We start from the raw sequence: 127,174 nt of genomic DNA, 5'->3' as shown, positions 1-127,174 counted from the left end.
TATTGTGTACAGTTCTGTTCACCACACTAAAGGCATAATTGTTCTAGAGACGATGCAGAGAAGATTCACTAAGATGTTACCTGTATGGGTGCATTACAATTATAAGGAAAAACAAGTGAAGAGTTCTGAGAGATGACCCGAGAAAGTTATATAAAATTACAAATCTGATAAATAGGGCAGACAGTAATTGTTTTTTTCCCAAGACAGAGGTATCTAACAAAAGAGGACACTGGTTTAAGTTGAGAGGATGTGGGTTAGAGGTGATCTGAGATATTGTTTGTTCACACAAAGGGTGGTTAGCGTCTGAATGTGCTGTCTTCAAGAACTGGTGGATGCAGACACTCACAACATATACAAAGCAACTAGACAAGTATTTGAATCACCAAGGCACAGAAGATTACTGACCTTTCAGCACAACATTGTGGGTGAAAGGGCCTGTCCCTGTGCTGTACTGTTCTATGACGGTTGAATGGCTTGTTTCTGTATTTTTTTAACCCTATTCTCAGCTTTATGCATATTTGAAGTTTCACAAACATTCTTCCAAACATTAAAATAACTCCTATACTATACACACATACTCTACTTTTGATGGAAAACATGTGATGTGCTATAATTGTAAATGGGTTAGAGTGCAGGCATAGAATGATCACTCACAGGAAAATCATGACAGTATCCTGGTATTTGCAAATACCAATATGATGCCAGCATTACCATTCTGGACTGCTGGTGCTTTCTGTGAAAAGTTTGCCTGTCTCCTTGTTACCACATGACTTTCTTCTGGTGCTCTGGTTTCCTCCCAGATCCCAAAAGATTGGATAATTTTCCACCGTGAAAAGCTTCTAATGTGTAGATGAGTGGTAGAATTTGTGAAGTGAGAGAGGGACAGTTGATGGTAATGTGGGAAGATAAAATGTGTTGGAGCAGGATTAATATAAAAATGAGAGCTTGATGGTTGAAATGACTTGTTTGGGAATGAAATGAATGAAGAGTACAAAATACGTTACAAGGATGGTGGCAGAAATTTAAAGTGTGCCATCAGGAAAAGGCAATTAAGTCTTTCTTCTCTTGGACTAGAGGAACAATGTTGAACAAATTAGAGAACAAATGTTTTCATAAGTCAGAATGACCAAAACTATGAGTCATGAGTATATGACAACCAGCAGGAAATCAAACAAGGAATGCAGAAACAACCATCACCCAGAGCAGTGAGATGTGAAATTTGCTACTAAGAGGGATTAGATGCATTAAAGGGGAGACTTTATAAGCAGTTGAAGAATTTGCAGAAACAGTTAGATAAAGAAGTCAGTGGTTTGAATGAATTATAAATGTTATCATCAATAACACAGGTCAGATGGCCATTTGTTAAATATTTAAATTGTTACTATGAATTCAGCAATGTATGCATCTAGCTTTGAAATAGGCATTACACTGGAGGCCAAGAAATTAGATAATGTACCACCTTAAAAACAAGCCTTTCAATTTTGAATTTCACAGGAATAGAGCACATATTTCAGATTTAATATAACTGCCATATGTTGTAAAATTTATTGTCGTGGCAGCAGCATATTGCAATACATAATAATAACAAAACTATAAATTACAATAAGTATATATGTAAAAATAAATAAGTAGTGCACAAAGAGAACAAAAAAAAAGAAAAAACACTGAGGCAATATACATGGGTTCATTTTCCATTCAGGAATCTGATGGTGGTGGGGGAAGAAGCTGTTCCTAAAATTTTGAGTGTGTGTCTTCAGGCTCCTGCTCCTCCTCCTTGATAGTAGCAATCAGAAGAGGGCATGTCCTGGGTGACGGGGGGGGTGGGGGGGGTCCTTAATGATGGATGCCACCTTTTGAAGATGTCTTCGATGCTGGGGAGGGCAATGCCCATGATGAAACTGGCAGAGTTCGCAGTTTTCTGCAGGTTTTCCAATTCTGTGCATTCATCCCTCCATACCAGATGATGATGCAACCAGTTAGAATGCTATGTACGGTACGTCCATAGAAATTTGCTAGAGTCTTTGGTGGCATACCAAGTCTCCTTAAACTCCGAACAAAATATAGCTGCAGTCATGCCTTCTGGTACTTGTATCAATATGTTGGACCCAGGGTAGACCAAGGATATTGTCACTAAGGAACTTGAAGCTGCTTACCCTTTCTATTGCTGATCACTCAATGAGGACTGATGTGTATTCCCCCAACTTCCCCTTCCTGAAGTCCACAATCAATTTCATGGCCTTACCTACATTGAGTGCAAAGTTATTATTGTGACACCACCCAGCCAACTGATCTATCGCAATCCTGTATGCCTCTCATCACCATCTGAAATTCTGCCAACAATAGTTGTGTCATCAGCAAATTTATAGATGCCATTTGATCCATGCCTCGCTACACAGTTATGGCTATAGAGTAGAACAGTCAGCAAAGTATGACTCCTTGAGGTGCACCAGTGTTGATTATCAGAGAGGAGGAGATGTTATTTTCGATCTGCACTAGCTGTGGTCTCCCGATGAGGAAGTCAAGGATTCAGTTGCAGAGGGAGGTACAGAGGCCCAGGTTTTGAGCTTGTTAATTAGTACTGTAGATATGACGGTGTTGAGCTGTAATCAGAAACAGCCTGATGTAGGTTATTGCTGTTGTCCAGGTGATCCAAGACTGCATGGAGCGCCAGTGAGATTGCACCCGCTGTAGATCTATTGTGACAGTAGGTAAATTGCAGCGGATCCAGGTTCTTGCTTAGGTGTAAGTTGATTCTGACAATGACCACTCTCTCAAAGCACTTCATCACAGTAAATGTGAGTACAACTATGCGTCGTTGAGGCTACCCTACTCTTCTAGGGTACTGGTATGACTGTCGTCCTTTTGAAGCAGATAGGAACCTCAGACTGCAGCAGTGAGAAATTGAAGATGTCTTTGAACACTCCAGCCAGTTGGGTGGGATAGTTTTTCAGTGCCCTACCAGGTACAGCATCGGGGCCTGATGCCTTTCAAGGGTTTACCCTCTCGAAAGATGTTACTGCATGTCTTTTAACTTCAAAACATGAAACTATTTCAAAGGAAGACATGGGAGTCCAAAATGTGAGTCTAACTTTGAATTTACTTTAGGTGAGGCATGCATATAGATCATGATAGTGTCATGATGTATGCAATTCATGTATTTATACAGAAACTTGTAATGAATTATTTAAATGAACAAGAATGCTTTATTGATCAATTTACAATATTATTCCAATATTAGTTAAATATTAAATACACAACTCGCCTCCTTGCTTAGCTACAAACTCCAACTCATTAGAGAATGAATCTCAACTGAATACACAGTATACCATATAATACAACCACTGTATACAGACATCCACAATACAGTAAAATTTAAATTGTCCCATTCAGGCCTAATGATTTAATCACTATGGGGGATTTCTTACTTTTGGTTGATAATATCTTTCCCGACAAGGGAAGTCACTCTGCTTGGCAGGTGAGACTTGTGGCTATGAAAATAATCTCAGTGGTTGTAGGAGGTCCTGACACTGCAGGATGTGGTTCTGACAACTCCAGACATCTTTCTTCTTATTTTTTCTTCTTCTAGTTTGGGTATTTTGATCTTGTGAAGATGCATCTAATTCACTGGAGTATTTTCTTATTAATCCTTCTATTGCTCTCTTCATGGTCTGATCTCTCAACTTGGTTTTTTCTCCACAACATTACCTGACCAATATTCTTTTCATATGTCCATTGACTCGTTTCTTTTTGGCCTTCCGTTCAGCCAGCTGGGTTTTGATCTTTGCATCTACTTTTACAAACAACTTCTTGCCTCCCACTTGAAGTTAATGGAATCACTTTAATGCACGCAGAGTAAATTCTGTTTTTTAACACTCACAAAAGCTGAATGCTTGCAACTTTCCTGAATCTCCTTCAACCCTCTAGCAGCCATAAGATATAGGAGCAGAATTTAGCCATTTGGCCCATCAAATCTGCTCTGCCATTTCATCAAGGCTGATCTAATTTTCCTCTCAGTCTCAGTCTCCTGCTTTCTCCCCGTATCCTTTCTGCCTTAACCAAACAAGAATCTACCAACCTTTACCATAAATATACATAAATACAGCCTCCACAGCTGCCTGTGGCAGCGAATTCCACAGGTTCCTCACTCTCTGGTGGAAGAAATTCCTCCTCATCTCCATTCTGAAAGGACACCCCTCTATTCTGAGGCTATGTCCTCTGATCTTAGACTCTCCCACCATAGAAAACATCATCTCCAAGGCATTTTACCATTCGATTGGTTTCAATAAGGTCACCCCTCATTCTTCTGAATTCTAGTGAATGCAGGCCCAGAGCCATCAAATGCTCTTCACATGACAAGCCAGTCAATCTTGGAATCCTTTTCATAAACCTCCTTTGAACCCTCTCCATTTTCAGCACATTCTTTCTAAGATAAGGGGCCCAAAACTCCTCACAATGCTCCAAATGAGGCCTCACAAGTGCTTTATAGAGTCTCAACTTTATATCCTTGCTTTTATATTCTAGTCCTCTTGAAATTAATGCCAACTTTGCATTTGCCTTCCTCACCAGAGACTCAACCTGCAAATTAACCTTTAGGGAATTCTGCACAAGGACTCCCAAGTCTCTTTAAGCATTAGTTTTTTTTGTTGTATTTTCTCTCTATTTAGACCATAGTGAACTCTTTCATTTCTTCTACCAAAGTTCATGACCATACAGTTCCCGGTCTTCAATCTGCAATTTTTTTGCCTGTTCTCCTAATCTGACTGAGTTCTTCTGTAGCCTCTCTACTTCCTCAAAACTACCTGCCTCTCCACCTATCTTCATATCGTCTGCAAACTCTACAACAAAATCATCAATTCTATCATCCAAATCATTGACATATAATGTAAAAAGAACCTGTTCCAACACAGACCCCTGTGGAACACAATTCGTCACCAGCAGCCAACCAGAAAAGGCTCTATTTATTCCCACTCTTTGCCTCCTGCCAATCAACCACTGCTTTGGCCATGCTAGAATCTTTTCTGTAATGCCATAGACTCTTAGCTTATTAAGCAGCCTCATGAGTGGCGCCATGTCAAAGGCCTTCTAAAAATCCAAATACAGAACATCACCGATTCTCCTTCGTCTATCCTGCTTGTTATTTCTTCAAAGAATTCCAACAGATTTATCAGACAAGATTTTCCCTTGAGGAAACTATGATGATTACAGCCTATTTTATCATGTGCCTCCAAAGGCCCTGAGACCTTATCCTTAATGATCGGCTCCAATATCTTCCGAATGACTGAAGTCAGACTAACTGGCCTATAGTTTTCTTTCTTCTGCCTCTCTCCCTTCTTGAAGAGTGGAGTGACATTTGCAATTTTTGAGTCTTCTGGAACTACTCCAGAATCTAATGATTCTTGAAAGATCATTACTAATGCCTCCACGATCTCTTCAACAACCTCTTTCGAAACCCTGGGGTGTACACCATCTGGTCCAGGTGACTTATCTACCTTCAGACTTCTCAGTTTCCCAAACCACATTTCATAAGTAACTGCTTTATTAACATATTAGATGCTTTTTCATACACGTTGCCTACAAAATCTCTAGAGGTTGGACCACTGCTTTTGTCACTTTCATGAGCCTCTGAGCTGCGTAGTCCTTCCTTGGTCCAATGTGCTTTCCAGCCAGGGGCACAGAGGTTGGCACCAAAACTTGTTTGTCCTATGTTGGCCAACGGTTCATGGTATTCAGCATGCAGAATTCACTTTCAGATGGCTTCATTGCAGTGGATGTGGCATGCAAATTGTAGATTGATCTCCAATGATATTGCAGTTGTCTCGGCTCACAATGCTGGTCCTCCTGTTTTGACCACATACACGCTCAATGTGGCTTGTTATAGTTCACGGTTACAAATGTCATCTCATAGGAGCTTTTTTCCCTCCAGTATAATTTCTTATTTAGATATCTGAAGGCTCCAGTTTAGTATGTTTGGAATGATATTCAAACCAATTTCATGGATTGACTGAAACAGGGAAATCTGTGTCCAATTCCATTTTCAATAATTTGCTGTTCACTTTTGACGTAAGCCATATTGCTTGTCTATTGTTAATTTCATACTATAAATCTCAAGTCTACATAGTCCTGTGTCACTCTCATCATTATCAGATTTTTCATCAACAGCATGCAGATTAGTTCTATTTTTGAAAACGTAACCTGACTTTTTTGCTTTTTATCCTGTGCAGCCCATTTATATTTTTCTGCCCAGCATGCTCTGTGTAAGTGTCCTACTTTGTTGCATTTTCTGCTTTAAACCTACATTTGTTGGTGTATGTGAGTCCCTGCCACAAAGGTAACACAATTTGTTTGGCCAGGCCATTTCTGTTTAGATGTTGCAATTTTGTTCATGCTCACGTTCATTCCTGACTACAACGCAATTGCATCTCTATCTGTGATTTCCATTGAAATAGTGATTTCAACTGCTCTTTTAAATATAAGTTGTGCTTCAGTTGGGAGCTGTTTTTGAATGCTTTCTTGTAACATTCCACAAAGTAAACAATCTCACAATACACCATTAAGCCTATTACTGAACAGACAATGCTCAGGCAATCTCTTCAATTCAGCCACGGATGCTGAAGTGGACTCCCCTTCCTTTTGATTACACTTATGAAGCCTAAAGTGTTCTGTAATCAACAATGGCTTCAGTTCGAAATGTTCCAGCATTACTCATTTCTGCTGATTTGGTTGGAGCAGTCAAACTTCAAAGCAAACTGTATGCCTTTAAATTCAATGCACTTAGTAATATTGGTACTCATTTCTCATTGGCTATTGCATTTGCTTCAAAATACTGTTCAATTTGCTCAATATATAAAATTCAGTTAACCATTGTGTAATTAAATTGTGTCTATCTTTCTGATGTAGCCAGTCATTTCAGCTTTTTTTTTAATGAACCCTTGAATTCTTCCATTTGCTGCCTTTAAGTAAAAATGATGGCATCAACTATTTCTTCTTGTGCTTTTTTTAGTTCAAATGTTTCGCTGCAGTTCAACTAATTCAAAGGAAGACATGGGAGTCCAAACTGTGAGTCTAACTTCAAGTTTACTTTAAGTGAATCACTTAGGTATCATGTGGTAGCATCATGACGTATGCAATTCACGTATTTATACGTATAACTTGTAACAAATTATTTGAATGAACAAGAATACTTACCACATATGTGTGTGTACACACACACACACACACACACACACACACACACACACACACACACACACACACACACACACACACATACATATCATTAAGTATAACTTAAATACACAACAAAAGATGTTCTTACGTTGGCCTCTGAGACAGTGATAACAAGGTCACGAGATGCTGCAGGGATTCCAACAGATGTAGTTTTACTGTCCCGTTCATTCATTCACATCACAGATCATTTGTAAGTGAAATTATGCCAGGCACAAAATCTTACATTTTTCAGGTCGATTTTACCTCCACTGATACTGCTTGACCTGCTGAGTTATTCCAGCTTTTGATCTAGATTCCAGCCTCTATTTGTATTTTTCTTCATCTATTTTGATTACAGTGATGTCCTGATTAAGGGTCTCGGCCCAAAACGTCAAATCTATTCTTTTCCATAGTCAGTGCCTGGCCTGCCGAGTTCCTTCAGCATTTTGTGTGTGTTGCTTGGACTTCCAGCATCTGTAGATTTTCTCTTGTTTGTAACAGGTGAGATAGTTTATTTTTTATTTTTTATTTATTTATTAAATTTTAGAAAATTACAAAGAATAAATGTGATGATAAAATAGTGAGAAAAATAATATTAACCCTCCCCCCTCCCCTTAACCCTCCCCCCCTTAACCCTTATCTAAAGAAAGAAAAAGAGAGAGAAAGATTGCCTGGATATCGGAGGATCCCCACATGCTCCATGGAGTTCAAAATAATTTTACTATTTATTTTTACTTTCCCCAATTACTTTATAATTTTATCTTCAAAGGACCTATGTATTTAATCCTATCTTTTGTAAGTATGGGAGCCAAATTTTCAAAAATATATTCATTTCTTAAATTGTATGTAATTTTTTCAAGTGGAATACAACTATGTATTTCATTATTCCAACAATCCATAGTTAAATATAAATCAGATTTCCAAGTAACTGCGATAACTTTTTTGGCTACTGCCAATGCAATTTTTATAAATTTTTTCTGATACTTATTCAATTTAAGTTTCGGTATTGTCCCTTCAATGTCTCCTAATAAAAATAATACTGGACTATGTGGGAGTTGTACTCCAGTAATTTGTTCCAATAAAAGTCTTAAATTTATCCAAAATGGTTGAATTTTAAAACAAGACCAAGTAGAATGTAAAAAAGTACCAATTTCTTGATTACATCGAAAACAATGGTCAGACATATTTGAATTTAATCTATTTATTTTCTGTGGTGTTATATATAATTGATGTAAAAAATTATATTGTATTAATCTAAGTCAAACATTTATTGTATTTCTCATACTATCAGAACATAATCTTGACCAGTTTTTTCCATCAATTTTAACATTCAAATCAGATTCCCATTTTTGTCTTGATTTATGAATTCCTGATTTAATTGTCTGTTTTTGAATCAAATTATACATACAAGATGTAAATTTTTTAATTTTTCCTTTTTGAATTAATATTTCTATTTCACTAGGTTTTGGCATCAACATTGTTTGTCCCAGCTTTTCTCATAAATAAGCCTTTAATTGAAAATAACAGAAAAGATTGTTATTTGATATTTATTTTTTAATTGATCAAATGACATCAATATACCTCCTTCAAAACAATCACCTATATATTTAATCCCCTTTTGGAACCAATTATGTAAAAGTTTATTATCCATTGTAAAAGGAATAAGCCTATTTTGAATTAAAGTTTTTTTGCTAATAAAGATTTCTTTATCTTATCGTCCATATTTACCTTATTCCATAAATCAATCAAGTGTCTTAATATAGGAGATTCTTTTTTTCCCCGTATCCATTTGGATTCCCATTTATATATAAAATCTTCTGGTATGTTTTCTCCTATCTTATCTAATTCTATTCTAATCCATGCCGGTTTTTCTTCATCAAAAAAAGACGCAATAAATCTAAGTTGATTTGCTTTACAATAATTCTTAAAATTTGGAAGTTGTAACCCTCCTAAATCAAATTTACATGTCAATTTTTCCAATGATATTCTTGACATCTTTCCTTTCCAAAGAAATTTCCTTACATATTTATTCAGTTCTTGAAAAAACTTCTGAGGTAATTGTATTGGTAAAGTTTGGAATCAATATTGCAATCTAGGAAATATATTCATTTTTACAGTATTAACTCTACCTATTAATGTTATTGGTAACATCATCCATTTATCAAGATCCTCTTTTTTTTTAATAATGGCAAATAATTTTGTTTATATAAATTTTTTACATCATTATCAACTCTAATACCTAAATATTTTATCCCATTTATTGACCATCAAAATTGAGTTACTAATCGACATTGATTATAATTTCCTTTGGTAAGGGGTAAAATTTCACTTTTATCCCAATTTACTTTATACCCCGATACTTTCCCATATTCTTCCAATCTAAAAGATAATCTTTGCAAAGATTGCAATGGGTTTGTTAAATAAATCAAAACATCATCAGCAAATAAATTAATCTTATATTCTTCTTGATTAACTCTAAAGCCCCCAATGTCTGAATCTGCTCTAATTAATTCAGCTAATGGTTCTATTGCCAATACAAATAAAGCAGGTGATAATGGGCAGCCTTGTCTAGTTGACCTCGTTAAACAAAATGGTGTTGAAATCTGACCATTTGTAACTACTTTAGCTTGAGGATTAGTATTTAAGGTTTTAATCCATTGTATAAAAGATTTTCTTAACTCATATTTTTCCAATACCTTAAATAAAAAATCCCATTCCAATCTATCAAATGCTTTTTCTGCATCCAAAGCAACTGCCACACTCATTTCCTCTCTTTTTGTGTGCCAAATGAATTATACTAAGTAACCAGGTTATATTATCCATTGATTGTCTGTTTTTAATAAAACCTGTTTGATCCATATGTATTAATTTTGGTAAATATTTAGATATTCTATTAGATAAAAATTTTGCTATTATTTTATAATCTGTATTCAACAAAGAAATAGGCCTATATGATGTTGGTTTTAAAGGATCTCTATCTTTTTTTGGCAATACAGTTATGATCGCTGTTAAAAAAGATTGTGGGAGTTTATGCATTCTTTCCACTTGGTATATTAATTTCATAAAAGGAGGAATTAATAAATCTTTAAATTTTTTATAAAATTCAGGAAGAAAACCATCTTCTCCTGGGGATTTATTACTCTGAAGTGATCCTAAAGCTTCTTCAACCTCTTTTAATGTAAAGGGCATATCTAATCCTTTCTGTTCTTCCAAATTTAATTTTGGAAGGGTTATTTGTGATAAAAATTTATCTATCTCAGCAATCTTATTTTGTGATTCTGATTGATATAGTTTAGTATAAAAAATTTTTAAAGTTTCATTAATTTCTAAAGGTTTATAAGTAACCTTATTTACACTAGTTCTAATTGCATTTATTGTATTAGAAGCCTGTTCTGTTTTCAACTGCCAAGCAAGAATTTTATGTGATCTTTCACCTAATTCGTAATATTTCTGTTTAGTTCTCATAATTACTTTTTCTGTACGATATGTCTGGAGTGTATTATATTGTAGTTTTTTATTAACAAGTTGTCTTCGTTTTTCTTCTGTCATATATCTTTAAGATTCTTTTTCTAACTTTATTATATCTTTTTCCAATTGATCTATTTCTGCCATGTTTTCCTTCTTAATTTTAGATGTATAACTTATAATCTGACCCCTTAAATATGCTTTCATCGCTTCCCATAATACAATTTTATCCTCAACTGAATATAAATTTGTATCCAAAAAAAATTGAATCTGTTTTTTCATAAAATCACAAAAATCTTGACATTTTAATAAAATTGAATTAAATCTCCATCTATAAATCGATTCCTCCTTATCCATCATTATCATTGTCATTATCAAGGGGGAATGATCTGACAGTATTCTTGCTTTATATTCCACACTTTTCACTCTATCTTGAATATTTTTTGATAATAAAAAAATCAATCCTTGAGTAAGTTTTATGTCTATTTGAATAAAATGAATAATCTCTTTCTCTTGGATTAATTTTCCTCCATATATCAATCAGGTTTAAATCTTTCATTAATGATAAAGTTAGTTTTATTACTTTTGATTTTGTAGCAATTTTAGTTGACCTATCCAAAACTGGATCTAAACAAAAATTAAAATCTCCACCTATTAATAGTTTATCATGTGCATCAGCCAAGTTCAAAAAAACTTCTTGTATGAATTTTGCATCATTTTCATTTGTGCATAAATGTTCATAAAAGTCCATAATTCTGAAAAAATTTGACAATGTATAATCACATATATCCCCACAGAATCAATTATTACATTTTGTATTTGAATTGGTAAAGATTTATTAACCAAAATTGCAACTCCTCTCGATTTTGAATTAAATGAAGCTGCAATGACATTTCCAACCCAATCCCTCTTTAATTTCTTATGTTATGTTTCTGTTAAATGTGTTTCTTGTAAAAAAGTTATATCTCCTTTCATTTTCTTAATATATGTTAAAACTCTTTTTCTTTTCACAGGTCCATTAATTCCATTAACATTAAAACTTTAAAAATTAAGTAAATTAATCATTCATAATACCTTGGGAACTCTTTAAAATTCTCCATGTTGCTATGAGTTTCTCCCCAACCATCCAGGCAAAAAAGAAGAAAAATAGAAGAAAGATAACTAATATATAAGAAAAAAAAACAAAGTACCCCCCCACTAATGTTGCGAATAAAAAGAACACATTACCCCCCTCCATTTTACGGGTCATGGCAATCGCCATGATTGTACACGTGAAACTCGCAGCCATCGATCAGGAGCTCCTCCAGCTCCCCCGCAAAAAAAATTAAAATATATTAGTGAAGAAAATAAAAGAAAATAATTAATGTCTCTACTCCCAATTAATACTCAACTATTGTTTTTATAAATGTCCATCAAGTCCAACCTTGTTTCAGTCTTCATCATTAGTCCATTTCATTTCTATAATTCTTTACTTCTCTTCATGGACATCAGGTAATTCTTGTACAAATTTCTCCACTTTCCGGTAGTCAACGAAAAATCTTCTTTCTTCGTTATCCAGGAAAATTATCAATTTTGCTGGGTAGCTCAATAAAAATTTATAGCCCTTTTCCCATAAAGATTTTTTCACTGGATTAAATTCCTTCCGCCTCTTCAGAAGATCGTAACTTATGTCTGGATAAAAAAAAACCTCTTTTCCCTTCTATTATCAATGGCCCATTTCTCTTTTTAGCACCTTGAGTAGCTGCCTTCAAGATCCTTTCTTTATCTTGGTACCTTAAGCATTTTATCAAAATTGATCTTGGATTTTGATCTTGTTGAGGTCTTGGTCTTAAAGCTCTGTGTGCTCTTTCAATTTCAATTACTTGGCTTCCTTCTTTCATTTCCAAAATTTTCGGAATCCATTCTTGAAAGAATTTTATTGGATTTTCTCCCTCTGTACCTTCCATAAAACCAACAATTTTGATATTATTTCGTCTACTAGAGTTTTCAAGCGCATCTATTTTTTCCAACATCCGTTTTCTTTCTATTCTCCAGGCAAGATTACTGTCTTCTATCTTATCTATTCTTTCAGTGTTTTCTTCCACTTTTACTTCCATCTCTTTAACTTTATTATCCATCTTCTTTTGTTTTTCCACCACATTATCGAGTGTATTCTACATCCTTCTTATAGCTTTTAATTCATTCATAATATATATCAGGATATCTTTTATGTCTCCTTTAATCTCTTCCTTCTTTTCCTCTTCTTCTTCCTCTGAATTTCCCAAAGAGTCTGATTCCACTTCCGATTCACTTCCAGTTTCACTTCCAGCCGTAGTTGGGATTTGTAGTTTTGTTAATATCTGTTCATGCATACTTGTTTCTTCGCGCATGCGTTGTTCTTGCCGTTTCTTCTTAGAGACCGCCGACATTGCTGCAACTTCCTGTCCCGCATCATCAGAAGTGCCATGCACTTCGCCGGGAGGAGATCCAACTTGAGTCCGAGGCTTCGCCGAGACGGTTAGGCCTTTTTCCCCGTCGATTTGCGCAGTCTTCGAAGTAGTAGCTTTCTTCTGTTTCGGTTTAGGAGCCATATCAAAAGATAATGAAATATCTTTAAAGATAAAGATAATCTTATCTTCTAATCTTTTAAGATAAAGATAATCTTTATCTTTTAAGATAAAGATAATAAAAATAAAAAGATAAAAACCACCATCTCTCAGGATCTGAAGTGGGAGCAGAACATCAGCTCCATCCTGAAGAAGGCCCAGCAGCGGATGTATTTCCTGCGGCTCTTGAGGAAATATGGTCTGCCTCAGGAATTGCTGCTGCAGTTCTACACTGCAGTCATTGAGTCTGTCCTGTGCACCTCCATCATTGTGTGGTTTGGAGCCGCCACCAAGCAGGATAGAACCAGACTACAGCACACAGTGAGGACTGCCGAGCGCATCATTGGAGCCTCCCTGCCCTCTATTGTGGACCTGTACTCTTCCAGGTTGAAGAAGAGGGCAGGGAACATCATAAAGGACTCCTCCCATCCTGCGCACGGACTGTTTGATCTGCTTCCGTCTGGTAGGTGCTTCAGATCCCTCCAGACTAAGACTAATAGGCATTGGAGAAGTTTTTTCCCTACTGCGATCACTTTGCTGAACAGTTAACTGCCGGTTAACTGTCGGCTAACTATTACTTGGATTGCACTACCTGTATGTATATTCTATATTTTCATTTATATTTATCATTATTATTGTTATGAGCAGAGAGACAACATCTGCCGGAAGTAAATTCCTTGTATGTGCATAGGTACTTGGCGATTAAAGTCTGATTCTGATTCTGATTCTGATTCTGATAATCCTGAGTTACTTATAAATAGTTTCTAGTAGATATTTGTTAACTCTTCATTTAAACCCTATTTCATTACTTTTTACGAGGGAGCTGGATTCCCAACGTCTCGATCCTATGTCATCATGTGACGCCCCCCCAGGTGAGATTGTTGGCTTCCGTTAAGGCATTGAGCCAGTGACTGCTCCAATAACTTAAACTCTTTATTAACAAGAAAGGTGTACAAATAATCAAAACACTGATCACTGTGGATCACATACAATATGTTCCCCATGAAGAATATCATGTTTCTGGGAAGACCTTGGTATTCCCTCATCCTGAGAGATATCACCACTGTTGGGCAATTTTCACAGTTTTCACAGCTTAGAGGAATGGACCTTGGGGGCAAAGACCACTCGCCAGTTCCCTGTCAAGAAACAGCATGGTGATTTTGAATCTTGGCAGGTAAATACAGATACAATAAAAGTTATGCAAATGGCATAATTGTGGTGGAAAATAACATAGGTCTCCTGAAGATGAGATTTTATTGCCTGCATCATTCCATATGACTTGCAGTATATGTCAAGCAGATAAGGAGGGTTTTTTTGTCATCTCTTGCATGCTGTACATCCTTACAGTCATAGCTAAATGATGAAATGCAAAGAACTCCAGAGCCGAAGGCCCATGAAGCAAGTTGTGAAAAGCAAAAGGAAGAGAAGCAGAATAATGCTCTAAAATATCCATGGCAAATCCCACAGCTCAGCAAAAGAGGCAGACATAGGCCATTGCAAAATGATCAATTTTCACAAGCAGCCTACAGGAAATTTTGTGTGATATCAGATCTCACCAGGGAGAGATCAAAAGTCATGCAAGATCTTCTTATATCCTCGTCTACGGGTCCACCTGCATTGAATCCAAGACATGAAAGAATGAATCTTAGCTCTAGTTTCAAAATGTCTACCACAAAAAAAAATTTCTGCAAAGCAGTCCTATTTGTATGTGTAAACATTGATGTACAGATCTCCTTGATATATGTCAAGAGATCATAAAATTCCTTGCAGTATTGTATGGGACTATGGACTGGACTCATATATAAACTATTCATTTTCCTCCATAGATGTTGCCTGACCAGCTGAATTCCTCCAACATTTTGTTTGCTGAAAGAGGTTTAATTAACTCACAGAAATTTGAAAGCTGATACATCTTCATCTCCATTCCTCCAAAAGTACTACAAGCTTTCCACATTGTTCAATGCAATATGCATCCATCACCTAAGAATCCTTCATCTGAAACAGCAAACATCCTTTGAACCAAACTTCAGACCCAAAGCTATCTGCTATAATTCCATCATTGCAATTGCTCAACAAATGAGATAACAAATGAGATGACACGTCTTTTCCTATAGCAAGACAAAATGGTGTACGATCACAAATTCAGCAGTCTGCAAGTGTTAAATGTCACTACTGTGCAGGAGAGCAACTGCTACATTTCTTAAATTGCAGAAGCTAAAGAAAACAACATGCTTTTATCTAATTCTCCTCTTCTTGGTCAACTTCCTCCTTAACCACCATCTCTTTCCACCAGTATTTTTAGGTAGTGTTCCTGCAAGTGTGATCAGCTCAACCTTGTGGGAGCTGAGCAGGTGATTGTTAGCAAGTGCCTTTACTTCTCATTACAAGGGACATTTCAATGCACTGAAGCTACCATTTGAGATCACCAACAATTATTTCAGAAACTGTAAACACTGAACATCGGATTCCATATATTCTGCCTTACTGGCATTCATAATAAAACTATGACTGAGGATAGATTTTGATACAAGGCGGGCATCTTTTACACCTTCTGATGCTTCGGTTCTGGCGATTATAACTTTTGAATTGACCCATTTCGTGACCATTAACTCTGTAAATCAGATTGCTTCCCACCATTTCCAATTTAAATTTCTTGGCCTACTGCCAGAAAGTTTGCTCTATGTCGGCATTGCTGAGCACAGCAAAAACTGTAAGCCTGCTCAGTATAAGTTAGGGGAAGTCAGGTGAAAATGCATTAATTTTCATTGAGGAGTCTGCAGCGGAAGGATGAGCAGGTTCAATTTCCTGGGTATCAACATCTTAGAGGAGCAATCCTGAGCTCAGAGCATAGATACAACCATCTCTGCTTTCTTAAACTTTAAGGAGATTCAGCATTTCATCAAGCATATTGACAAACTTCCTCAGATGTACATTGGAAAGTGTTTTAGCTGGTTGTATCATAGATTGGCATGAACAATATAATAGGAATGCAAGAGGCTACAGAGAGCGATTGACTCAGCAAGTTCCAAATGGGTACAGCTTTCCTTATCATCAAAGGCACCTACAAGAGGTGCCAGGATGCAACCTTCCTGATGTCTCAGGAAGGTAGCATCCGTCATAAGGAATACCTACCATCCTGGCCATACCTTCTTCCCGATGCTGCCATCAGGTGGTTTGTATAGGACCCTGAAGACCTGTACCTTAAGGTTTAACAACAACTTCTTATCCACTGCCACCAGGTTCTTTAATTGACTTGGAAAACATTAGCACTACCTCAGATTATTTTCTCTCTCTCTCAATTTTGCACTAGTGTCTTAATTTTTACTTTGTGGCTTATTTTGCATAAGTGAAAGTTATGTAAAATTTATGCTAATTGGTTTGTATTCATGTTTTTCCTCTTCTTGTATTGTGCAGCTGCTGCAAAAATGCTAATTGTTCCATGGCATTTGTACCTGACATATTACAACAATAAACTTGAAGTTGAACAATAACGTCCATGCTCACTGATATTTCATCAGCTGAAATGTAGTCTGGAAGGTTGGATATCTCTACTGACATGAGATGGTAGTCAATAAGTGAAGACCAATTGTCAGAAGCCCTATTGGATCAGGGTGGGAGGAAAAGGGTGGCTCAAGAAACAATTGGGATCAAGCAACATCAGAGGGATATAATGGGGAGTAATAATGACATTAGAGAGACAGGAAACTGAGGATTGAAGTCTTGTGTATATTTCTGAAAACTTAAACATTTACTAATCTAGATTTAGAATTGGTGGATGCAGAAGCAGTGTCAATACAATGGTTGAGTATGAGTAGTTGTGAAAGGACAGAGCTGGTTATGATCTTCCAAAGTCCCTAAACTGTAGAAGGATTCCAGCGGATTGGAAAATCCCTTATTAAAGGCTCAATTCAAGAACTGACAGTAGCAGTCTATCATGCGGAGAATACTGGAAACCATTTTTCATATCATTGAGAAATTTATAGTGCAATGAAGTCGAGGAATTGTGGTTATATGAAAGCAAAACACTATTGTGTAAGTTTATTAGAATTTGTTGAAAATGTAATGGCCAACCTGGACAGAGTGAAACAGATTTCCAAAAGGCATTTGTAAGGCTACATAAAAGATTACTGTATAAGGTAAGAGAGCATAATACAGGCTAATACTTGCATGGATGCAAGATTCACTAATTCCTGCAGGTCTGATCAAAAAGCTCCAAAACTTGGACCTCTGTACCTCCCTCTGCAACTAGATCCTCAGCTTCTTAACCTGAAGATCACGGTTTATGTGGAAATAGCATCTCCTCCTTGCTGATAATCAACATTGGCACAACTCAAGGATGTGCCTTTAGCCCACTGTTCTACTCTCTCTACACCCATGGCTGTGTGGCAAGGCACAGCTCAAATGCCATCAATAAATTTGCTGACAATACATATATTGTTGGCAGAATTTCAGATGGTGACAAGGAGGTGTATAGGAGGGATATATAATGTATTAGCTAGTTGAATGGTATTGCAGTAAACACCCTTACATTCAAAGTCAGTAAGACCAAAGAATTGATTGTGGACTTTGGAAAGGGTAAGACAAAGGAACCCACACCAGCTCTCACAGAGGGATCAGAAGTGGAATGGGTGAGTAGTTTCAAATTCCTGGGTGTTTCAATCTCTGAGGATCTATCCTGGGCCCAACATATAAATGCAATTACAAAAAAGACATGACAGCAGGTATATTTAATTCGGAATTTGAGGAGATTTGATATGCCCCAGAAGACTCTCACAAATTTCTACAGATGTACCGCTCTGGTTTCAGGGGTGGGCACTGCACAGGATGGAAATAAGCTGCAGAAAGATGTAAATACAGTCAGCTCCATCATGGGCACCGGACTCCCCAGCATCCAGAACATCTTCAAAGAGCGATGCCTCAAGAAGTCACCATCCATCATTAAGGACTCCCATCATCTAGTAATGCCCTTTTCTCACTGCTACCATCAGAGAGGAGGTACAGGAGCCTGAAGGCACAAACTCAACAATTTAGGAACAGTTTCTTCCCTTCTGACATATGATTTCTGAATGGACATTGAATCAATGAACACTACCTCACTCTTTTTGCACTACTTATTTAATTTAACTGCCAGTAATACTAAACTTAATTCAGATTCTGATTCTGAAATGAGAGTCAGGATAAATGAAACATTTTCAGGTTGGCAAACTGTATCTATCTGGGAGCTGCAGGGTCAATGCTGGGCTTCAGTTATCTGTAACCTCTATAAATATCATAGCTAAAGGAACTAAGTTTATCACAGCCAAATTTGTTGATGGCTTAAGATGGAGCATGTGAACTATGGTGACTTTCTGTGATCTACAATACATCTGAATATACCTCTTTTGAATTATTCTCACTGCAATCTGCAGCATCTAATTTCCCTTTAAGCAATGTACTTTTAAATCAGCTTAATGATTTACAGATTTTATGATCTTCTGAAGGACTCAGCAGATCAAATACATGTAACACCTTTAAGTGGACAAAGGTTCATCACATGACTAGAAGCGAGGTGGCGGTGGGGGGGGGGGGGTGGGGGGAGGGCGGGTGGACTCTAAGCCAGGCTGAAATGTACAGGGATGACTTCCCCTCTACCCAGCATCGTTAGCAAATGTACAGTCACTAGAAAACAAAATTGAGAACCTGAGGGCAAGATTGCAAGTATCAGAGGGAAGTGAGAGATTGTTGTGTTCTATGTTTGTGCCAGATGTGGCTTTCTCCCAGCACACCACATACAGCGATCAGACACGGAAGCTTCTCAATTTATAGAATGGACCGAACTGCTGATTCAGAAAAGGGAAAACATGGAGATGTATGCTTCATGATAAACTCACAGTGGTGCTCTGATGCGGCAGTTTTGTTAAACTTGTGATCCCCTGACCTTGAACATCTAATGGTCAAATGCCATCTATTTTATTTACCTAGGGAGTTCTCCATAATGACTACATATCACCAGCGGCTGACTATAATCAGCTGCTTGAGATACTACATGATGCCGTCTCCAAACAAGAAACAGTCCTTCCTGGTACATTTCAAATCATAGTCAAGGACTTCAACCAGGCTTGCTTGAAGAAAATCCTGCCCAAGTAACATCAACATATAACATGTAGCACCAGAGGTCCCAACATATTAGACCATGTTATACTAAGTTAAGGAATGTCTACCATTCCATGTCCAGATCCCATTTTGGTAAATCTGATCACTTGGCTGTCCTTCTCCTGCCTCCATACAAGCAGAGCCTAAAGAGCAAAGCTCCCAAGATTAGGACAACAAAGATGTGTTTACAGGAGGCAGAGGAGTGGCTATGAGATCACATTGAGTCAGTGAATTGGGCTGAATTTAAGGACATCCATGGAGCTGAAGCCCTGGAGAAACCATGAGATCCACAATCTGTTGAGGGCCAGATAAGAGGCATTGAAGTCTGGTGACTATTTCCAGGTATGATCTCTGGAAAACCATCTTACGAGCAAAGTGGCAATTCTGGACTAAACTTGAATTAACAAAAGATGCTTGACAGTTGTAGTAGGGTTTGAATACTATCACCTGTTAGAAAGTTAAATCAAGAGACATACACAACAACAGAGCTTCGCTTCCACGAGCTCAATACTTTATATGCTTGCTTTGACCGTGTAAACCTGGAGCAACTATCACAAACTCCACAGCCCCCAATGATCCTGTGATTTCAGACTCTAAAGCCAACATGCAGTCTTCAGGAGGGTGACCCACGAAAAGCATCTGGTCTAGATGACATACCTAGCCAAGTACTAAAAACCTGTGATCATCAACTGTCTTGAGCATATACTCAAACCTTTAACCTCTTGCTTTAGCACTCTAAGGTATCCAACTGCTTCAAGCAGGCTTCACTTATACCAGTGCCTAAGAACGTGGTAACCTGCCTCAATCACTATCATCCAGTAGCACTCACATCCACAGTGATGTGGTTTTTGAGAGGATGGTTATGAAACATATCAATTCCTACCTGAGAATTGACTTGCATCCACTCCAATTTGCATACTGGTGCAACAGGCCCACAAAAGATGCATCTCATTAGCTCTTCACGCACCACTGGAACATCTGAACAGCAATGATGTATACATCAGGATCCTCTTTATAGATTATAGTTCAGCATTCAATACCGTCATCCCCTCAAAATGAATCAGTAAGTTTTAAGACCTCGACCGCAATACCTCCTTGTGCAATTGAATCTTCAATTTCTTCCCTTGCAGACATAGAAACATAGAAAACCTACAGTACAATACAGGCCCTTTGGCCCACAAAGCTGTGCTGAACTACCTAGGCTTACCCATAGCCCTCTATTTTTCTAAGCTCCATATACCTATCCACGAGTCTCTTAAAAGACCCTATTATTTCCACCTTCACCACCACCGCCGTCAGCCCATTCCATTCACTCGCCACTCTTTGCATAAAAGACTTACCCTTGACATTTCCTCTGTACCTATTTTCAAGCACCTTAAAACTATGCCCTCTCGTGGCAGCCATTTCGGCCATGGAAAAAAGCCTCTGACTATCCACACAATCAATGTCTCTCATTATCCTGAACACCTCTATCAGGTCACCTCTCATCCTCCATCGATCCAAGGCGAAAAGGCCGAGTTCACTCAACCTATTCTCATAAGGCATGCTCCCCAATAGGCAACATCCTTGTAAATCTCCTCTGCACCCTTTCTATGGTTTCCACGTCCTTCCTGTAGTGAGGCGACCAGAATTGAGCACAGTACTTCAAGTGGGGTCTGACCAGGGTCCTACATAGCTGCAACATTACCTCTCTGCTCTTAAACTCAATCTCACGGTTGATGAAGGCCAATGTACCATATGCCTTAACCAAGGAGTCAACCTGCATAGCAGCTTTGAGTGTCCTATGGACTCAAACCCCAAGATCCCTCTGATCCTCCATACTGCCAAGTGTCTTACCATTAATGCTATTTTCTGCCATCATATTTGACCTACCAAAATGAACCACCTCACACTTAACTGGGTTAAACTCCATCTGCCACTTCTCAGCCCAGTTTTGCATCCTATCAATGCCCCACTGTAGATTCTGACAGTCCTCCATACTATCCACTACACCCCCAACCTTTTTGTCATCAGCAAATTTACTAACCCATCTCTCCACTTCCTCATCTAGGTCATTTATAAAAATCATGAAGAGTAAGGGTCCCAGAACAGATCTCTGAGGCACACCACTGGTCAGCAATCTCCAAGCAGAATATGACCAATCTACAACCACTCTTTGCCTTCTGTGGGCAAGCCGGTTCTGGATCCACAAAGCAATGTCCCTTTGGATCCCATGCCTCCTTACTTTCTTAATAAGCCTTGCATGGGGTACCTTATCAAATGCCTTGCTGAAATCCATATACACTACAACTACTGTTCAACCTTCATCAATGTGTTTAGTCACATCTTCAAAAAATTCAATCAGGTCCATAAGGTATGACCTGCCTTTGCCAAAGCCATGCTGACTATTCCTAATCATATTATGCCTCTCCAAATGTTCATAAATCCTGCCTCTCAGGATCTTCTCCATCAACTTACCAACCACTGAAGACCCCAGTCAGTTCAGAATGGTAACATTTCCTCCATGGTCTCTTTCAACGCAGCTGCATTACAAAGCAGTGTGCTTAGCCCCCTGCTCTACTTGCATTACACTCATGACTGTGAGGCTAAGCACAGCTCCAATGCCATATTCAAGTTTGCTGCTGACACTGCTGTCAGAGGCTGAATCAAAGGTGGGTATGAATCAGCATGTAGGAGAGAAATTCAAACTCTGGCTGAGTGGTGCCATAACAACAACCTCTTACTCAATGTTAGCAAGACCAATGAGCTGATTATTTACTTCAGGAGAAAGAAACTAGAGGTCCACGAGCTAGTTCTCATCGAAGAATCAGATGTGAGAGGATTAGCAACTTTAAATGCCTTGGTGGACTTGACCTGAGCCCAGCATGTAAGAGCAATTATGAAGAAAGCACAGCAGTGCCTCAACTTCCTTCGGAGTTTGCAAATATTCAGCATGACATCTAAAATTTTCTATAGATGTTTAGAGTTTATTGACTGGCTGCATCAATATGGAGCCCAGTACGGAAACACCAATGCCCTTGAACGAAATCTCCTAGAAAATGTTGTGGATACAGCTCAGTCCATCACAGGTAAAGCCCTACCCACCATTGAGCACATCTACACAAAGCATTGTCACAGCAAACCAGCAAGCATCATCAGGGATCCCTACCACCCAGGACAAGCTCTCTTCTCAGTGCTATCATCAGGAAGAAGGTACAGGAGCCTCAGGATGCACGCCACCATGTTCAGGAACAGTTACTACCCCTCAACCATCAGGCTCTTGAACCAAAGGGGATAACTTCATTTGCCCATCATTGAGATGTTCCCGCAACCTATGGACTCACTTTCAAGGCCTCTTCATCTCATGTTCTTGATTTTTATTGCTTATTTATTTATTATTATTCTTTCTTTTTGTATTTGCACAGATTATTGTATTTTGCACACTGGTTGAATGCAGTAGGTGCAGTGTTTCATTGATTCTATTAAGGATTTACTGAGTTTATGAATTTATTCATTTATAAGAAAATGAATCTCAGGGTTGTATATGGTAACGTATATATACTTTGATAATACATTACTTTAAACTTTGATGATTCAGAGAGATGAGAAGCTACTTTAAAAGATCACAAACCCTCCACCGGAAAATTGATAGAATAAGGGATTGGACAAAAGTTTGGCAGACGGAGGGAAATCTGAAGTTATCTACATTGGACAAGTAAAACAACAGCAGAATATTGTTAAATGGAGTCATACAGAAAGGGAGAGAAGCATCTGGGTGTCTATACATAAAATACAGAAAGTTAGCATGCAGATACAGCAAGTATTAAGGAAGTCAAATACAATGTTTGTCTGTATTGGAGAGTACAAAAATGGGGAAATCTTGCTACAACTCTGGTTTCAGCAACACCATGCCTGGAATATTATTTGCAGCTTTGAATTGAAGTGGCATATATTTTCACTGAAAATTTGTTAGGTTGATTACTAGAATGGAAAATTTTATTTTATGAGCAAAGACTACACAGGTTGAGCCTGTACTGATCAAACTTTAAAAAAAAGTTGACTAGTGCCCTCACTGAAATTATACGTACAAGAAACTGGAAGTCAAAATACTATAAATAATGGAAATCTGAAATAAAAAGAGAACATGCTGCAAACTCTAATTATTAGGCAGCATCTGTAGAAAGAAAGGCAGATCTTACGTTCATCTGTTTTTTTACAGTTGCATAGACCAACCATTGCTCTGAGCAGGAGTTTTTATATGGCTTGAAAACTGCACATCACATTAATTTTTTTGGTAGGCTGGTGGTTTATTAACAATCAGTTATCAACTTCCATTTTCTGTTTATCATTCCAATTTGTAACAGTGTTGTAACTTGAAATACTGACAGTGTAAATATGTTAGAGCTGTAAAATGTTTCAAAGTAAAAGTTCTGGTACATTAATTACTTCAGAAAATGCACGGATTATATTCATTAACACATAATTAATTACAGGGTATTTCACAATTATATTAACAGATTTTAAAATTATATTAACATTATATAAAAGTAAATTCCAGCTGCGTGGCAATGAAGTCTATGTGCACGAGAGCATTTCAGTTACTGTGCAATTGCACACCTATGCATCTTAGAGGGAACAGTGCTTATGTTTCAGGTCAGAGAACTTTCATCAAGACACTGAATGAACACTGAAGGGTTGCTTCACTTTGTGGAGCAATCTAGAATTAAGGAGCATAGTCTCAGAATATCGAGTCAAACATTTAAGACAATAGCAAGGAACAGTTTTTCTTCTTAAGGGGATTGTGAGTTTTCAAAATTCTTTGTCCCAGGGAGCTGGGAAAGTTGAATTACTGGGAACATTCAAGGCCAAAATAGATTTTTTTTTTGTCCACAGGGGAAATTGAGTAATGTGGAACAAGTAGGAAAGTCAAACTGATTGCAAGATGAGATCAGCCACAAAACAGTGGAGCAGACTTGAGAGACCATATTGCCTAATCATGATCCACTTTTTAAAATTTGCAGTAAACAATAGAAGTTAACTTAGAATGGTCCCAGTCTGACACTCTATGGTGGAAGCATTGTTATCCTGAGAGTTGCCAGCACTGGTCACTCCCATGAGAACATGCACTTAATTCTCCAGTGAGATAAAAAGGTATGTGATCCACAGGGGACTACATCACAATACACGTCTGTCATTGAAATTTTATAACATACAATAAAGTACCCTTCACATCAGAAAGTACTTGATCCAATTTCCAATGGACCACAAAAGAACCCACAACATTTCACTTTTTAATTGTATTGTTCGAAAGTAAGTATTAAGTTCCAGTTCAAGTTTATTTTGATCTGAATGTACATATATACAACCAAATGAAACATTTCTTCAGACCATGGTGCACCCACAATACATATATCACACACAGCACATAAAACAAAATATTACTACAAATAAATTAATAAAATGTAATACAAATATAATTCAAAATACTGTACATGTAGTGTGTAATGCAGGGAAACAGTAAACAGCTCACTGTCCTAGTGACCTCATTGGTGGCAGGGTATTCATTAGTCACACAGCCTGAGGGAAGGAGTTGTTAACTATTCTGGCAGTCCTAGTCCTGATGCTCCTGTACCTCCTTCCTGATGGTAGTGGGTCAAAGAGATTGTGAGGTGGGTGGTAGGGATCCTCAACAATGCTTCGGGCCCTTTGTATACATTATGTGAATGTATTTCAAGGTCCTTAAGTTATATGCTCTATTTGTCAGAATTAAACTTCTAGTGCACTCCTATTGTCTTCGGTCAACATTCTTCAGCCATTTTCCATACTCCTTCCATAAACTCAATGTTCAATGTGCTTAACTCTATTTCTTTAGTGCTAATGGAAGTTGATTTTGTACATCTTCAACTTTGGGAATCCATTTTGGTAAAACAGATGCTTAAATAATTTCTCTCAATAAGAAGACATCCCATTATTTCCTCTTTGGATTTTAACATTTTGTTTTGTTTTAATTCAGGAATTTTTCATTGCTCTTTTAAAAATAATGTGTTATCCACTTAGATGCGCACCAGCATCTTTAGATCAGACTAAAATGCCAGTTGCTCACACCAATAAAAGGACCTGCAGTACTTTTGGGCATGTGATAGGGGCCATCTAAAATGTGTCCTACTTTCATTTAATTCTATCTGCTAATGCTAAGCATGATTCAGACATAGCCTATCCCTTCACTCATGCTCAACAAAACTGACCACAATAACATTTTGCAGGTTAAACTAATCTGATATTACATTTTCAGATAATGTATTGTTCACCTCCATAATGCTATTCCATTTGCTCTGTTCTGTTCTTTGTTAATAAGCCTTTAGATTTGTTATCATTCTTCCTTTCTGCACAAATTGAATAAAGGTGTGAAAATGATATGCTTCTTATTTTGAAACTCCAGTGGTGGGTTGTGCAATGTTAGATGGGTGACTAATCCTGTTTACACCAGATGAAGTTTTGCATTCTAAACCTCTTCTTGTGGTTGAAGTGTTTTGTTTTATTTCAACTTGATAGCTACCAAATTTCACCTGAAACAGACAAAGCTTCTATCGGCACTACAGAGGTTATTGGAACCACACCCAACACCATAAGCTCAGGTTCCACTGTTAATGGATACCTCTTAAATACTGTCACAGTCTTTCAGAAAATATCTCATGGATAATCAATTTCATAATCCATTTTACTTACGTTCCTACTGAGTTTATAAATTACAAAGCTGGACAAGGAGAAGATCCCTTTGATCACGTACTTTTTGTGGCTTTGTTCCATCAATTACAGGGCTAAGCTTTCAAAAGAAAAACCTACACTTATGGACTATCTGCACAAAAAGTGTTTCGTTAATTGCTTTTTCTTTCTAACAAATCAGAAAAATCCACAAATCAGATATGCTTTGGGGATCCTATACTGAAAATCTACCTGTCTCAGTGCACCTGAGTATCAGGAACATGAGTTTCCATCTAACCATTGATAGGTCAACGCATGAGATTGGAATCTATTCCCCATCACTATCACTCCCAATCCAGTAATTAAATAAATTAATACAGTTGCACAGTGCCTAAGTTGAGCTCCATTTGTTCAGTGCTCAATGTTAGGAATAACAAAAGAATTAGATCATATTATGTCTTAGTCTCCCATAGCCCCCAATCACCCTGTGATTTCAGTCTCTGAGGCCAACATGAGAACATCCTTCAGTCGTGGACATGGCCCAGTGCATCATGGGTAAAGCCTTCCCAACCACTGACCACATCTACTATTGCAGGAAAGCATCATCCATCATCAGGGAACCCCATCACCAAGGTCATGCCCTATTCTTGCTTCATCTGGAAGAATGCACAGAAACCTTTAGGACTCATACCACCAGGTTCAAGAACAGTTATTACTCCGTAACCATTAGACTCTTGAACCAGTAGGGATAACTTCACTTGCCCCATCACTGAACTGTTCCCACAACCAGTGAACTCATTTTCAAGGACTCTTCATCTTATATTCTCAATTCTTACCGCTTGCTTACTTATTTTTTTCTTTTGTATTTGCTCAATTTGTTGTCTTTTGCACATTGGTTATTTGTCCACCTTGTTGGGTGTGGTCTTTCACTGATTCTATAATGGTTCTTGGATTTACTGAGTATGCTCACAAGAGAAGGAATCTCGGGATTGTATATGGTGACATATATGTACTTTGATAATATATTTACTTTGAACATTGTACTTTTGAACTTTGAATCATACAAGGGTCTAAACAGCTGATGATTTTTCCTCAAGTCATCTCCCTTTAATAGGCAAAGTTATTATGATTGCTTTTGAGACCTTCAGTGTGAAATATATTTTAAGAACATTCTTGTTTACAGCATAAACACAGAGGAAAGAGGTGGGATGGGAGGATATAAAAAGCAAAAGGATCCGTGACAGTGGAAATGAAAATAAGAGCCCTGTTTTCTGAAGGAGGATACTAATGAATGAGTCTTGTTTAACTAATGAAGCGAATGAATAGATTTTCTGATAGTTATTCCTCATTTTCAGGTTTTACTTGTAACTCATTTGTAAAAGAGGTTGGTTTCTCAAGAAATCTCTTCTCCACAAATATTTTCAGTTGTTGATAGAATCGAAAGTGGCATAGTTTTATTACTGTATTCCAGTATTGGCTAAGTCCTGGTACTGTGCCATCACTTGGATGTCAATTTCATTTCCTGGAATAGCCAACTAGACAATTGTCTACTTGTAGAAGACACCAAGCAATATGTATACAGGGAACTGGATTTCCTCTACTGGATTAGGAGACACCAGTTCTTTCTAATTTTTCCCTCTGACAGAGACACTGGTGCCAATCCTTTGAGCTGCTGGTCTCAGGTAGATGTTCCAAGATAAGGATGCAGTATGTAGAAGAAAGAAAATGCCTGAATCAGGATGCTGCAATAATATTCTCATCTAATTGCTTATCCTTTGTGACAATGGAAGTTAATATGTGCAGTCGTTGATATGTTACTACATTTGATTGAGTGGATCATGCATCAAACTGGCCATCACATCTTAATAGTAGATGACCAGATTTATTATCTTTGGATGTGTCACCAAAAAGCAAATTGCTTTGCTCTAACTGGTATCAAATATTTTAAGTTGTAACAGCAACTATTTGGGAACTGGTGAATATTTTATTATCTTCCTGACTTCATCCTTGTAGACAAAGAAAGTTTTAATGGATCAATCAGTTGTCAGCCTCTGCCTACTATTGTAGCCACACTACAGCTACAACTAGTCCCACAGGGTTATAAATCCATGCATTCAACATCACACCCTACCAGTATCACCACCTCAATCTGGTGCTTTGCTGCTGCTTGTGCATGGAAGCAGGGGAGTTGAGGGAGGGGTTTGGGTTTCTAACATTTTAACTGTCACTCATTCTTTGGGCATTCTTCTGTTTTTGTGGACGTCTGCGAAGAACAAGAATTGTATATTCTATACATTGGTTGTATATTCTATACATTGTCTTATATTAAATGGAACTGTTGAACTACTGAAACTATTGAAATTTTCCAAAACCAAGGTAGTTCTAGTAGAAGATTCAAAAATGGGTGTATACATATCCAAATTAAAAACTTGTAAATTCTCTGAAAAAATATATATCTCTTTTGCTCTGCATAGATCAGTATTATCTGAAAATATCACAACCTCTGCATATACAGGAAACACAGGTATCATATGGAACAGGCATGATTAATAAATAGCATTTTATTTCAATCTCGCCTTCAGATTCCTCATCTTGATAGTGTACTGTTAACAAAAATATTTAGCACTTGGATTTACTGGCTCAAATGATGGAAAAATATTTTTAATGATGGTATAGAAATTCATCTTTGGTCACCATGTGTTAGCCACCCACTGTTCACAGAATTAATGGTACTAAAATATTGGCCACAGACAGTATTCCTGCTGTAAAGTTCTTTTCTATTAACTACAATGCATAGCTGACATCATAGCACAGGTTTTGCCTCTAAAGAGGCAAAAATGATTTTCGACCCCAGCTTCTATGACTTTAGTTAGAAGATGAACTAAACATGTTTTAATATAGTTAACTTAGTTTATAAGTAAGATGAACTGTGAGAACAAGAGAGTTATCAGGTAACTAAAAAAATGTGCATCACTGAATCCTTGTATAATTGCATTTCCATCAGGTGAATACAGCTCCAGTTACTAGTTAAATCCTTCCAATTCACAAAAGAAAATTACTTGGACTCTCTGTCTTCTATGTGATAACCAGTCTTCAATCCATGTTTGATGCATATTTCCCCCAATACCTTGCGCTCTTGTGCATTAGTCTTTTATGTGATAATGCCTTCTAAAAATCTAAAAGTATCATATCTACAGTTTCCCCTCTATCAACTTTGCTTGTGAGGATTTGTCAAACATGATTTCCTTTTCATAAAACCATGTTGACCAATAAAATTGAATTTAGATGCTGTTATGTAGCAGTGCTGAAACATATTGGAACTCCATCCCTAAAAACGAACACTCTCTGCGGAGACGTAATATTGATGATGCAGTATTTTAAATTGTAGTGTTTTCACAGTATTAGCAAGGCTTTATTAAAAACTGACCCAGCATTTCCAAAGAGCTTTCACTAATTCTGATTTGTTCACAGTTTGTTTCTCAGCCTGAGAAGTAGCCACTAATATTTTTGCCCAGAACTAAGTCCCTCAACTCAGACAACTGATGACTGCATTAACAGTAGACAATCTAGTTATCACCCAATTAAATAAATAAGCAGGTGATTTATAAGGTGACAGTTGATGGTAGTTCAAACATCATATATAGAAATCTTGTAATGTAACATCTTGTAATAAAGTAAAATGGAGTGTATTGGAATATTAGTAAAATGACATTGAGTAGTTTGGAAAATCTGCTAGTCCAGCAACCCAGAACACCAAAGTCCTGAGTGTGCTTGATAAATGGAGTTTCCCTCAAGACATGACCTGGCAAAGACAGTGGGAGCAGCTACTTTCAGGCAAATCTATAAGTAGAAATTGGTTATCTTTCAAAAGTGAAATAGTGAAAATGTGGAGACTATGTGTTCCCATAAGGGTAAAGGGAAGGACAGCAGGTCCAGGGAACCCAAGAATTTCAAAGGTTATCAAAAATTTGATTTTAAAAAAATAGGAAGCATATGGCAGGAACAAAGCACTAAAAATAGGGAAGGCCCTCAGGATATAGATTGTAGGAGGGGCTTAAAATGAAATGAAGAGGGCAAAGGGGGATTATGAAATATTACAGACATAAGATTAAGGAAAATTCCAAAGCATTTTATATATTAAGAGCAACCTGGAGAAGGTTGCTCTATATACATCAAAGGGGCAATCTGTGCATGGAGTCGGGTGTTTTAAATTCATATTTTTCATACGTATTCATGAAGGAGTACAGTATTTTAAGTGGTGATTCCATTTGGAATGGTAAATTTCTACAACACAGTAAGATTAAAAAGGAGGCATTTGATGTCTTAGGAGATATAAATGTGGTTACATTTTTAAGACTTGATGGAATGTATCTCAGGTTGCTATGGGAATCTGGGGCCCTGATGAAGATACGTAAATATTTGCCTCAAGTGAAGTGCCAGATAACTGGAAGACAGCAAATATGGTACTTTTATTTTAAAAGGGCAACAAAGAATGTTATAGGCTATTTAGTCTAACAATAGTGGTTGGGAAATTAGGGTTCTAAAAGTCAGGAGAAACCTGCACAGGGTTTGATCAGTGATAATCAGAATGGATTTGGTGGTGGGAGATCTTGTCCATCTAATTTAGTGAATGATAACTAAATACATGGATGAGGATGGTGTGGTTATGTGGTTCGCACAGGCTTCAGCTAGACATTTGACAAGATACGACATGAAATGCTGGAGTCCAAGACAAGTTGGCAAATTTAGAACCAAGATTGGTTTGGTAATAGATTGTGATCCTGGAGAATTGTTTTTATGATTGGAATCCAATGATCAGCAGTGTACAAGAAGTGTACGTGCAGGGGTGACAAAGTAGCATAGTGGTTAGCACAATGCCTTACAGTACCAGCGACCTGGGTTCAATTCCTGACACCGTAAGGAGCTTGTACGTCTCCCCGTGACCGCATGGGTTTCCTCTGGGTGCTCTAGTTGCCTCTCATAATCCAATGACGTATCAGTTGGTAGCTTAATTGGAAATTGTCCCGTGATTAGACTAGGATTATTGGCGGATTGTTGGGTAGCACGTTTCGAAGGGCTGGAAGGCAATACTCTGCCCTGTATCTCAATAAATAAAACAATTAATAAATAAGTAAGGATTGATGCTAGGACCTTTGATGTTTGTTTTTTATATATAATGACCTAGGAGGTGAATGTAGGAAATATGATTAGTAAGTTTGCTGATGACAGATAAATTGGTGATGTTGCTAATAGTGGACAAGTACTATTTTGTTACAGAAAGATACTGATTAGCTGGTAAGCTGGACAGGGCAATGGTAGATAGACTTTAATCCTGATAAGACTGAGGTGATGATTATGGGATATTTATTAAAACTATGACACATACCAGAGGGCATGGTTTGAGAATAAGGGGTAGGTCATTTAGGACAGAGTTAAGGAAAAACTTCTTCTCCCAGAGAATTGTGGGGGTCTGGAATGCACTGCCTTGGAAGGTAGTGGAGGCCAATTCTCTGGATGCTTTCAAGAAGGAGCTAGATAGGTATCTTATGGATAGGGGAATCAAGGGTATGGGGACAAGGCAGGAACTGGGTATTGATAGTAGTTGATCAGCCATGATCTCAAAATGGCGGTGCAGGCTCAAAGGGCCGAATGGTCTACTTCTGCACCTATTGTCTGTAATAGGGCCCTAGGAGGTACTGAGGAACAAAGTCCAAAGATTCCTGAAGCTGACAGCACAGGTACATAGCGTAGTGAAGAAGGCATATGGGATGCTTTCTGAGTCTCAATACCTCCTTCTCCAAATGGATCCCCAAATTCTTAACAGAAAGGCTACAGTCAGTCAATGTGGGCAGCAACATCTCTAGTCCAATTATGCTGAGCACTGGTGCTCCCCAGGGCTGCATGCTCATCCCATTGCTGTTCATACTGCTGACACATGACTGTGTCAGAGGATTCAGCTCAAACCACGTCATCCAGTTTGCAGATGATATTACAGAAGTTGGCCTCATCAACATTGATGATGAGATGGAGTATAGAGAGGAAGTGGAGTAGCTGGTAGATTTGTGTGAGAAGAACCACCTAAGTTTGAAAGTGGAGACCAAAGAAATCATTGTGGACTTCAGGAAGGTGCAGCTCAGCCATCCCCCTCTGCAAATACATGGTTCCTCCATAAAGAAAGTTCAGTGCACCAAGTTCCTGGGAGTTCACATCACTGATGACCTCACCTGGTTCTTTAATATCACTTCCCTGAACATGGCACAGCACCATCTCCGCTTCCTAAACAGACTGAGGCAAGCGAAGCTCTCCTCCCCCAGCCATCTTAACTGCATTTTATCGGAGCACTGTTGAGAGCATCCTGATGAGTGTCACCTCCATCTAGTGTGGGAGCAGCCTATTATCAGATTGGAAGTTCCTACAAAGAACTTTGAGAATGGCTGAGAGGATCACAGGGGTCTCCCAGCCATCCATCAGGGATATTAATCAGGTGTGTTGCATACATTGGCCCTCAGTATTATTAAGGATCTCACCTTGGTATTATTAAACATCCTGGTTGACTTTCTACCATCAGGCAAGAGACTCTGATGCATAACAACATGAACGGTCAAGATGGAAAACAGCTTCTTCCCTCAGGCCATTAGGCTTCTGAACTCCCTGGTGCATTGTATTCAAAGTATCATTGGTTAATCTGTTCTGTATCTTACAATATTTAACATGCACTTTAGTTTATTTTTGTGTAATCCATCTTAGATTTCATCTTTACTTTCTAAAGTTATTGTATGTGTTCTACAGTGCTTTATACCTGGTTTGGAAGAGTGTTGTCTTGTTTGACAGTACACAGGTATATCGTTAAATGACAAAAAACTTGACTTCACTTGCTACATCCAGAATAATATGTGCATTTTTAGTTATCATACCACAGGAAGGAATCTCCAGGGTGTAGGAGAGATTCGCCACAATGTGATATAGGATGGAGTGCTTCAGTTATGAGGAGAGACGCGATGAATAGCATTTGCTTTTCTTGGAACAGAGGAAGCTGAGAGACCCCCTGATATAAATATACAAAATTATGAGAGACACAGATAGGGCAGAAACTTTTCATCATGGCAGAGCTGTCAAAGATCTGAGGGCATAGGTTTAAGAAATAAAGGTTTAGATGGGGAACTGAGATAAGAATTTAGTTATGGTTCATATTCTGCATGGAGGACGGTGACCAGAGATGTTCCGCAGGGATCTGTTCTGGGACCCCTTCTCTTTGTGATTTTTATAAATGAACTGGATGAGGAAGAAGGGTGGGTTAGTAAGTTTGCTGATGACACAAAGTTTGGGGGTGTTATGGATAGTCTGGAGGGTTGTCAGAGGTTACAGCAGAACATCGATAGGATACAGAACTGGGCTGAGAAGTGGCAGATGGAGTTCAATGCATATAAGAGTGAGGTGGTTCATGTCGGTAGGTCAAATTTGAAGACAGAATATTAATGGTAAGACACTTGGCAGTGTGGAGAATCAGAGGGCTCTTGGGGTCCGTGTCCATAGGACATTCAAAGGTGCTGCACAGATTGACAGTGATGTTAAGGAGACATATGGTGTGATGCCCTTCATCAACTGTGGGACTGAGTTTAAGAGCCCTGAGGTAATGTTAAAGCTATATAAGACCTTAGTTAGACCCCACTTGAGTATTGTGCTCATTTCTGGTCACCTCACTACAGGAAGGATGTGGATTCTGTAGAGACAGTGCTGAGGAGACTTACAAGGATGTTGCCTGGATTGAAGAGCATGTCTCATGAGAATAGGTTGAGTGAACTTGGCCTTTTCTCCTTGGAGCAATGGAGGATGAGAGGTGAGCTAATAGAGGTGTACAAGATGATGAGGGGCATTTATCATGTGAATAGCCAGGGGCTTTTTCCCAGGGCTGAAATGGCTAACACAGTTTTAAGGTGCTTGGAAGTAGGTACAAGGGGGATGTCAGAGGCAAGTTGTTTTTTATTTACAGAGAGTAATAGGCGTGTGGAATGCGCTGCCAGCAACAGTGGTAGAGGTGGATACAATAGGGTCTTTTAAGAGACTTTTCGACCCAAAATGTCATCAGTGTTTCTCCCTATAGATGCTGCCTGGCCTGCTGCATTCCACCAGCAAATCAGAGGGCTATGCGGTAGGGTAATTCTGAGCAGTTTCTAGAGTCAGCATGATATTGTGGGCCAAAGGGCCTGTAATATGCTGTAGATTCCTATGATTCACCCTGAACCATCTGGAAATGTACTTTAACAACCAAGGCACTGTCAGCTATAGACTGACAACTAAAAAATGGGATTTGTATAAATGCATACTTCATAGTCAGTATGGACACGGTTGGGTAAAGAACCTGTTTTTTTTCCCCCCACTGTAGATCCATTCATAGGAGAATCAAAACCATAGTATGGAATTGGTTGGATTAGAAGGGAGTTGAAATAGAATATTTTCACCAGCAGCAGTGGTCTGGAATTCACTTTCTGAAAGAGTGGTAAAGGCAAACCCCACATTATATATAATGACTACTTGGATGTGCGACTGAAGCACCAAGATCTACAAGCGCAATGCTGGAAGGTAAAATTAGGCTGAATCGTTCTTACTCAGATGGCACCGTCACTGTAGGTCACCTAGAAACTTACACTAATGAGGGAGGCCAGAATTTTCTGCCGTTTCACGTCTCCTATAAAACGAACTGGAAATCGGCGGCAGTTCGGGCTTCTCGCCCTCGCTATCCACGAAGACACCGGCCGCCCAACACAGGCCGATGGCCGAAGGTGAACGTCGTCCCTTGGCATTGCTGGGGCACGTGACTCCCCTACCCCTCAGCCAGGGTGAAAGATTACACCCTGCAGCCTCGCTGTCTTCCCCTCAGGAGGAGGTCCACGTTTAATGGCACCCCGAACCCCTCCGCTTCCAACACTGACGACGTGGCCCTCCTTACCAGAGCGCGGAGCGCAGTCTGCTTGGTGGGTGCACGAAACCCACGGCCAAGTGTAGTTCGGTGTGTGACCTCGGGCGAGAGCGGGGAACAGAGGCGAATGCCGGCTGTTTGCACCCCCCAGCGCCCTTCGCATCCTGCACCTTCCTGCCCCGAACCCGCCGTCGGTACTGTACCCACGTCACGGCTCGGAGTTTCCACTCGCCTTTCGGCGGGCCGGGAATTCCCGCACATCAACCTTATAACTTCCGCACACAAATCATTAAAACCCCTCCATGCCGACTCTTCCGATAATAATCACCCACATCCCGCCGTCCGCGTCCTTCGCCAGTCAGTCAGCTGTAAAGCGAGCCAAGCCACTCAAGCGCAACCACAACACCAGTAGTATTTACCTGATAACGTGAAAAATTGCCCAGGTATGTGTTTTTTTTCAAATATCAGAAATGTGGCGAATTACACGAGACAGCTTTTTTAACGAAATTTGCTTCCTCAGAAATGCTTTATGGGTGTGATAGACCCGCTTGAAGCTGAATACAAATATAATTTCAGACTTCGTATCACGTAGGAATTTGGAGAAGTAAGAAATTAACTTTCAGTGAATAAAATGCGTGTAATTGCATAATGCTGCTGCTGACGCTTTGCAATATTCTAAGCTAAAATGTTTTGTTGATGATTTTCATTTGTACTCTGTCTGAGACTTCTTGCTTAAGTGGCCAATGATAAACCAACCAGCACTGATGGATTCCAGTTGCCCTGATACCGTTTCTCCATGACCACCATGTCCTGGTGAAATCTTTTACCATTCTGGTCACTGATAGTGCCAAGATTTGCAGGGTAGAAGTCTAAATGGGAATGCAGAAAATGAATGGATTTGTATGCTTGAAGTATGTTGTCAATGATCTGCATGTAGTTTGGTGCTCTGTAGTCACCCAGAAAAATTTCAGCAACATCCTTGAATGCCTTCCATGCGATTTACTGCGGGCCCACTAGAAGTTCTTCGAATTGCCTGTCATTGATGACCGGTTTGATTTTTGGACCAGCAAAAATGCCTTCCTTAATCTTAGCATCAATTGAGACAGATGTTTTCCTTAATCTGGGAAAGATCTGTCTCAAAAGTCAGAATCAGGTTTATTATCACCAGCATGTGCAATGAAATTTGTTAACTTGGCAGCAGTTCAATGCAAAACATAATATAGAAGAAGAAAAATAATAAATAAGTAAATCAATTGCGGTTATACATAATTTTAATATTTTTAAAATCATGTAAAAAGCAGAAATAATATTAAAAAAATTGAGGTAGTGTTCACGGGTTCAATGTCCATTTAGGAATCGGATGGCAGAGGGGAAGAAGCTGCTCCTGAATCAATGATTGTGTGCCTTCAGGCTCCTGTACTTCCTACCTAACAGTAACAGTGAGAAGTTATCAAAATCTTTCACCATCCTTGTTCATCGCTTTCACAAATTTTTACATAAGCCCTAGCTTTATAGGAAGAGGAGGCAAAAATATCTTTGTTGGGTCTTCAAGTGGTTTATATACTGTACTTTACTACTCTGGAGTGCCCAATCCTTTTTTTTAATGTATTAAGATTCTTTAACATGGCTGTCTGATTTGCAAATGAAACGATGGTATTTGGTGTAGTCGAGCTGCATTCCTAGTAGCAGTTACTACTTTCAGATCACCACACATGTTTCAGTTATAGTTGCTGTACTGTATGTGTTTCTACAAGACTTACAAATTTCAGTAGTTTTCTTTCATGTGTACTACGTAGCCAATTAGTATTGAAGGGTGGATATTGCCGTTGTGTAGCAGCACAGCTTTCAGGCTTAACACTGAAGAATAAAGAAAATGACACCCTTGTTGTGGGTCATGCTGTCAACCCAAAGCATGTCCGGGCATGCCTGGACAACATAGAAAACTTGCCAGCTTTCACTGTGGCCAACATTTTAATTGACTTGAATTATGAATTGAAATAACAGATATAGGAAATTCCAAAAAAGTGGTGTGTGATAGGAAAATATCATGTTGATTTTCATGACTGGCAGCCCAAAATGTATACAATACATAAGTATTCAGGAAGCAAAATTTTTATTGTCGTGTTATTACAAGCCAATCAGCGTATTTCCAATAATTAACGAAGTGATGGAAGTTGTTATCGACAGTGTTATCATGCAGTACTTTAATTTACTTATGTAATCAGATGCATACTTAACCAAAAGGTTGACTGAAATTCTTATCCCAAGGTGCTGTGTAGCCCATTATCACAGCTGACAGCGACTAGATTGAGCAGATGGACAGGTGAGAAGAAGAGGGATGAATGGGGAGCCAAAATGCAGAAGGGAAAGAGGAGAAATTATCAGAGGTTAGAGAAATCAATGTTTATGCCATAAAGTTGGAGGTACCCAGTCGCAATATGAGGTGTTACTCCTCCAACTTCACCATGACAAGGGAAGCCATGGACAGTCAGTTAGAATGGGAATATGAAGTGGAAATGAAATGGGAGCAAGGTAATCCCAGTTTTTGCAGTGGACAGAATGAAGGAGCTCGATGAAGCTGTCCTCCAATCTATATCCAGTCTCACCAATGTAGAGGAGCATCAGATACAGTGTCACCTCACATGGAAGGACTGTTTAGGTCTCTGGTTGGTGATGTAAGGGCAGATATAGTCTTGGCCCAAAGCATCAACTATTTATTCCTCACCTGCTGAGTTCCTACAGCATTTTGGGTATGGTGTTCTGGATTTCCAGCATCTGCAGAATCACTTGTGTTCATCATTAGAATTGTGTTTATTTATGAGAGATTTTCTCTTTTTTCCTGTCAGGAAATATATAAAATATTCATTTAATCTCTCCGCTACTTTCTTATTCCCATTTATAACTTGCTCTGTGTTGATCTGAACTACATTAGCTTTAGCTAATGTTTTTTCCTGTTTACAGTATCTTAGAGTCTGCTTTTACAGTTTTTTCCCCTATCTACTTTCATATTTTACTTTCTTTATCAATTACTCAGTCTCCTTTGGTGAGTTCACATTTATCATTTTAATTATAGGATAAAACATATGATACTGGTGCCTGAATCTTTTATGATATTTTCAGGATATGGATATTGTCGGTATAAACCTGCACCTATTTCTGAGTGCATAAATTAAAAGTTTAAAAACGCAGGAAGTCTGTGTTAGGGTATGTCACAGTCTTTGCAAGAACTGTGAGAGTGGAACCATGACAGGAACTTGAATTCACACTTTCCATTGCATAAATCAAATAATTTATCTACACCATAGGCAAATTCGAAGGGTTTTCTTTCTGTAACCACTGTAAGTACAATATTAATTTGTTTTAATTTTCCTTATGCCTGTATTTTTAAAAATAACTTGTGGCTTTTTTGTATAATAGTATTTTTTCTAAATCATTCATTTTCTCCAAGAGTACATATACTTTATTAACCATGCTCCTTGACAAGGCGTTTCATTCTCCAAGAATATTTTGAAAAGAAGTCCCTCTAACTTCTCTTTGTTGCTTTTCTTGATTACACGAGTTCCCCAAATTAAATGAAATAGTTTCCATAATTCCTCCATCAAAGTCTTTCATAATAATAACATTCTTTCAAATTCTGTTATTATTATTGGTTGTAATGAACTTTTTAAAATATTTTAACTTACAGTGAAGTTTTATTGTGAATCAATTTGTTTCCCTGATGTCTTCTGAACAATTAATTTCTGCCTTATTTTCTACCTTGTATTTTTTACAAATATATTTCATTGAAATATCTAGCATTGAAAAAAATCATGGAAAATTAAAAACAGATTACAGAACAATTACAACTAAAAGGTGAATGGCCTCTTGAGAATATAGCAATTGCCAAATGTAGTACTGAGAAACTGCTTAATTGCTTAATGTTTCATAAATGTTACAAGCTATACTGCCACTGATGAGGCAAACACAAGAAAATCTTCAGATGCTGGAAATTCAAGCAACACACACATCTTCCTCTGGTGCTCCCCTCCCCCGTTTTATCTTCCGAGGCCTTCCATTCTATGATACTTTCAATCTTGTATCCCTTTTGCCAATCAACTTCCCAGCTCTTAGCTTCATCCAGCCCCCTCCTGTCTTGTCCTATCATTTCGGGACTCACATTCCCCTCCCACTTTCAAGTTTCTTACTATCTCTTTTTTCCGTTAGACCTGACGAAGGGTCTCAGTCCGAAGCGTTGACTGTACTTCTTCCTATAGATGTTGCCTGGCCTGCTGTGTTCCACCAGCATTTTGTGTGTGCTGCCACTAATGAGTATTGTCCTCTGTGCTCAATTAGCAAAAAGATAATAAAAATATTATCTAATCCTAATTATGAGAAGTGATGAGGTACTGGTATTATGTTCATTACAACCAATAATAATCTGAATTACTGTTTCTCTTCCCTTTGATACAGCTTGATCTGCTAAGTGTTTCCAGCATTTTCTGTTTTTATTTCATTCTGTTGGTATTCGTTAGAGAAACTGAAAACAGGATTTGCTATTTTTATATTTACTCATACATTAATTTAATTCCAAATTTTCATTCACCAGATATACTCTGCCCATTGTTATGCTTATATTTTTTGAAGGTTAATTGGTCAGTGTAAGTTGCTCTGAGAGTGCAGATAAGTAACAGCATTTGAGGTGGTGGGGGGCGGATTTGATGGGAATATGGAGAGAACAAAATGGTTTTTCATAAGATTATTGTAAAAATAGGTGGTTGATGATCAGTGTGGATTTGGTGGGCCGTTTGTTTCACTGTTGTATCCCTTTACGACTCTTTGTTTAATATTTTATGATGATGAGCCAGTGGAAGGACAGTCTAAGTGAAATCTATCAGTCTTCTTCTCTACAAGAGACTGAAAAGACATGCATCCAAAGACCATAGGAACCAAATGATTAAAGCTAAAATCAGAAACCACAGTATTTATGGTGAAGTTGGGAAGTGTAACCTGGAAATCCCAATAAATATTTCAATATTTTGAAATTGTTTCTTATTTTATATCATGCCAAGTACTCTGCTGTATTGAGAAGTTTAGGTAGTACATGAATGAGAACATAGAAAGCCACAATTTAAAAGCTTCAGCAGCTAACAATATTCTAGAGGAACTCTACATTGAACAGCATCTGTAGGAGGAAAGCAATTTTCGATATTTCTGGTTTAAAAACCTGCATCAGAACTATCAGGACATCAGGACCAAAAGTCCTAATGCAGAATTTGGAGCCAAAACATTGACAGTTCCTTTACTCCCACAGATGCTGCTAGACTCACTGAGTTCCTCCAGAATATTGTTTCTTCCTCCAGATTCCAGTATCTGCAATTCCTCATCTCTCAATTGAAGTCTTCAGTTGGGACAATTTAAGTTATTCCTTAGCATTCCAAAAGGTTTAAGACTTTTGATGGTGGGAACTAGATCACATCATCAAGACGGAGATAGAGAAAGATCAAAGATAGTTTAGAGTGGGATCAGCCATAGACAACAAGGTCACAAATAGCAATGGTTTGAATAAGACCAGTGACATAGGAACTTAAACTGTCTGAATGTGGTCTGGAACAAACAATAACATGAAGGGAAAGAGGGTGAGAAATTTTGTTGTGTTTTCATAAGAACTGCCCTAATCAGTATATTTAATGTTCACCAATTTCAACAGCATTTCTGTACTCTGTATTAAGAAATGTCATGAATTCAAAAAAGCTGTAGAAAAGAATATAGACATCCCCACGATAAAAATAATAAATTGGAGAAAAATAGATCTGGTCCAGGTAACTGGAATCAAAATTCAGAAGATGAATCTGTAATTGTATAGTGGGACATCTTTAAGGTGTCTTAGTGCTCTCTAAATACATTCCAATTATGAAGAAGGATCAAAAAATTAAAGCCAGGGCTCCCTAGATGATCAAAGGAATAGTGAGTAAAGCTGAGCAGAAATTATAATTCAACAAGTGAGAACCAAGGTGAGTGCAGGAAGTTTATGGCCGGAAGTAATAAAGGAAATACAAAAGCAGATAAAAAGCATGAGAAAATACTGCTGGAGAGCATAAAATATTTTAGTGGCATGGGAACAGGAAAAGGTTTTTAAAAGGAGAGGTGAGATTGTTGAGAAACCAAAAAAAAATTCTCATGGAGGCAGAGGGCATATTACAGCTATTAAATTTATAACATGTTATTCACCAGCAGTCTGGAAAGATTACTTACTGAGTATAAATTGTAGAGGCTTTGGTATAATCTTCTAAATATCTATAGCTTTAGGGTTGGTGCCTCAGAATTGGAAGTTTGCAAATATTTTACCCTTGTGCAAGAATCTGTAATGGAAGTCCATAACTAGAGACCAGGCAACTTAACCATGGGGTAAGATCACCTTTCTCTTAAAAAAAATTGAAGTCAGAATTAGCAGTTACTATGACAAGTCTATATTTGATTATATACGGTTGACATAGTTCTATTAAGTGAGCAATTCATGTCTAATTTGAAGGAAATGCAGTTGATGTGACATGTAGATGTGCAAAAGGTTTAGCTAAGGCTTATCAGCAAGATTGAAGGCTGTTTCATGTACAGAGAATTAGCTCAGTAACAAACAGGAAACAAAAGTAGATTATAATTGTACAGCAATGTTCTTCAGGGTCAGTGCTGTGACCAATGTTTTTCTTGAAGTATGTCAATAACATGGACTTGGTCATACAGAGCACAATTTCCAAATTTTGAGAGGAAAGAAAGTTTGGAGGCATTATGAACTGCAAGCAGCATAGTAATATGCTCAAGGAGATGTAACAGATAGCTGAAAAGGGAGTATAGGTGGTGGATGAAAATTAATGCTGAAAAATGTGTTATTTTAGATATTGAAATAAAGAATTGAAGAATACCCACAGTGTTGATCTGAAAAAGATCAACAAGGAGGGAGGAGGCAACAGCTCTAAAAGGAGTACAATAACAGTGATCTGGAGTGTATGTGCATAGTTCATTGGAAGTGGTAGGATCGATTCAAAGTACATTTATTATTTAGATATGTATGCAGTATACAACCCTGAAATTTGTCCTCTCCGTAGACAGCCACGTTCGAAGAAAAACTTTAACCCTCTACATGCAAAATACAAATCATGCAAATGGCAATAAGAAAGAACGAGCAAAAACACAGAATATAAAAGACAAAATTGAAAGAGTCCATATTTGGTGCAGCCCGGTGTTCATTATCTACAGGCCTCCCCGATTCAAAGTAGCCCAAAACAGCAACAGTAAAAGGAGCAACCTGGAACTACAGTCTAATCCACAAACCGCAGACCCAGCACTTAGATACATTCCTCCGACAGTATTGAGGGGCAGAGAGACCATTCAAATACAGGGGCCTTATCTCAGGAGCGAGGTGGGTGGGAGAGGGGGAGGGAGAGACCGAGACCTTCACACCCAGTCACCTTTCTCCAGCAGCAGCTAGTGAGAAGCTGATAGATGGAGTTGAACTCTTGCTTGCCTTCTGCTCTCACCTCAATGTTTTAATCTTCCTCAACACTTTAATCAGCAAGAAATGGAGTCAATCATGGGCTTATGCCTTGTTTCTAAGCTTCTTAGCCTTGAGGTCGCTTGCCTCCCAGAATGTTCTTGGAGACAGCAAAGCACCAGATCGTTTAATCGGCCCAAAAACATGCCATCAAACTGTAGATCACAGGCTCCATCAGTACCAGAAATACACACAAAAAAAGATGTGGCGCTGTGTTTTAGGCCTGGAACCTTTCACTGCAGCAGTGCCTGGGTCCTTGTGCAAGGTACAATATGTTGTTTGGACAATTTAAATGATATACTGGAAAGATAGGGTGTCAGGATCAGAGGCAAGAGTCCATTTCACTCACTCCCGTGATGTTCCCTTCTCTCTCTCTTATGGCGCTGAGGCTTTGAAGACTGCCGCAGCTGTTAAGCTCTGTGCCCACTAATATGATGGACTAATACTGAGGCTGCTCCGGGGTTCGGATCTAGAGACTCATTTTGGTTTGGAATGTTGTTGCTGGCTTCTATTATTTGCATGATTTGTGCTTTTCCCCCCTTTTTCTGCACATTGGGTGTTGGTTTTTATTTTATTTTTTAAAATTGCGTTCTTTTGGATTTCCTGCTTTGTTTTTGACTGCTGTTACAAACCCCGTAACTGGGTCACTTACCAGCAAAGATAGAGAGGTCCGTTGAAGCCTGATGATACGATTTTTAACAGTATTTATTAGTAAAAATACACAAAAATAATATCAATGCAAACATACAGATAATATACGTTGTCAATACTAAATCTAAAAATGCGGGTATAATAATAATAGGAAATAAGCTCTATCATTGTCTAGGGGATAATGTATTGGCCGATGGAAATATAAAAGTCACTCAGTTCATGCAGGCTACAGCCTTTGGGGACCGCTGGGTTTGCAATGGTTGGAGAGAGAGAGAGATTTGGAGAAAAACTTGCCGATTCCTTTTATGATTTCGATCCGTCGGAGTCTCGTTGGTGTGGCCGTTCACTTGTGACCTCTCCTTTAGCTAAGCCGTTCTTCCGTGGCGAGCCCGCCAATCCCATGCAAGGGAAGGACGCACACGAGCCCCCCACCGGCTGTCGCTATTAAACGCTGTCACAGGATTTCTAGTGTTTCTCCTGGTGCGTCTAAAGGGGTTGTTCCCCAGACCCTCTTTTATCCTTACTCATGGGGTCTCAGATGTCAATCAGGTTGGGATGATGCAATCCCTCAACCAGCCCACTCTGGTCGTCCCCTGAGGGGCTTCAATGAATAGTACAGTACTCAATACACAATTCCGTCTCCAAGAGACAATAGCCGTTATCAGGGGTTTTGTTTTCGCTGAGGCCAGGACACACTCCAAACCTTGTGGATTCTCTCTCATTTCCTGGGTCCCAGACCCGAATTAATAGCGATCTTGCGATTCTCAAAAAAGGAGGGGGCGACTTTGTACCCTTTGGCCCCTCAGAGTTGTAGCACATTCGTAACACTGCGAGCAAACAAATCTCAAGGTTGTATGATTTATACATTCTTTAATAATCTACTTTGAAATCTTAAAAGAAGTGTAAGGAAGTTAACAGTTAAAAAAAGTAGTTAAAGAAGTATGAGAATATTTTGTGCTTTATAAATGAAGACATGGAAACAAAACCAAGGATTTTACAGTGAACATTTATAAAACATTTATTCAGTCACAAATGAGTATTGAGTCCAGTTCTGGGAGTCCTACATTAGGAATGTTTGGAGGCCAAGTCATTAGTTATATTTAAAGCAGAGGTTAATAGGTCTTTGATTAGTAAGGGCATAAGAGGTTATGGGAAGTAGAAAAGAGAATGGGGTTGAGAGGGATAAGAAATCAGCCATGATGGAATGACAGAGAAGACTCAATGGGCTGAATGGCTTAATTCTATTCCTATGCCTAATGTGTAATAGAAGAAGCACATTCAATTGTGCAGAAGAGAGCTGTATAAGTATCTGAGAGAAAATATATTGTAAAACCACTGGGAGATTGGGACAAGCTGGACTGTTCATAGCTGGAATCCATATAATCTTGGTAGCTGAATGGTTTCCTTCAGTGGGAAAAGATTTATGCTCCTTTTGGCTATCAGGTCATGATCTCGATGAATTTAGGTGTCCCATCCTCCTACTTCCCAACTGTATGTTCTCTAACCCAGGTTACATAAATCTAAACATTTGGCTCAATGTGGCAGCACATAGTGCACATGAGCACCCTAATACACTCAGAGATGGAAATGACAGATGAATGTATAAATGTTGCTTTATGGAACAGTTTACACTGATGTTTACACTGTTTGATGTAATTATTCTACCATCCCAACTTCTTCTCTTTTGCTTTTGATATCCTTCATTTTTTATCTTGTAATCAACTTACCAACATTTTCTTCAGAGTTTCAAATTAATTTTTCTTAAATCTTCACAGGACAGTTAAACATTTAAGTCCTTTGATGTCTTCCAGAGTTCAAAGGTGTCAAGTCAACCAACCTCTCAAGTAATTTTCTGAAACAGCAAAACCTGTAACCATGGCGGTAGGTAAGTGTACTAAATGTGAACAAAATGGAGATTTGAAGGGAGACTGAATATGACACCCCTTCTCTTTCTTTAACAGAGTGTTCATTGGAGGATATTGTCCTTTTAAAGTCTGGAATAGGTGTGATCCTTCTTTACTTGTTGCTAGATGCATCAAGAATTATGATAGAAATAATTCCCAGGTTAGATTTGTAAACATCCAGTGTAGTAGCATATGTTTCAAGACTGCTGCTGAAATTCCTACTGTACTGCATTGTGTGCATTAAGCATGTGAGAAAAGCCAAATATTCACCCTACTGTGTCTTTTAGAAGACAGAAGACAGCTGAAACGTCTCCACCCAAGCAAGGCAGCAGGCCCGGATGGTGTCAGCCCCAGGGTGCTCAAAGCCTGTGCCCCCCAGCTATGTGGAGTACTTCACCATGTCTTCAACCTGAGCCTGAGTCTCCAGAGGGTTCCTGTGCTGTGGAAGACGTCCTGCCTCGTCCCTGTACCGAAGACGTTGCGCCCCAGTGGCTCCAACAACTACAGACCCCCAACATCATGAAGACCTTGGAGAAACTTGTTCTAGAGCAGCTCCGGCCTGTAGTTAGGCTACGCTTAGACCCTCTCCAGTTTGCCTACCAGCCCCGACTAGGGGTTGAGGATGCCATCGTCTACCTGCTGAACCGTGTCTACGCCCACCTGGACAAGCCGGCGAGCACTGTGAGGGTCATGTTTTTTGACTTCTCCAGTGCGTTCAACACCATCCGTCCTGCTCTGCTGGGTGAGAAGCTGACAGTGATGCAGGTGGATGCTGCCCTGGTGTCATGGATTATTGATTACCTGACTGGCAGACCACAGTATGTGCGCTTGCAACACTGGGTGTCAGACAGAGTGGTCAGCAGCACTGGGGCTCCACAGGGGACTGTCCTGTCTCCCTTTCTCTTCACCATCTACACCTCGGACTTCAACTACTGCACAGAGTCTTGCCATCTTCAGAAGTTTTCTGATGACTCGGCCATAGTTGGATGCATCAGCAAGGGAGATGAGGCTGAGTACAGGGCTACGGTGGGAAACTTTGTCTCATGGTGTGAGCAGAATCATCTGCAGCTTAATGTGGAAAAAAACTAAGGAGCTGGTGGTGGACCTGAGGAGGGCTAAGGCACCGGTGACCCCTGTTTCCATCCAAGGGGTCAGTGTGGACATGGTGGGGGATTACAAATACCTGGGGATACGAATTGACAATAAACTGAACTGGTCAAAGAACACTGAGGCTGTCTACAAGAAGGGTCAGAGCCATCTCTACTTCCTGAGGAGACTGAGGTCCTTTAACATCTGCCGGATGATGCTGAGGATGTTCTACAAGTCTGTGGTGGCCAGTGCTATCATGTTTGCTGTTGTGTGCTGGGGCAGCAGGCTGAGGGTAGCAGACACCAACAGAATCAACAAACTCATTCGTAAGGCCAGTGATGTTGTTGGGGTGGAACTGAACTCTCTGATGGTGTTGCCTGAAAAGAGGATGCTGTCCAAGTTGCATGCCATCTTGGACAATGTCTCCCACCCACTCCACAATGTACTGGTTAGGCACAGATAGTTCATTCAACCAGAGACTCATTCCACTGAGATGTAACACTGAGCATCATAGGAAGTCATTCCTGCCTGTGGCCATCAAACTTTACAACTCCTCCCTCGGAGTGTCAGACACCCTGAGCCAATAGGCTGGTCCTGGACTTGTTTCCACTTGGCATAATTTATTTATTATTATTTAATTATTTGTGGTTTTATATTGCTATATTTCTACACTATTCTTGGTTGGGGCGACTGTAATGAAACCCAATTTCCCTCGGGATCAATAAAGTCTGTCTGTCTGTTTAGGCAACCTGTTTTGTTCAGGACAGGATTGTTTGCTGAATAACTAACAGATAACCTGCATCACTGGGGTATTTATTTTACCTGGCACCTCAGCCTTAAACCAGTCTGCATGATTTTAGCCTCCGCCAGCTGACCCTCTGGACCTCTAGAGCACATGAGTTGTCTATGGCAACGCTAGATTTAGATACTTCAATGTGAATTCCCATGTTCATACATTGAATCTGATTCTTTCTATTGTTCCAGAAGAGAATGGACTGATCAATGCGAAAATGAATGCAGAAACAGGGAGCAACATCATCTCACCAGTTATCAGAAACTCCATGGTTAACTGTATGCCAATAACAATTCATGTGGGAAATTCCTCCAATAGTGATCAGAAAGGTAATACAGCACTAACAATGCATACTTCTATCAACAACGTTTAAGGCATCAACAAAAGGGGAAGAAAATACTTACTGGGTATTATTACATCATTGTGAAGTCACAAGAAAGTTCCAAATTAATGTTTTATTTTAGATTTCAGTTTTCTAGTTTTCATCGAGGTGAGTTCTATGCAAATTCAAAATATCACAAATACTGCAAAAGTAGATGCTAAATATCTGAACAGAAGATCCTGGAAATACCCATCAGGCCAAGTGGTATCTTTGAGGAGACCAGTAGAGATAATATGGCAGGATGACAGCAGGAGGAGGATTGAACTAGAAGCAGGAATAGAGCATTTGGCCCCCCAATGCTTGTACCACCATTACATAAAATTCTATAAGATCATAATTGATAAGTTATCTCGACAATGCTTTAGTAAATCCTTATTCCTTCATTCATATCTGTCATTTTTATTGTGAAATCTCTCAGTTACTAAACCTTGATCAATCTTTAGGTGGAGAATCCCAAAGATTCACCACCCTCTGGATGAAGTAAATCTTTCTAATTTCTGTCCTGAATGGCCGACATGTTTAAGAGTGTGAGCCTTAGCTTTCGACAGCCCAGCAAGAGGGAATATCATTCTTGTATCTACTCCTTTAAATATGATATGAATTCAGTTAGGATTCTCTCATTCCTGTGGAAACTAGGCAGTCTAGTGCAAACCCACTATCCCTGCAATCAGTTTGTTGAGCCTTCATTGCAATCCCTCTGTTTCAAGTATATTCAGTGAAATCAGACTTTGCTCAATATTCCAGAGGCAGTATCATCAAGGCTCTATATAACAGAAACAAGACAGCTACTATATATTCTTATGCTCAAATACTCTTGCATAAAAAGCAAAAATACTGTTTGCTGCGTCTGCATGTCAACAGTCGGAGATTTATGTGCAGGTGTACGTGAGTTCCCTCTGAAAGCCAACACCTTTCAGTCTCTCACTAATGAAAATTGCTCCTGATAAAAACAGATCTGAAACATCAACAATTCCTTTCCTTTCACAGATATTGTTGGACCTGCTGAGTTCCTCCAGCTTGTTGCTGCAGATCCCAGCATTTGTAGTCTCCTGTCTTCTGTTCTATTAGTTCAACCATGGTAGATGACCTCACAATATTCCACATAATTTCACATGAATTTTACCTGTAACCCTGAAGCATGTCTGTATCCTTCTCACAAGTTGCACTGTCATCAGCAAATTTTAAGAATATTGCAATTAATCTTCTCATCCAAGTCTTTGATATTGATTGTGAGCAACTGGAGCCCCTCCACTGTAGCAACGACTAATCACTGCCACCCAATCTGTAGCTGACCCCCACTATCCACTTTATGTAGACTTTTCATGATTTTATATACATTTATAAAGTCTCCCCACGTCTTTCTTTTCTTGATCTTTGCAAAAAGAGCCATTCTTGTAAATCTTTTCTGACATCTCTTTAATGCTTTCACATCAATCAGTTGAGGTCAGTCAATATAAAGGTTCAGCTGACTTCACTGTTTTTATCCATTTTGCCTCTGTTAATTAAACTCAGAATTTTGTATGTCTGATTAATCAATTTCTCAACGTCCATTCATCCTCCTAATTTCTATACCTGTGCACCCCTTTTATCGTAGTATCCTTTATTATATATTGTTTTCTTTATTGTTCCTATCAAAATGTACCATCTTATATTTCTCTACATTGAACTTATTCTGCCACGCAACTACCCATTCCTCCAGTCTATTTATTTACTGACAAATCATTATTACTCAATTCACAATTCACATTGTCACCAAGTTTTGTGAAATCTGCAAACGTAGAAGCTGTGGCCTGCACAATCAAATCTGGATAACTAATGTCAATCAAAATAAGTCCAGGTTCATCACAATGACTGCATTACCCTCATCAACTTTATCTGTTGCCTCATCAAAAAATTCCATAGAATTTGTTAAACATGACATGCTCTTTGCAACTCCATACTGGTCTGCCTTAATTAATCTGTTTTCCTCCAGGTCACAACTAATCCTGGCCCAGATCAATGTTTCTAAAACATTTTGAGTTCATCCTCATTTTTATCATCAGCACTATGGCTTGCCCAATCAATATATATGGATCAAATTATTCCATGATTATTGTATTATCCTTGTTACATGCACCCCTAATTTCCTAGTTTGACCAGTATTACCACAACTGTTCATAGCCCTTTTTTTTCAAATCCCATCTGTTACTGCCATGTAATATTTCTAAACTCCACCCAAGTTTATTCTGCTTCCTGAATGAAAACCTTTAGTCTCTATTACCTTCATTCCATTCTTTCATATCAGAACTTAGTCACCTTATGCCTTCCTAGTATATTTTCTTTCTGACTATGATCATTTGCAATAATTAGCTAATTTCTAATTGTGCCATTAATTTGAATATCTTGTTAAAAGCATTGCATGTCCTCTTAAAAATATGCCTTCATCTTTGTATTTTACCCACCTTTCCCTGATAATGTTCTGTCCTTTTCTGATAATGCTCTGGTTATTGAACCCTGCACAGTTGTTTTTCCCCTTCTTGTGTACTAAATATTTTCTCACCACATTGCACCTCTCCTATCCATTTTGTTTATATCCTTATCTGCAAGTCTAGTTATTTGATTTGCCTGAACTTTATTCTAGTCTGATTCACCTGAAACTCATTCAAACACAACTCCTTCCCTATCTAGTTCTTCTGTCAATGTCCCATGAATGAATCATATTTCTCTCAGACTGGTCTTTAAACCATACATTTATCTGAAACATTATCTAGAAAGTGACCTAGATATTATTTTCTTGTACTGCTCTTTAGATTGGACCCTAAAATTAAAGGAGAAAATGCAAAGCAAAAGCCACGCACTAGATCATGCAGCATCTGTGGAAATAGAAAGTAAGTTAATATTCTAGATAAAAGGCTCTTTGTCAGAACTCTGAAGAGTAAAGGCATATTGGATGTAAACTGTAGAAACATTGAAGAAGGAATTTATAGGTCATGGAGAATATCTATAATTCATTAATAGGGGTAGTTGGAGAGAGACAATATGAACAAAAGCACTTGAAAGCTCTGAAATGAGAGTGAGCACAAAAAAAAGGCTAAAAATTGCAAATTACAGAGCTCTAAGACATGCATAAGAGGTCAGGCTGTGCTAATAGAGATGTGGAAAATGGCCAGTTCTGATACAGACAGAGATGGTGAGTTTCTTGAAGGTATCAAGCTCAGTATTGCATCTGAAAGAATGCCTAAATGAAAGATGAGGAGCTTGTCTTCAAGCTTACCTTGAGTGCTTTATTTAACAAAGTGGGAAGCCACAGATAGGTCAGAGTGCAAGTGGATGGAGAATTAAAGGGGTGAGCTGAAGGAAGCTCCATGTCCCCTTTGCAGACTGAATGCAAGTGTTCCATCAAAGCAATCACCCATTTTTTTTTCCAGTGTAGGGAAATCATATTGTGAACACTAATACAGTGAATACAGTATTGAGTGTGTGAATACAGTAGACTTCGAAAAAGTGTAAGTGAATTGTTGATTCAACTGGATCTTTAAATGGTGGGAAACAAAGACAAGAAAGGACAGGTTTTGCATCTCATGAGATTACATGAGAAACCGTGGTAAGAAGGAGAGTGGCTGATAGAATCGGAAAAGCAGACCAAGGTGTTCTGAAATGCTGAAAGTGAAGACATAATGGAATCTCTTTGAAGATAGAGTAGATTTGGAAAGGATGTTTCCTTTGGTGGGGGAGTCTACGACCAGAGGTCACGGCCTCAGGATAGAGGGACATCCATTTAGAATGGAGATGAGGAGGAATTTCTTTTGCCAGAGTGTTGTGTATCTGGAATTTGTTGCTGCAATCATTGGGTATATTTAAGGCAGATTTTAATAGATCTTGGATTAGTCAGGGCATGAAGGGATAAGGGGAAAAGGCAGGAGATTGGTTATAAGAGGGAAATGGATCAGGTGGAGCAGATTCAATGGGCCAAATGGCCTAATTCTGCTCCTGTATCTTATATCTTATGGTACCAGAAACTGATGATGATTAATTGAATATGAAGGGTGTGGAATGAAAAGTGAGCATTAGCGGAATACTTTCAATGCTCTGTGAAGAAGGGGAAGGCATGGGAGAAGAAGTTGGGAAGGGGGGAATTTATTGAGATGTAGTCAAGTACTCTTAGCTTTGGTTCAGAAAGGAAAAAGATCTCACATTTGCAACTTCTCAACAAATGAAACAATTCATGCCCACATGCAACAAAAGCTGGGCAACATTCAGTGATTTAAGATTGTTTAATAATTCAAGATAGCTTAATGTCATTTCCAGTACTCAAGTGTAAAAGAGAATGAAATAGTTATTACTCAAGGTCTGATACAGCTTAAAAAAATAAGAGAAAGAACACAATAATAAAAAACACAATAAATATAAATACATGAGATAGTGTATATACATAGACAATTTATGGGGAAATTAAGTGTTTTTGAGTCTGGTGGTCCTGGTGCAGATGCTATGTAGCCTCCTCCCTGAGGGTGTGTATGATCCTTCATGATGTTACTGGCCCTTTTCTGGCATCTTTCTGTATATATGTCCTTGATGGTGGGTAGACTGGTGCCAGTGATGCATTGGTCAGTTTTGACTACCTGTTGTAGAGCCTTCCTGTCCATCGCAGTACAGTGTCTGTACCAGGCAGTGATCCAGCTTGTTAGGATGCTCTCTGCTGTGCATCTGTAGAATGACGTGAGTATTGATGTGCATAGTCCAATTCTCTTCATCCTCCTCAAAAACTAGAGGTGTTGGTGTGCTTATCTGATTACGTGGAACATGAAATCTCACAAAAACATAGAGTCACAGATTTGTGCAGCATAGAAACAAGCCCTTCAGACAAACTCCCCGAGCAAATTAGTTTTCCTATCTACACTAGTGCCATTTACTATATCATCTAACCCTTACCTACTCAAATGCCAGTCTAAGCATCTCTCAAGCATAGTGATTGTATCTGTGCCACCACCCTCTCTGGTAGCATGTTCTAGATATCAGTTTAAAAACGACTTCCTCCTCAGATTCCCTTTAAAGCACCACCCTCTCAACTTAAATCAATGCCCTCCTGTTTTTGATAGTGTGATCACAGGAAAACAATTCTCCACATCTATTCTATTTCATGCTTCTCATCCCCTAAGCCTCTTTCACAATGAGAGAAACAAGTCCAGCCTATCCAATTTCTTCCCTTAACTAATGTCCTCAAATCCTGGCGACTCTGCACTCTCTCCATCACAATCACAGACTTCCTACAGAGTGGCAACCAGAACTAAGCACAATAACATGTGCCTTGACCTATGAAGGCAAGCATGTCAATTGCATTTGTCACTACTCTATCCACATGTGTATCATTTTCAGGGAACTGTGGACTTGAACCCCAATATCTTCCTATTCAACAGCATGCCATAAATTCCTGGCATTTACCGTGCATGTTCAATCCCTATTTGAGTTACCAAAATGCATCTTGTACTTATTAGGACTAATTTCCATCTGCCATTGTTCCACCCAACATTCCATCTAGTTGTGACCTTAGGTAACTTTCTCGCCATCCACAACACCATATACAAAAAATATTTTTCCATCACTATGCTAACTAACTTTGGTCTGATCTTGCCTTTCCAAAAGTACATATATCCTAAAATTCTAACATTTTCTAGAATAATTAAGCTCCACCGACGTAGGGCTCATTGGCCTGCAGATACCCAACTATTGCTGCACTTTTAAAATAAAAGGACATTAGCTATTCTTCCATCTTCTGGTACATCACTATTTCTGGTGAAAAATCAACAATCTGCATCAGGGTCCTAACAATCTCCTGCAGTGTTTCCTATAGCATCCTATGATAGATCACTTGTAGCCATGGAGATTTATCCACTGTTATTCATTCCAATACATCTAATGCTTTCTCCGTATTAATACTGACATGCTTCTATTAATACTGACATGCTTCAACTATCAACATACTGAACTCATTATTTTTAATCTATTTTTCCTTGATGATACAGTCCAAAAAGTTAACTTTTTTTTCTGTCTCCACATTTGCTGACTGGCCAGCTAGGTATTTCTAGCATATTTTGTTTTTATTTCCAGCATCTGCAGCACTTTTGCTTTGTCAAAGATTATCTGAAAGTTGTAAAAGGTACTTCAGGGCAGTTATAACATCAAGTGATTGCCTGCTCTCTAAGTTGCAATATTCTAAAAGCTTCCAAAGCTTTCAAAAACAGTCTGAAGGAACCATCTGAATCAAGTAGTCATGTTTTCTGAAGCTCCTGAATCTTGGTATATTTGTTTGGGTTTTTCATACTGTTGTCAGAAACGGATAAGCCTCTGCATTACTAAGACAAACATCGAATGACCTAACATTTATTAATAAGATGCTCATTTACGCACTGGGTCTGAATGGAATCTGTGGCTAAGTACCACTCTTTTACATTTGGAAAAATAGCACATTGAAAGAAGGGATTGAGTAGGACATTGTTCTTTAAACTCTGGATTATAGTGTTATAGAGCAGTATAACACAGGATCAGGCCATTTGGCCCATCTAGATTGTACCAAACTGTTATTCTGCCTAGTCCCATTGACCTGCACTTGGACCACTGCCTTCCATACACCTCCAATCCATGTACTTATCCAAACTTCTCTTAAATGTAGCAATCAAACTTGTGCCATCGCTTCTTCTGGCAGCTTGTTCCACACTCACACAACCCTCTGAGTGAAGAAGTTTCCCTCATATTCCCCTTAAATATTTCAGCTTTCACCCTTAACCTATGAGCTCTGAGTTGAGTCTCACCCAATTTAAGTGAAAAAGCCTGCTTGCGTATACCTTTAGTCTACCCCTTATAATTTTGTCTACAAAATATAGGTAATTTTGTATACCTATTTCAAATCTCCCCTCAATTTCCTATGTTCCAGGAAATAAAGTCCTAACATATTCAGTCTTTCTCTACAACTCAAGTCCTCCAGTCATGGCAATGTCCTTCTAAATTATCTCCACATACTTTCAATCTTATTAATATCTTTCCTGTAGGTAGGTGACAAGAACTGCACAAAATACTCGAATTTGGCCTTACCAACGACATATAATTTCTTTTCTTTTGTAATTTATTTTTTATTGAAGTTCATCATCAAACAAACATTTCCATAAGATGTATTTCAGACATTGTATATATATATATCACATAATCATATATATCACAAATCTCCTCATAGTATTTATCTGTGGTATACACTTATAGAAGAGAGTGGAAAGAAAAAACAAGCAAAAGGAAAGAACTATGTACAAGTAGGGAGTGATCTTTTTTTTACATCAGATTCATTGATTTGTGAGAATAAAATCAGGCCTATGAGGTGTTATGTAGTTAAACCATTTTTCCCAGTATGAATCAAATTGTTCCATAACTATTGGAGGGGGATACACAAAGCCCTATAAGACATCTTTAAATATGAAATACCCTTAGAGAGTAAGACCATATATTTTGGATATATACCTCAAGAATGGTTGAAAAGAGATAAATATTTAATGAATATACTCTTGGTGGCTGGTAAAAAGACTCTTACTAGGAAATGGTTATCACAGGAGAGCCCAACTTTAAATGCATGGATGGAAATTACAATGGACGTTTACAAAATGGAGAAAATAACAGCATCTGTTAATCATAAATGACATATAATTTCAACATATTATCCAAACTCCTGCACTAAATTCTCTTAGTTATGAAGGTAAATGTGCCAGAAACTCTCTATATGACTGTATCTACCTGTGACAACACATTCAAGGAATTATGGAACTGTATTCCCAGGTCCTTCTGTTCTACTGCAGTCCTCAGTGCTCTGCCATTCACTGCGTAAATCCTATATTAGTTTGTCCACCCAAAGTGGAACTCGTCACACTTGTCTGCGTTAAATTCCATCTGTCATTTTTCAGCTCATATTTTCAGCTGGTCCAGATCCTGCTGCAAGCTTTGAAAGCCTTCCTCACAGCCACATTAACATTCAAATCATTAATATAAATGACAAATGACAATGGACTCAGTGCTGATCCCTGTAGCACAGCACTAATCATATGCCTTCAGCCAGAGATTCAACCATCTACTACCACCCTGTGGATTTTCCCCCTAAGGTAATGTTGAATGTAATTTACTACTTCATCCTGAATGCCGAGTGACTGACCCTTCTGGACAAGCCTTCCATGTGGGACTCAGTCAAAGCCCATGTAGACAATGCCACTGCCTTTTTCTCCATGAACTTTCCTGTAACCTCCTCAAAAATCTCTAAGATTGGTTTAGTATAACCTACCATGCACAACCCCATGTTTACTATCTGGAATCAGACCCTGTCTATCCAAATACTTACATATCCAGTTTGTTAGAATCATCATCGTTGCTTTGCACCGTGTCATGCCATAGATGATCATGGTCTTATAACAATGACTGATTTTGCAAATGTTTTTGCAGAAGTGGTTTGCTAATGCCTTCTGGGCAGTGTCTACAAGATGGATGACCCCAGCCATTATCAATACTGTTTAGAGATTATCTGCCTGGCGTCAGTGGTCGCATAACTAGGACGTGATTATGCACCAGCTGCTCATGAGAACCATCCACTACCTGCTCCCATAGCTTCACATGTCCCTAACTGGGGGGGGGGGGGGGGGCGTTAAGCAGTTACTACACTTTGCCCAAGGGTGACAATGCAGGCTAGCAGATGGATGGAGTGCCTTACAATGTGTTTGGTAGAGATGTATTTTTGCCCTGCCACCCAAGTCCCTTAGGATACCTTCCAATAACTACCCACAACTGGTATACTAGTAATGATACCTTTCTTAGCAACCTAACATATAGATTGCAATTCAATGATATTGTATGTTACTTTATAATACAAAATGATTGACACTTCAGTGATTTTAAAATTCTAAATATCCGATGACACAATATGGGTGCAAAGCAAGTGGAAATATCACACTGATTTCTAATTTATGGCTGCGAAGATTAAGAATATTATGCTTTAGAGGAAATTTCTGTTGTGGGTAGTATTCCGGGTATTTTAAACTGCATATCTTACCGTGTATCAAGGCAATTTTATAGTGTAGAGTTCTAATTTTAAGATCAGCAGAAATATTGTCTACCAGGAATACAAGCAGAATGTAAAATCTTCATTCTTTTATTTATAGAAGAACTACATGAACAACTAAAAATTCAGCATAAAAAGTTCTTTGAAAAACTTGAAATCATCACAGATTATACATCCATTGCAAGAGAGCACATTTACCTCCACCAGATATTTACGGAGCTTTGGATAACTGATGATGAATTTAACAAGCTTTATAAAGAGCATGAGGTGATAGAAATTGAATCATCTTCATCTACATCTGGCAAGCCATACTTAAACTCAATGAAATGCAAGGACATTTTCAGACCCATTGAAGGGCAACGGCAACTGAGAGTGGCCATTACCAAAGGGATTGCAGGCATTGGGAAGACAATTTATGTAAAGAAATTCCTCCTTGATTGGGCAATGATGAAAGCACACCAGGAGTATGACTTTGTGTTTGCCTTTCAATTTTGTGAACTCAATCTGATGTCTGAGGAAAGGTTGAGTCTTTTGCAGTTAGTGCAACAACATTACCCACACATGAAGCAACTGAGTGAGACATATCTGGAGAATTCTGCCCGCTGCCTGTTTATTTTTGATGGGTTGGATGAACGTCGTTTTCCCTTGGAGTTTGAAAAAACCCCAGTATGTTCTGATGTAACAAAGCTTTTGCCTCTTCAGTCACTTTTGATAAATCTCATTAAAGGCAACCTCCTTCCTTTAGCATCCATTTGGATAACAACACGTCCATCAGCAATGAATCAAATCCCATCCTCTTGCATTCATAGAGTGACAGAAATACAGGGATTCCAAGATAAAGAAAAGGAAGAATATTTCATGAGAAAATGTCAGGACGAGCATCTGACGAAGAAAATTATATCTCTGATAAAGAAGAAAACTAATCTTTGGGTGATGTGCTACGTGCCTGCTTTCTGCTGGATCTTGGCCACCGTTCTGGAACATATTTTCAAGTCATATTGTGCTGAAGAATTTAAAATGGACACAATAACTGAGATTTATACCAACTTTTTAGTTGTCATGGTTACATACCACCACCAGCATCGTGGTCATGGAAAGGAAAAGACTGAGAAAACATTACAGTTGTTGCAGTCAGATCGGGTGGCACTCCTAAACCTGGGAAAACTCGCATTTCAGAACCTAAAGTCTCAAACATTTGTGTTTTATGAGGAAGATTTAAAATCCTTCAATGTTGATACTTCATCTATCTTTGGTGTATTCTGTAAAGAATATTATATTGAGTATACTGTTCTCTCCCATAAACGTGCCTATTCTTTTGTTCATGCTACAGTCCAAGAATACTTTGCTGCTCTCTATATTTTTGTGTCCTATCACAATGAGAAGTGCAACTTAATGTCATACGGCATACTGGACTGGTTTTGGAAAATCTTTACAAAGCCCACCTTATTTCAAGTTTGTAAAAGTGCCTGCAATGAGGTAGCTCAAAGTCAGACTGGCCACTTGGATTTCTTTCTACAATTTCTTTGTGGGTTAGGAAAGAAAAAGATTCAGAAGTGCCTACAAGGTCTTCTCACGCACATGCAAGAATGGGAAGATGATTTACAGAAAACCAGTAACTACATAAAGGTTCTGCTGCATCAGGACATCCATCCAGAAAGGTGCATCAACTTATTTCACTGCCTGAATGAGCTGAATGACAAGTCAGTCATGAAAGAGATCATTACGTCCATCCAGCACGGAGTGCTGAGCTCCAAAAAACTGTCCCTTGCTGATTATTCAGCATTGGCCTTCGTTCTAAAGACAACTGATATTGACAAGGAAGAATTTGATTTATCTAAATATAGAACATCACCAGGTGGCTTGAGAAGACTATCACCAGTTGTTAAATATTTTGAAAAAATAATGTGAGTATATTTAGACCAGAAGAAAACAAAGAATTATTTTATTAATTTTTGTAACACAATGATTTTAAATGTAAGGTTAAGTTCAAGCTTGGAAAAGAGAACATGCACAAACAATTTATATTTAGCTTCTTAGAACAAGGATGCTGAGTATGTAAAGCTATTGCCCAATTAAATGTTTAAAAAAGAATTTCATAGTTATCTGATCAATTTTAAAAAGTACTTCAACTTGCCAGTTGAATTTTACAGTATTATTAGTCTTGTGATTTACTTTGACATTTGCTTCATTCTAAATACTTACATTGAACTTGCTCAGACATCAGGTGGTATTGCAACACATTTCCTTAACCTGTCAATTGTCCTTTCATTCCACGGCATTGTTCATACTATAGATCAGACACTTTTGCATTCTGAATATGAACATTTCAGTGAATTAAAACTTTCAAGTTATGGTGCTCATTGGCACAATGGGTCAGCTATTGTCCTTACACATTTTGGATCGTGATAATACAGCTGCTATTGTGTGTACTTTGCTGCTGGGTAGAACACAGGGAATGGACATTGTCCTTTCAAACTCTAAGTCACTGAATAGCACACTGAACTGGGATATATCAACTTGCACCAGTTTTGCACAGCCCATATTTGAAAAATAGGACAGAGCAAGTTAAATGTAAGTCTGCTTGAGCATCAGCCCATTGGTCCAGAACTCAAACTATTCATAAGCAATGTAATAAGAAAGGGAAAAATTGGTGCCCGTGCACTTTTCTTTGCTGCTCTTTTCTAAAGGTTATTTATTCTATGTGACCTGTCCTTTGTCCACCAGGTTAAGAGGCAGTGTTATGGATGAGAAAATGATTAGTGCCATCGGTGCTCTCCTGCTCTCTGATAAAAATGAAATCAAGGAGTTATGGTAAGCAATAATTTGACTGTAAAACCTTCCATGAATTACTCTAAGAACACATGAACCAGTTATAGTTTAATTGTAAGTCTTACTTCGGTGGCTATTGTTTATGAATTGTGTGTAAACCAGGCTCATATTTGCTATACTACGAAGAGAATACTAATGAGAATATGTTCAGCTTCTCACAAGGATGTAATTGATACTGTGCTGCTGTTTAAAGAAAAAGCATGGATTTAACAGCCAAAACTTACTTTTCAGCCCCGAAGACCATAAGACGTAGGAGGAGATTTAAGCCATTCCGTCCATTGAGTCTATTCCACCATTCAACATGGTTGATTTACTTTCATTCTCAGCCCCATTCTCCTGCCTTCTCCATGTAACCTTTGACACCCTTACTAATCAAGAACCTGTCAACTTCTGCTTTAAATATACCCAAGGAGTTGGCCTCCATAACTGTCTGTAGCAATGAATTGCACCAATTCACCACCCTCTGACCAAAGAAATTCCTCCTTTTCTTTATTTTAAAGGGACGTCCCTCTTAGATTTCTCAAATTGCTAGCTATGCACAATGGATACTATGGAGCATTCTATGTACATGCAAGTTATTTCATTTTCACAAAAAAATAACAACATTTGAAACCCCTTTTCACCAGGTGTCTCCAGAGACACGGCTCATTAGCCCCTTGCTAACAGCCACTAGCCTCAGCAGTGAGAAAAACATCTTTCTTAGACTCCATACATCTACAGACATGTGAGGTTGGCATGTCTCACTCACCCGAACCCCAATCTGTGTAATTTACTGACCCCATCGGCAAGAAATAACAGACCATACACCGCATCCAATTAAAAGGAAAGTATACATATGAATGTTAACTTAACCAAACAGTTATTAAAAAAAGAAAGAAGGAAAAATAAAGGGTGCATCATAATTAACCCAGTCCAAATGTGCACATAAGTTGGAGCAACACACACACAATGCTGGAGCTCAGCAGACCAGGCAGCATCTGTGGGGAAAAAAAGTACAGTTAATGTTTTGGGCCAAAACCCTTCGGCAAGATGTAAGTTGAAGCTCATCTTGAAGTTGTCTTTAACTCACTCACGCACTGGACCCACAGTCTGCATGAAACACACACCTTCCGAGTGTCACTGGAAATCCATCTTGTTGTTTTAGCATGTACAGACTTTTTTTTTCTTGTCATTATTCCCTAAACAATATAGTATAACAACTATTTACATAGCATTTACATTGTATTAGGTATTACAAGTAATCTAGAGATGATTTAAAGTATACAGGAGGATGTGCATAGGTTACTGCGGATCGGGAACTGAAAAAAAAAAGGAAGTTCTCCAAGTCGGAACAGGTATATCTGGTATTATTTAGCGCCAGTTAGTCAAACGATTGTCTTAGTATATAGTATATATTTTACCTTTCTATGCATATAAAACACTTAAGAAATTTATGTATTTCAATAATTAAACCACTGCGTTGCTTAGTAATAGTTGGAGCTTTCATCGGGGCAGGGCCTTCACATGCTCCATTATTCTCACTTTATCCTTTAAAATTGTTCCAATTGTTGACTGACTGTAGCCTAACACTTTTCCAATGACTGATGGCATTCCACCTCTTTCTGATTGCTTTATTATTTCCACTTTATTTTCAATCGTGATTGTTTTCCGTCAACGGAACTGAAACACTACGGGTGGCGGGTCCCAAGCTCTGCCAGGTCCTAAAGTCCAACCACACTGAGACAGGTTAAATAAGGTCCAGAGCTCCACCTGGTCCTAAAGTCCACTGTGCTGAGACAGGTTAAATGAGGTCCGGAGCTCCGCCGGGTCTTAAAGTCCACCGCATTGAGACAGGTTAAATAAAGTCTGGAGCTCCGCTGGGTCCTAAAGTCAGCCAACTTGAGCATCCACTTTTTTTGGTTGCCACAAGGGGTCCCGGAACCAATCCCCCCGCGGATAAGGAGGGCCGACTGTACCTCACTACAGGGTACAAACCTCTGTTTCCAACCCCCCCCCCACCCCCGTTTCATCATAGGCCAGCCTATATGGGAATTTCCTGACTCTTTGAGACCTCCTTATCCCATCTTTGGCTCTTCCAACTTCAACCACCTCTTGTGACCTTCCTGTCTACTAGAAAGTGCCTCCTACTGTCCATCACTTGAGTCTTCCAGTGGCTCAGGTTCCCCTGCTCCATGACTGAACTTAGCATCCTTCAGTTTAAGCAGGTTCTGCCAAACACCTTCACCTCCGCTGGTGCTAATCGGTGAGGCCTCTCTTGGAAAAGGGTGTTCTAAGTTGCTTTAATAGTGTGCAAGTAGTCTTTGGAATAATCAACATCAGACTCACCAGTAGAAAAGGCATTTTTGTGTCCCAACATCTTCTCGGTTAATCTCTTTATCCATTCCTGAGGCAGTCCGGCAAATTTAGGGGTTCCTGTCACTAGTTACTCCTCCAGGATGTAACATGGCAGGTTTAGACTGGGAGGACCACAGTTCCTCGTTTCTGCTCATCATCCTGCTTAGGAGGAACCTTTTCAAAAGCAGCTCTGAACACAGGGTTAATGGACAAGGTTTTCAAAGTTCTGTCCATTTCTCTTCTTGCATGCTCCCACGAGCCTCCTCACAGCGGAGGTATTTGTTCCCACAAGAATGGAAACTCCACCCTTTTCAACTGGATCCGGGCAGACCAACGTAGGTGTGTCAGTTGTCTCAGTTACTCCAACATCTGCTTCCGAAAGCACCAATTTCAACAAGTAACCATCATATGAGTACTCATCAGCACCAAGCCCTTGACTGGCAAGGGCATCAATGGTAAATGGTCAAATAACTGGTAGTAAAAGGATCTATAAGTAACTTGAGAAACTTGTGTCAAGTGTGGCTCTAGCATAAACACCCTCAATCCATATGGACATCAGAGCTAGGTCCCACTTGGTTCTTCAGGAATACTGTTTTATACTTCAGTATTTTCCTTGATACACTGATAAGAATGCATCCTCTGAAATGTCAGCCTGTTCCTTTACTGAGTCCCTCTGGTGTTTTACCTCTTCTTCACTGTTTGATTAACCACTGATTTACTTTCCGAAGATTTTCCTTTTCTTCACACTCCTACTTGAAATGTCCATCTTCTCCACAGTTGTAACAGAAAATACTGGTCACTTCCCTGGGCAAGGGACACTGCTCAGTGGCAGCCCTCGCCTTGGTACGTCCCACAAGTGGGTCCGGCTTCTTATCGACATTGTGGCATGTCTGACTGATATCATCTGAAATATCTCTGCCCTCAGATCTTTCACAATATCCTGCAAAACCCCCTCTTGTGTGGCTTCAGGGGTTGGTTTAGCAACAGAGGCTACTACCGAGGACTTTGCCCTGCTGATGAAGGCCTCCTGCTCCTCCATCGCGTCTTCCTCCTCTCTAACTTCTCTGTGTAACTCGGTAATAGATGTAGGCGGGCACATCTTGCGGGTCATTTGAATACGTACAGCAATTATGCCCTTCACAACTTACTCCATCTTCAAGCAATTTCTTTTATACAGTTGAATGCTCCATTTGTGGAACAAACAGTGCAGCAGTTTCTCCAACCTGAAAATATAAGCAGAAAACTTCTCTCCTTCCTCCCAAAATGTGCGCCTAAACTTCATCCTAAGATTGCTTGCACTTTCCACAATGCCTAAAGCATCTTCCAAAGCTTGCAGGTAATTAGCTGATGTGGCTAATGGATTTTCTGTCTTGAGGAACCTCACTATATCAGCTGCTGGGCCCTTTAAGTTCTTTATCACTCTCAGTTTTTTTTATATTATCTGAGCATTGCTATTCATTCAGTAACTGAGATGGCTGCTCAGCTTAAGCCTCATATTCTACTTGCCCACTGTGTGGGATTGACCCCAGAGAACAATCCCAGCCTGAAAATAACCTCAGCTCTCTGCAGATATACGTTGGCATTTATCAACCAGTGATGTAATAATCAAAACAAGCTCAGAATTTAAATCAACTGCTGAAGGATTTATTAGACTTTTCACTTTCCCCAGTGGTACCTGGCAGCTCCACTCCCATCACATTATTACTAGTCTGAACTAAGTCAACATCTTTGTCCGCCATTTGGTCAAACTGTTTTTCCATAATCACAACTTTCCCTAATACTTTAACAGCGCTTAAAGCCCTAATCAACAATTCATCTGGGCCACGGGTAATCTCTTTGAATCGCACAAGTGCTTAATCCCTGCAGTGTCCATAACCACATATCTTAATCACTTTGCTTTCACACAAATCCATTTAATCAATTCTTAAGGTAATTACACAGTATTCAACAAATTCAATCCGTGGATGATAGTCCCCTACAGTGAGAAGCAGCTTGTTAGCCCCTCGCTGACAGCCACTGGACTCAGCAGTGAGCAAACCACCTTTGTTGGACTCCATATGTCTCAGGTTGAAATGACTTGGGTCCCACCAAACCCATGAGTTTGGGATGTCTCACCCACCTGAACCCTAATCTATTTACTATCCCCATGTAACCACCCATTGGCACAAAATAACAGTTCATACACTGCATACAATTATAAAGAAAGTATTATGAATGTTAACCAAACAGTCACTTAAAAAAAACACAAAAGGGTCCAACATAATTATTCTAGTCCAAATGGGCACATAAGTTGCTCATCTTGAAGTTGTATTTAACTCATGCACTGGACCAATGGTGTCATGAAAGCCATACCAGCTTCCAAGTGTTGCTGGAAATCTGAGCAACACACACAAAATGCTGAAGGAGCTCAGTAGGCCAGGCAGCATCTATGGAAAAAAGTACAGTAGATGTTTCCGGCCGAAACCCTTTGGCAGGATTAGAAACAGGAAAAGAACACTGAGGGGTAAATTTAAAAGATGGGGAAGGGGAGAGAGAAACACCAGGTGAAAGATGAAACTTGGAGGGGGAAGGATGAAGTAAAGAGCTGGGAAGTTGATTGGTGAAAGAGACAGAAGGCCACGGAAAAAAGTAAAAAGGAAGAGGAGCACCAGAGGGAGGTGATGGGGAAGCAAGGAGATAAGGTGAGGGAGAGAAAAGGGGATGGGAAATGGTGAAAGGGGTTGGGTTGGGAAGTAGTACTGTAAGTTTGAAGAATCGATGTTCATGCCATCTGGGTGGAGGTTATTCAAACAGAATATAAGTTGTTGTTCCTCCAACCTAAGTGTGGCCTCATCATAACATTGGTCTTTCCATTTGAAGCCATTCATCTGCACTAGTGTCTTTTGCAAAAACCTCTCTACCCAGCGTTCTCTAGAACCTTCTCCCAATTCCACCATTCTGATTGGCTAACACAACATTCCTAAGTTGAACAACATAGCTCCTTATCTCTAGCCCAACCCCAAATAGGCTGAAAGCAGAAAAAAACTGCTCTTACAGACTGCTAAAATGAAATACCTACAACACAACAGTAAAAATCTTTACCAGAGCATTACACATTCAAAAATTAAATACAGAAAGCTATGAGGAATAGATCCATCCCCACAGTATGGCAAGTTACTTGACTTCAGGTGGTGCAGTTCTAGTTCATTATGTTGTAACTTGTATGCAACATTTCCTCTAATTTTCTTCTACAGCTGCACGGCCAACCATTGCTCTGAGCAGGAAATTTTTACATAACCTGAAAGCTGTGTGACACTTTAAGTGTTTCTTTTATATATAAGATTGATGCTATGAATATTTAGAATGAAAATTGAAAAGTCCCATACTTTTGATTTTGTTTATTAATTGAAGGGTTTAATGAAATACAGAACAAAGAAAATCTTTCATGTTAAGTAAGCTTTTGCTCATCTGTCTTTATTACAAATCCATTTCACATCTAGATGAAAAATATGTCTTAATCCTCATTAGATCATCTAAATGTTCCACTTTTAGTCTGTTAAATTTACATTTGATTGAATTCATAAGACTGAATGCACATTTATAGTCAGCACTAGAAGCTTGAAATGTTCCAACAATGTCATCTGTCAGCATCCAATGGCCGGTGGTTTATTAACAATGAGCTACTGGTTTCCATTCTGTGTTTATTGTTACAATTTGTACCTGTAGTAACTTGAAACACAGACAATATACATACATTCAAACACGAAATATTTCAAAGGTTATATACATTTATTATTTAGAAAATATAGTTTATATTAATTAATACACAATTAATTACAGCTTCTTTCACAATTATATTAGCAGAATTTCAAAATTATATTAATATATGAAAGAAAATTCCAGCTGACAACATAGCCTATGTGCGAAGGAACATTTCAGTTACTGCATGGCCACGCACCCATACAGCTTAGAGATATTCAAACATTAGAGACAGTGTAATGCTAGACTCTGACTATGCTAACATATGTAGAACTACTGCAGGATGCTGGCTATTCATATAATATCTGAGTGAGGACAATTTATTTTAGAAAAGAAATTAAGATAAGGTATCTGCAGAGCAATTGCTTAGCATTTTTAAATGGTATCAGAAATAAAGCCATTAACATGCATTTTAGCCACTGTAAAAACACTATGTAACCTCAGTAACTTCCAGATGAATATGCAGATGATACTAAGATAGGTGGCATTGTGGATAATGAAGTAGGTTTTCAAAGCTTGCAGAAAGTCTTAGGCCAGTTAGAAGAGTGGGCTGAAAGACGGCAGATGGAGTTTAATGCTGATAAGTGTGAGGTGCTACATTTTGGTAGGACTAATTAAAATAGGACATACATGGTAAATGGTAGGTCTTTGAGGAATGCAGTAGAACAGAGTGATCTAGGAATAATGGTGCATATTTCCCTGAAGGTGGAATCTCATGTGGATAGGGTGGTGAAGGTATGCTGGCCTTTATAAATCAGAGCATTGAGTATAGGACCACAGCAGGCCAGGCAGCATCTATAGGGAGAAGCACTGTTGTCGTTTTGGGCCGAGACCCTTCGTCAGGACTAACTGAAAGGAAAGATAGTCCTGATGAAAGATCTCAGCCTGAAACGTCGACAGTGCTTCTCCCTATAGATGCTGCCTGGCCTGCTGTGTTCCACCAGCATTTGTCCGTGTTGCTTAAATTTCCAGCATCTGCAGATTTCCTTGTGATTGAGTATAGGAGTTGGGATGTAATGTTAAAATTGTACAAGGCATTGGTGAGGCCAAATTTGGAGTATTGTCGCTGAACTGTAGGAAAGATGTCAACAAAACAGAGAGAGTACAGAGGAGATCTACCAGAATGTTACCTGGGTTTCAGCACCTAAGTTACAGAGAAAGGTTGAACAAGTTAGGTTTTTATTCTTTGGAGCGTAGAAGTTTGAGGGGGGACTTGATAGAGGTATTTAAAATTATGAGAGGGATAGATAGAGTTGACATGGATAGGCTTTTTCCATTGAGAGTAGGGGAGATTCAAACAAGAGGACATGAGTTGAGAGTTAAGGGGCAAAAGTTTAGGGGTAACATGAGGGGAAATAACTTTACTCAGAGAGTGGTAGCTGTGTGGAATGAGCTTCCAGTAGAAGTGGTAGAGGCAGGTTCGATTTTGTCATTTAAAAAAAAAAATTGGATAGGAATATGGACAGGAAAGGAATGGAGGGTTATGGGCTGAGTGCAGGTCGGTGGGACTAGGTGAGAGTAAGCGTTCAGCATGAACTAGAAGGGCCAAGATGGCCTGTTTCCGTGCTGTAATTGTTATATATTAATAGATGCTATCAGGCTTACAACTTTAGAGAAACCACCACTAAACCTGTATTTTCCAAACCTGACATTCACACATAGATTTCTTGTTACTGGATGGTGATCACAAGTGGTAACTGAGGCTGATTCTTCTTATTTCCTAACCATGGATTGCTGGGCTCAGCAGAAATTCCCAGATCTTGTCCCATGTGAGATCAACTTATTAAAAACATAGAAACATAGAAAGCCTACAGCACAATACAGGCCCGTCGGCCCACAAAGCTGTGCCGAACATGTCCTTAACCTAGAACTATCTAGGCTTACCCATAGTCCTCTATTTCTCTAAGCACCATGTATCCATCCAGGAGTCTCTTAAAAGACCCTATCGTTTCCAACTCCACTACTGCTGCTGGCAGCCCATTCAACATACTCACCACTCTCTGTGTGTAAAAAAAAAAAACAAACAAAAAAAAACAACAACAAAAAAATACTTACCCCTGAAATCTCCTCTATACCTACTTCCAAGCACCTTAAAACTATGCCCTCTGCTGCTAGCCATTTCAGCCCTGGGAAAACGCCTCTGACTATCCACATGATGAATGCCTCTCATCATCTTGCACACCTCTATTAGGTTACCTCTCATCCTCCGTCACTCCAAGGAGAAAAGGCTGAGTTCACTCAACCTATTCTCATAAGGCATGCTCCCCAATCCAGGCAACATCCTTGTAAATCTCCTCTACACCCTTTCTATGGTTTCCACATCCTTCCAGTAGTGAGGATTAAGCATAGTACTTCAAGTGGGATCTGACCAGGGTCCTATCTAGCTGGAACATTACCTCTTGGCTCTTAAACTCAATCCCACGATTGATGAAGGCCAATGCACCGTATGCCTTCTTAACCACAGAGTCAACCTACATAGCTGCTTTGAGTGTCCTTTGGACTCGGACCCCAAGATCCCTCTGATCCTCCCCACTGCCAAGAGTCTTACCATTAATACTATATTCTACCATCATATTTGACCTACCAAAATGAACCACCTTACACATCTGGGTTGAATGCCATCTGCCACTTCTCAACCCAGTTTTGCATCCTATCAATGTCCTGCTGTAACCTCTGAAAGCCCTCCACACTATCCACGACATTTCTGTTAGTCGAAGATAATGGGGAATCGAAGTAGAGCATTAAGCAGAGCTACTGCCTCATAGGTTCAGTAACCTTGGTTCAGTCCTTAGTGGTGTCTGTGTGAAATTTATACACATGGATTTTCTTTGGGTGTCTTGTCTCCTCACACATCCTAAAGACATGCATATTGGTGGGTTAATTGACCACTGTAAATTGTCCCTGGTATGCAGATAAATGGTAGGATCTGGGAGGAGCTGAGGGGAATGTGGAGTGAAAATAGTAAAAGTTGTGTAAGATCAGCATAAATTAGTTTGGTGATCAGTATGGACACTGTGTGTCAAATGGCCTGTTTTTATGATGTGGGGCAGTTTACCAGTCATTAGGGGTCATGTATAAATCAAAGTCTGCATGCTCTTATTCTATGACTATGTTATAAAAATTTATTTTTATTTAAATTCCAGCTTGATAAATAACACATTGCAAGATTTGGGCCTGAAAAAATTGTCTGCTGTACTGGTGAACTCAAGATGCAGGCTAGAGACACTAATGTAAGGAAATCAAGGCTTCTTCTCAAATCTTTGAATTAATTTGTGATATTATAGCAATTTTTCCTTCTTATTTGCATTCCATTCAGCTGTCAAAAATATGTTTTATTTATGGGAAAATCATTGGCATATGCTTCATCCCCAGCAGCCTTTGCTCATTTTAATGTTTGTTTTCAAATGCTTACATTTCCTGCCTTTTTCTGTATAATCTTCATCCCCATAACCTTCAGAATTTCTCTACTTCTAGTTCTTAATCATTGCCAATCACACTACTGCTGCCACCTCTGTCCATTGGTCATACCTCCTTTTGCAGTTAATGTTTTGTTTTTATGATGCTTCTGTAAAGCACTTTGACAAAGGTTAGAGCATGCTAGGGTATTTTTAATAAGCCATACATACCTGTACTTTGCTCTGAACTGACTTGGGATTTCTTGAAGAGGTAATTTAGAAAATTCTTTATTCTGATCAGACCAACACTGCTTCTCATTTGGAAGTAGAAGAACTTGATTGCATTTTCTATTATTATCAGTTCTAACCATAAAGACTCTAAAATGCAAAATTCCTCATCAAAGCAGCCTCTAAATTGTTAATACAGATTTGATGAACTGAGTGCCTTCTTCCAGGCTATATAATTTAATGATTTTATGTGTAATTAGAAACAGTGTTAAAAATCATAAGACATTTTTAATGGTTTTGTAATTCTTTTATATGTGACTATTATGAAATATTGGATTCTGGATGTGGATCAAGAATGATTACCTCAGTAACTTCTGAATTATCCACAGTCTAAGAAGAAATGACCTCACTGAACAGTGCAGCGAAGACTTGGTTTTGATTTTAAGGACAAATCGGATTCTGAAAAAGTTAGACCTGAAATATAACCAGCTGAAAGATACAGGAGTGAAGCAACTTTCTGATGCATTGAAGGACTCTGATTGTGAGATTGAGACCTTGGGGTAGGTGGTGGTTGTTTCAGTAATACTAATCTTACTCTACTCCATATTAATATTTTTGCCAAAACTCAGTAATGTCTTTGTGATTTGTGCAGGTTATGGGGTAATGGTTTTACACACTGCTGCTGTGAGAAGCTGGCTCTTGCCCTTAAAATTAACCAATCATTGAGAAACCTGGATCTTGGTGACAATGCCATTGGTGACCGTGGATTGAAACTACTGTGCCATGCGATTAAGGATGATGGCTGTAAATTAGAAAAGTTAGAGTAGGTAACCTTATCTTGTACTTGTTACATCTTCTGCAAAACAAGTTGTTTCATAGTAAGCACATGGTCCACTCTTCCCAAAAGAGAGGTGGAGTGCAATATCGACAGCCAATGAAATTTCCTACCTTTGTGTTTAGTAGTTGATGTAGGAATTTACAGAAGCAGAGAAATGGAGAGGGAAAGAAAACTATTCTTGAACATACTTTATAAGATTTCTGCTATGTTTGGCACTAAGGGAATTATAATCTAAGAAACAACAAGCTATCTGACCACAAAAATCCTTAAAAAATATGGTATTTCTGAGGTTGAACTGATTTACATAATTAGTAATATAGAGGGAGCTGTATATAACCTCAGTTCAATTTGACAATTTTGATGGCACTGTGTAAAGGATTGTTCTCCCTTTATCTTAACTGCATTACTTTTGACAAATGGTGGTGAAACAATACCGGAAAAGGTATTCTCTATGTTCAATCCTTAGCACTAATTTTATTATGTACAGTAAAAATAGATGTATGAAATGAATTCTGTTCCTAAAATGTTCTCATGTACCATAAAAACTGTTCAGCAAATTATAGGGAACTTAATTGAGGACAGCTGTTGAAGATATTTAATTCATCATATATCTATTATGAATTCATGTCAATTAACAAGCACACTAGTATCAACTATCAGTAAGAAAAACTCCTTTTCATCACTTTTCATCAGCATTGTAGGGCTGTTCATAAAGTGTTGAAATGGATTCATAAGATTATTCTGCCTCTTTGAATTAATTTTTAAAATATTATTATTATCAATCTCTAGTATTAATCTTTGAGCATTAATGCTACCCTTTTTCTTTCTCTGTGATCCCTGTCTTTTAAGTTTATTGTGGTCCTCTGTTCTTGCATCTCACTGCTAACATTTACATTTGACCATTTTAGATTACACAGAACTGGTTTAACAGAGAACTGCTGTGAAGAACTTGTTTTGATGCTCAGAACAAGTGAGAGACTGAAAACTTTGGAGCTGGGTTACAACAATCTTGGAGATGTAGGTGTACAGCGACTATCTGAAGCACTGAAAGATCCCAACTGTAAATTACAAAGACTTGGGTAAGTACATTTGTCATTAACTGAGCTACATCGATTGAATTGAAAAATTGAGACAAAAGGGTGAACTGTAAAGATTCATGACCAGTTTCAGATTTCTAGGTTTCAACTACTTCCTCTTGTTTATCTGAACATTTTTGATTAAGGTTTTTATATTGTTTTTCACAGACCACAATAATTAAGTATTTTAGGTGGATTTTTCCAACTGGGTAGGAATACATTTATCTATTATTCACAGCTTGGCACAAAGCAGTGTGCTATTCTTGATATCTAAGGTTTTATATTTCCTAGATGGAACCCTAACCAATAATTAATTCATAAAAGGTGTCACTGATCAGTAAGTATTGTGTCTGAGGTGAAAGAAATGCTGACATCTTTTTGGGTTTTGTTGTGACCAGATCATTTCCAGTTATGAAATTTTATTTGACATCCTGTGCTCGGCACATTAGCAAGACACTGGTGAGATCTCACAACATGGCAAAATTATATACTCTTGCTTTATGAAGGAGTGATTTTATGTCGTGGGTTAAAAAACTTTATTAGTCACAATCTATGTGATCTCTGCTGACTTTTGTTCTTTTAAGAGTTTAGTGTTAAATAACTGTCTTCCAGTTTACAACCTGAGTTAAAATGTGTCCACTATATAGATTCCCATGGAAATAAGATATTTAAATATTCCAATAATTCAAAATAGTTAAAATATTGCTAGACCATGTCACCTCTCAGGCAGAGAGAGGGTGGATGTTCATCATTTTATCCAGTATAATCAGTTTGGTTACTTGATCTAGGATCATTAATAGGACAACAAGACATATTATTTCCAATTTTTTGTAAGATTTATTTTTTGTATATACATTCAGTAGCCCCTTTATTAAGTAGCTCCCATAGCTAATAAAGTGGCCACTGCATGTTTGTGGTCTTCTAGTGCAGTAACCCATCTACTTCAAGGTGCATCATCTTGTGCATTCAGAAATGCTCTTCTGTTCGCCGCTGTTGTAACACGTGGTTATATGTCACCTTCCTGTCGGTTTGAACTAGTCTGGCCATTCTCCTCTGACCCCTCTCATTAACAAGATATTTTTCCCACAGAAACACAAACAAAATGCTGGAGGAACTCAGCAGGTCAGATAGCGTCTATGGAACTGAATAAACAGTTGACATTTTGAACCGACACCCTTTTTCAGGACTGCAATGGAAAGGGAAAGATGGTAGAATAAAAAGGTGGGGGAAAGGAAGGAAGATAGCTAGAAGGTGATAGGTGAAGCCAGGTGGATAGGAAAGGTAAAGAGCTGGAGAGGAAGGATTCTTTTAGGGGAGGAGAGTGGACCATATGCGAAAGGGAAGGAGGAAGGGGGAGGTGATAGGCAGGTGAGAAGTGGGAAGGCACCAGAGTGGGGAATAGAAGAAGAGGGGAAGGGGAGGAAATTTTTTTAACAGGAAGAAGAAATCGATATTCAGGTTGGAGGCTACCCAGAATGAATAATAGATGTTGCTCCTTCATCCTGAGGGTTGCATCATCGTGGCACAAGAGGAGGCCATAGGCTGACATGTTGGAGCAGGAATGGAAGTAAGAATTAAAATGTTTGAACCCTGAAAAGTTCCACTTTTGATGGAGAGAGTAGAGGTACTTGACATCCATCTCCCAGTTCGCTAATGTAGAGGAGGCTGCATCGGGAGTACCATAGATAACCCTAGAAATTTGTGGGTGAAGTATTGCTTCACCTGGAAGGACTGCTTGGGGCCCTGATCGGAGGTGAGGGAGGAGGTGAATGGGCAGGTGTGGTGCTTTGACCACTTGTAGGAATAAGTGCCAGGAGGGAGATTAGTGAAGAGGGATGAATGGACAAGGATAGCATAGAGGGAGCGATTGCTGCAGAAAACAGAATGGGGGTGGCTGTTAGGAACCCTTTGGATATGGCAGAAGTTGCAGAGAATGATATATTGGATGCGGAGGCTCATAGGAGTCATAGGTAAGGACAAGAGGAACTCTATTGCTGTTACATCGGGAAGCAGGAAGTTGAGGTGAGCACAGACATTCAGGAAATGGAGGAGATGTAGGTCAGGGCAGCTTCAGTGGTGGTTCCCCACTGAACTGGTATTCACTGCATGTTATGTTTTTTCGGACTATTCTCTGTAAACTCTAGAGACAGCTGTGCATGAAAATCCCAGGAGATCAGCAGTTTCTGAGGAATTCAAACCACACCATCTGGCACCACCAATCATTCCATGATCTAAATCACATCGGAATGATTGCATTTCTTCCCCATTCTGATGTTTGTTCTGAACAACCACTGAGCCTCTTAGCCACGTCTGTGTGCTTTTAGTTGCTGCCACATGATTGGCTAAATAGGTATTTCAATTAACAAACAGCTGTACATGTGTACCTAATAAACTGGCCCCTAAGTATGTTTTTAAAAGATCTTTGTGGAACTAGTGGTATTCCTGATGTTAAATGCATTGGGAGAAGATTAGTTAACTGTTCTCATGAATTTTCCAGATAAGTAGTCCAGCCAAATGCGAAAGGATTCTAAATAACAACACAACAGATGCCATCAGAAAACATAATTCAGTCTCAAGATGGCGCTCATGGAGTAAACCGCTTCTAGGCTTTGCTCCAAACCTTTTACGTCTTTTTAACCTACAAACACCCCTTAAAGGATCTTCTTATACTTATTCTAAAGGGGTCTAAACATATAGAATTTTTCTTTTTAACTATTTGAATTATTCTCAACTTGCTGAAATGTCTAGAGCAAAAGAATCAAAACAGACGAAAGAACCGATAACTTTAGAAACAATTGTGAAGCTTATAGAAGACAAATTTGAAGAACTGGAGAGAGAAATAACCGTAAAGTTTTTTCGGTTTGATGAACGTTTGAAATTAGTTGAAGAAAAGCTCCAGACACTTTCATTGGAATCACAAAAACAACAAGCAAGTATTTTGGTTCTTGAAGCCGCTCGCAAGAAAGATCGTATAATTGAAAAAATACAAGAAGAGCAAACTTCGACTTCTCAACAGATGGATCGTTATAAAGTTAAAATTACTGATTTGGAAAATCACTCTCGAAGACAAAATCTTCGATTAATTGGGATTCCGGAAAAATTTGAGAGCGGTGATCTTACCGTTTTCTTCTCTAAATTTCTAATGGATGTCTTAGGTCCAGAGGTACTAGACTCTCTCCCGGTAATCGATTGGGCACACCGTGTTTCCCGTTTTCAGTCCGATTCAAGTTTGAAACCACGACATGTAATTCTTCGGATCCATTACCCTCATACTAAAGAACGTTTGATTCGGGCGGCTCGAAAAAAGGGTATGATCTGCTATCAAGAGTTTAAAGTTCGCATTCTGGAAGACTATAGCCCTGAAGTCTTAAGGGCTAGGATGGCTTTTAGATCGGTTATGTCAAAATTTCACCAGAAAGGCTGCAAGCAAACGCTGTTATTTCCAGCACACTTGAGAGTCACTCTTGAGGACGGAACTTTTCGGCTGTTTAAATCTCCAGTGGATGCTCAAAGTTTTCTGGAACAATGACATTCTATCGGGCTGACTAATGTAATTTAGCCTATAGATTTGGATCTGTTACAGAATGATGTTTGGGTTTTTTTTGGGTATGGCTTACATGTATTTCTTATATACGGTTAAAGCTCTTTTTGCTCGGTTTATTTTGACTTTATTATTTTTCCATATTATTAATCTATTAGCATTGAAAATAACTTATTAGGGTTTTTTCTCCTTTTTGCTTTTCTTTTTAAGCTGATATATGCTTTTTTATACTCTTAACATTTAAATGTTAAGATTTTTTAAAAAAATAAAATGTCGTTTCTTCTTCCCGACAGACTTTAGTGCTTGGAACGTCATATCTGTTTTGATGTGTTTGAAAGTTTTAAACTTTCATTTAAAATACCTATCCAGTATTAGTCATTTATGGGTTTTATCGTTTTAATTCTTTTTTAACCCTTTTGTTTATATACATTTATAATACTAATTTTATATTTTAACTTTTGTTATACCAACCCTCTCTTATAATGTGGGTTGTTTGTATTTTTTTTTAACTTTGTTGTGTCTGAGTTGCCGTCTTGAGACACGGGGGTAATTTTAGTATTAGATTGCTTGCTTGCCTCTTTTTGGCTTTTTTCCTGGGGCTTTGAGGGTGGAGGGAGGGGGATTTTTCTTTTTTCTTTTCTTTTTGCCTGCTTTCTGCTTAGTTTTATTTCATGGGCTTATATGAAACTACAAAAATGGTCGCAGTGCCGTGACTTCCGGTTTCTCCTTGAACTTACTTCCTTCTTCCGGGTTCATGAGTTCACTTTTTTTTCAAACGTATGTGTTAATTGTAATAAATATTGTCAATATGGATAGGACTATTAACTTTGTTTCTTGGAATACTAATGGTTTAAATCATCCGATCAAATGGGAAAAAAACATTCAAAGTATTCCATAGAATGAATGCTAATGTTATTTTTGTACAAGAGACTCATGTAAGGAAGGTAGATAGTCAACAGTTGTTTAGGTTTTGGAAGGGCCAACAGTATCACTCAAATTCGCAAGCCAAAGTAAGAGGTGTTTCTATTTTTATAGATTCATCAACTTCTTTTATACATCATGAAACAATTTCAGATCCGCAAGGTAGATTTTTGCTTATTACTGGTCTACTTTTTAATCAAAAAGTTGCTTTAGTTAATGTTTATGCTCCAAATACTGATTATACTGAATTTTTTAAATGTTTATTTACATCCTTTCCTAATTTGAATCAATACAGATTGATAATGGGTGGGGATTTTAACTGTTGTTTAAACCCTTTGATGGATAGATCCAAGCCCACCCAAACTCTTCCGAATAAATCGGCTTCTCTCATTAACTCTTTTATGATTGATTCAGCTATTTGTGAAATTTGGCGTTTTTTACACCCTAACGACAAAGAATTTTCATACTTTTCCCATGTTTACCATAATTACTCAAGAATTGATTACTTTTTCATTGATCACCATTTACTTACAGATGTTATAGATTGTAAATATGACTCTATTGCCATATCTGATCATGCACCTTTGAAGTTATCTATTAAGATGATGGATTCATATATTAATACTAAAAGTTGGAGGTTTAATCCTGTTTTATTGCAGGATCCTGACTTTGTCAACTTTATTAAACAGCAAATTGATTTGTTTTTCTCAACAAATTTTACAGCAGAGATCTCTAGTGGAACTTTGTGGGATACTTTTAAGGCATATATTCGTGGACAGATTATTTCATATTCTGCTGGAGTTAGGAAACGAACTAATTCTAAAATATTAACACTAGTTGATAAAATCAAAGCAATTGACAAGATTTATTCAATGACCCCTAGCAAAGAACTTTATAAAGAAAGAGTGGAACTTCAAATGGAGCATAGCTTACTATTATCCTCCTCGATTGAAAGTCAGTTAATTAAATCAAAAGCCCAATTCTATATATATGGAGATAAGTCTGGTAAATTACTAGCTAACCAATTGAAAATTGTTTCGGATAAACAACAGATTACTAGGATTCGTAAACAAGATGGTACTTTGACGATCGATCACAAAGAGATAAATAAAGCCTTTCAAGATTTTTATAATTCCTTATATCAATCAGAATGTACTAAGGACTCTTCTATAATAAATGAATTTTTAAGGAAATTGAATATTCCAAAAGTAACTGTTGAGGATAGTGTATTTTTGGATACACCTATTACGGAGTCTGAAATAGAAAAGGCTATTTTTTCAATGAATTCGGGTAAAGCTTCTGGTCCAGATGGTTTTTCTACAGAATTTTTCAAATCTTTTTCTTCTATACTTTCTCCTTGGCTTTGTAAAATTTTTAAAGATGCATTAAGTATAGGTAAACTACCACAATCTTTTTATGAAGCTTCTATTTCTTTAATTCTTAAAAAAGATAAAGACCCTACTGAATGCGCATCCTATCGGCCTATATCCTTGTTGAATACGGATTTTAAGATTTTTAGTAAAATTTTGGCTATTAGATTAGAAAATATATTACCTCGAATTATTTCTGAAGATCAGACTGGATTTATTAAAAATCGCTATTCATCTTTTAATATTAGAAAATTAATTAATATTATTTATACCTCTTCATCTAAAATACCAGAATGTGTCATTTCTTTAGATGCCGAAAAAGCATTTGATAGAGTCGAATGGCCATATTTATTTAATACAATGCAACATTTTAATTTTAGTTCAAAATTTATTTCATGGATTAAATTAATATACCATAAACCCTTAGCTTCGGTTTTTACCAATAATCAAAGATCCCCTTTTTTTTCAGCTATTTCGTGGTACAAGGCAAGGTTGTCCTTTAAGTCCTTTATTATTTGACATTGCTTTAGAACCCTTGGCTATAGCTATTCGTGAATCACCCAATATTTTTGGTATTACCCGTGGGGAGACAACGTATAAGGTATCATTATATGCGGATGACTTGTTATTATATATATCTGACCCTGAAAGATCTATTCCTGCTATTTCTTCTTTGCTCGCTCAATTTAGTAACTTTTCTGGTTATAAATTGAATTTTAATAAGAGTGAACTATTTCCATTAAATATGCATGTTTCAATTTATAATCATGTACCATATAGAATTGTTACAGATTATTTTACTTATTTAGGTATTAAAAAACATAAAGATTTATTTAAAATTAATTTTCTACCTTTAATCGATCAAATTAAGCAACTGGTTAATAGGTGGTCTCCATTATCTTTGTCTTTGGTAGGCAGAGTTAATGCCATTAAGATGATGATACTACCTAAATTTTTATATTTATTTCAAGCATTACCAATTTTTATTCCTAAATCTTTTTTTGATATGGTTGACTCTAAAATATCTTCTTATTTGTGGCAGAACAAAAATCCTAGACTAGACAAAAAATATTTACAGAAGCCTAAGAAGGAGGGCGGCTTGGCTCTACCAAACTTAAGATTTTACTATTGGGCAGTTAATATATGGTATTTAATATTCTGGACACAAGAATTGACTACAGCTGCTTGCCCACAATGGGTAAATTTGGAATGTAAATCTGTGCAAGATTTTTCACTGATCTCAATCTTAGGATCTTCACTTCCTTTTTCATTATTCAAAATGAATAAACAGATAACTAATCCTATAGTCAAGTATACATTACGAATTTGGTTTCAATTTCGTAAATTTTTTGGCTTGAATAAGTTTATGCTGTCATGTCCTATAATATCTAACTACTTTTTTCGGCCTTCATCTATAGATCAAGCTTTTCTTTTATGGAAAACAAAAGGTATAACATGTTTTCGTGATCTGTTTTTGGATGATAACATTATGTCCTTTGAACAGCTATCTAATAAATATAATTTACCTAAAACCCATTTTTTTAGATATTTACAAGTTAGAAATTTTCTATATAATGAACTAAAGTCTTTTTCGAAAGAATGTCCATTGGACATTACAGAAAGAATTTTAGCCCTCAATCCTTGTCAAAAGGGTTTGGTAGCTATCATTTATAATATGATTATGAGTGTACAGCCAGATATATCAGGAAAAATTAAGAAGGAATGGCAAGAAGAATTGCATTGTCCTATATCTACTGAGGAATGGGAAAAAATTTTTTATCATTGGTAAATTCGTCCTCTATTTGTGCTAAACATGCCCTAATACAATTTAAGGTTGTACATAGAGCTCACATGTCTAAAGATAAACTTGCTCGATTTTATTTTTATGTTAATTCAACCTGTGATAGATGTCATTCTGATGTTGCTTCATTGACTCATATGTTTTGGTCTTGTCCTTGTTTACAAAATTATTGGAAAGATATTTTTAATATTATTTCAAGAGTTTTAAATATCAATCTCCAACCGCATCCTTTTACTGCAATTTTTGGTTTACCAATGATAGATAATAATCGTCTATCCGCTTCATCTCAACGAATGATTGCATTTGTTACATTAATGGCTAGAAGATCTATTTTACTGAATTGGAAAGAAATTAACCCTCCAACTGTATTTCAGTGGTTTTCTCAAACTATTTCTTGTCTGAGTTTAGAAAAAATTAGAAGTGTGGTTTTTGATTCTTCAGTTAAATTTGAGGAAACTTGGAGACCATTTATTCAACATTTTCATATGAATTAAATGGTCTGATCCTGAACCTTATTGTTACTATCCTGAATTGTGTGGATGGAGGTTGGGAGTCATTGGCACTACTGTATGTATTTAATATTATGCAATTGCCCATGTTGGTTAGTTTTTTTTTAAGTTTTCTTTTAGTTTTTGTTGGGGTTTTTTTTTTCTCTTTTTCGATTCTTTTACATTAATACTATGAGTTTGGGAGGCCTTATATATTGATTATTACGTATCTGATTGTCTATTCAAACTATTAATTATGTACTCTCAAATGTTTTGTATTCATATTTCACTAATGTTTTTCTTAAAATTAATAAAAAGAATAGAGAAAACATAATTCATTCAATAAGGTTATGTCAGCTTTGCAATGTTGAGTTCATTCTCGCCTTTGTCTCAGTAGCTTTAGGACTACGCAGATAATTTAGATGGAGTTTTCAATGTAACACTGCTCTGATTGGTGTGCTGCATTTCAAATGACTTCAGTGGGTTCAAGTTTCCTCATTCTGAGAGATGTAAAAAATACAATATCATGTTTTAAATATGACATTTTGGCAAAATCATAGCAGCAGAGCAGAAGCAACTCCAAGGAAATTTCTGGCCTATAAAACCATAGTCACAGCACTTTCAAAAACTATATTGGATATTAAGTATGTGAGGATAACTGACAAACATTTTTTATATTAGAACATAGAACAATACAGCACAGGAACGTGCCCTTCAGCCCACAATGTTGTGCCAAACCAATTAAATTACTAATCAAATGGTTAATTAAGCTAATCTATTCTGCCTAGTCAATCTCCATATCCTTCCATTTTCTTCACATTCCTGTGCCATCTAGCGATCTCTTAAAAGTCGCAGTCTACCACCACCCAAGGCAGTGCATCTTTCTACAAGTCATTAAACTTATAAATTGACATGTCTGTACATTGCAATGAGTCATAACACAAAGATTACGTTGTGGGGCAAATGTAAGAGTTAAATAAATTCAAATTCAAATTCCAGACACTCACCACTCTCTGTATATATTAAAAAAAACTTGCCCCTCACATCTCCTTTGAAATTACCCCCTTGCACCTTAAGTGCATGCTCTTTGGTATTAGACATTTCAACCTTGGAAAAAGATATTAACTGTCTATTCTATCTATGCCTCTCATAATCTTACAAATCTCTATCAGATCTCCACTCAGCCTCCGCCACTTCGGAGAAAACATCCCAAGTTTATGCTTTAATCCAGGCAACATACTGGTAAACCTCTTCTACGTCCTCTCCAAAATCTTGACATCCTTGCTATAATGGGGCAACCAGAACAGTAAAACTAGAGTTTTAACAAGCTGCAACATAACTTCCTGGCTTTTGAGCTCAGTTCCTTGACTAATAAAAGCAAGCATGCCGTATGTCTCTTAACCACCCTATCAGCCTGTGTAGCCACTTTCAGGAGGCTATGAACTTGGACCCCAAAGTCCCTCTGTTCATCAACACTGTTAAGGATCTTGGTCTTAACAGTGTATTGTCTCCTTGCATTTGACCTATCAATGTGCAACACTACACATTTGGATGGGTTAAATTCCATCTGCCAATTCTCTGCCCCTATTTACAACTGATCTATTATATATCCCATTGTATTATTTGCCAGTCTTCTACGCTATCCACAATGGCACCAATCCTCATAACATTTGCAGACTTACTTACCCACATTTACTGTTCATTTACGTATATATTTTCATGGAGGTCATTTATATGCATCTCAAACAGCAGAGGTCCCTGTTCAGATCCCCAAGGAACACCAGTAATTACAGACCTCCAACTAGAATAAGTCTCTTTGACCACTACCCCCTGTCTTATATGAGCAAACCAGTTCTGAATGGCCAATTTACCATTCATCCATGCATCTACATCTTCTAGATGAGCTTTCCATTAAGGACCTGTAAAACACCTCACTAAAATCCATGTAGACAACATCCACAGTTCTTCCTTCATCAGTCACCCTTGTCACTTCATCAAAAAATTTGATCAAGTTACTAAGACTTGACTTGACCCACACAAAGCCGTGCTGGCTCTCCCTAATTAGGCCATGGTTTTACAAATGCTCATAAATCCTTTCCTTAAGAATTCTCTCCAGTAATTTCCTTACCACTAATGTGAGGTTTACCTGTCTGTAATTTCCAGGATCATCCCTAGTTCCTTTCTGGAATAATGGAGCAACATCAGCTATTCGCTAGTCCTCTGGGACCACATCTGTGTCTAGAGAGGACTCAAAGATATTGGTCAAGGCCGCAGCAATCCTATCTCTTGCCTCTCTCAATAATCTGGGGTTTATCCTATCAAGCCCTGGGGACTTATCCAGCTTAATGCTCTTTAAGTGACCCAACACTATCTCCTCTTTTACCTCTAAATGTCCTAGCATAGCAATATGCTCAGCAAAGATCTCCATATCCTCCAAATCCTTCTTGGTCAATACTGATGCAAAGTATTCATTAAGGACCTCACCTGCATCTAAGTAAATGTTCCCTCCTTTATCTTTGAATGGTCCTACCCTCTTCCTAGTTATTTTTTTGTTCTTAATGTATGTACAGAATGCCTTGGGATTCTCTTTAATCTTATTTGCCAATATAAATATTTCCATTCTGTTTAGCTATTTCCCAAGTGAGCCTACACTTCTACTTCCTTCCTGGAAGTGGCTACACAGATTGATAGTGCAATAAAGAAAGCATATGACATGCTTGCCTTTAGTAACTGATGAATTATGTTCAAGAGTTAGGAATTTATGTTGCAGCTTCATAAAACTGGTTGGACCACATCTGGAGAATTGCAATTTGTTCTGGTCGCCCCTCTATAGGAAGCAAAGGTTCAGTAAAGGTTTACTGGGATGTTACCTGAATTAGAGGGCATGTGCATAGGGAGAGATTGGACAAATTTAGTTTGTTTTCTCTGAAATGGCAGAGGCTGAGGGAAAATCTGCTAAAGATTTGCAAGATTATGAAGGGATAAATGGTGAAGATGGCCAGTATCTTTTTCCCAGGGTTGAAGTATCAAATACCACATGACACGGAATGTGAGAGGAATAAAAAGAGATGTGTGGGGCAGTTTATACACAAAGAATAGTGATGGAGAAAATATAGTAGAGGCATTCAAGAGGATCTTAGATAGGTACATGAATAGGCAGCAAATAGAGGGATATGCAATTGTGTAAGCAGAAGGGGTTAGTTTAGTTGGCACTTGATTGTTAATATAATTTGCTTCACACAAAATTGTGGGCCAGCAGGTCTGTTTCTGTGCTGAATTGTTCTATAATCTATGTTCTATTATTAAAGAAAAGATCTGTTCTGATGTGCAAATTAGCATAATTTGGTAAGATTATTTATTTCTTTTCTGCAGTCTGTATCGCAACAACCTAACAAAGGCATGCTGCCCAGATCTTGCAAGTGGCCTCAAGGCTAGCTCTACACTGACTGAGCTCAACTTGACTGGTAACAACCTGCAAGATTCGGGGGTGAGGTTACTCTTTTCAACCCTGAAAGATGCACAGTGTCCTTTGCAGGTCATCGGGTAAGACTGATCTTGGTTTTAAGTATCCTTCTGTTAAACTTTCTCAAGCTGAAGATCCATAGTGATATAAATTGACATAGTATTTCACAAACTTGAGTGTGATATTTGTTTCTCATGAACTTGGAGGTTATTCGGCTCTGAGACACAAAGACAAGGGCCTTAATGTAATGTTTGCAGCTAAACAAACAAGATGGGATAAACATCTAGGGGAAAGGGATAACGGTACAGAATTATTGTTAATGTGCAGTGCATCCTGCTTCATTTGGTTCTGGCAATTGTTTGAGGGGATGCCCACGGAGTCTTGCAGGATTATTTGTGTCAGATACACAAGAGATTTTGCAAATGCTGTAAATTTTGAGCAACACACACACAAAATGCTGGAGGAACTCAGCAAGTCAGGCAGCATCTTTGGGGGGGAATAAATAGTTGACATTTTGGACCAAGACCCTTCATCAGGATTGGAAAGGAAGTGGGCAGAAGCCAGAATAAGAAAATAGTGAGGGGGGTGGAATACAAGCTGCCAGGTGATATGTGAAACCAAGTGAGGGGGAAGGTGTGGGTGGCAGAGGAGAATAAAGCTGGAAAATGTGAAGGAGTGAAGAAGAAGGAATCTGACAGGAGATTACAGTGGACCATGGAAGAAAGGGAAGGAGGAGAGGAACTAGAAGGTGATGGGTAGGTGAAGAGAAGAGAATGGGTGAGAGGATAACCAGAATGGGGAGTGGAAGAGAGTGAAGTGGGGAGGGTGTAGTAATTACTGGAAGTTAGAGAAATCAATGTTCATGCCATCATGTTGGAGGCTACCCAGATAGAATATGAGATGTTGCTCCTCCATCCTGAGTTTGTTCTCATCATGGCTGTAGAGGAGGCAATGGACAGCCATGTCAAAATGTCATACAAAGTGAAAGTGCTCAACAAAGGAGTTCCTCTCGATCTCAGTGATGTAGAGGAGGTTGCACCAGGAGCACCGGATACAACAGATGATCCTGACAATCTCACAGGTGAAGTGTTGCCTCACTTGGAAGGGTTATTCCCCCTCCCCCTTAGATGCTGCCTGATTTGCTGAGTTCCTCCAGCATTTTATGTGTGTTACTTGTATCAGACAGCCTTGCAGATTATAGAAAATGGGGAGAGGTCTATTTTCCATGAAGTAATAATTAACTATTTGGAGCTTCTGTATTACTGAATATGTCTGTATTAAGATGGGATTGAGCATTTTCTATTGACACAGTTATCACTGTATTGACTCTTTCTTTCAGCTTAAAGGGCAATGGTCTGACTGCTGCCTGTTGTGAGGATATTCTTTCTGCCTTGAGAGTGAACTGTACACTAAGAGTGCTGAATCTCCAATTAAACAACTTAGGATCAGCAATTAAGTTACAACAAATTGCACAACAATCCAATTGCCAAATTAACTTAGAGTGAAAAAACAGGTAAACTTTTCTTTTTTATTATTTTATCCATATCATTTTATTGTCTGTTGGGGTTTCTGTGTCTTTCTCTAGCTCATATTATGCTCTGGATATCAGAGAGTTAAACACTCACTCTTCCCTGTGAAGAATCTGAGACACATAGCCTTTGTCATGCTCTGCGAGCCAAGATTTTAAACTCACTGCCTATTCCTTGCTGTGACAAAGAACATTTAAGACATTCACTATTCCAAGTACTGCTTCAGGTACCAGTGTTTAAAAAAAATCAATGCCCCATGTATCAGGTTCTGTTTTTTCTACCCATAATAAGATCTGGATACCAAGATCTTAGACCAGGGGTGGGCAAACTTTTTGACTTGTGGGCCACAAAGGGTTCTAAAATTTGACAGGGGGGCCGGACCAGGAGCAGATGGACGGAGTGTTTTGGTAATACACCTCATAAGAGAAAATAAAATATCATGGGATATGTAGAAAACATGTGCTTTAATTTCAATTGAAAATGAACAAATGCATTACAACAAAATATCTGTCTTTGAAGTCCCATGGTATTTAGCTATTTATTGAAATGACTTTTAAAACACTGAAAATTAAATGAATAAAATACAGCTGTTTTTAATAGTAACAGTTATTATTTTAAAGCACTGAAAATTCTGTTATCCTTCAAGATATTATCATCATCACTCTCCTCCTGACTGTCTTTATTTCAAAAACGGTAGGAGATGCAGGTCTACTTGTCCTGCTCCTTCTTATTCAATTGTCCCCTGTGCCAAAACTCAACAACGACCAACACAAGGACAGAACAGTGACAGCGCGCCAGTCTGCGGAGCGCGTTATTTGATCTGGACCGCATTTTTTATTTTGAGAACGTACGTGCACCTGCGCACTACTCATGTCTATCACTTAACAGAAATGATATGTAACATGTAAGGCTTATTGAAAAAAATATTTTCAAATGTATTTTTTACATAACACAACGAAGAAACTTATTTTTAATTTCAGTGGGAACAGTGTTGTTGGTCTCCCTTTTTAGCCAGCGCATCAAAGTCTGGATTTAGTTTTGTTGTGGCGAAAACGCCAGAATTGCGGGGAAAAAAACGTTAACAAGGTTTATTAATATAATTTCATCAAGTTCTGCGGGCTGGATTAAAAAGCTTAACGGGCCGCATATGGCCCGCGGGCCGTAGTTTGCCCATGCCTGTCTTAGACATTCATCGCACAAGGTCTTGCTTCTAATGCCATGGTCTGAGACGCTCATCATACTGTCTTTGTAAGTCCCTCACAGTACTCTAGTGTGTAGATTACATTATGTACACCCTCTGTAGGAAGTGTGAAGTATAGCAGTGTTAAGACGTGCAAACAATAAAATTAAGCTAATAGCATTTAGAACAAAAGTGAGTCGTCAGACATGAAACCCTGCAGCTGGAGCGGGCCCACTGCCTCTTCCTCAGTTGAGCACATAGCGAGGTAAACATTGTGAGCCCGCAGGCACGAAGCCCAGGGCAGGAGTGAGATTGAAAATCTGGTTGAGAGGTGTCACAACAATCTCACTCAACGTCATCAAAGAGCTGATTAGCAACTACAGAAGGAAGAAGCTGGAGATCCATGAGGCAGTCCTTATTAGGGGAGATGGTCAATAACTTTAAACTCCTTGGTATCAACTTATCAGAGGATCTTTCCTGAGACTAGCACATAAGTGTCGTCACCAAGAATGCATGACAGTAACTCTACTTTCTTAGAAGTTTGCATAGATTCAGTATATCGTCAAAAACTTTGACAAACTTGTAAAGATGCACAATGGAGAGTATCCTAACTGGTTGCATCATGGCCTGGTATGGAAATACCAATGCCCAGGAACAAAAAAGGCTACATAAAGTGGAGGATACAGCCCAGTCTGTCGCAGGTGAAGCCCTACCCACTGTTGAGTACATTTACATGGAGAGCTGCCACAAGAAGTCAATCATCGAGGATCCCCCACCATCCGGCTATGCACCCTTCTTGCTACTACCATTGGCTAGGAGATACAGAAACTTTAGGACCCACACACCAGGTTTAGGAAAAGTAATTACCTGACGACCATCAGGCTTCTGAACCAGCATAGATAACTTCATTCCCCACTACTTTGAACTTAGTCAGTCTTTGCATAAAATTCTGTTGTATTTTTTCCTGTAAATACCTGCAAGCAACCGAATCTCCAGGTAGTACTGTATATGGTAACATATACATACTTTGTTAATTTATTTTAAACTTTGAACTCTGGACTTTGTATATGCAAAGTATGGAGAGAAATGGATCATGTACAGGTAGAAGAGAGTTAGTTAGGCATACTGTTCATGGCAGACATTATGGGATACAGGTCTTGTATATGTTCCATGCTCTGAAATATACTTTCATACACAATATCCTTTCCAGCACAAAGGAAGGTTGGTGAGAGTCAATATAAAACTCTTAAAATCCATAACTTTAAAGCTAATGTTGCTCAATCTTGGCATAAGGGTCCTTGCAGCAGCTTTGCCTAAGGATAATTGCTATGAATAGAAAATAATTGGGAAGTACTCTATCTCACCTTAAGCAATTTCTCAGATATGGCAGGCTGGTTCCAAGTTCAGATACACCAGCAATGTTCAGTGATAAAGGGTAGATGGAACTTTCAAGTAGGATAGTGACATGTTATACATCAACAATAGTAATTAAAGTTGAAAAATGCACCTTATAAATATTTCTTTCCTTTTGTTTCCATAGCTTCATTCTGATTGATGTGTATGTACATCAACGCTATACCCACTAGAGGACAGCGTATATACTACATATGTCTGCTGAAGCAGCGGAACATGCACAATGTAATGGTACTGAACAAGGAAATAAAAACTAGATAAAAATAAATGCTGTAGAAGGAAATGGAAAATGTGCATAACACTGAATATTAAAGAAATTAATGTTTCAAATAATGTACTGTATAATATGTAACTATAGAGCAAAGTGCACTCCACGAAGCACAAAATATTTGGAAGGATATTTTATACAGAAGATTATATTCTGAATAGAAACTTACACTGTGAAATTAACATTGAAAATTGAATTTCAGATGTATGGAGAAATATATACTATTACATTAAGTTAAATGTATTCCATTCATACAAATTTATTATATTAATAAATTTATAATGTATACTCATTAATAAGACTACAATAATTGCCCAGTACAGTAAATATATAATGTTAAAGATATTAGGCCAGGTCTTCCAACATGATATTGGCAAAGATGTCAAGAATTAGCTGTGGATCCCAGTTCCAGTGTTTGCATCCATTTCAAATAAACAGGAGAAATCAAACACAGAATCATACACCACATAAGCAGGCTTTTTGGCCCATCATGCCCATGCTGCCCATTGTGCCTACCTACACTAATCCCATTAACCTATACTACTATAGAGCCATAGTCTTCTATGCTTTGGTAACTCAAGTACTTGTCTCACTGCTTTATAAATATTGTGAGAATATCTGCCTCCATATTTTCTTCAAGCAATGCAATCCATTCTGCAGTCATCCTCTGTGTGGAAAAAAACCCTACAGATCCCCTCTAAATCTCTGAGCTATCACTTTAAAACCGTGGCCTCTTGTCTTAGACACCCTTACCACAACAGAAAGATTAATTTATCTGCCTCATAATTTTATGTACCTTTACCAGGTCACCCATTAGCCTCCTCCACTCCAGCAAAATTAAAACTAACCCATCCAGTCTCATAACTGAAATGCTACAATTGAGGCAACATCCCAGCGAGTGTCCTCTGCACCTTCTAAAGAAAAGTCACACCCTTTCTATAGTATGATGATCAGAACTGCACACAGTACTCCAGGTGTGGCTTAGATAATGTTTTATCAAGTTGTAAGATAATGTACCAGCACTTATTTTGTACACCACAGCCAGAGCGCAAGCATCTATAGTTATGACCATCTTATCAAGCTGTGCTGCCACCTTGAGGGGGGTCAATGGAATTTTATTCCCAGGTCCTTTTTATCCACTCTCCTTAGGGCTCTACCATTTACTGTGTCCCTTGTTTGTCCTCCCAAAATGCAGTACATCTCCTCATAATTATTTTGATTGAATTCCATTTTGCGTTGTTCTGCCCAATTTTACAGCTGCCTGTGTTTGAGTGTGGAAGGGTGACTATGTCTAAACCCATGTGAGTATGTGTGCAGCTGCAGGTGAGTGAGTGCACGTGCTGGGTGGCACCTCATGTGTACCAGTCTTTATATGGGAGTAAAAATACCCATTTGGTAAAGCCTATACCCATTAGGTGTATAAGATAATGAGTGACATTGATTGTGTGGATAGCCAGAGGCTTTTTCCCAGGTTTAAAATGGTTAACACGAGTTGGCATAGTTTTAAGGTGCTTGGAAGTAGGTACAAGGGGGATGTCAGCAATAAGTTTTCACACAGAGAGTGGTGGGAGCATGGAATACACTGCCAGTGAAGGTGGTAGAGGTGGATACAATAGGGTATTTTAAGAGACCCTTAGATAGGTACATGGAGCTTAGTAAAATAGAGGGCTATGCCGTAAGGAGACTCTAGGCAGTTTCTAGAGTAGATTATATGGCCGGTACAACATTGTGGGCTAAAGGGCCTGTAATGTGCTGTAGATTCCTATGTTTCTATGATCAGTTTGGACTGCCCTTGCCCCTTTGATCTAAACCTTGCTCTGTGAAGCCAATGGGCTGGCTGGTTATCCCATGAAAATGGCAACCCTTATTTAAAAATATGATGTTCAAAATCTGTAATGTCAGGACCTGAACACTACTGAGCTATCATAGCTCAAGAAATAAGGTGCTTTAATATCAGCATTGTTGCACTGATTGAGATACTTTGGCAGAAGATGAGCAGTTTAAAGAACACATCTTTCTTGGAGGGCAAAATGAAAGAGGAACATCTTCTTCGAGTAAATAAGAATGAGCTAGTCCAGAGTCTCAATGATTTATCCTGTGGAGTAAGGTAAGATCACCTGATCCATTCTGTTATCTCCATCAAATTGCACTAAACCATTGATATCAACAGAAGAGCGTTGCAAAGAAAATTGTCTTTCAAAGACTCTACAAAGACAGTTTTTCTTGGACATTACATAACAGCCAACCTTATCATCTCATCCTACAGAAGCCACGGGTGTCCAGAGCTTATGGGCTGTCAGAAGTTTATCATAATTGGCATCTATTAAAAGACTGCTGGCTTTTCTATCAGGACAAACTAGGACCTGCTGGAAGAGAATTACAAGAAAGATTGAGGGACTAATCAGCCATAAATATAAGAAGTTCCAAGATTAGAATTCCACCTTTAATATCAAGTCAAAAGAAAAAATTCTATCAATACCTTAAGCCAAAGGAACAGCTAAGGAGGTGGCTTGGTAGCATACTGGTTAGCACAACACTTTATAGTACCAGCAACCTGGGTTCAATTCATGCCCCTATCTGTAAGGAGTTTGTACATTCTCCCCAGACCACTTGGGTTTCCTCCCACTGTCCAAAGACACACCAGTCATTATAAATTGTCCCACGATAAGGCTAGGGTTAAATTGGGTGTTGGTGGCAGCATGGCTGCAAGCTCCTATTCCACATTGTATCTCAATAAATATAAATACAAATAAGGTAGGTACAAGATGCTGAACAATTCTTTGACAGTCCTAACATCTCTAGCACAGTGAAGGTCGTCTATTGTTTGAAACTCAATGCCCTACACCATTGAGAGCCAAAAGCAGGAGAAGTCATTAGGGACAAAGGCATTGCTAATACCCACTAAATGGAAAATTTTGAAGATTCCTCAGCTGTGCCTTTTTCCTTGATGTGAGTACTAAGCATCAGACAATTTCAGTCAGTCTTGCTGCTATTTCTAATTGGTAAGAAGTTATGAAAGTAATATCTTAACTCAAAAATAACATTGTTGTGAGAATATGAAATCCAATAACTTGGAGTTAAAATGCTTCAGTCACAAATTTATAATCTCAATGTCCACATTTAACAAGAGGGGATTCAGAGATACAAGAACAATGGAATCAGATTCAAGTTTATTTATCACAAGTACATTAAAACATACAATGAAATGTGTCATTTTCATTAACAACCAGCCTGCATGTCTCAAGGATGTGTTAGGTACTTGTGTCACCATACATTCCACCTCCAACATAGCATGCACTCAGTGATCCAACGAAAAACACAAGCTCCTTTTCCATCTCTACACCTATCCAACCACAGGTCACCTCCACTCTGTTAGTCCTTAGCCCCAGATTCTTAGTCTCAATGGATATTGGGCCTCATGGATATCCTGGAGTTCATCCCAAGACTCACTGATCACAGATTTGACCTTTAGCCCTAAACCCATGAACTCTCCAAACACGGGTTTGAGCCTCAACTTCTATACTGGCATAGACTTCCAACCATAGTAACCTGGACTCTCATGACCCCTTCCAGCCCTCATGACTCCAGGCCTCAACCTTTGGTTCTTTGACCTTCAGTCCTCTACCTCCGGTTTCACCATGATCTGGACTTCAATCTCCAGTTTTCGCCTCCAGACTTCACCAGGCTTGACTTTGGATCTTGATTACCAGATTTACATGAATCTCCGGTTCTGGTGACCTTGGGGGAGGGGGGTGTGGGGACATTCACTGGTCTTCGTGACTCCTGCTTGTACCTGGGACTCACCACTTGTGTGGATTTCCAGGGCCAGAATTTGCCAACCTGGGGATCTCTGATCTCCTCAGCACCTGTAGATATGACTTCCAGGATCACTAATGTTCAACTGCAGAGTACTTTGACCTAGACTCGAATCCCTACCTGAACTTTTTATTTACGACCCCTGACCTCTAAATTCCCCTCATCACTGTCCCTAAACCCTAACCTGATCTCCTGACTCCCTGCCTGTAACTAAAACCATCCTTAAAATCTTAAAAAAGCAACTAAGTCTGATCCATGTCTTTGACAGACATCATAGCTTGGCACATTCTTGACTAGAAAATCCACAAGACACCAAGAACAAAAAAATTGAGAGTTACAGCACAGAAACAGGCTGTTCAGCCCATCTAGCCAATGCCAAACTTATTCTGCCTAGTCCCATCAACCTTCACCTGGACCACAGCCTTACAAACCCCTCCCATCCATGTACTTATCTAAACTTCTCTTAAATGTTGCAATTGAATCCATCACACTGCTTCTGCAGGCCACTGGGTCCATAATCGAAACACTCTGAGTGAAGAAGTTGCCCCTCATGTTCCCCTTAAATATTTCATCTTTCACCCTTTACCTATGACCTCTAGTTGTAGTCTCACATAAACTCTGTGGAAAAAGCCTGATTGCATTTAGCTATTTATATCCCTCATTACTACATTAAGGTGTTCATTCATTGACAGATTGTGCACAGTTGAAGTGAACTGCTTTCCTTTTTCTAGAGTTATATTAGGCAGATTAATCACATTTAGAAATCTGCAGTTGTAGGAACGTAATGCAAGAATAGTTCCCAGAATCACTGCTAGATGGAATTCTGACATTACACAATTTAGAACGATAAACCATAGAAACAGCTTATAAATTCTTATTAATGGCTATATAATAATATACTGCTTAACAATTTCATGGTACTGATGATACATATTAAGCTTATGTTGGACAAGAGTCCAATGAAAAGGGGGAATTAAAGGAACTGGTTTTAATTTAAAAATAGTGCTAGAGAAATTAATGAGACTGAAAGCCAATAAATCCCCAGGGCCTGTTAATTGGCATCCCAGAAAATTAAAAATGGTAGCTATGGAAATAGTGGATGTACTGGTCACATTTTCCAAAATTCTACAGATATTGGAACTTTTCCTTCAGAATGGAAGGTGGAAATTGTAACTGTGCTATTTAAAAAAGAAAATCAAAATCAGGAAATAGCTTAACATCAATGTTATGAATTGAATTGAATTGACATCCTTCACGTACATTAGTAAAAATCTTTGTTACATTTCTGTCTAAATGTGCAATTATAGTAATTTATAATAATTTATTTAAATTGAACAGTCAGTGTAATATAGAGTCCACTCAAATCAGAGTGAGTTCATCAGTCTGATGGCCTGGCGGAGGAAGCTGTCCCAGAACCAGTTGGTCCTGGCTTTTATGCTGCAGTACCACTTTCCAGATGGTAGCAGCTGGAACAGATTGTGCTTGGGGTGGCTTGGGCCCCCAGTGATCGCATGACCCTTTTCACACACCTGTCCTTGTAAATGTCCTGAATCATGGAAGGTTCACAACTACAGATGCAATGGGCTGTCCACACCACCCTCTGCAAAGTCCTGCGATTGAGGGAGGTACAGTTCCCATACCAGGCAGTGATGCAGCCAGTCAGGATGCTCTCAATTGTGCCCTTGTAGAAAGTTCTTAGGATTTGTGGGGTCCGTACCAAACTTCCTCAACCGTCTGAGGTGAAAGAGGGGCTGTTGTGCTTTCTTCACCACACAGCTGGTGTGTACAGACCACGTGAGGTCCTTGGTGATGTGGATGCCGAGGAACTTGAAGCTGTTTACCCTCTCAACCCCAGATCCATTGATGTCGATAGGGGTTAGCCCAACTCCAATCCTCCTGTAATCCACAACCAGCTCCTTTGATTTTGCAACATTGAGGGAGAGTTTGTTTTCTTGACACTTCTGTGTGTAGAGTCTATTATAAACATCTCTCTGGAACAGTTCACTGTTCCCTAGGCCTCAAGGCAACCACCATCATCCTGGTGCCTGAGGGTGAAGTAACATGCCATAACGACTTCAACAATAATGAAGTGCTTTGAGCAGCTAGATAATGGATTGCACTTTCTGTATCATTCCTGGCTATTTCTGTCTGTCATGATTTTGGCTCAGTATTTCTAACTTAATTCATTTAGTCAGGCTTGCTGGGCATGTTCCACAGGCTTACTATTAATATCAGACCACACAGTCAAAGAAGCACATTGGGTTTGTAACAGCCATTTAGTCTCATCTTATTAGTGATATTCTCTTTGTTCTACCCATCCATCCACCACCTTCTTTGCCACTGAGAACTAACTTGTTTTAATCACTTTCCCAGTTCTGCAGTAGGATCCAGGATACAAGATGTTAGCTGTACTTCTTTCCACAGGTATTGCCTGATCAGCTGTGTGTTTCTAGCACTTTCTGCCTTTATACAAAGAGCACCATATTGGAGGCCTGTGACTAGTGGAGTGCCACTGGGATTGGTGCTGGGTTTGTTGTTGTTTGTAATCTATATCAATGACTTGCGTGATAATATGGTCAGCTAGATCAACAAATTTGCGGGCGACACCAAGACTGGGGGTGTAGTGAAAGGCTATCATGGCTTGCAGAAGGATCAACATCAGATGGAAAAAAATGGGCTGAAAAATGGCAGATGGAATTTAATGCAGTCAAGTGTGAGGTTGGGCACTTCAGTAGGTCCAGCCAGGGTAGGTCTTACATTGTGAATGGTAGGGCACTGAGGAGTGTGGTAGAACAAAGGGATCCGGGAATACAGGTCCAAAATTCAATTTTAAGTGGCATCACAGCTAGATAGTGTCATAAAGAAAACCTTCATAAAACAAAGTATTGAGTACAGGAGATGGGATGTAATGTTGAAATTGTTTAAAACATTAATGAGCCTAATTTGAAGAATTGTGTGCAGTTTTGGTCTCTTGCTGACAGGAAAGATGTAAACAAGGTTGAAATTTACAAGGATGGTGCCTGGTCTGGAGGACCTGACTTATAAGGAAAGGTTGAATAATTTAGGACTGTATTCCTTGGAACATAGATAGAGGGGAGATTTAATAGAGGAACACAAAAGAGTGCTCCTTGTTAGATTCAGAGGACAACCATTTGATTCAGCAATTATACAGGTATATGCACCAACAACAGATGGAACAAATGGTTACAGATAAATTCTATGAAGAGCTTGAACAAGCAAGGAATGGATGCAAATCTCAAGATATTGTTATTGTCATGGGAGATCTAAATGCTAAAGTAGCACAAGGTGCTGATGGAAATACCATAGGAAAATTTGGACAAGGGGAAAGAAATGAAAGAGGTGAGAAATGGGTAGAATGGTGCAAGATGGATAATCAGGTCATTATAAACACCTACTTTAAAAACCATCCAAAACGCTTGTGGGCCTGGAAAAGTCCAGGTGACGGCACCAGAAATCAAATTGACTTTACTACTGTAAACCAAAGATTTAGAAACTCAGTGACTCAATGCAAAACATATCCAGGTGCAGACTGTAATAACCCAGTAACGTCATGTAAAAGTAAAACTTAAAAAAACTAAAGAAGCAAAAACCTGAACAATCCCTTGACTACTCGCAATTAATTAAAGAAGAAAACTTATGACTAAAAATTTACACTTGAAGTAAGGAATAGATTTCAAAGTCTAGAAATAGAATCTGTTGAAGATGATAGCAGTCATGTAGAAATGAAGTTTAACTCTCTGAAGGAGGCCTTGGTAGAATCAGCAAAGACAGTGATTTCTCAAAAAGAAAAAAACACAAAGAATAAATGGATGACAGATGAAATCAAAAATCTAATGGAAGAAAGGAGACTGAAGAAAGCAAATTCTATGGAATGTAAGTTCTTAGATTAAAAAAAAAGTTAAAAGCTTATGTCAAAAAGCCAAAGAAGAATGATTAAACCAGGAATGTGAACAACTAGAAAGAATCCCTATTACTGATCCAAAAAGGTTACATCAAGAATATCACTGGTAAAAAGCTCCTTTGTTCTTCAGGTGGATGTTTGAAAGCAAAGGACGGTACCATTATCATGGAAAAAGATGAGATTATGAACAGATGGACTGAGTATATTCAGGAATTGTTTGAAGATGATTGAGGCAAAAAATCAGAAATTAAGAAGAACATTGAAGATCCAAGTATTTTATAATCTGAAGTTTGCAATGCAATAAATAAGATGAAGAAAGGAAAGGCAGCAGGTCCTTATGAATTAGTAACAGAACAAATTATCACTCTTGAAGATTATGGAATTGAAAAACTTACTGATTTAATCAATGACATTCATGAAAGTGGAATAATTCCAGAAGAGATGAAAAAATCAGTATTTATCACTCTTCCTAAGAAACCTGGAGCAATAAAATATGAATTACATAGGACCATAAGTTTAATGAGTCAGATCACCAAGGTACTTTTAAAAATTCTGATGACAAGAGCTAAAAGTAAGATACAAGCTGAAATAGGTAAAGAACAATGTGGTTTTGTGAAAGATAAAGGTACAAGAAATGCGATATTGATGTTTACTATCAGAACGAGCTATTCAAGTGCAAAAAGATTGTTTTATCGACTACACAAAACCATTTGATAAAGTGAAGCACAATAAGTTATTTGAAATATTACAGGAAACTCTAGATCTAGATTCGAAAGACCTCTGCTTAATCAGAAATCTGTACTGGGAACAAACTGCCTGTGGTGAACTACATATACCTGTCTGGACTGCTCCTGTGGCTCCTCCCACAGACCCCTGTATAAAGGCGATTGAGGCCTGAGCCCGGCCTCATTCTCCAGGATGTAGTGTTGTTCATTCTTCCAGTCAATAAAAGCCAATATCTCGCTTCTTACGTCTCAGAGTGAGTTATTGATGGTGCATCACTGCCACTGAAAGAATAGATGGAAAAGTGAGTCAGTTTACGAAAATCAAGAGAGGCGTTAGATAAGGGTGTGTTTTCTCCCCTGATTTGTTTAATGTGTACAGTGAAACAATATTACAAAAAATAAGAGACATCTTGGGAATCAAAGTTGGCGGTGAAACCATCAATAATTTCAGATATGTGGATGACACTGTGTTAATTGCAAGTACGGAGGAAGAACTACAAAACTTAATTGATACAGTTGTTGAAGAAAGTACAAAATGGGTCTATCAATTTCAAAAAGACAGAATGTATGGTGATATCCAAAAAGGAGGAGAATCCTATCTGCAGGTTGAGAATAAACGGGGAAGACAGAAAACAAGTACAGAACTTTTGTTACTTAGGAAGCTGGGTGACATCAGATGGCAGGTGTGACATAGACATCAAAAGAAGAATAGGGATGGCAAAAGACACCTTTACGAGAATGAAGAATACTGACCAACCCTAAACTAGGCATAACAACCTGCCTCAGAGTACTGAAACATTACGTTTATCCAGTTATGTTATATGGTTCAGAATGTTGGACAATATCGAGTAACATGAAGAAACAAATTGAAGCAGCAGAGATTTGGTTTTTGAGGAGGATGCAATGAATATCATGGATGAAATGAATATCTAACAAGGATGTCATGAACAGAGCAAGCACAAAAAGAGAAATAATGTATGAGATCATGAAAAGGCAACGTAGCTTCATTGGACATGTGATTAGGAAAGAGGAGTTAGAATGCACGGTAATTATGGGAAAGATTGAAGGGAAGAAAGCAAGAGGAAGGCAAAGACAAATGATGATGGAGACAGCAGCCAGAGAACTGGAAATGAATACAGATGAATTGATCCACTTGACCCGGAACAGGAGTGTGTCGGCCATGGCAGTCAGAGCTCAAACTGGGCATGGCACCTGATGATGATGATGATGACACAAAATTATGAGGAGTATAGTATAGTTAAGGTATATGCAAGCAGGCTTTTTCCACTGAGGTTTGGTGGGACTATAACCAGAGGTCATGGGTTAAGGGTGATAAGTGAAAAGTTTAAGGGGAACATGAGGGAAAACACTTTCACTCAGAGGGTCGCAAGAGTGTGGAATGAGCTGCCAGCACAAGTGGTGCACGTGAGCTCGATTTCAATGTTTAAGAGAGGGTTGGATAGGTATATAGGTATCCTAGGTTGATAGAATAGGCATTTTAAATGGTTTTGGCATGGACTAGATGGGCTGAAGGGCTTGTTTCTGTGTTGTGCTTCTCAATGCCTCTATGACCCTATGAGTGAGGCTTTTGATTTAAAAACTCAACTCCCTGGTAATGATTAAAAACGCCTGATAAATCTCAGCATTTTCTCTTTAACTACAGGGAGGTAAAGTAGTGGCTGCCTTCTTAGAAAATTCTAAACAGACATCTTGGCTGCCCAATGGAGCAGAATGAAAACTGGTGTTTATGTGCTAAGGCCTATAGGACAGGCCTAAGAGATGACAATTGCTTGACCTCAATGAAAACATAAATCATGGATTTGAGATACTGTATGATAATAATAATCATTTATACCTAGAAAAAGGAACTGCACGGTAACGTAGTGGTTAGCACAATGCTTTACAATACAGGCGTCCTGGGTTCAGTTCCCACTGCTGCCTGTAAAGAGTTTGTATGTTCTCCCCGTGACCATGTGGGTTTCCTCTAGGTGCTCAAGTTTCTTCCCATAGTCTAAAGACTTACCGGTTGGTAGGTTAATTGATCATTGTAAATTGTCTCATGATTAGGCTATGATTAAATCAGGAAACTGCTGGTTGGCATGGCTCCAAGGACCAGAAGGCGCTGTGTCTCAATAACTTTAAAGATAAAGTGGAAAGGGGTGATCAAGTAAAAATTACAAACACCACCTAAAGTAGTCTTCATACTACTCTCCATTACAGTGCTTGATGCATGCCCACATGTTTGTGAACAAGTCTGCCATCACATTGAGGGCACTATCACTTGTAAGAATCCTGCAAGGTTATGCAGAGATCAGACATTATGCAAATTATACTTCCTGCATAAAGCTTTGCATGCAACATCAGGAAATGGTTCACCTACTCCCTCCTGCATTGTGCCTGGTTCAGAATGTTTTATGTCCAAGTGAATTCTAGACAATGCCAGTGGATGTCAGTGACAACAGGAGCTACAATTTACATCTTACTCTTCCCCTACCGCAACCACATATCCAGGCTCACTTTTTGTGGGCTAGTCTCTCAAGAGCTTGTGATTACTGCTGAAATGTTTTGATTAGCACCATGGTCCACTGTCCACAATAATCATAAGCAGACAGCACAAAGCTGGTGTGCTGCTAGCAGTGGATGCAAAAACCATTGAGAATGATCCAATTTGGCTCTGGGTATAATGTCTAACATCAACTACTCTCAGTTATTCACTAAATAATTTTCATTACAATGATGATTTCAGTTATGTAAAGCATAGATTTTACATTGGCCTCTTTTTCACACATTTGAAAAATAATCCACATAAATTATTTTCAATTTACTTGCTGAGCTATGAGCTTTGCACTTTATTTCCAAGCTAACTCATTGCTCCCTGAGCTCTTGTAGTTTATACTGTCAACAGAATCACTTTTCGTCAACCTTCTTTATGTTGATACTAATTTTTTAGATCTTCCTTGTCAGTTTTCCAGTGAACATCAAAAATAACAATTAACTATTTCAGGTTATACATGTGAAAAGAAATAAGGGTAGTACTAAATATGGACAATTATTAAAATGTAATCAGGCAATTCATAAGCTTATCCTTTAAACAAAAATAAATTGGCTGTGTCTTTTTAAGATATTCAACATGGAATGCAAAGGCGTCATTCCCCATTTAAGCTACATGGGTGGCATTGGCAGGAACAGCATCTACTGACCTTCCTTGGTTGCCTTTGAGGTGATGGCAGTGATTCATCTTCTTGCACCACTGCAATCCTTTCAATGAAGGAATATCAAGGTTTAGGATACTTACTGTGTGGTGTATCCATATCTGTGACCATATTCAGGAAATGGGTTAAGTTTGACTGCAGTTTTACCGGTGCTTCCCTGCTGTCTGCTGCAGAGAACTGCACCAATCCCTTTCAACCACCTCCTCCTTGCGGCCACGAACAGCTCCTGATACCACAGTGTGCACCCCATTCATCTCGAGACATAGTCTTCACTGCACAGCCATTTCAAGAGAAACATGGGGAGCAGCATCAATAACTATACATAGCTTTTCTTAACCTCAATAAACCCAGCTACAGAGACTCTCCTTAAATTCGTCTGCTGGCAGAAATTTGCCTCCGTATTCTGCTTGTCCCACTACGTCATGGTCCTAACAAGTAGTTTCACAATAGAGCCAATCCCAGTGAATTCTGATGTCAACCAAGACTGTATCATCACCCAATCATCAACCAAGTCTCTATCATCAGCCCATCATTTTTACAGTTGCGGTGCTGCACCTTGCCTCCAGTTAGCATCCAGTTAGACTGGAGCTAACCAATAGTGCCAATGGGAAAGTGTTTGAACCATGGTGTTTCCATTCCAGGACCAAGGTCACTCACTCCCAACCTCAGTACCTGAGCTGCAGAATACAAACACTTGTGGTTGTGCAGGTTCAGATGTCAAGTTTCTAGTTACCATTGAATTGCTTGTTGAAGGAGATAATTGCCCACATTTCACATTCAACACCTACAAGATAAAGGTCCTCTACCAACCTGCACTCACTGTATAACAGCACACTTTGACAAGAAATGATAATAACCTGAGAAAGGTTGTCCACTTCCAGAAATGAAAGTAAGCCAGTACAGGCTAATAAGTTATATTGATCAGAAAGTGGTGAAAGCTATGTTTCCATAAACACAAAGGCAGAAATTTATTATTTTCTATACACTATCCTCATCTTCAGGACTGCTTCAAACTTTTTTGGGAAGTATGTTAGGAAGTAAGCGGTTGGTGTGTCCTGAGAGCGATGCTTAGAGTTGGCAGGTCTGGAGGCTGAAGTCCTAGGTCAGCCAATCTGGAGGTCGGAGGCCCACAAACTGTGAGTCCAATGCCATGGTTGAAGGTTGGAGGTCTAGGGGTGGCCCGTCCTGGGAAGCCCAACTGTGTGTGTGCGGGTGGAGAATGAGAAAGAGGTTGTTTCGTTGTTGTTTGTGTATGTTGGCTGTGTGTTGTTCTGCTGAATATTGTGGGCATTCTATGGTGGCAGGAGATGTATGGCGACTGTGGCAGGCTGCCCCCACCACACTCTGATTATGTTGGTTGTTAATGCATTTAACTGTATGTTTCAATGTACGTGTGATTAATAAATAAATCTAGCGGGCCCATGGTGTAGTGGTATCAGTGGTAGGTGGTCCCAAGCCGGCTCCTTGCATGGATGGTGCTGGGTTGAGCAGTGAGCTAGCACAGACAAAATGCTAAGGAGATGGCAAAAGCGCCACTCGGTGAGCCACAAGGCAAGAAAATGAACAATAACTAATGAAGAATGAAACTTGCCATTGCCTTTAATGCACCACACAAACTTTGGTGAACTGAGGAAAAAGATGTTTGACCTCAATCCTGCCATAAACATAGTCTACAATAGCAGTTCTTCCTTGAAGAAGACTCTTGAAGGCTTGAAGACTTCTTGAAGAAGACTCTTCAAGGCCCTGGAAAGAAACCACTATCTCTGCAATTTTTTTCAGATCCATTGCAAGATTATGTGAACCAATCTAATCTCCCCATCTTCAAACTCTTAATGTCCAGTACACATTGTTAATGTGGAAAGCAAAGGCACGTCCACAGATGGGGATGGAAGTATTTGATGGGGGGTAGATATCTGATATAGGACATCCAAGGAAGGACTCTGACACTGGAGAGATTACCAGGCAGAGGCCGGAAAATTTACAATGCAAAGCATATTTGAAAGAAAAATGTAATGCACTACCTGAGAACCCTGGCCTATGGCCACTGAGATTGGAAAGAAGCACATCAGTGCAAATGGCAGAAAGTGCATACTGCATCTCATATGACTGACCTGCTCACCCCAACAAACCCTTCCTGCCCCATCATGGATGGGACTTTGCTTTCCATATTAACCTCATCATTTACCTCAGAACCCACACAACCAGAGTGGAAACATGTCATCCCCAATGTTCGAGGATTACTAAGAAAATGAATGTTACTAAAACTTGTAAGCAGATGTCTTTGTAGAAAATGAAAAAAGCATTTCCTGTACTACGGCATAAACACTTCACTCTACACTTATCAGCCACTTTGTTTAATATTTCCTGTACCTAATAAAGTGGCGTGTGCGTGCGTGCGTGTGTGTGTGTGTGTGTGTGCGTGTGGTCTTCTGCTGCTCAGCCCATCCACTTCAAGGTTCGAGGTGTTGTGCATTCAGATGTGCTCTTTTGCACACGACTGTTGTAACACGTGGTTATTTGACCTACTGTCACCTTCCTGTCAGCTTGAACCAATCTGGACATTCTCCTCTCACTTCGTTCATTAACAAGCCGTTTTCACCCACAGAGCTGCCATTTTCTTGATGTGTTTTGCTTTTCACACTATTCGCTGTAAACTCTAGAGACTGTTGTGCATGAAAATCCCAGGAGATCAGCAGTTTCTGAGATACTCAAACCACCCTGTCTGGCACCAACAATCATTCCATGGTCAAAGTCACTTAGATAACATTTCTTCCCTATTCTGATGTTTGAACAACAACTGAACCTATTGACCAGGTCTACATGGTTTTATGCATTGAGTTGCTGCCACATGATTGGCTGATTAGTTATTTGCATTAATGAGAAGGTGTACAGGTGTACCTAATAAAGTGGCCACTGAGTATACAATCTGTATGGGTATTGACTGTATACAAAATGAAAATTCAGCATCATGATGATGTCAGTGTTTAGTGCAATTTTACTCACCTCAAAGTCAGAACATTATGCAGATAAAGATGCCCCTCAGAGACTGGAGATATAGATGGACCAAGCTTTTGTTTGATCAATAAAAGCATGCATGTTGATAAGAATCTCTCCAAAAGTGAGAATATACAAAGACAATGCTTAATGATACTGCTATGTAAATCAAAAATATAAACTCCAGATGCTGGGCTTACTCAGCTGGTCAGGAGGTATCTGTGGTAAAAGTTAGTGTTTCGGGTCAAAGACTCCTCATCCTGTCTGACCTGCCAAGTGTTTCCTGTGTGATCTCTTTTTGTTTTGTTTGTGTTGTGTGGTTCTGAAGGTGGACCAGTGACCATCTGGCTTCCCTCATGTTCCATGGTGAAGTTACATTCACATTTTATTATCGTGTTAAGAATGAGATGGAGTCTATAATTAAGGACGAGGTTTCGGAGTACTTGGAGGCACATGATAACACAGGCCAAAGTCAGCATGGTTTTCTAAAGGGCAAATTTTGCCTGACAAATCTGTTGGAATTCTTTGAAAAAATAACAGACACGATAGACAAAGGAGAGTCAGTGGATGTTGTTTATTTGGATTTTCAGAAGGCCCTTGACAGGGTGTCGCACAGGAGGTTGCTTAAGAAGATAAGAGCCTGTGTATTACATGCAAGGTACTAGAATGAATAGAAGATTGGCTGGCAGTGACTAGCAGTGTGCCATGAGGTAAATGTTGAGACCATTTCTTTTATATTATATGTCAATGACTTGGATGATGGAATTGATGGTCTGGTGCCAAAGTTAGTGGACAATACGAAGAAAGGTGGAGGGACTGGTAGTTTTAAGGAATAGAAAGCCTACAGAAGGACTTAGATTAGGAGCAAAGGAGTGGCAGATGGAATACTGTGTCAGGAAGTGTATGGTCATGCACTTTGGTAGACAAAATAAAAGGGTAGACTATTTTCTAAACGGAGAGAAAATTTTAAACTCTGAGGTGCAAAGGGACTTGTGAGTCATCATGCATGATTCCCTAAGGGTTAAATTGCACACTGAGTCGGGATTGAGGAAGGCAAGTGTGATTTTAGCATTCATTTCAAGAGGACTAGTATATAAAAGCAAGGATTTAATGTTCAGGCTTTATAAAGCATTGGTGAGGCCCACTTGGAGTATTGTGAGCAGTTTTGGGCCTCTTATCTAAGGAAGGATGTGCTGACATTGGTGAGGGTTCAAACGAGGTTCATGAAAATGATTCAAGGATTGAATGGCTTGTCATATGAAGAGTGTTTGATGGCTCTGAACCTCCACTCAGTAGGATTCAGAAGAATAAGGGGTGACCTCCTTGAAACCTATCAGATGTTGATAGGCCTCAGAAGAGTTGATGTGGAGAGAATGTTTTCATGGTGGGAGAGTCTAAGACCAGAGTGAACAGCCTCAGAATAGGGGATGAGGGGGGGTGTCCTTTTAGAATTGGGATGAGGTGGAATTTGTTGCCACAGGTGGTCATGGAGGCCAAATCATTGAGTATATTTAAGGCAGAGGTTGATAGATTCTTGATTAGTCAAGGGCATGATGGAATATGGAGAGAAGGCAGGAGATTGGGTAGAGCTGAGGGGGAAAATGAATCAGCCATGATGAAATGGCAGAGCAGACTTGATGTGCCAAATGGCCTAATTCTGCTCGAAAATCTAATGGTCTTACTCTCCTAAAGCCTTTTTATTGGACCATAATCCATCCACTCATTTCCACTCCATCCTATAACTTCTCCCTATTGAGGCTCCTTTACCATAAGTACTGCTACCTTAGCACAGCCTCATCGCCACCAGTAACTGTTGTTTCACATCTCCATGCCGAGTATCCACGTCTGCTGAAGGTCCCTTTTGCACTGTTATAAACTAATCATGCCTAACTCCAAAAACACTCCTATTGCTATCATATATTCATTCACCTGACAACCTTTTCTGTACCATAAAAGAGTCATCACTTCCATCTCCAAGACCAGACTGGCTCCCAAGGAATGTCGGCTTCGCAGACTTAACCCAGTTTTAATTTCCCCTCTGAATTTCACGAGACAAGAGTCGTGAGCTGCCTTGTGGAACTGCTGCAGGCCTTGAGGTGTGGATATACCCACAATGATGTTGGAATGAGGGTTTCAGTGTTTTGACCCAGTGTCAGTGAAGGAACAGTGATATATTTCTGAATAAGGATCGTGTGTAGGTTGGGAGGTGGTGGGGGCAACTTCCAGGTTGTAGTGTCCGGGGAATCTGGATGAGTTGCCGCAGTGTCGCTGCATATCTCAATGCTGTCGAGTATCCTCAACTAAAGCCTACACACTCAATGCAACAGATGATGCCTGTGTCCTGGCAGGCCAGTACTCACTTCATCTGGAAGTGCTCCTCTCAGGCAAATATAAGCATCTCATTCAGTGTCCTTTTCAATCCATTTTACCAAGCACCTTCATTAATCACAGCGCACATTGCTCAGGAATACACCGGCTGTTGTGAGTATTGTGCTAGCAGTCCCCCTGGACATATACATAGAGGCAAGCACAGAGTTAATCACCCTGAACCTCCTCTCCAGGTCCCTGTTGTGAGTATTGTGCTAGCAGTCCCCCTGGACATATACATAGAGGCAAGCACAGAGTTAATCACCCTGAACCTCCTCTCCAGGTCCCTGTTGTGAGTATTGTGCTAGCAGTCCCCCTGGACATATACATAGAGGCAAGCACAGAGTTAATCACCCTGAACCTCCTCTCCAGGTCCCTGTTGTGAGTATTGTGCTAGCAGTCCCCCTGGACATATACATAGAGGCAAGCACAGAGTTAATCACCCTGAACCTCCTCTCCAGGTCCCTGTTGTGAGTATTGTGCTAGCAGTCCCCCTGGACATATACATAGAGGCAAGCACAGAGTTAATCACCCTGAACCTCCTCTCCAGGTCCCTGTTGTGAGTATTGTGCTAGCAGTCCCCCTGGACATATACATAGAGGCAAGCACAGAGTTAATCACCCTGAACCTCCTCTCCAGGTCCCTGTTACATTCCTATTGATCCATATGAGCCTCATAATATCATCCTAAATGGGCCTAACTAAAGACAGTAAAGAGAAAGTACTTAACCCTCTTCAGTTTACTATCCACTGTATTGGTTCTCGCTATAATCCTGTAATTATTCTGTTTTTTGTGGATTGTGATGTCATGGCAAAAGGGAACATTTAAATTTAATGAGCCTTTATTCAACCAAAACTAGAATACACAGGATAAGAAACTTCCCTGATTAGAATAAATTTTATACTTTATGAAAAAGGACAATGATTCAGATATTAACACAGCCACTTATGGACAATATACAGCATCCTTTTCATCCTGCACTTGATCTGAGACAAAGAACGCCCCTCTCCCTGGTTCCCTGATGTCTCAATGGCTCCAGATATCTTCATCCCCACGTGCATTGTGACAATGCTACCAGGTCCATCACCAGGACAATTGTGACAATGCTACCAGGTCCATCACCAGGACAATTGTGACAATGCTACCAGGTCCATCACCAGGACAATTGTGACAATGCTACCAGGTCCATCACCAGGACAATTGTGACAATGCTACCAGGTCCATCACCAGGACAATTGTGACAATGCTACCAGGTCCATTCGTAGCCCATCCGAGAAGTACACATAGCCCACCTGACCACTACTTATAGCCCATCCACCTATTCACACTTACTGTCCCTCGCGCTTCTCTTTTGAATTATATATACAGTACAGAGACAGGTCCTTCAGCCCATCAGTCCCTGCTGACCATTGCAATCAGCAGTACTAATGTCTGCCTTGGCAACTCCAGTGTTAGTCTAGATGCTTTTTAAATGTTATGAGTATGTAAAGGGGGTTTCTTCTTTTTCTTTGTTACTGCATATGTTAATCAAAATGGCTTCTTTGTTTTCTTAAAAGTAGGAATGCTTCTTTGTTGCAAGAGAGTGCTGGAAGCTTGTTTGGGTTAAAATTTACTGATAACGAGAATTGTATTCCTTTGTTAACCAATTGGGATTAATGTTGTTCTTTCTTCTGAGTCTGTAAGCTATTGTTGGCGGGCTTTTGGGGAGTCGGCGCGAGGGGGTGAGAGAGAGATGACGCGATGCTGTAAACTGGACAAGGAACGGACCCCAAGCGGGGGTCCAAGGCCAGGAGGTACCCTGAGGAGAGGAGATGAAGATAGATGTACTTGGTTGACCACTTCGGGTGGTCCTGAGCTGCGAGTCGAGGAGTTCGGAGGGGATCGAATGGTGGCCAGAAGACTTCAGTAATTGAGCTCCAACGGTTGTGCATGAAGTGGTTTGGCCTTTGATAAGTTTGGTGCCTTTTCTTTATTTTCTTTTCCTTCATATATACTGTATCATTATTAATCACTTAGTTGTAGTAACCTTTATAAATTGTAATCATTTAATCATATATGGTGTTCTGTCTGTTATTTGGCGAGGCGGGGACATCACACAGCATCTGCACAAGCTGATTATCCAGTTTGGCGGGGCCGAAGACTGCTCCCCCTAGACGGAAGCGAGCTGAGAGAGCCTGAGGCGACCCGGGGGGGGGGGGTGCAAGTATATCTACCTTCACTACCTCCCTCCTCACGCAGCCTATTCCAGATACCACTTGCCTTCTGTTAAAAAATTTCACCCTCCCTGATCCCCTCTAAACCTACCATAAACTTGTACCATTTTTTTTCTTAGACTCCTCAACATGGGTAAAATATTCTCGCTGTCCATCTTATCTCAAAGTTTTGTTTACTTCCATCTGGTCACCCCTTAGTCTTCCCTGCTCCACAGAAAGTAAACCTGACCAACCCAATCTCTCCTTATAATCCAGACAACATCCTAGTGGATTGCCTCTACATTCTCTTTCTAGCACAATCACATACTTCTTATGGTCTGGTGACCACAACTGCACACATAGCTCCATGTAGAATTTTATAAATCTGTAAAGTGACCCCCAGCTCTTATGTTCTATACTAAGGCAAACAAAGACAGGCCTTCTTCACCGTTCTCTCCAACTTAGCTACAACTCTCAGGGATTTATGAATATTCCCAAAAGTACCTCTTTTCACCAACATTCCCTGGAGCGCTGCCATTTACCGTGTACATTTGCCCTACCAAAATGCATCACCTTGCACTTGCCAGTAATACCATTGTCACGCTGACTGTCTGGAAGGAGTTGTCTACACCCTGTCTCAAGCTGGGCTGATGGTTTACCTTACTTTGGTCTGAGAATCCAAACATGGTCACTAGTTGTCACCCTCATAATCTTTCAGTGCTGTATGTATATTTATAAACGGTTCACAATGAGCAGGGAAAATAAGAGGCTGATGTTTGGAGTACCTCGTTCACTAAACCATACCTATGAGCTAGACCTGTCCCCGACAGAGGAAAGATCTGGGTATTATGATGGCAAAAAGCTACAAAAAACTTCCATCTAAAATCATCATAATTTGACTTTTACCACCTCCAATATTTTGTACTTTTAGGTCTTTCATGCAATGACACACTACAAGGTGCATTACAAAAGTGATATTCACAAGCCTCTGATTACCACCTATCCAAGACCTTAGATCCACACTCCCTCCCCCTCACAAGAGCTGCACTTGCCGCACTCCCTCCTTCTCACCATGATCTTTAAATTTCCCAAATTTGACAATAAAACACAGGTTGGGGTATTAGTAGAAATAATGCTGAAATCGTACATAAACAGGTCACAAAACCTAGTAAAAAAAACCTGCTTTATGAATTTACAGCAAGAAAGAGAAAACTAAAGTTTTAGAAAGGCAATTTAATTTCTTCTGGCCCAACTGAAGATACGGTATGAAGAGTGCATCAAAAAAAAATCTCCAACAGAGCAGGAATGAAGGAAAGCATATATTATAAGGCTTTGAGAAGACGTCAATAATGAAAGCAAGATTGAAGACTTTTACAGTCAGGCATTGTTTGACTGGGAGCCAATATAGGCAAGTAAAGAGTGACAGGTAAATGGGTAAAAAGAGAACAGACCAAGTTACACAGGCCAATGTTTATTACTGACTTAGACCATCATAAAAGCAGGTTATCTGACCACAATGCAACCACTTTTCCTTAGGAACTGGCTCTGTGAAAGTCTTTTATTATTACAGTAACAGCACTTGAAAGCTATTTCATTACCTGTCAAATCAACATCCTAATGTCAGGGAAATCATTTATTTTTGTAAATATTAAGTATTTTTGAAACATTTCATTGTATATTTTAAATAAATAACAAATTAACAAGCAATTTAACAGATCTATACAGGCATATTTCCTAAAAATGGAATGTTTTACAATGTTAAAGGTGCTAAGTATATTTAATTTCTATTTTTGCATTTGATGTGTATCTTTGAGGATATTGTTCCTAATATGAAGGAGATTTCTTTTTGGTATTCAACACTGAGAATGCTTCTAACAACTTTTTAAAAATATTTTAAGAGAGTCAGCTCTGCTGTCTACAAGTAAGGTAATTAAAATGTTACCTCTACAAGATACATTGTCATTATCCTATTTACTGTTGTCCTTTATCATTTTTGTATAATAATGCTTTCTGATGAATTCTGCATTTAAATCTCTCCAGGTCAGATAAGAAAAAAACATAATCAATATTAATTATCTCTGAGCCGAGCCTACCAGTCAGCAAAGTCAGTAAATTTGTAATTTTCCTGTATAAGATGAATTACTCTGAATAAGGATTTCTTTATAAAGATTGCACATAATCTACGCACAAAACATAATCTTATCTATGGTTTGCAATTATTATGCACAATTCATCTGGAACTTAGATAAATATTGAAGAAAAATTACAAACCTCAAGCAAGCGGTTATTATTAAAACTTATCTTGAAGATAGTTCATTTTCACGTCTCTTGGGATGTCTTATCAACACAGCAGCACTAATAAAATAATTACATGAACTGGAGGAGTACGGAAACCAAACTCACTTATCTACCTGAAAATGATGTAGATTAATATATGTTGAGACACATGAGAAGTTGTTTAGGTAAGTTATAAGTGGAGAAAATGCAATGAGTGGTTGTCTTTTTCTTCCTCTTCTTCTTGGGACTTCAGCTCCCAGTGGAGCATAGGCCGCCGATGACCTCCAGTCTCCATCGTCCAAAGTCAACGGTATGGTTGGATTTCATCAACGATTCTGCAATCCATTGTATCCACTGTATAGGGGATTGGCCTATACAGCTTCACCGGAGCCCTGTTGGCCAGCCTTACTCACTTCCACCTCTCACAACAGGGTCGTAGGGTTGGGCTTGAGAGGCTATGACTGGTTGTACGTGAACATAAAAAGCAAATGTCATACTGTGGCATACTGAGCGTTAGTTAAAACCTGGAATCATTTAATCTCTCCTTTTATTTCAGATTGGAATACAAAATAAATGCACAATATTTGCTTCAGAATGATTGCTGCTATGTTCTTCAAGAAAAGCTTCATGTTTCTTTAAAACAAAATACTACTATTCTTGAAATCTGAAATGGAAGCAAAATATACTAGAAACATTCAGCAAAGCAGGCAGTGTTGTGGAAAAACAAATTTTGGTTCATGTCATTCATTCTAATTTTTTAAAAATCAATGCAAAATCTTGATTCTGTCCTCTCTCTACACTGGGTGTTAGGCCTGCTGAATGTTTGCTAGAAAATACTGCTTGATTTTCAAAGCATTTTGCCCTCACCCAGTGATCCCTTGTGCACAATAGCACATTAACACGTTCACGTACCCTTGCGCATGCATGTGTATTCATAAATATACACTCAAAAACCCACAATCCTGCACAAACTCCCACTGCACCGGCAAAGATAAATACGTGCATATACACAAAGACACAACAGATTCTGCAGATGCTGGAAATCTAGAGCAACACATACAAAATGCTGGAGGTGTTCAGCAGATCAGGTAGTATCTATGAAGGGAAATGCACAGTGTTTTGCCCCCTTCATCAGGACATTCAGCAAAGCAGGCAGTATAGTGGAAAAATAAATCTTGGCTCATGTCTTTCATTACAACAAAAAAAAACAATGTAAAATTCTGATTCTGTCTTCTCTTTACATTGGTGTTTGACCTGCTGAATATTTGCTAGAAAATATTGCTTGAATTTCACAGCACTTTGCCCTCAGTCAGTGATGAGGGGTCCAAGATATTGACTGTTCACTTCCCTCCATAGATGCTGCCTGACCTGCTGAGTTCCTCCAGCATTTTATGTGTGTTGCATATACACACATATACTCAGGCATGGACAAACACTCTCGTCTTAAACTCCTCTGCACCAATACTTGCTCATATATATAATTGTGCACAGGAACAAAACATACCCAGCAGGTCTCAAATCGGGATTATAACCGAAAGAATATTTTCCCTTCTTGCAAGTCTGAAAATAGTGAGATAAGTTAAAGTTGTCTGTTGCTCTTCCTGTAGGATCATGTGACTCATATCATTCTGCAAATGCCAGATCTTGATCGTGAAACGTTCCCAACCTGTACAGCCAAGGACTGCACCAAGATAAAGTGACATCTATCTGAACAGTCAAATCTCACCTATGTAGGCTCTTTGAATCTCAGGCTATGATCATATGAGATTTCTGTTTTTTAATTGTGGTTTCTGCCTGCCAAAAGGGAACGGTTTAATAACTTCTGGAATTAGCCAAACGTATTGTCTCATTTTTTAAAAAAAAATTCAAAGAGTTAACTGTCAGGATACCAGAAACAAATACATCTGAAAAGCAAAGGAAACAAAGGGAGTTAAGGCGAATTTAAAAATATAAAAGCAAATTTGAATCTAAAGAGAAAGAAAGGGATATCTTAAAAAAAATCTGCAAATGTGTTAGAATAAATGATCTTTAAGATAATGCTGTGGCTGTCACAACAAGTCATTGATTTTGATTGACATATTTCTGGTTTTGTGCGCTTGTTTCGTCTTTCTCATTTACTCATAGGTTTTCGTTGTTGCTGATAAGGTCAGCACTTCATGCTTCTCTCTAATTGCCTTAGAGAAGGTGATGGTGAGCAGGGTTCTTAAGCCACTCAATTCCATGTAACAAAGATGGGTGGCAACTCAAGAACACTGTCCCAGCATCGATGAAGGAATAACGATTTACTTCCAAAGCAACACACACAAAATGCTGACCGATCTCAGCAGGTCAGGCAGCAGCCATGGGGATGAACAAGCAGCGACGTTTCTGGCTGAGACCTTTCATCGGGACTGGAAAAGATGCCAGAATAAAAAGCTGGGACAAGGGGGAGCAGGAAAAGCTAGAAAGTGATTGGTGAAGCCAGATGGGTCGGGGGGGGGGGGGGTAATAAAGTAAGAAACTGGGAGGTGATAAGTGGAAAAGGCAAAGGGCTGGAGAAGAAGGAATCTGATAGGAGAGGAGAGTGGATCTTGGGAGAAAGGGAAGGAGAAGAGGCAACAGGCAGAGGTGATGGGCAGGTGAGAAGTGAAAAGAGGCCAGAGTGGGTAAATGAAGAAGAGAGAACGGGGGGGGGGGGGGGGGGTAGAAAAAAATTACTGGAAGTTTGAGAAATCAATATTCATGCCAACCTGAGAATACAAGGAGCAGCACCTCATATTCTGTCTAGGTTCCCCCTTCTTTTCTAGTCCTGATGAAGGGTCTGAGCCTGATACTTAGACTGTTCATTTCCATAAATGCTGCCTGACCTGATTAGTTCTGCCAGCATTTTGTGGGTGTTGCTCTGGATTCCCAGCATCGTCAGGATCTCATGTTCATGTTCAGCAACCAACAGCGGGGCAAAATCAAAAATGATAAAATTTTGCGGTGGAGAATCGAACTCTCCAGCTACAACTATGACATCCTGTACCGGCCTGGCAGACTCAATGAGCCCTCTGATGCCCTATCCCGGGGAACGTGTGCTAGCGCACAGCTCGACCAGCTGTATGCCCTTCATGCACATCTTTGCCATCCGGGGGTCACCCAATTTTACCATTTCGTTAAAGCCCGGAACCTGCCATACTCCCTGGAGGACATCAGGACGATGACCAGGGACTGCCAGATCTGCGCTGAGTGCAAACCGCACTTCTACCATCGTGAAACGGGGCAACTTGTCAAGGCCACCCGCCCTGTTGAGCGACTGAGTGTTGACTTTAAGGGCCCCCTTCCCTCCACCGACCGCCATGTCTATTTTCTCAATATTATCGACGAGTACTCGCGATTCCCCTTTGCCATTCCCTGCCCCGACACCACTACCATGTCCGTCATAAAAGCCCTGTGCCAGCTCTTCACTCTGTTCGGATATCCCTGCTATATCCACAGTGATAGAGGGTCCTCCTTTATGAGTGACGAGCTGCGCCGGTACCTGCTAGCTAGGGGCATTTCTACTAGTCGGACCACGAGTTATAATCCCCGGGGAAATGGACAGGTGGAGAGGGAGAATGCCACAGTGTGGAAGGCCACACTTTTAGCCCTTAAGTCAAAAGGGTTGCCGGTCTCCCGATGGCAGGAGGTCCTCCCTGAGGCACTCCACTCTATCCGCTCCCTGTTATGTACGTCCACCAATGCCACCCCTCACAAACGCCTCTTCTCTTTTCCCAGGAAGTCTGTCACTGGGACCACCCTACCAGCTTGGCTGACGTCCCCAGGGCCAGTGCTGCTCCGGAAACATGTGAGGAGTAATAAATACTCCCCGCTGGTCGAGAGGGTTCACCTTCTGCATGCTAACCCCCAGTATGCCTACGTGGTCTTGCCTGATGGGCGGGAGGACACGGTCTCTGACGCAACCTGGCGCCCGCAGGAGCAGCAAACCACTACCCTGTACACTCCACGGTAACTATGAACCCCGAACCCGAGGTGACACCGCGCACACCGTGCCACACCCAGACTCCTCACGACGCTATCAGGCATAGGGTTAGGGTTAGGGTTAGGGTTAGGGTTAGGGTTAGGGTTAGGGTTACAGCGTGAAATCGGTGGCGTCACTCTCTACTTGGAAGGGAATGGTCTCGTCCACCGCATGCATCGTTGCTTTGGCAATGTCCCCTTTAATGCAGCTGAAGGCCGCGCAGGCCTTGGCTGAGAGGGGAAATGCGGTAGACTTGACCAGGGGGCGGGCCTTGTCTGCATAATGGGGGATCCATTGGGGGTAATAGGAAAAAAACCCAGGCACCGCCGGAGGGCCTTGAGAGTGGTGGGAAGAGGGAGTTCTAACAGGGGGCGCATACGGTCGGGGTCAGGGCCAATGACCCCGTTTTCCACGAGATACCCAAGGATAGCGAGTCGGGTGGTTCTAAACACACACTTGTCCCTGTTATAAGTAAGGTTCAAAGCTTCGGCCACTTGGAAAAATCGTTGGAGGTTGGCGTCGTGATCCGACCAGTCGCGACCACAGATGGTGATGTTATCTAGATAGGGAAATGTGGCCTTCAGGTTGTACTGGTCCACCATCCGGTCCATTTCCCTCTGGAAGACTGAGACACCATTGGTGACACCAAATGGGATGCGCAGGAAGTGATAGAGCCTGCCGCCCGCCTCGAAGGTGGTGTAGGGGCAGTCCTCTGGGCGGATGGGGAGCTGGTGATAAGCGGATTTCAGATCTATCGTTGAGTACACCTTGTACTGAGCTATTTGGTTGACCATATCCGCGATGCGGGGTAGGGGGTACGCGTCAAGCTGCGTGAACCTATTGATGGTCTGACTATAGTCCACAACCATCCTATTTTTCTGCCCAGTCCGAACAACAACCACCTGGGACCGCCATGGGCTTGTGCTCGGCTCAATGATCCCCTCCCCGAGCAGCCGCTGCACCTCTGAATGAATAAAGGCCCTGTCCCCTGCGCTGTACCTCCTGCTTTTAGTCGCCACCGGTTTACAGTCGGGGGTCAGGTTGGCGAACAGCGATGGGGGAGGGATCTTGAGGGTGGAGAGGCTGCAAGTAGTGTCAGTAGCACAGCTATCGGCATGGTGCTGGGCGGGACGTGTGGTTTGGCGTGTATGTGTGTGCGGTAACGGGGTATATGGCGAAGTCCCACCAAACTGAGGATTCCTGACAGTGAGCGGTGGGAGGGGCCCGTCATATGCCATAGTCACACTTTCGAGATGGCTCTGGAAGTCCAGCCCCAATAGCACAGGTGTGCACAGTCAAGGCATGACCAGTAGTGCAAAGTTCCGATATTCTGTGCCCTGCATCACCAATGTCGCTACACAACTCACCCGGATGTCTGTGGAATGCGACCCAGAAGCCATGGTGACCCTCTGGCTTACCGGCCGTGTCACGAGTCCACAGCGTTGCACTGTGTCCGGGTCAATAAAACTCTCATTGCTGCCCGTGTCAAACAGGCAGCTAGTCCTGTGCCCCTCCACCAGGATGTCCATCATTGACCTTGCGAGCTGGTGCGGAGCGCTTTGGTCGAGGGTTACGGTGGCCAGAGTTGAAATGCCGTCTTGGTGCCCGGTAAACACCGGCGAGTCGGGGGCGAGGCATGGTGACGCCGGCAAAGATGGCCGCCCACATCCGGGCATGGAAGATGGCGGCCCCCACGTCTCAAACGCAGCGCTGCTCAACCCCACGCGCGGTTTAGACTTACAGGCTCTGGCAAAATGGCCCGGTTTTCCGCAGCTGGAGCAGGTCGCTTCTCGAGCTGGGCAACGTTTTCGAGAATGTTTCTCAAGCCCACAGAAATAACACAGCTTTCACTTGGTTGGGTTCGGGGAGTGCGTGGAACCATGACTGGCAGCGGCGTTGGCGAATTCGCTCGCGGGAACCGGTGGCGGCGGGGTCAGAGGTGTCCACGGAACCGGCAGGGGATCGCACGACTAGACAGCGTCAGTGTTGTGCAGAGCAGCCTCCAGCGTGTCAGCCATCTCGATCGCCGAGCGTAAGGTAAGATCAGCATTTTCTAGCAGCCGCTGGTGCACATACACTCACCTGAAGGCGTCTCGGACCAAGAGTTCCGCATGCTGTTCCGCCGTGAGCGTTTTGCAGTCACAAGTCCGCACGAGTGCCTGTAGAGCTCGGAGAAATTCAGCGGACGACTCCGCAGGGCGTTGTCTGCACGTGGCCAAGCGATGTCTGGCGTAGACAGCCTTCACCGGCCGCAGGTACTGTCTTTTGAGGGCGTCAAGCACCCCTTCGTAGGTCGACAGGTCCCTGATGAATGAATAAACTGTTGGGGCGACTCTCGAGAGGAGAATTCTGTGCCTAACAGCGGGGTCAGTTGCACGAACCTCCTCCAAGTATGATTGGAAGCATGCAAGCCAGAGTTCAAAGGCAAGAGCTGCTTCAGGGTCTTGGGGGTCCAAATCCAATCTTTCCGGACGTAAAACGGTTTCCATGTTTTAACTTCCAGTCAATAAAATTGATGCACCATCAATAACTCACTCTGAGACGTAAGAAGCGAGATATTGGCTTTTATTGACTGGAAGAATGAACAACACTACATCCTGGGGAATGAGGCCGGGCATCAGGCCTCAATCGCCTTTATACAGGGGTCTGTGGGCGGAGCCACAGGAGCAGTCCAGACAGGTATACGTAGTTCACTACAGACGGGATGTCCACAGAATGCTCAGGGAGCTACGTGCATGTTTGCTCTTTCACAAGACGATGCATTGATGAAACAGCCCTGATGTACATGATGAGCAATGTATGACGCAGTGGACAGTTCAGAGCCAGCAAAACACTAAGAGCTTCCTATGTATGAAGAAAGTTTTGTTAAATGCTTAAAGTTCAATGACTGAGAAAATGCTAGCCAAAGATTTTCTGGTGCGTGAACCTTGCTCTCGGAATTCTTTTGCAACAAAATAATAGCAAATGGCATCCAGACAACAGTTAATATTGGCTATGCACATAGCACTCTGTACAAATAAACTAATGGCCTTTCTTTCTGAACAGTAACTTTGGTCAATGATGTCCTGCCTCACTAAAAACTGAAGGAAGATGCCAAGATGGACAGGCACAAATGAACAGATGAAGGTGGCCAGGTTGACAGTGATGATTCTAATGCACATCTGGTAGTTTCCAGGGATATCATTTTGCCTTTGCAAAAGTTTCCTGATGATTTGGACTGAACAGAAGGTCATGATGGTGAGCGGGATCACAAAGCCCATCAGCTCCACAAAAATAATTATTCCTGGATTCCAGGACTTATCAGAAAATCTATGGAAGCAGGCAATGCTAAAGTTCGAGGTATAATTGGAGCCTGAAGTATCATGAAATTGATAAACAGGGATGCTTCCCAACCAAACAAAGACCCAAATAATGAAGCAGATTATCAAGGTATTCTGTGGTGATCGTAAGTCTCTTGCTTTCAAAGGATGGATGATGGCGAGGTAGCGGTCAATGCTAATGGAGGTGATGATAAAAATGCTGGCGTACATATTGACAAAGTAGATGGACTCCACAAATGAGCAGAAGGCTTTTCCAAAGGGCCAGCCACTATCTTGGTTGAGCATCTTGAAGGGTAGGGAAAACAACAGCAGGATGTCAGCCAGAGCAAGATTGCTCATGTAAATGGTAGATTCAGTCCATCTCTTAATCTTGCCACAGAATATGTAAAGGGCCAGCACATTGAAGGGCAACCCCATGATGAAGATGGGAATGTAGACCACTAGATGGATTATCTTCTCTTCCTCAGATGTTTTAATTTCACAGCTTGAGCTTCTGTTACGGTGGCTGCCCAAATCCATGGCCTTCTTAATCCTGCAAAGAAGTATACCTAGAATTCAGCCACTTTCCTTCAAACAGTTAAAGTCAGATGTAATTTGTGATCACAGTAGTGTAAAAATGAGACCTGATTGCTAGAGAAAACTTTGATTTACCTGTAGCACCCGGGGAAATTCAGGCTGCACGATTTCCAAAAGTTACCCATTTAATATGCTCGTGTAAGATTCCACTATATCTTAGGTCATGGTTCATATAGGTACGAATGACATAGGTAGGAAAAGGGAAGAGTTCCTGAAAGCTGACTACAGGGAGTTAGGAAGGCAATTGAGAAGAAGGACCGCAAAGGTAGTAATCTCGGGATTACTGCTTGTGCCATGCGACAGTGAGAGTAGGATTGAAATGAGGTGGAGGATAAATGCTTGGCTGAGGGATTGGAGCAGAGGACAGGGATTCAAGTTTCTAGATCATTGGGACCTCTTTGAGGGCAGGTGTGACCTGTACAAAAAGGACGGGTTGCACTTGAATCTTAGGAGGACGAATATCCTGGTGGGGAGATTTTCTAAGGCTACTGAGGAGACTTTAAACTAGAATGGTTGGGGGGTGGGAATCAAATTGAAGAGACTAGGAGAGAGGAGGTTAGTTCACAAATAGAGAAAGCTAGTAGACAGTGTGTGAGGGAGGACAGGCAGGTGATAGAGAAGGGGAGTGCTCAGACCGAAGATGTACGGAAGAAGGAAGAAAAAGAAAATAAAGTTGTTTGCACCATCAGGGACAAACAGAGAGTAAGAGGTGGAAAATTTCTTAAATGCATCTATTTTAATGCTAGGAGCATTGTAAGAAAGGTGGATGAGCTTAGAGCATGGATTGATACCTGGAAATGTGATTTTGTATCTATTAGTGAAATATGGTTGCAGGAGGGGTGTGATTGGCAACTAAATATTCTTGGATTTCATTGCTTCAGGGAGGGGCAAGAGGGGAGGTGTTGCATTGCTTGTCAAAGAAAATATTACAGCAGTGCTTTGGCAGGATAGATTAGAGGGCTCATCTAGGGAGACTATTTGGGTGGAATTTAGGAATGGGAAAGGTGTAGTAACACTTATAGGGGTGTATTATAGACCACCTAATGGGGAGTGAGAATTGGGGGAACAAATTTGTAAGGAGATAGCAGATATTTGTAGTGAGCACAAGATTGTGATTGTGGGAGATTTTAATTTTCCACACATAGACTGGGAAGCCTATTCTGTAAAAGGGCTGGATGGTTTAGAGTTTGTAAAATGTGTGCAGGATAGTTTTTTGCAGCAATACATAGAGGTACCCACTAGAGAAGGGGCAGTGTTGGATCTCCTGTTAGGGAATGAGATAGGTCAGGTGACAGAGGTATGTGTTGGGGAGCACTTCGGGTCCAGTGATCACAATGCCATTAGGTTCAATATAATTATGAAGAAGAATAGGTCTAGTCCCAGGGTTGAGATTTTTGATTGGAGAAAGGCTAACTTTGAGGAGATGGGAAAGGATTTAGAAGGAGTGGATTGGGACAAGTTGTTTTATGGGAAGGATGTAATAAAGAAATGGAGGTAATTTAAAGGTGAATTTTTGAGGGTACAGAATCTTTATGTTCCTCTTAGGTTGAAAAAAAAGATTAAAAGTTTGAGCAAGCCATGGTTTTCAAGGGATATTGGAAACTTGGTTTGGAAAAAGAGAGAGATCTACAATAAATATAGGCTGCATGGAGTAAATGAGGTGCTTGAGGAATATAAAGAATATAAAAACAATCTTAAGAAAGAAATTAGAAAAGCTAAAAGAAGATATGAGGTTGCTTTGGCAAGTAAGGTGAAAATAAATCCAAAGGGTTTCTACAGTTATGTTAATAGCAAAAGGATAGTAAGGGATAAAATTGGTCCCTTAGAGAACCAGAGTGGACAGCTATGTGTGGAACCAAAAGAGATGGGGGAGATTTTACACAATTTCTTTTCTTCGGTATTCACTAAGGAGAAGGATATTGAATTGTGTAAGGTAAGGGAAACAAGTAGTGTAGTTATGGAAACTGTGATAATTAAAGAAGAGGAAGTACTGGCGCTTTTAAAGAATATAAAAGTGGATAAGTCTCCGGGTCCTGACAGGATATTCCCTAGGACCTTGAGGGAAGTTAGTGTAGAAATAGCAGGGGCTCTGACAGAAATATTTCAAATGTCATTAGAGATGGGGATGGTGCTGGAGGATTGGCATATTGCTCATGTGGTTCCATTGTTTAAAAAGGGTGGGTAAATTAATGGAACGTATTCTTAGAGATGGTATATATAATTATCTGGATAGACAGGGTCTGATGATGAACAGTCAACGTGGATTTGTGTGTGGAAGGTCATGTTTGACAAATCTTATTGAATTTTTTGAAGAGGTTACTAGGAAAGTTGAGGAGGGTAAAGCAGTGGATGTTGTCTATATGGACTTCAGTAAGGCCTTTGACAAGGTTCCACATGGAAGGCTAGTTAGAAAGGTTGAATTGTTAAGTATTAATATTGAAGTAGTAAAATGGATTCAACAGTGGCTGGATGGGAGATGCCAGAGAGTAGTGGTGGATAACTGTTTGTCAGGTTGGAGGCCAGTGACTAGTGGTGACTGATGATGGGGTGGTAAATTGGATTAGTAAGTATGCAGATGATACTAAGGTAGGTGGCATTGTGGATAATGAAGTAGATTTTCAAAGCTTGCAGAGAGATTTAGGCCAGTTAGAAGAGTGGGCTGAAAGATAGCAAATGGAGTTTAAAGCTGACAAGTGTGAGGTGCTACATCTTGGTAGGACTAATCAAAACAGGACAATAATGGTAAATGGTAGGGGATTGAGGAATGCAGTAGAACAGAGTGATCGAGGAATAATGGTGCATAGTTCCCTGAAGGTTGAATCTCATGTGGATAGGGTGGTGAAGAAAGCTTTTGGTACGCTGGCCTTTTTAAATCAGAGCATTGAGTATAGGAGTTGGGATATAATGTTCAAATTGTACAAGGCATTGGTAAGGCCAAATTTGGAGTATTGTGTACAGTTTTGGTCACCAAATTATAGGAAAGATGTCAACAAAATAGAGAGAGTACAGAGGAGATTTACTAGAATGTTACCTGGGTTTCAGCACCTAAGTTACAAGGAAAGGTTGAACAAGTTAGGTCTTTACTCTTTGGAGCATAGAAGGTTGAGGGGGGACTTGATACAGGTATTTAAAATTATGAGGGGGATAGATAGAGTTGACTTGGATAGGCTTTTTCCATTGAGAGTAGGGGAGATTCAATAAAGAGGACATGAGTTGAGAGTTAAGGGGCAAAAGTTTAGGAGTAACACGAGGGTGAACTTCTTTACTCAGAGAGTGGTAGCTGTGTGGAACGAGCTTTCAGTAGAAGTGGTAGAGGCAGGTTCGATATTGTCATTTAAAAAAAATTGGATAGGTATATGGACAGGAAAGGAATGGAGGGTTATGGGCTGAGTGCAGGTAGGTGGGACTAGGTGAGAGTAAGCGTTCGGCACGGACTAGAGGGCCGGGATGGCCTGTTTTGGTGCTGTAATTGTTATATGGTTATATGCTTTCAGAAGAAATATGTCTAAACTAAACCTTCACCAAAATTACTGAAAATCAGCTTGTGATGTTATTTTAATACTTCTTTTTCACTTACATCTCATGAAGTTATCGTCTGGCATTCTAAAATGTTAGTAGAAATGGTTTCACGGTAACTTAAATTTTCAGTCGTGGGGAAAGCATGGGTGGTCATTTCAAAGTAGCAGCACAGGAACAACAGAATAACTAGCCCTCAATATTATTCGATTCAGACAATCTCTCTCAAAAATTAGCCTGGTTTTTCTTGACCAGAGTCTTCTGCCAGCATTAATTATTTGTGTTTTCTATTTCTCCTGAAACTGAAAGGTTGATTGCACTTGCCCAGGTAATCCTGGACACAAACAGTGAGAACCTTGGCACCAACATGGCTTGTGCCAAACTTAACCAAATCATGTGTGTGATCCAAAATAAACCCACAAAACTCTAATGGAAACGTTTGGTAACCATCAAAGTCACACACTCAACGCTACCCCATTGAGGTTTTTCAATGTCTTTGAATGTCTCTGACATTCGGAAATGCAAAAGCTATTACACGTGAAAATACAGTTACTTAAAAACTATACAAACGAAATCCAGTAAAAACTCTTGAAACACTTTTAAAACAGCATTAAATCAAAGGTGGATGAAAAGAAATAGTTGCTTAATTGTTTTTTCCCCCCCATTCTGCCCTACAATCCCAATTAAATGGATGGGCTGGTGGATCCTGGATCTAACTTGACAACCTGAACCTGACAGCAATCCTCCTGTATAGATGCTCTATCCCACCTCTGCATTTCAGGGAAATACACAGCGTAACTTGGATAATATGCACAGGGCTAACACATTTGATGCCTGTTAACAGTCACACCGTGAAATGCTGTGGATCTAGAATGGAAGGAACACGGCAGAACCCAACTCAATGTCTATAAGGTTTCAACTCCCTAAAAAAAAATGTAAGATCTGATTTTAATAAATTTTATTAAAATTCTTGCTTAATTTGTAAGTGCTTAACTGGAATAAAGTAAAACTGGGGTTTTAGGTTCTGAACAAAATAATTGAAAATATTAATTCCGTCTCTGTAATGCACAAGTCAAAATCAGCAATACTGTTTACAATCTGAATGTAGCTTTATCTTAAGTTTTACTTCATTAGAACATCCATTGCCTTTTCTTTAAAGACTAATTTCTGTCTGTGTTTTTACTTTTCTGTCTTTTCACCAACACAGATAAACACAACTGCATAGAAAGCTATGGGTTGGGAGCAGGGAATGAAATTAATGCGGAAAGGTACCGGACACCCTGCGCTTACATGATGAACCAAATATGATCTATTGGTATTATTCATTCTAATGCACCTCCACTGGTTTACATTGCATTTTGAAACCCTGTGTGGCATTCCTAAAACAATATGAATGAAGATATACATTCTCTATTTGTTATCACTGAAACAAATAAAAGCCAACTTACAAAACAGAGCAGGTTTCGTTTGTAATCCGTTGAAAGGAAAATATTCAAGCTTGGGATATTTTAAAGGCTGTGACGTGGTGCATTTCAATGATCTTAAAATGCATGATTTAAAATTTTGAACAAGTCTCTGAAATAACTATTTTAACATCTTCTGGTAAGAAATCAATGCTAGTTATATAAATTGCATTTAAGTTACTTACGTTTTGGGCCAGTTCTCTATTTTTTGTCCCTTGTAATTAGCCGTCTTAATCTTACTTGGTCACCACTACCACCACATACCCACTTTCTATTTAAATTTTTGGGAACTGGTCACCCTAAACAATCCATTACTTAGTTACTCAGTTTTCAGTGGGAATTGTTCCTTTGGTCCTTGTTTAGTAAAGATTAATTGAATGCAGTGTAGCAAATAAAACAAGTTCTTCTGCTGATCAGTCAAAGGTATTGCTGAGGCAGAAAATCAAATGATACTAGGACTACTGAAAATGACAATGCTCATTTGGCACTGAATTCAACATTAAGTCAATTTTTATTTGAAATTAACCTGGAAATCAGAGGCCCAGTAGTCTTGTTGATCGAGAGTTACCTTGTTTTTGAGACAGGCTTGCAAAGGGCAATTGAGGTTCTTTTAAGCAGCAATGATTTTTTTTTCCTCTAAGGTTGTTGTTTTTTAAATGCAAGAAAATAAAGCTGGAGCACATTACTTCGAGGAACTTCAATTATACCTTATGTTCTTTGCTGCAAATTTTACAACTTACGAGTCCATGAGTTTCATTCTTCAGACAATTTATTTAATCAAGAAATTTAAAAATTACTTTTCATTTGTTCATAAGCGATACACTTCATCAATCCAAACTACTTTTTAGTGCAAATTGTCCATCTCAAATGACTGGATTAGTTGCAGTTTAACTAAGTTAAATTTATTTATCTTTGGGGCTTTTTTGAACATGCATCAGTCTGTAAATTCGAAAAGTGGGGCTTTGGTTTTTAAGTATAATTATGCATATTATATTTCATCCATTATGTTTTATAAATATGTATGTATTAATTCTGAAACTATCTATTCCCAGTCGGCAAACCACCCCAAAGAACCTTCATATCTCACTGCCTACATGGACTGGATCAGAGCGTATTGCTACCAATCTGACAAGCAATCCTTCAAGAATGTAATTCCACTTTACTAAAATTAAAAAGAAGACGTACTTACAATACAGTTGTCTATGATAGATTTGCTGGAAACTGAATGGGTGTATCTTGCCCACCCTTGCTTAAGTATCTGTATATCATCAAAATGATTGACAACACTATATATTTTAACCACATCCTATGCCCAATACCTATCTTCCCAGGTTCCTTTTGCCAAAAAAGTTTGCAATTCTGTAAAACTTACTTTCCATGAACTTGACTTCCATAGTTGCCATGATGAATTATTTCTGATGTATGCTTTTCCTCGCGATAACTTCAGTTATTCCACCAAGCATGGCATGCTTGGAGTAATATTGAAATCATGTTTAACCCTCTACCAGACCTTGGCATTTTTAAGCTTCCTCCATCTAGCTCAGTACTTGTTGTAAATCTATCTGACGTGACAGAGAAATTTTTAGCGGTTACTAAGTGGCCTTTATGTGGGTGCAGAAGTTATCAAAATGAAAGAACATTTTGAGACACTGAAAATATCTGCAATCTCTGACAGGCACTGTTCAGAAGGAATGTGACTCACCACTTCAAATAAACCCACGTTAGGTCTGAGTGCTGTTGAGATTGAGGATAGAGAAAGAAGCTAGACCCCAGTCCATTGATTGACATTGAAGTGAAGGAGTCACACCAGAGCATCTTGTTCAAGCAACAGAACATACAGGATTCACCTGGGACGCAACCCTTTAGAACAAGGGATCCCAACCATTTTATTGCATGGACCAATACCATTAAGCAAGGGGTCGGAGGACTCCTGGATGGGTACTTCTACTTTAGAGTGAAGTTAGAGACTGAAACACAAGGTATTGATTTATAGTTATTTAAAGAAACAAAATGAAAATTCAGAAGTTCTTCGCTTTTCCCAATAGATCAATAAAATTTTGTATAATCAATTACATCACAAATTCAAATGAACTCAGAAAGATATAAATTAGCAAGTTCAATTATCCTGCTACATTTAATTTTAAAATCAGCATAAGAGCCAATGAATTGTACTCTTGAAATCTGCAAAGGTGAACATCCTTAAGAAAGGAAGCAAGAGATTGACTTGGTTCGGAGAAATAGGGGTGGGGTAGATGGAGAGGGTACAATGGAGGAAGGAGTGATTACAGTGTCATTTATAATAGAGATAGACAAGGAATTATGAAAGATACCAGCACCCTTCTGAAGGAAAGCATTTTTCCTTGAATTCCAAGAAAATCAGAAGATTGGTAATTATGGCAGGCAAACTGGAGAATGGGCAATGGCAAATCCAAATATACTCACAGGAGGATGGAAATAAAGTCAAAGGTCTCTGGATGACTAATAAATTTGGATTAAAGTGAAGTCGAATAAAATAGCCCAGACATGTCAGGTTCAGGAAACAGCAGAGTACAGAAATTGCCGTCTTGGTCTGCAAATTAAGTAAGAAAGGCATAAAGAAAACTGACACCAAGTAATTTTAGGCAGATTAAAATGTAATCTTTTTTTATGAACAGCAAAACTAAAAGAATATGAGAAACCTGGGTCTTATGGACACCATGAGAGCAAACCGCTGAGTAAAGTAATGTGTGTTTAGCTTTTAGCTGCATTGACAAAGAGGAAGTGACAAATGTCACAGTAAAGGAGGAAGGACAAATTGAAAATGGTGAGATACTGCAATAACTGGCAGCGCTGAAAGCAGAAATATCATCCTGTTCAAATAGGCTAAAAGTGGATGTGAAAAGGTGTGCTGAACACGCCAATATTTCTTTGGTGTGGAAGTGGTTCAAATGGCTGAAGAGGTATAAATGTCAGATTCTTAGAAAACAGGATAAATCTAACATTAGTTGCTTTGTTGGACATTAATTAAAACAACAATTTTTGCATGAAAAATGTAAGTTCATAAATAAAAATCATGGTTCATTTGCCAAAGGCAAACATTTGATTTCATATTCCTAATATTCACGTGTGTAGTAAAATCAGAGAACTCTTCCAATATTCCCATTTTATAGCTATTTTCTCTTTTATCTGACTGAATTTCTTTACTACTTTGTTTATCTTGAATGTTGTTACATTCACTTCCTCATCTATTTTTAGGACCTGTTGTTACTACCACACTTCGTTCATGCCCACAAGTAAAATTTTACCTTTAGTTTTTGAGTTGCTGAGACAAGAAGAGGTATCTGAGAAACTCAGTGTTCCACGTGATATTGCCCTTGCTACCTCCTGAGATCCTCAATCAGCATTGAACACTGCCAACTAAATGCTCAAGACCTCAGGCTTCAGCAGCACTAGTATTTTTAAAGAATTTTTTTTTTAAGCACTAAGCTTCACAAGTTTTAGCAAGTCCTGTATGTGGTTGCTGTTCCAAGTACATTACCTCCTTCATCTTTCTCTAGCCCTCTTCCTTTCAGTCTTATCCAGTCCCAAGCTTTCACCTCTGTATCTCCCCCTTTGATTCCAAATAAACCATTCTCTGAAAGGGACTGAGCTTCTTCTCACATCTTTCCAACTCAACAACTTTCCAGCTTCAAAACCTTGGTTCCATTTAGGACCCTCCCTCTAGCTTCATACAATTTGTAGATCTTTTTGATCTGATATCAACATAGCATCAATCACCTCATTTTGGAAAAATTTATTCGCAATCTATCTAGCCTTCACTTGAACTTGCAACATCCATTATCTCCAATCAATCATCAAGATTAGCACACTTATCTCCATGGTGCAGAAGCTGAATAACACTCATGTCTTTCTCTCCTTTCCTCATAAATCCACCATTGAGCAACAGGCCACCAATTCCCAGACTTCATTCCATAGTTCTTCATCCTCGTATTCTTCCAAACCTCTGCAAGTTGAGTTCTATAAACATCCCAAATCCACAATAGGGCTGCCCTGATTGACCCATGTCTTCTGCCTTTCCATTGTCCTCTTTCAACTCTTGGTTTTCCTGTATTTGATTAGTCTCTACCTATCCACAACTCTGTTTCTTCTGATGCAACTACTGCTTTCCTGAGCCAACAAACTACTTCTCACCACAGAAATGCAGTTACTTTGTAGTTCCAGCCCCCGTCAGTTGATCTGCAGAATCCTGCTCCTTTCCTCAGTAAAGGCCCTACTGGTCCCTCTCCAACCCTCCTCCCTTGTGTAGCTGCTTTTGTTTTTACAGTAATCAAGTTCTTTTTTGTTACCAATACACCATCCAAAAAAAGGAGAATTGATATGATCCAACATGGATCTTATTCGCGCAAATCGTCATTACATGGTTGTTTTAACCTTGCCTAGTGCTCTCCCTTGTCTCTTTCTCTGATTATCTCTCAGACTATTGACTAATTTCCCACTCTCACCTTCCAACGAGAATTTTCATCAATTTCACATAAATTTCCTACCTTACTCTTTCCTTTACATGGTCTATCTATGTCTATTGTGGCCTATTAACTTCTCCATCTCCATTTCAGGGAACAGGTTATTAGTCAATATAACCACACTTACTTTAAAACTACTTTGATTTGCTACCCACTTCTCAAATAGTTTCTATTCTGTCTTTCCAACTTCTTACTTTGTCTGTTCTGATTTCTAAAACTTTGCTTGAATTATGTTCCACTTTTGCTGGATTGTGAATTGAGATTGACAGTTTGCATCAACTCCTTTTGCATATATATTTATATCTATCTATGCTAGAGTTTTAAACATATCATCAAAAATGTGATAAGCATACATTGGTTATAGTCAATCTGCAATATTGCTCACACCTTTCTTTAGAAGGTCCTGGTATCTCCTAGGAATTATTACAGTTGGAACAACACCAGAAGAAAAGATCATAAACCAGCAATAACTGCACCCCACCCTGATTTCTGCTTTCACAGAAAATAAGATAGTGGGACCAGTAGAGGCCATCTGCTCCTTTTATGCTCCTGTGCCATTTAATATAATGGCTGAACACCTGAGCTCCTCTGCTGTACCATTTCCCATAGCCATGAATTCCTGATCTTTCAAAATCTGAACTACTTCTTTTTTAAATGCTTGCAATGATCTATCCACCACAAGCCAGGGTAGAAAATTTCAAAGGAATATCACTCTCTGTGACAGGAAATTCCCACCCACAGTTTTAAATAACATCCCTTCTTCACTTTCTACGTCTGTTCTGTGATGCCTCCCTAGGATCTTGTTTCAGTGAGATCACACTTAATTTTTTAAGCTGTATCGAACACTAATTCAACTTAAGGACAACCAGCTGATCTCAGGAATTAGCCTAGTGCGTCTCTGCTGGAGTGCTTTCAACACTAGCATATCCTTTGCTAAAATGGTGCACTCCAGCTCTCACTACCTCTCTGTACAGTTGAAACAATACATCCCTATTTCAAGCTGCAATCTCCTTGCAATGAAGACCAATGTGCCATTTGCCTTTCTAACTGCTTGCAGCACTAGCTGACTAACTTTTCTTAATTTGTGCATTTATCTTCACTTTTGTGATCAGCCCTTTCTTGTTTCAGAACCCATACGAGGTTGCCCTGCCATCAGCATTCATGTTAGCAATCTCTAAATCCAATGGATAATCTTCCACTATTTCCCTCCTTCCTATATAATCTTACCATCAAAAACAATTTTTCTTTGTTCACTCATTTAATATTCCAAAAGAAACATGGTTATGCCACCATTATTCTTGAACTCCTGAAAACAATTGCTCTTCATTCTGTGCCACAATCTCTCCTCATCCTATGCCATCTCTCTGTGCAAAAGCAAGAGTGGAGGGGGGAGGGTAGAGTCATTGAATGAATTATCTCATAGTGTCACTCAGCCACTCCTCCGAGTCTCCATTGGTATTCCAATGTCTAACCTCTTGTTTCCACCGCTTCCTGTGGAACCTGCCTT

The 127,174-nt window shown here is 39.3% G+C and overlaps 2 protein-coding genes across 4 annotated transcripts in view; one reads left to right on the top strand and one right to left on the bottom strand.

Moving 5' to 3' along the window:
• The first annotated feature begins 35,272 nt into the window (after nucleotides 1-35,272).
• LOC140725365 (NACHT, LRR and PYD domains-containing protein 3-like) lies at nucleotides 35,273-87,023 on the top strand. 2 transcript variants are annotated; one of them, XM_073040763.1, is made up of 12 exons: nucleotides 35,273-35,429; nucleotides 44,974-45,047; nucleotides 47,140-47,277; nucleotides 56,495-58,298; nucleotides 59,119-59,205; nucleotides 68,439-68,525; nucleotides 69,308-69,478; nucleotides 69,571-69,741; nucleotides 70,665-70,835; nucleotides 82,326-82,496; nucleotides 83,756-83,929; nucleotides 86,666-87,023. In XM_073040763.1, exons 2-11 carry the CDS (start codon nucleotides 45,038-45,040, stop codon nucleotides 83,919-83,921), a joined length of 2,976 nt encoding a protein of 991 aa, XP_072896864.1. In that variant the 5' UTR covers nucleotides 35,273-35,429; nucleotides 44,974-45,037; the 3' UTR covers nucleotides 83,922-83,929; nucleotides 86,666-87,023. The 2 variants fall into 2 exon arrangements, with proteins under 2 accessions (XP_072896864.1, XP_072896865.1); XM_073040764.1 differs by having other exon boundaries at nucleotides 44,938-45,047.
• A 26,730-nt stretch (nucleotides 87,024-113,753) lies between these two features.
• Nucleotides 113,754-127,174, bottom strand: part of LOC140723699 (G-protein coupled receptor 55-like) — a 33,073-nt gene continuing 19,652 nt past the window's right edge. For both annotated transcript variants that reach the window (XM_073038258.1, XM_073038265.1), the window contains exon 2: nucleotides 113,754-116,145. In XM_073038258.1, the coding sequence (XP_072894359.1) occupies nucleotides 115,167-116,132 (966 nt within the window). In that variant the 5' untranslated portion in view covers nucleotides 116,133-116,145 and the 3' untranslated portion in view covers nucleotides 113,754-115,166. The remainder of the gene's footprint in view (nucleotides 116,146-127,174) is intronic.

This window comes from Hemitrygon akajei, chromosome 3 (genome assembly GCF_048418815.1).
Source record: "Hemitrygon akajei chromosome 3, sHemAka1.3, whole genome shotgun sequence".
NCBI lineage: Eukaryota > Metazoa > Chordata > Chondrichthyes > Myliobatiformes > Dasyatidae > Hemitrygon > Hemitrygon akajei.
This window is presented reverse-complemented; position numbering and strand designations above follow the sequence as displayed.

Bases quoted from the DNA above. Each gene is read 5' to 3' on its own strand.
- LOC140725365 (XM_073040763.1), top strand. The intron at 68,526-69,307 runs GTAAGGAAATCA...AATTATCCACAG, and splicing joins TGCAGGCTAGAGACACTAAT to TCTAAGAAGAAATGACCTCA. The intron at 70,836-82,325 runs GTAAGTACATTT...TCTTTTCTGCAG, and splicing joins TGTAAATTACAAAGACTTGG to TCTGTATCGCAACAACCTAA.